Source organism: Lepus europaeus, chromosome 2 (assembly GCF_033115175.1).
Source record: "Lepus europaeus isolate LE1 chromosome 2, mLepTim1.pri, whole genome shotgun sequence".
Lineage (NCBI taxonomy): Eukaryota > Metazoa > Chordata > Mammalia > Lagomorpha > Leporidae > Lepus > Lepus europaeus.
This window is the reverse complement of record NC_084828.1, coordinates 161818734-161962912: the sequence shown is the minus strand read 5'-3', so window position 1 is coordinate 161962912 and position 144179 is coordinate 161818734. Positions and strand designations below refer to the sequence as shown.

Genomic DNA, 144179 nt, shown 5'->3' with positions numbered 1-144179 from the left:
TCATAAGTATTATTTTACAGTATGGTAAATGGGCTTGTATTCTTAATTTCTTTTCTGGATAGTTTGTTGTTAATATTTTCAAATAATACCTGTCTGTGTGCTGATTTTGTATTCTTCTATTTCATTAATTTGTGTATCAATTCCAATAGTTTTTTTACTGGAGTCCTGCAAGTTTTCTAGGAGCCTAGAATTCCATGTATCTGCTAAATGGATGGGAGGAGCCCAAGCACTTGAACCATCACCTGCTGTCTCCCAGGAAGCAGGATCAGGAGCAGAGTTACTGGACCTGAACCAGTACTCCAATATGGTGTCCCAAGCAGCACCAGAACTCCCACCTCTAATATGTTGGTGAATTGTTTGCTACTATTTTTATTAGGAACTTTTTCATTTATATACATCATGGATTTCAACCTGAAGTTTTTTCTTTCTGTGGTGTCTGTCTGGCATTGGTCTCAGGATAATGCTGGCATCACAAAATTAATTTGGAAGCATGCTCTGGTTTTCTAACTTTTTTGGAAGAGTTTAAAAAGGATTGGCATTGGGGCCAGCACTGTGGAGCAGTAGGTTAAAGCCCTGGCCTAAAGCGTCTGCATCCCATACGGGCACCGGTTCTAGTCTCAGCTGCTCCTCTTCCGATCCAGTTCTCCACTATGGCCTAGGAAAGCAGTAGAAGATGGCCCAAGAGACCTGGAAGAAGCTCCTGGCTCCTGGCTTTGGATCAGTGCAGCTCCGGCCATTGCAGCCATCTGGGGAATGAACCAGAGGATGGAAGACCTCTCTCTCTGTCTCTACCTCTCTCTGTAACTCTATCTTTCAAATAAAAATAAATCTTTAAAAAAAAAGGATTGGTATTAATTACTTAAATATTTGGTAGAATTAATTAATGAAGCCACCTGGTCTTGGGCTTTTCTTTTTTGTGAATATTATTATTAATCATATGAAACACTGACAGAGCTAGCAAGAAAGATAGATAAGTAGTGGGTGTGAAAGCTTCTATCCAACGATTCTCTCCCCCACATACCTGGGGAAGTAGTGAAAGCAAGGATCTAAGAACTCAGTCCCAGTTTCCCACACTGATGGCAGGAACCCAGTTGTCAGAGCCATCAGCATTGTCTCCCAGGGTATGCATTAACAGGAAGCTGGAATCAGGAACCAGAGGTGGACACACTAATAGATACAGGAATCCCAACCAGCAGCTTAACCGCTGAGCAAAATATCCACCCCTTTTGTGAGGGTTTTGATCACCAATTCAACTTCCATATTTATTATTAATCTGTTTAGGCTTTCTATGTCTTCTTGATTTGGTCGTTCATTTGAGATCCTTCTTCTTTTCAAATGTGGATATTTCTCTTTATAAACTTCCCTCTTGATACTGCTTTTACTGCATTCTATAAGTTTTGGTACATGGTGTTTTCATTTTCATTTTTCTCAAGTTTGTAAATTTCCTCTTGATTTCCTCTTTGACTCAATGATTATTCAAGAGTATGTTTCCTCCCCCCACCCCACCCCCACCCCACCCCGTAGCGCTGCTGGGCCTGCAGGTCTGTGTCGAGCCGCGTTTGCGGGTCTCTGTTCTGCAGGATGGGGTTTGTTAAAGTTGTCAAGAACAAGGCCTACTTTAAGAGATACCAAGTGAAGTTTCGAATACGGCGAGAGGGTAAAACTGATTACTATGCTCGGAAACGCTTGGTGATCCAGGATAAAAATAAGTACAACACACCCAAATACAGGATGATAGTTCGTGTAACTAATAGAGATATCATTTGTCAGATTGTTTATGCCCGTATAGAAGGGGATATGATAGTCCGCGTAGCTTATGCACACGAACTGCCAAAATACGGAGTGAAAGTTGGCCTGACCAATTATGCTGCAGCCTATTGTACTGGCCTGCTGCTGGCTCGCAGGCTTCTCAATAGGTTTGGCATGGACAAGATCTACGAAGGCCAAGTGGAGGTGACTGGAGATGAATACAATGTGGAAAGCATTGATGGTCAACCTGGTGCCTTCACCTGCTATTTAGATGCAGGCCTGGCCAGGTCTACTGCTGGCAATAAAGTTTTTGGAGCCCTGAAGGGAGCTGTGGATGGAGGCTTGTCCATCCCTCACAGCACCAAACGACTCCCTGGTTACAATTCTGAAAGCAAGGAGTTTAATGCAGAAGGACATCGGAAGCACGTTATGGGGCAGAATGTTGCAGATTGCATGCGGTACCCAATGGAAGAAGATGAAGATGCTTACAAGAAAAAAATTCTCTCAGTACGTAAAGAACAGTGTGACTCCAGCATGTTGGAGGGGATGTATAAGAAAGCCACGCGGCTATACGAGAGAATCCAGTGGATGAGAAGAAGCCCAAGAGAGAAGTTAAAAAGAAGAGGTGGAACCGTCCCAAAAATGTCCCTTGCGCAGAAGAAAGATCGGGTAGCTCAAAAGAAATCAAGCTTCCTCAGAGCCCAGGCACGGGCTGCTGAGAGCTAAACCAAACAATTTCCTATGAAGATTTTTCTGATAAAGACAATAAACTTATTGACCAAGCAGGAAAAAAAAAAAGAGTATGTTTCACATATTTGTGAGTTTCCCATTTTTTGTTGTTGATTTCTAGTTTCATTCCATTGTAGACAGAGAAGATACATGGCATGACTTCAGTCTTCTTAAATCCATTAAAATTTGTTTTGTGATTTTTCTAGAGAATGTTGATGTCTGCCCAGGAAAAGTGCGTATTCTTGGGGCAGGCCATGGGATAAGCTGCTGCTTAAGAGGACAATATGCCATATTGAGTGCCTGGAGTCAAGTCCTTCCTCTGATCCAGCTTCCTTATTATTTTTTTTATTTAGTTATTTTATTTGAAAGCCAGAATTACAGAGAGGCAGAAGCAGAGAGAGAGGGAAGTTTTTCATCCGCTGGTTCACTCCCCAGATGGTCACAATGGCCAGAGCTGTGCCGATCCGAAGCCAGAAGCTTCTTCCGGGTCTCCCACCCAGATGCGAGGGCCCAAGGACTTGGGTCATCTACTACTTTCCCAGTCCATAGCAGAGAGCTGGATCAGAAGTAGAGCAGCCAGGACTTAAGCCAGTGCCCATACGGGATGCCAGCACTACAGGCAGCAGCTTTATCCACTAGGCCACAGGGCCAGCCCCAAACTTCCTTCTAATGTGCACCCTAGAGGCAGCAGATGATGATTTAAGTACTTGGGTACCAATTACCCATGCAGGAGACTTGAGTATAGTTCCAGACTCTGTCCTGGCCCAGCCCTGCTGTTTTAGGCATTTGGGGAGTGAATCGGTAAGTGGCAGAGATCTCTCTTTCTCTCTCTTGTTCCGCATTTCAAGTAAATAAAAATAAGCACCATGTTAAGAATGTGTATTCTGCTGTTGAGTGCAAAGATCTATATGTCTGTTGGGTCCATTTGATCTATACTGTTGTCTATGTTTATTGATTTTTCTATCTGAATGCTCTATCCATTACTGAAAGTGTGGTATGGAAGTCAGGTTGAAGAACTCCCTTTAATATTTCTTTCTAGGGGGCTGGAGCTGTGGTGTAATGGGTGAGGTCGCCGCCTGCTGTGCCAGTATCCCATATGGATGCCAGTTCAAGTCTTGGCTGTTCCACTTCCAATCCAGCTCTCTGCTGTGGCCTGGGAAAGCAGTGGAGGATGGCCCAAGACCCTGGGCCCCTGAACCCACGTAGGAAAACAGTAGGAGGTTCCTGGCTCCTGGCTTCAAATCAGCGCAGCTCCAGCCGTTGCAGCCAACTTGAGAGTGAACCAGTGGATGTAGGGTCTCTCTCTCTCTCTCTCTCTCTCTCTCTCCCTCTCTCTGTCTGCCTGTCTCTCCCTCTTTCTCAGTGTAACTCTGACATTCACATCAATAAATAAATCTTAAAAACTTTTTCTAGGGGCCAGATCTTGGGGCACAGCAAGTTAAGCTACAGCCTGCAGCACCAGCATCCCATATAAGCGCCGAATAAAATACCAGCTTCTCCCCATCCAATTCAGCTCCTGCTAATATGCCTGGCAAAGCAGTGGAAGATAGCTCAGGCGCTTAGGACCCTGTACCCACATGGGAGACTGAAACAGAGTTCCTGGCTCCTGGTTTTGGCCTGGCCCAGCCCCAAACATTGCAACCATCTGGGGTATGAACCAGTGGATGGAAGAGCTAAGTCAGTCAGTCTCTCTCTCTCCCTCCATCTCCTTCTCTCTCTCCCTCACTCCTTCTTTCTGTAACTCTTTCAAATAAATAAATAACTCATTTAAAAAAAAAAAACCTTATTTCTAAGGGAGGTCTACTTTTGATGAAATTCTTCAATTTTTTTCTTTGTCTAGAAGAGATTTTATCTCTCATTTTTAAAACACAGTTTTGATAAGTATGGTATTTGTTACCACAGGTGGGGTTTTTTTGCTCTTTTAGCATTTTGAATACATCCTCTTATCTTGGGAATCCACTGATATACCTATTGAAGTTTCTGTGTATGTGACAAGTCATTTTTCTCTTGAAAATTCTCTTTTATCTGTTTTTTTAAAGATTTATTGATTTATTTGAAAGGCAGAGTTTCAGACAAAGTGACAGGGAAGAAGGAAGAGAGAGGGAGGGAGAGAGAGATCTTCCATCCACTGATTCATTCCCCAAACGGCCACAACATCTGGAGCTGGGCCAGGCTGAAGTCAGGAGCCAGAAGCTTCTCCCACGTGGGTGCGAGGACCCAAGTACTTGGGCCAAATTCTGCTGCTTTCCCAAGCACATTATCAGAGAGCTGGATCAGAAGTAGAACAGCTGGAAATCAAACTAGCACTCAGATGGGATGTCAGCATTGCAGGTGATGGTTTCACCCGCTGTGTCACAATAATGGCCTCATCCTTGACTTTTGACAATGTAAGCTCAGCACAGACATCTTAGTGTTCAACCCATCTGGGGTTTCAGCTTCTTGAGTCACGATAACCATTTCCTTCTCTAGATTTTGGGAATTTTCAGGCATTATTTCCTAAAATAAGCGTTTTGCTGCTTTCTCTTTTACTTTTCCTTCTCAGGCCTCCATAATGCACATGCTAGCTTACCTGATGATGCACCACGATCCTGTAGTTCTCTCATTCTTGTCAATCTCTTTTCTTTTTTCACTTCTAACTAGATAATTTCAACTGATCTGTCCTTGTGTGCACAGATTCATCTTCTTTATCAAGTCTGCTTTTGCTTTTTATTTTTTTTAATGCCGTTCATTGTATTTTTCAACTCCAAAATTCCAGTTTGGTTTTTGAATGATTCCTGTCTCTTTGTTGAACTTTTCGTTTGTTCATGTTTTGTTTTCCTGAAATATTGAGTTGTCCTTCTACTTTGTCTTTTAGTGTATGTGCTTCCTTAAGGCAAATATTGTCAATTCTTTGTCGAGCAATCTCCATTTCTTCATAGGTAGTTACTAGAAACTAACTAATTTCCTTTGGTGGTATCATGTTTGCCTGGCACTTCATATTCCATGTGGTCTTACATGTGTATCTGCATATCTAAAGGTGCAATAATCCTTTCCTATCTTTATGGATGGCATTAAGCATGTAAACATCCTCTCCAGCCTGGTCCCCATAAATTCACGGGGAATCTATCAAGCCTCCAGAATCCACCAAGCAGGATTGGAACTGCCTCTGGAATCCATCAAGCAGGGCTGGAACTGGGTTACGTGGCTGTCGTGTTGCCTTCAGTTGTCAGTCATATTAACAGAGGTGTGGACAAACACGGTGCTTGCCATAAGCTATACATATGGGATCACCTCCAGGACCACAGTCAAACAGGACTGGAAGGAGGACACAGAGCTGCATCTTTGTCTGATATGATGTCTTCAGAGAGTGATCCTGCTACCAAAGGACCCCTGCTATGAATCCCACGAGGTCCCTGTACAGGTACCACGCTTAATCCCAGCAGGTCCCTGAACAGGCCTCTGTCAGGTCCCTGGACAGGTTCCTGCCAAGGTAAGACTTCCTCTGGCACTTTGGTAGAGCATTGCAAAAGCCAAATCAAAGGGCTGCTACAGGGGCCATAGTCAGGAAGAACGCCATGTCTCCCACCATTTCCCTGGGCAGGGAAGATTACTCTGAGTCTTTGGCGGAATAAGGCTGAAAGTGAGCTCAAGCCTGCTTCAGGGGCCACAGCCAAGACTGACTTCAGGGGTCGTAGCAGAGATGGAAGGCACCAGGCCTACTACAAGGGGCATGCGTAGACACCCCTGGATCACTGAGCAGACAGGATTGAGCATTGAGCACAGGGAAGAAGCTTCATCACAAGACCACTTCAAAATCCACAGTTGGGACCACAACGGTGGACCTGTAACCAGAGGCACAGGTGGCATGAAAAGCTGCTACAATCAGATTGAGAAGTTGACTTACGGGCACCTAGCAGATGTCAAAGCCTTTCCAAAAGAAAAATTAGAAATGAAACAAAACCCAGAAGTGAAACATCCACACAGACTGTGAAATCTAAAAGCAGATATGACTATATAAAAATGAAGAACATCTGTACAATAAAGGGGGAAGAAAGTTAAAAGATACTTAGAAAATTGGAAAGAACCGTTTACAGTATCAGTAACAAAAGGTCACTATACATAAATAAACAACACCTACAAATAATTTTTTAAAAGACAACCCAGTATGTTAAAGGGTAAGTAGGCATTGTGAAAAAGAAAAGAAATATTTAGAGGGAAGTCTGGTAGTTTGAGAAAACTTAAGAGAAAGATAACATTCAATGTTAATAGGGCTGTGGAGAAAAAGGCACTGTAAAACAGTAGTAGGAGGGTTTATTTGTAAACCTTTATTGGAAGGTAATCTGACAATATTTGTCAAAATCTTTTTAAGTTTATTTTTATGTATTTGAACGGCAGAGCATTAAACAGAGAGCAGGAGACAGGGAAAGAGAGAAAATCTTCCAACCCCTGATTCATCCCCCAAATACTTAGAACAACCAGGGCTGAGCTACGCCAAAAACCAGGAGAACGGATGTCATCTGGGTCTCTAATGTGGGTTACAGGGACCCAGTTACTAGAACCGTCATTTGCTGCCTCCCAAGATAAACATTAGCAAGAAGCTGGATCAGAAGCAGAGTACCCAGGACTAGATTCCAGGGGCTCGCATATGGGATACCAGTGTTCTAAGCAGTGATTTCACCTGATGTGCCCAACACCCACCCCAAAAGTTGCCAAAATATTACATGTGAAGACAGTGTAAGCCAGGAATTCCACCTCCAGAAAGAAAGTAAGTACTGGCATAAAGATAGAGGAGTATGTGTATAAGCAAGTTCTATGTTACTTCCAGTATGGAAAATGTGGAAGCAATCTAATATTAATCATTGGGAACTGGTATGGACAGGATATACCCATTCATTACAACTCTGTGCAACTCATAAAGGGACTATCGTAATGCATCTACCACCTTAAAATATGCATGATTTATATTTAGATGAAAAAGCATGATAAACATTGAGAGCCTAATCTCAAAACAAGATATTTAACTTATGCATCAAGACTTCTTTTATGGTTCTACAATGGAGGTTAACAGTTTTCTTCTCTAGAAAAAACAATGCTGAAATTCATATGGAAACACAGGAAACCCTAAATAGCTAAAGCAATCCATACAACAAAAACAAAGACAGAGGTATCACAATACCAGATTTCAAGACATATTACAAGGCAGTTATAATCAAAACAGCCTGATACCAGTCCAAAAACAGATGGAAAGAGCAATGGAACAGAATAGAAATGCCATAAATCAATCTAAGTATCTACAACCAACTTATATTTGACCAAGGAGCTAAAACCAAACCCTGGAGCAAAAACAGTTTATTCAACAAATGGCACTGGGAAAAGTGAATTTCCACATGCAGAAGTATGAAGCAAGACCCCTACCTTAACCTTATACAAGAATCCATTCCAAATGGATCAAAGACCTAAATCTATGACCAAATACCATCAAATTACTAGAGAACAATGGGGAAACCCTGCAAGAAATTGGCATAGACAAAGACTTCTTGGAAAATACCCCATAGGTACAGGCAATCAAAGCCAAAATTGACAAATAGCATTACTTCAAATTGAGAAGCTTCTATACTACAAAAGAAACAGGAAAGTGAAGAACCAACAGACAGAATGGGAAAAAATTATTTGTAAACAATGCAACTAATAAAGGATTAAAAAGCAGAAAATATAAAGAGATCAAGAAACTCAACAACAACAAAACAAACAACCCAGTTAAGAAATGGGCAAAGAACATAAACAGGCATTTTTCTAAAGAGAAAATACTAATGGCCAACAAACACATGAAAAATGCTCAGGATCACTAGCAATCAGGGAAATGCAAATCAAAACCACAAAGAGGTTTCACCTCACCCCAGTTAGAATGGCTTTCATACAGAAATCAACAAATACTGGTGAGGATGTGGGAAAAGGTACCCTAATCCACTGTTGGTGAGAATATAAACTGGTACAATCACTGTGGAAGACAGTATGGAAATACCTCAGAAATCTGAATATAGACCTACCATATGATCCAGCCATCCTACTCCTAGAAATTTACCCAAGGGAAATGAAATCAGCACATGAAATAGTTATCTGCACCCCCATGTTTATTGCAGCTCAATTCACAATAGCTAAGATATGGAATCAACCCAAATGTCTGTCAACCAAACGCTGCATGAAGAAATTGTGGGATATGTACACCTCAGGATACTACACAGTGGTTAAAAAAAAAAAAAAGAAACCCTGCTGTTTGTAACAAAATAGATGCAACTGGGGCCCGCGCTGTGGCATAGCAGGTAAAGCATCCCATATGGGTGCCGGTTCAAGACCTGGCTGCTCCACTTCTGATCCAGCTCTCTGCTATGGCCTAGGAGAGCAGTAGAAGATGGCCCAAACACACAGCAGACTCATAGAATGGCAAACGCCCCAAACAGCACTCCGGCCTCAGAATCAACCCTTGGGCATTCGGATCTGGCTAAAAAGCCCATGAGAGTCTCACAGGCATGGAAAGCCAAGACATGGTGGCAAAAACAACCTAAATGAAAGATCCTGGTGAACAAGACCCCAGCAGAAGGAATGGGAGATCAAGGAGGAAGGCGCCTTTCTCTGAAGGAAGGAAGGAACCTCCACTGTGATATGGCCTTGACTAAACAAGTTCAGAGTTGGTGAACTCAAGGGGCTTCCATAGCCTAGACAGCTCATGGCAAGAGCCTCAGGTGATTGCTGACGTCATAAATAAGAGTGCCAATTGTTAAATCAACAATGGGAGTCACTGGGCACATGCTCCCCATGTAGGATCTCTGTCTTTAATGTGTTTTACTATGAAAGTTAAAGATAACACTACTCGTCGAACAATACCCTATACCTTGTGCAGTTGTGTGAGTGCAGTCTGTTGAAATCTTTGCTTAGTATATACTAAGTTGATCTTTTGTATATAAAGATAATTGAAAATGAAACTCTATGAAGGGTGGAATGGGAGAGGGAACGGGAGAGGGGAGGGCCACGGGAGGGAGGGAGGTTGGGGGGAGGAAAGCCACAATAATATAAAAGTTGCACTTTGTAAATTCACATTTATTAAATAAAAAAAAGAAGATGGCCCAAGTCCTTGGGCCCCTGCACCTGCGTGGAAGACCTGGAAGAAGCTCCTGACTCCTGGCTTCGGATCGGTGCAGCACCAGCTGTTGTGGCTAACTGGGGAGTGAACCAGCAGATGGAAGACATTCTCTCTCTCTCTCTCTCTCTCTCTCTCTCTCTCTCTCTCTCCTCTCTCTGCCTCTCCATCTCTCACTGTGTAATCTGACTTTCAAGTAAATAAATAAATCTTAAAAAAAAATAGATGCAACTGGAAAACATTAAACTTAGTGAAATAAATCAGTCCCAAAAGTACAAATACCATATGTTCTGTGTTCTCTCTGATCTACGGTAACTAATAGAGCACCTAAAAGGTAATCTATAGAAGTGAAACTGATACTTTGAGAGGGAATGACTTTGAACAGTCCTTGTCTTGACTGTTGATGAACAGTTTTTTTTTTTCATACTATTTGTTAAACATCTAACTTAGTATATAGAGTTAATCTTAGGTGTATAAAGTTAATTGAAAGTAGATATTAGTAAAAATAAGAATAGAAATAGGAAAGGGAGGAGGAACAAGGGTGGGAGTGCGGTGACAGGGCAGGTAGGGTGGGAACAATCACTTCGTTCCTGTATTTTGTGTTTATGAAATGTATTGTTTGTATACCTTAAATAAAAGGTTTCTGGGTAAAAAAATTAAAAAAATATTTTGCCTATTAAAACAAAGGTAGTGTGACAAAGAAGGAGAGACAAAAACAGAGAAATTGATCTTCCAATCACACTGGTTCACTCTCCAAATAGTCACAATAACCAGGGCTGTACCAGGCTGAAGCCAGGACCCAGGAATTCCAACCCGGTCTCCTGCCTTAGTGGTGACACCCCAAGTACTTGGCCCATGATCTGCTTCCTTCCTGGGTGCTTTATCAGATAGTTGAAATCGAAGCAGGGTAGCTGGGACTCAAACTGGCACTCAGTATGGGATGCCAGCATCACTAGTGGCTTAACCCACATTGGCCCCAGGATTACTCTCTCAATGCACAGAGACCCCAAGATAACTTTTAGACATAAAAGCAGGACTCGCAGTCCCAGTGGCATGTTTCATTATCATCACATTCTGAGATTTTATTAGCAAATGAAATACTATGCATGCAGATTCTCTGCTATATAACTTAATTTAACCAATTTTTGAGGATTCTTTCCTGCCAAACAAAAACATACCAGTTAGTGATTAAAATTCCACTGTTTCTCAGTATTTTTACACTTTGTGTTTCTGCGTGGGTACAAACTGATGAGATCTTTAATAATTATATACTGAATCGATCTTCTATATATAAAGATAATTGGAAATGAAAAAAAAAACCTGGTGTTAAATTGGAGATGGCATAGAAAATTAATTAATTTTTAAAAAAATATTATGTAGGATCTCTGCCTTTAATGTGCTGTACACTCTTATTTAATGCTATAACTAGTACTCCAACAGTATTTTTTTTTTCACTTTGTGTTGCTATATGGGGGCAAACTGTTGAAATCGTTACCTAATATATACTAAACTGATCTTTTGTATATAAAGAGAATTGAAAATGAATCATGATGTGATTGGAAGGGGAGAGGGAGCGGGAAAGGGGAGGGTTGTGGGTGGGAGGGAAGTTTTGGGAGGGGGAAGCCATTGTAACCCATAAGCTGTACTTTGGAAATTTATATTCATTAAATAAAAGTTTAATAAAAAAAAATTCCACTGTTTCTGATGATTTATGTCTTATTGACAGTTATCAATTGAACAAAGCTCTTACTCAACATGCCTAAGTTATTTGGAGAGAGACTTTCCATGAGTTATAAAAATCAAATCAAAGCCGGAGAAACAGCAAAAAATAAAATAAAAACAAAAAGTCAGTGTAGACCCAGAATGTGGCTTTTCAAGAGCAGGCATTCATCCAAAACGGTGCCTAGTACCAATCATTCTCCAGGTTTCCTTTACATAATTGGCCGAACGGAGAGCTCTGCTGTCTGGCATGCACCCACTCATAGATTCGGTCCTTTCAGTCCTATGTTAAACAGAGCTGGCAGCTCCGCTTTGAAATTTCTCTCCCTACTATCCTGGCACACATCTATTTGTGCGTGCATAAAATTCCATCTGCTGGTATACAAAGCAATTTTCGTTGGAAGACCACATTTGGCGAGCAGATGAGATAATGCATCAAAAGTTTTCCATGTGATGAAATTGCATCTCCTAACATTATACTTTCTGATTAACTGACCAGGCTACATTCATTGTTTTTTGAGCAACAGCTTTCTATTCAAAGCATGTCTTACAGCAGAAGGAGCTGTCACGCTATGAGCAATTGTACCGACCAGAGGCTCCTTTATAGCAAACCCTGTCAGCTGCCAGAGACAAAAGTCCAGTATGGCACAAGGATTACGTTAATATCATTGATAATTGCTCCACCACAATTAGTGTAAGGAGAATAAATGCGCAGTTGAGACAATTAGAGATACCCAGACTCCCATTACTTAATTACCTTAGCCAAGACTGAATGCACTAATCGTTTTGTCCTTAGTGTACCTGTTTCAAGATTGTCTGAACCTTCCAAACCTATTGCTGAAATGTGATTGCCATTGCAGAAGTGTTGGGAGGTGGCGTCCACCTGGAGGTATTTGAGTTATAGAAGCCTGCATGATGAGGCTAAAGCAGTTCCCAGGGAGTGGGTTAGTTACCACTAAAGCAGGTTGCTATGAAGCAAGACGAACACCTTCCCAGCTCTCATGCACGTGTACCCCTCCTACATTCACCTGCTCTCTCTACGCATTTCTTCCAGGAGACAAAGTAGCATCAGACCCTTGCCAGAGGTCAACAACTAATCCTGGGCAAACCAGCTTTCAGAACCAGGAACCAAAACGAACCACTTTTCTTTACAAGTTACCTGGTCTCAGGGATAACACAAAACAGACTAAGACAACACTCATCCCCAGGCTGTGCTGAGCTCTAATATTCTATCTGGGTTTATGTCTAGATTACCTCTTCTCATTGTTAACAGAAATATACACACACACACACACGCATAAAACATAGGTGTGTATGTTTTATTGATGTCTCTTTTTCCATCCACAGAACTTTCACACTGGGGCCAGCACTGATTCACAGCAGGTTAAACTACCACCTACAACACTGGCATCCTATATGGGTGCTGGTTCAATCTTGGTTACTCCACTTCCAATCCAGCTCCCTGCTAATGTACCCAGGAAAGCAGTGGAAGATGGCCCACGTGCTTAGGTCCCTACCACCTGTATGGCAGACCCAGATGAAACTCATGGCTCCTGACGTTGGCCTGGCCCAGCCCAGGTTGTTGTGATCATTTGGAGAGTGAACCAACAGCTGAAAGTCTCTCTCTCTCTCCCTGTCTCTCCATAACTCTGCCTTTCAAATAAAAAGTCTTTCTTGAAAAATTTTCCATTGATTCTGAATATATTACACATTTGTTTTATGTATCAAGTTATTCCTGATGAAAATCTTACAATCATTTTTATTTTTAAAAAAAAATTATTTTTATTTATTTGAGAGGTAGAGTTACTGATAGTGAGAGGGAGAGACAGAAAGGTCTTCCTTCCATTGGTTCACTCCCCAAATGGCCGCAGCAGCCAGAGCTGCACTGATCCAAAGCCAGGAGCCAGGTGCTTCTCCTGGTCTCCCATGCAGGTGCAGGCCCAAGCACTTGGGCCATCCTCCACTGCACTCCTGGGCCACAGCAGAGAGCTGGATTGGAAGAGGAGCAGCTGGGACTAGAACCGGTGCCTTTATGGGATGCAGACACTGCAGGCGGAGGATTAACCTACTGCACCATGGTGCCAGCCCCCATTTTTATTTTCTTTGTAAATAGTCTGTTTTTTAAAACTGGTAGCTTTTAGGATTTTCTTTTTATTGATAATTGTTTGAAATCTCACTACAATGTGTTAACTTTTTGTGGAAATTTTGCTATCAGGTCTAGGTTTGGGTTTTTTTGTTTGTTTGTTTTTGTGGGTTTTTTTTTTTTTTTTTTTGCATATGGACTTAAAAATTGAATTGTTCCAGCATCATTCTTGGATTATCCTTTCTCTGTTAAATTCCCTTTGCTCCTTTGTCAAAAACCTGTGCGGACCCGTTTCCAGTCTCCCTGTCCTAGTCAATTAGTCTATGTCAATCTATGCATCTATTCTTCCATCAATTTCATGTTATCAGTTTACCCTCCAAAACCATTCGCCAGTATAGATCTCAGCAACATTGCTCCTCACTGACCTGTTTTCCACATCCCCATCTATACTGAGTATTGCTTGTCTTTTAACTTCTTTTCTACCCTATTAGATACTCTTCCCCCCAAAAAATTTCTTTTTAAGAAATACTTGGTTGTCCTGTTATAAACCATATTGTGTTCTAGATGATTTATTACTACTGTTTACACATCATGTGTATTGACATTTTACTACTGATGTTGTAAATAGTCCCTTCTGGCTTCCTAATTATATTTTAACTTTTGTCCCCTTTGTTGCACAGATCATCCTTTTTGTGTCCAATCTGTCTTTCAGGTTTCATAGCTGTGTAAACATTTTACTTCTGGGTTTCATTTCTAACTTAAGAAGACCTTCAACATCTGCTGTATGTCTACAAAGAAAATTCTCAGTCTAATGGTTACATGCATTGTGAGTCTTATGGATTATATTTTTACACTTTAAAATTTAGCTTTTAGTTTAACTCAATATTCTTTTCTAACTTTCTTAATGTCATCTAATAGCCAACTTAGCTAACATATATCACAGTACCTCAATACATGTTAGTGTCTTCGAAAAAATATATTCTCAGAATGAAGCAGGTAAAAATAATCTACATTTTACTTCTATACAGACACACCAAAGGATTGAGAGAAGATGCTCAGACAAAAACTTGTATACAGATGTCATCACATCGGCATTCATAACAGCCAGAAAGTGGAAACAATCCGAATGTCCCTCAACAGTGAGTGATAAACAAAATGTGGTCTACCATGCGAAGTCATCAGTCAAAACAGGGATGAAGCACTGGCACCTGCTGCAACCTGATTGGACTCTGGAAACTTTGTGCTGGATGAGCGACCAGACACAGATGTTTGCATACGATATGACCCTCCTTACTTAAGAACACGATAGCTAAATCCTTGGAAACCGAAAGCAGGTCAGAGCTTTCCAGAGTTTGGGGAAGAGGGTCACAGAGAGAGGCTACTTCCTGAGTGTGGAGTTTCTCTTTGGAATGAGAAAAATATCTCAGAACTTAGGAGAAGCTATGGCTGCAAACATTGTGAAAATGCAAAATGTCACTGAATTGTTCACTTTGAATGGTTAAGTTTGTTTCGAAACACAGTTTTTTTCGAAAGTTCAGATATATCAATAAACATTTCTTTCTACAGTGGAAATCTTTTTTATAATAGTTGTTGTGTGCCATAATTACAATTTTTTAATGTTTATTTTCATCTACTTGAAAGGCTGCGGGGGGGGGGGGGAATCTTCCACCTGCTGAGTCACTCCCCAAACATCCACAAGAACCAGGGTTGGCCCAGGCTGGAGGCCATGAGTCCAGAACTCCATTCAGGTATCCCACATGGGCAGCAGGGGCCCAACCACTTAATCCGTCATCTATTGCCTCCCAGAATGGATCAGCAAAAGCAGGAAGCTGGATCAGAAGCAGGGTAGTGGGGACTTGAATGGGCGCTCTAACACAGAACGCAGGCATTCCAAGCAGCAGCTTAACCCACTGTGCCACAACTCTTACCCCTCCAAGGGAGAAATCATAATCATTATCAATCACAAAGGATTATTACACTGCTTAGAATGATATAGAGCAAATTAAAGTATCACATAAATATAAAAGATCAGTCCTGATTAGTTTCCTTTCTGAGACAGAGTTTGCATTCCTTTCAAAGCTTCTCAGCTGTGGTTCATCACATGTGAATTTGTTGGGACAACAAATTGCTTGATTTTCACTACTGCTCTGTCTTGCATTGCAATGTAAGAAAGGTCCTGTTTTGAAATATAGTCCATTCCTGTATTTTCCTCAATTAAGAGCAAGTGGCAGATTTTCCTACCAACTGGCCTGCAAACTGCCTCAACTCAGAAAGCACAAAAGGGAGTACCTGTGAGTCCTTTCCCAAAGGCAGAGTCCCCTGGAGCATCCCCACCATGGAGGCCGCTTTCTCATTTTCTTTCCCCCAAAATAAAATGTCTGTGCACCTACTATGTCTCAATCACTGCTTCAGGGACTTTGGACACACTCACCAACAAACCAAGGATGTTACCTCTTGCAGGGCATGCTTTCTGAAAGGGGAGAGGGAGAGAGGAGGAGAGAGGGGGAGGGAGAGGGAGAGGGGAGAGGGAGGAGAGGGAGAGAGAGGAGGAAAGAGGGAGAGAGGGGGCAGAGGTGGAGGGAGGGGAGAGGAAGAGAGAGGGAGAGGGGGGGAAGAGAGAGAGAAAAGGGGAGAGAGGGGGGAAGGGGGAGAGAGGGGGAGAGAGGGAGAGAGGGGGCAGAGGTGGAGAGAGGGGAGAGGGGGAGAGAGGGAGAAAGAGAGAGAGAAAAGGGGAGAGAGGGGGAAAGAGGGAGAGAGGGGGGAGAGAGGAAGAGAGAGGGAGATGGAGAGAGGGAGAGATGGAGGAGGGGAGAGAAGGGGAGAGGCGGAGAGGGGGAAGAGGGAGAGAGAGGGAGGGGGAGGGGGAGAGGGAGAGAGAGGGGAAGAGAGGGAGGGAGGGAGAGAGAGAGGGAGAGAGAGGGGGGAGAAGGGGAGAGGGGGAGGAGGGAGAGAGGGGGAAGAGAGAGAGAAAAGGGGAGAGAGGGGGAGAGATGGGAGAGAGAGGGAGATGGAGAGAGGGAGAGAGAGATGGAGGGGGGAGAGAAGGGGAGAGGCGGAGGGGGGGAGAGGGAGATAGAGGGAGGGGGCAGGGAGAGAGGAGAAGAGAAGGAGGGAGAGATGGAGAGAGAGGGGGAGAGAGGGGGAGAGGGGGAGGGAGAGAGAGGGGGAAGAGAGGGAGAGAGAGGGGAGAGAGAGGGAGATGGAGAGAGAGATGGAGAGAGGGGAGAGGGAGGAGAGGGGGAGAAAAGGGGAGAGAGGGGGAGAGATGGATAAAGGGAAGGAGAGGGAGAGAGAGGGAGAGAGGGGGAGTGGGAGAGGGGGAGAGAGAGGGGGCAGAGTTGGAGAGAGGGAGAGGGGAGAGGGAAAGAGGGAGAGGAGGAGAGAGGGAGAGGGGGAGAGGGAGGGGGAGAGTTGGAGAGAGGGAGAGGGGAGAGGGAGAGAGAAAATAATAAACTCAGTAAGGAAGGCAATGTTTTAGTCTTAGGAGGTGATGAAATGCCATGAGAAAAAGAATAAGCAAGAAGCACTCAATGCAAAAGGCCATTTTAACAGGTGATCAGGATAGTGACATGTGAACAAAGCCGTTAAGAAAATAGGGCTTAAATTTTTTTTAATATTTTTATAAAAAGAAAATAGGACTTAACACCTATGGAAGGTAACATTCAACATGGTGCCTGCTTGAGGAAGAACCTGTGTAAATGTCCTAAGGCAGGCACCTGTGAGAATAACAGCAGGGAGAGCTGTGTGGGTGGAACACAATGGCTGGGGGAAGAACAGAAAATGAGATAAAATTTGGACAGGGACGGTGAAAACACTTTGGTTATTCAGTGAGAGAAAGAGGGAGTATCTTAGTTCATTTCTGTTGGTGTAACAAAAATACCTGAGATGATGCATAAAATAGAAGTTTAGGGGTGGATATTGTGGAGCAATGAAAAAAGCAGCCACTTGTAAAGTCCGCATCCCGTATCAGAGTACCAGTTCAAGTCCTGACTGCTGCTCTTCCATTCCAGCTCCCTGGGAGCAGTGCCTGGGAATGCAGCAGATAATGGCCAAGGACTTGGGTTTCTGGCAGCCACGTGGGAAACCTAGATGGAGTTTCTGGCTGCCGGTTTCAGCCTGGCCCAGCTCAGGGTGTTGAAACCATCTGGGGAGTCAAACAGTGAATGGAAGCACGCTCTCTTGCTGAGTGTTGTGTGTGTGTGTGTTTCGCTCTGCCTTTCAAACACGTGAATAAATAAATCTTCTTTTTAGAGAACAGAGATTTATTTAGCCATGGCTCTAGAGGCTGAGGGGTCCAACAGCATAGGGGTCTTCCCGCTCATCCTAACATGCAGAGGGTAACACGCGGTAGGGAAAATCAGGCATGCTAGGCTGGGTCTCTCTTCCTCTTTGTAAAAAGCCACAAATGCCATCATGAGAGCCCCACCTTCCCAACCTCGCCTAATCCAAGTTATCTCCCAGAGGACACCCAAATATCACTCCATATGAATTAGACGATTCGGTTTTTAACGCATGCACTTTGGGGAGACACACTCAAGCTGTGGTAGGGAGCCACAGCAAGGTTTTGAGCATAAGCTTTGGCCACACCCTCCTTGATTTCTTACTATCTCATGTGGATGCCTTCAATGACTCTGGCTCAGCCTGACATCTCCTGAATCAGGTGCCTCTTGGACACATTTCAGTTTTCTTGGCCCCACCTCTTACTTTAGCCACTGATTCACTTGCTAGCTCGATGCAGGCTTGGGCAACTTTTCTCCCAGAAAACTGGATTGCACCTTGCCCTACATTCCACTGTGTGCTTTTTGCTTTCTGCCCAGGGTTTCCTTTGAAATGTTTTACAAATTACTTGAAACATTGATTCTTACTCTATTCATACAGGGCAGTTAATCTCAATGAGACCACCTGTAACCATGAGGAATAAAAGCCAACGGATTATAGTCTCCTTTATTGGATTTTCCAACCAAATAGTTCTTAGATGCATTTTATAAGGCACCTTACAAGGACTCACAGGATTCAACAGCAGACACCTCTAGCACAGGTCAACACAATCATAGTCCTTATATTGACTTCACATCCTTCCCTCTTTAATTCTTCTATCCTGCACCCCTGTGCCCTAGGATCATATTTCCAAATAAATTGACTTCACACAAGCATATATCTCAAGTTATGTCTTAAGGGAAGCCAAGCCTAAGATACCCCCTATTCTTTCAAACTCTTTCAACTCCCCCAAGATTGAGCCTCCTATGGTATGGTACCTGCCCGGAATCTCACAAATCATCTTGATTGACACCCAGTTCCATCCTAGCTGCTTCTTTAGCTCCTTCTAGTTCCCAGTTACCTTTCATTCCTTCCCAAGAGGCAGGAATGAAGCTGGAAAGAGATGGCCACCAAATGGCAACAGGCACTGAATACCATGACCAGAATTTAGGGGCAGAGAGATTCATTGGGTGTTTTGTATTTGTACTTATTATTTTTATGTTTGAGATAACATTTTTAATTTAGATTATAGTCAAAGACTTAATGCTCCATTAAATAAAGAGTTGGACGAATAACAAGACCATACTTGAGCAGGAAAATAGGCAAGGGCTATGAACAACACTCACATGAAAAAGATGTTCAGCTTCACTCACCATTGGGTGTTTTTAATCAGTGGAACAATATGATCACGCTTTAGAAAAAAACAAGCAATGGCAGTACAGGGAGTGGATGAGAAAAAAGTCCAGAGCCATGAAGATTAGGAACAAAGAAAGTTGACGAATGCCTGTGCTGATGGTCACCATTTTCTCTTCAAACTGGTCATCTTCCCATGACACTGAGCATAGGAGTGGAGCCAAGACCTGAGGGCAATAGTCAGTGTGCCCTTCAATGAGATCTTCTCTTGGAGGGCGGGACTACTCTACATCAGCCTGGTAGGTGCAGTGGAAGTGTAAACAGATGGTAGAAATTTGAGACGTGAACACTGTGGTCAGAGGGAGGGTAGTGGCACTTGGATTGGAGAGGGAAGGAAAAAAGCCAGAGAGAGCTGACAGCTGAGAGAATCAAGAGAATTTGACAGTGATACAAGGCAAAGGGGTAAGGCGGGCTCATCCACTCCTTTATCAAATTCTGAGAGGAAGGCTCAGTTGATACTAATCATTCAAATGAGGTTGGGGGATTACCTGTGCATTTCAAGGGTAATTGGACTGAATATGCTATGAGATTCAATCCTGCTTAATTTACAGGAACTAATTATCTCATTTTAAAGTCTACAGTGAGAATCGACAAAAACTTCTATTAGTTCTGCATAAATATTAATATGGGCCCATGGATAAAAGGTAGAAAAATAAGGCCAAGGTGATCAAGAAACTTGGTGTTGGCAAGCATGAGTTTTAATGATCATTTAAAATAAGACTCAGAGATGTGACAGCAAAATTATTGACAATAATGCTCAGAAACTAAATAACACAGCATTCAAAAAAAGTTTCATGAGGTTGATAAAAATATAACAATCTTCTAAGCCAACTTTAAAAATAAATCTGGTTCAGGTGAATGAAACTTTTCATACATATAATCAAAGCCAAGATAAACACAAAAAGTTAAGAAACATGTCTTCAAAACACCAAAGAGATTTTTGCTTTTTTGTTGGTTTTGTCCTTATACTTTGATTATAAAGGATGTGTATTATCACTTCCATACAACTGCATTTTTTACCTTGAAAAATACCCAAAAAGACATTTAAAGGCTTGAAGAACTACAAATGAATCTATGTAGCACTAATGGAACAGTCATTTTTCCCAGAGTTAAGACGCCCATGTCCTACATCAGAGTGCCTGGGTTTCATCTCTGGCTCCAACTCCTGACCCCAGCACTCCACCAGTGCAGACTCTGAAACAGTAGTGATGGTGCAAGTAATCGAGTCCCTGCAACACACATGGGAGACCTGACCCTGACCCCCGGTTCCTGGCTCCCGGCTCCTGCCTGGGCCCTGATTGTTGCACTCACCTCGAAAGTAAACCAACAGATGAAAACACTCTCTCTTGCTCTCTCTTTGCCTCCCAAATAACAAATAAATAAATGTATCAATTTGTCTATTACCACATTAATGCTGTGTAACAAATAACCACAAGTTCTCACTGGTACACAAGAAAGAGAACTTAGTGTTGGCCCATGTGTGGGATATGGGTATGGTTCTGCCATTATTGGGCTCATTCAAGTCTCTGAGCATTGGGTGGCAGGGAACTTTACTGGATCATCTTAGCCGGGGCTTTCACAGTCTTTTTAGAATTGATGTGGGCAATGAATGAATATATCAAATTTTTAATTGAGGTTTTTGCCTCCCAAAGAGATAGAAATACTAGTTAGATGGGGCCGGCACTGTGGCATAGCTGATTAAGCCACCATCTGAGACACAGGCATCCCATGTGGGTACTGGCTCAAGTCTTTAAAAAAAAAAAGAAAAAAAAGGGTTGTGAGGTCGGCGCTGTAGTACAGCGGGTAAAGCTGCCGCCTGCAGTGCTGGTATCCCATATGGGCTCTGGTTCAAGTCCCGGCTACTCCACTTCCCATCCAGCTCTCTGCTATGGCCTGGGAAAGCAGTGGAAGATGACTCAAGTCCTTGGGCCCCTGCTCCCAGAAGAAGCTCCTGGCTCCTGGCTTTGGATCGGAGCAGCTCTGGCCATGTCAGCCATCTGGGGAGTGAACCAGCAGATGGAAGATCTCTCTCTCTCTTTCTCTCTCTCTCTTTCTCTCTCTCTCTTTCTCTCTCTCTCTCTCTCTGCATCTCCTTCTCTCTCTGTAACTCTGACTTTCAAATAAATAAATAAATCTTAAAATAAAAAAGAGGGCTGGGGAAGCCAACAACAGAACAGTGTCTGGTTTTAGTATAAGAAAAAAAAAAAAAAAAGCATGCATTGAAGGAAAGAAGGAAAGAGTTGCCCACATCCTCCCTACCCCAACTGCAAGTGTAGAGAGAGATGCCTGTCACTTAGGAAAAGAGAAAATTAAGCCCAAGCCTTAATACTAACCCTACAATGAAACCCCACGATGGAAAGACAGTCTCTAGAACTGTGTTGGCCAGGAGGCCGAGAGGCTGCCTCCGGTACCCCTCCCCCAACTTCAGACAGCACAGCCCGCGGGAAGACCCTGCCCACTGGGGAGTGAGACAGCCTGGATGTCCCCAGCAGAGATATGTGATGGTCTCACATACCATCATACATTTGGAGGGAACTACACATGCAGCATCTGCCATTCAGTCTCTGAAGACCAACCCTGGACCACGAGGGACTTCACTCAGCAGAGAAAGGATAACCAGTAGAGCCTCAGCAGTCCCACTGACACCACAGACTTCTAACCCACATAGTCCTTCAGACCCACGTGGGAGGCTGCGTGGTTATCACACATGGCATTGCCCCAGAGAAGGAGCCCAGATCATGCTGCACCCCTCCAACCAGGTTTTGCTTCATGGAGCTGTCTTGAGACCCTACCCACAAACTAACACATGGGCACAAGAAGCACGAACAACCAAGGTAACAGGATACCTCCAAAGGAACACCATAATAATAGACTGCGAAGAAATAGAAATTAACAAATTGCCTGAACAGAATGCCAAAGAAAAACTCTAAATAAAGTTAATGAGACACAAAAAAATACAGACAATTCAATAATATGTAGGAAGACAATTCAGCAAATGAATGAAAATTTCAGGAAACAGAGATCATAAAAAAGAACTAATCAGAAATCCTAGCACCAAAGAACTCAATCAATGAAATTTGGGGCCAGAGATGTTGCGTAGTGAGTCAGGTCGCCGACCAGTGCCAGCATCCCATATGGGCGCCCGTTCGAGTCCCAGCTGCTCCACTTCTGATCCAGCTCTCTGCTATGGCCTGGGGAAGCAGTGGAGGATGGCTCAAGTCCTTGGGCCCCTGCACCCACGTGGGAGACCTGGAAGAAGCTCCTGCCGTCTGGCTTCAGATCTGCGTAGCTCCGGCCATTGCAGCCAACTGGGGAGTGAACCAGCGGATGGAAGACCTCTCTCTCTCTCTGCCTCTCCTTCTCTCTCTGTGTGTGTCTGTGAAACTCTCTGACTTTCAAGTAAATAAATAAATCTTTTTTTAAAAAATCGATGAAATTTAAAAAACAATAGAAAGCTTCAACAGCAGAATGGATCAGATAGATGAAAGCATTCCTGAGCTTAAAGATAGGTTTTCTGAAATAACCAAATCAGATCCAAAAAGGGAAAAAATAATTTTAAAAATGAAAAGGGGCCAGCGCTGCGGGCCTGGGGCGTCGGCATCCCATATGGGTGCCGGTTCTAGTCCCAGCTGCTCCTCTTCCCATTCAGCTCTCTGCTATGGCCTGGGAAAGCAGTAGAAGATGGTCCAGGTCCTTGGGCCCCTGCACCCACGTGGGAGACCCAGAAGAAGCTCCTGGCTCCTGGCTTCAGATCGGCACAGCTCCGGCCGTTGCGGCCATTTGGGGTGTAAATCAGTGGACAGAAGACCTCTCTCTCTCTCTCTCTCTCTCACTGTTTGTAACTCTACCTCTCAAATAAATAAATAAAAATCTTTTTAAAAAATTTTAAAAATGAAGAAATCCTTCAAGAATTATAGGACACTATTAAAGGAGCAAATATTCATATGGGTGTTCCAGAAGAGAAAGAGAAGAAAAATGACATTGAAAAACTATATAGTGAAATAATTGCTGAAAACTTTCCAAATGTTGCAGAAAATACAGACATCCAGGCCCAGGATGTCCAAAGGATTCCTGAAAGATCCCACCAAAAAGATTACCTCTGGGGCATACTGTAGTTAACTATTTAAAAAAAAATCCAAAGACAGCGAAAGTGTGGTCACTTATAAGGGAATCACCATTAGATTAATGACAGACTTAGCTGAGACATTACAACCAGGAGAAAATGGGGTGATATACTCAAAGTCCTGAAAGAGAACAATTCTTTCCAGCCAAGAATTCTATATACCCTGCAAAGCCATCCCTCAGAAATGAACAAGAAATAAAGACTTACTATGGCAAGTAAAAAATGAAGGAATTCATCTCACCAGCTCAGCCCTATATGAAATGCTTGAGTCCTATCATTATAGAAGCATGTAAAAGTACGAATCTCAACAGCAGAGCAGATACACAACATAAAAGAATAAGAAAGGGAGGTTATGGGGGGGAAAAGCTGCTATAATTCAAAAGTTGTACTTTGGAAATTTATATTTATTAAAGTTGAAAAAAAGGAAAGTATTTCCACCTGAAAAAAGAATAAGAAAAATGTAATGATTCATAGTTTACTTTTACTTTTTTCTAGATTTGATTTATTAAACATTTAGTTAAGACTTTTCCACCTGTATTAATTAAAAGTATATTTCTGTAATTTTTTCTTACTAGTTTTTTTTTAAGATTGATTTATTTATTTTTTAAGTCAGTTACAGAGAGGGAAAGATCTCCCATCCACTGATTCACTCCCCAGATGGCCGCAACAGCCAGCACTGGGCCAGGCTGAAGTCAGAAGCCAGGAGACTCATCCAGGTCTCCCACATGAACAGCTGGGACCCAAGCACGTGGGCCATCTTCCACTGCTTTTCCTAGGCCATTAGCAGGGAGCTAAAAAGGAAGTGGAGCAGCTGGGATTCGAACTGGCACTCATACGGTATGCCAACAACACAGGTGGTAGCTTTACCTGCTCCACTACAATGCTGGCCCCTCATCAGGTTTTTATAAAACGCAGTTGTTAGTCTCTTAAAGTGAGTCTCTTAAAATTCTCCATTTTCTGAAAGAACATATTCTTGTACTGTTATTCCTTCTTTAAGTATTTAGTAGAATTTACCAGTGAAACTATCTGAGCCTTTGGTTGTCTCTGAGAAAATATTTTTTTAATGAATTTAATTTCTTGGGGCTGGCGCTTGTGGCGTAGTAGGTTAAGCCTCATCCTGCGGTGCTGCCTGCATCCCAAATGGGCGCCGATTCTAGTACCAGCTGGCCCTCTTCCAATCCGGCTCTCTGCTAGGGCCTGGGAAAGCAGTGGAAGATGGCCCAGGTGCTTCGGCCCCCCACAACCCTGTGGGAAACCCAGAAGAAGCTTCTGGCTCCTGGCTTTGAATCTGCGCAGCTCCGGCCATTGCGGCCATTTGGAGAGTGAACCAGAGAATGGAAGACCTTTCTCTCTGTTTTTCCCTCTCGCTGTCTGTAACTCTACTTCTCAAATAAATAAATAAAATCTTTAAATGAATTTAATTTCTTAAACACATACTGAGCTATTTAAAAAAAAAAAAAACTTTTTCTTTCCATGTCAGTTTTCTGAATTTATGTTTTTGAAAAAATACGTGCATTTCACATAAGTTGCCCACAACTTGGGATAAAAACATCCTTTGTCTCTTGTTTTTTGTTGTTTTTTTTTTCTTTTTTTAAATTATATTTAAGGTATACAAATTCCATGTATTTCCTATATACAGATTCAGGAACATAGTGATACTTTCCACCCTACCCTCCCTCCTAACCACACTCCCACCCTTCTTCCTCCTCCCTTTCCTATTTCCATTATTAATTTTTACGTAGATCCATTTTAGCTTACTTCATGCTCATACGATTAACAAAAGAACCTTTTTAAAAATTACAAATTGAGCCACCTTGTGATGCACAAATCCCATTACTGAGATTGAAGGAAATAAAATCTGTCTGTTGAAGATGTCTACACCCCTATGTTTATTGTAGCACTACTCACAACAACCAAGATACGGAATCAATGTGAACGTCCATTCACAGACAAATAAAGACAAGTCGGTATATATTCGCAATGAAATACTATTCAGGCATAAAAATGGTTGAAATTATGTCACATGTGACAGTAGGGATGAGCCTAGAGGGCGTTATGTTAGGTGGTAGAAGTCAGACACACCAAAACAAACCCCACATGCCCTCCCTCATGAGGGGACTACAAGCAAGTTTTAGTTCATGAAAGTTGAGGGTAGAACAGTTATAACCAGAGGTTGGAGAAGGAATGGGATACAGGAACTAGGTAGAGATTAGTCAGTGCACACAAAATATTATGACTAGGAGGCACAGTTTTTGGTGTCCTATTGCAAAGTAGGATGATTGTAATTAAAAAATAAATAAGTAAAGTGCTGTGTTTTTCAAAATAGCTGAGAGGACTTTTAAGAATGAATGTTTGGGGGCCGGTTTGAGTCCCAGCTGTTCCTCTTCCAATTGAGCTCTCTGCTATGGCCTGGGAAAGCGGTGGAAGATGGCCCAAGTCCTTGGGCTCCTGCACCTGCATGGGGAACCCAGAAGAAGCTCCTGGCCTCAGTTGGCACACCTTTAGCAGTTGCAGCCATTTGGAGAGTGTACCAGCAGTTGGAAGACCTATCTCTCTCTCTCTCTCTCTCTCTCTCTCTCTCTCTCTCTCTGTATCTGCCTCTCTGTAACTTTCAAATAAATAAAATTTTAAAAAAGAAAAAGAAAAAAATAATGTTTGCGATGATAAAAATGCTAAACACTCAAATTTAATCATTATACAACATACACATGTATCAAAACATTACATTGTACCCCACAAATACATTGTATAATTATCTGTCAGCCTAAACTAAATAAGATGCTTTGCAAAAACAAAAAGATTTAATATGGAGGAAAATAAGCCTTTAACCCCAATTCACTGTTAAAATTCAAACTGCAAGTCCTAATTTTTATCTACACAAGGAAGTGCAAATGTTCATTCAAAAGCACATTTCATTTTTTTTAAAGATATACTTATTTATTTGAGAGACAGAGAGAGGGAGTGACAGCGAGAGAGGTCTTCCATCCACTGGTTCACTCTCCAAATGGCCGCAAAGGCCAAAGCTGTGCAGATTCAAAGCCAAGAGCCAGGAGCTTCTTCTGAGTCTCCCACGCAGCTGCAGGGGCTCAAGGATTTGGGCCATCCTCCACTGCTTTCCCAGGCCATTATTAGTGAGCTGGATTGGAACAGGAGCATCTGGGACATAGGGATGCAAGTGCCACAGGCTGAAGATTAATGTACTACACAACAGCACTGGCTTAGCACATTTCATTTTTTATAAAACTGAGTGGAAAGCACAAATATTTTTATGATGGTATATGTTATACTCTTTCATATGTCTAATTATTTCAAAAATAAATATTTTAAATTTTTTATACCAATCCTATTTTACTACTCAATATACTAAGATACTTCAAAATGTTTATGGAAAGAGTCAAGTCAATAGACAGGTTTATTTTTAGTGCAAAAATTTCAAAATCCATGCACTTTTTCTCATAATTTTTTTTAAGGTTTATTTATTTGAAAAGCAGAGTTACAGAGAGAGAAGGAAAGACAGAGTGAGAGATCTTCATACACTGGTTCACTCCCCCGAAAAGCTGCAATGGCCAAGGCTGAGCTAGGCCAAAGCCAGGAGCCAGAAGCTTAATCCAGGTCTCCCACATGAGTGCACAGGCCCAAGTACTTGGACCATCTTCTGCTGCTTATCCTAGGCCATTAGTAGGGAGCTGGATCAGAAGTGGAGCAGCCGGGAATTGAGCCGGCGCCCATATGGGATGCCAGCACTGCAGGCAGCAGCTTTACCCACTGTGCCACAGCATCAGCACACCCCACCCTCCAGACCTCTTTTTAAGCAAGATGATCGCTTAAGCCACTTTTAGTCAGATCTCTTGACATGGGTAGCCAAAAGCATCAAGACATAGATGGCACAGGAGTCTCAGCCCTGCAACTCTCTGCGTGACCTTAGAAAAACAATATCACTACTTCCCCATTTCCTTATCTATTAAGGCCTTCCTCATAGGAATGTATTATATCCATGGGTAAATATTGAGAACAATAAGGAGCTATGAGAACTAATTTAATTACAAGTTAAAGCTAACTATATTCTTACTTTTATTTTCAGTGATTATTGACATTTCATGTCCTCAAATGCCAAAACCAAGAGATAAAGGGGAGCCTAACATAAAAGCAAAGCAAAAATGAGCATTTGGTGCCATGATGAAGCTGCTACTTGAGACACCAGCGTCTCACATGGGAGTGCCTGGGTTCAGTTTCCAGCTCTGCTTCTGATTCTAGCTTCCTGCCAGTGCACACACCAGGAGGTAACCCCTGATGGCTCAGGTACCTGGGTTTCTGCAGCTCATGTGGCAGATTGAATTCTGGGCTCCTGGCTTCAGCCTGGCCCAGACCTGGCTGTAGCTGGTGTTTGGGGAGTGAGTCAGTGCATGGGAGATCTCCTGTCTCTCTATCTTACTCTCTGCTTTTCACATAAATAAATAGTGAAAAAATAAAGCAAAAGCAAAAGCAAAATCAGACCAACAAAAGCAATCACATTTCATATGTCTTTTGTTTATTTTTCTTTCAAAGAGAAATCCTGGAACCTAATTTGATCAACTCTAATAGGTTTTTTTTATACAATACTATAGCATGATTTTAAATAATAGGGATTTTTATTCTCCTCAAAATATGTTGAAAGTGGGACAAGAGCATGGTTATAGTAAAGACAGACTAATTACAGAATAAATCCTAAGGCTCTTTCTCCCTGACAGGTTGTGCACTAACTTACTGTGGATAATGGTTCAGTCACTTACAGTGTCATATAATTACACAGCATTTCACAGCTTAGTACTTTCTATGCCTTTGTCAAATGAAACCATGCAAATGCTGGCAGATGACTGTAAGCAGAGCAAGTGATTCAGAAAAAGCATAAGTGCTTTGTTTTCCAGTTGTCAAGTCCACAATTCAGGACGATTTGGTCATTTCAGTCGCACACATTTGTGTGGGGGAACTCCAGCCTGCTTAAACTCAAATGTGCAAACTCAACCAGCAGACACAAACTCAATCTGTCCTTCAAATAAGCAGCTAGCCTTAAAGACTTCTTGCTGTTTAGAGTACCCTTGGAGTAGTGATTATTTTTTGTCTGCCTAAAATCTACACTTCTCCTCTATTCTTTCTGATAACAAACTCCCCGCTACCCACAGGGTAGACATGTCATCAAATGCCACATCCTCCTAACCCCAGTGATTGGTTCAGCATGTGAGTGTGGCTCCAGTAGGGACAAGCAGATCCTCCACTGGTTTCCTATATGCATGTTAAAAGAAGTCCATCTCCCATCAGAGACAACCAGCTCAGTTCATAGGAAAAAAAAAAAAAAAGTTACACTGTTTGGGTCAGGCTTTTAGCATCTACATAAATGGCTGATTGCCAATTCAAGTGATTTCTGGCACTCACTGGTTCATCCAAGGATGTGACTCAATTGCTCATCCAAATGGTAAAAAAACAAAAGGTGGATAATTAATTCAACTATATTCTGAATTCCTGTACAAAGGAAAGACTTGGATTAGCTATATCATTGGCATTATGATTGACATAACAGAGTAATTGAGAGTAAAGATTAATTGACCTAAAGAAGAGAAAAATTGAGAGCAACACTATTTAAATATCAGGGGAGCCTTACAAATTCTCAAGTAGTCACATTGCAAAAAGTTAATTAAAAGGAAAAATAATATAAATGACATTTTATTTAACTTAATTTATTCCAAATATTATTATTTCAACTCATAATCACTATTTTTAAGTTATTACTGATAGATTCATCATTCTGGTGCTGGTGTGGTAGTAAGTTAAACCACTTCTTGCAATGCCAGTATCTGATATGAGCACCAGTCAGAGTTCTGCCGGCTCCACTTCCAATCCAGCTCCCTGCTGGTACACTTGGGAAAGCAACAGAAGATAGCTGGAACACTTGGCTCCCTGCCACCACATGGGAGACTCTGGTGGAGTTCCAGGCTCCTGGTTTCAGTCTGGCCCAACTCTTGCTGTTGCTGCCACTTGGGAAGTGAACCAGCAGATGGAAAATCTCTCTCTCTCTCTCTCTCTCTCTCTCTCTCTCCTTATCTCTCTCTTTCTCTGTAACTCTGCCCTTCAAACAAATCCTTTTTAAAAAAATTTCTTTCTTTTGTTAGTGCAAATCTTGAAATCCCGTGTGTATTTTATACTTACAGCTTAGCTCAAGTCAGACTAGCTACATTGCAAGTACTCTAAAACTAAATAGCTATATTGGACAATAAGGATCTAGAAAATAAATCATCTTGGTTTTTAATTTTTGCTGGCAACTCCCTAATATCTCTTTGAGCTAGGAAACAGAATAACTCCCCTAAATCCAAATTCCTACTTACGTGTAGCATAAGTGCTATAAAATTTCCATCCTGGGGATTTTAAGTGGCAAATTCCAACATCACATGTGGGTATGGGTGCACCCAAGCATGTGTGTCAAGAATCTGAAATACATCTTGTGATCTATGACATCTATCCAGTGAAAACAGAACTATCAATCATCCATTCTGCACTTGCAGTCAGGCTGTTGAGCTCTCTCGGAAAAAAAAAAAAATCATATACCATGAGCTTTCAACAAATTCAAGGCTGCAAATCTCTACTGGAAACTCGATACTACTCAGACATACCATTCCATACAATTCCCTTTCCCATTTTGCTTAAGCCCACTACCTTTGCAAAACACCTTCTATCATTTCTTCACGGACAACTCCAGTTCTTCACAGAGATATGCAGCCCACAGTAAGAACTCCATGTGCCTGGACTTGAGCTCCTTACATCAGGATTCACACTTACATCTCTTCACCCATCCTTTTTGCCTCTCACCTGAGTCTCATCCCAGTCACTTTCCACCCTCCCAGGAACTGCCCCACCAATGACTCACCCTTTTCTTTCCTTCTCTGCTTCCTCTTTCTCTTCAGCACATAAACATACTCAAATATCTCTTCTTGTGGAAGGAGTATATATCCAATGACTACTACTGCCTTCTGTCTCTCCATCTTTTTGAAGCACTCTACCCTTCTCACCCTAGTAAAACTTCCCTAAAATCCTCAGAAACCTCCTCAACAGGGCCTGTTCTATTTCTTCTTGTTTCTCAGTAACTTCTGGTGGAGTTGGGCTCATCCTCCATCTTAAAAAGCTTTCCAGTCTTGACTCCATGACCCCAATATGTCTCCTGATTTCTTCCATTTCTCCCTACTTTCATGCATTTTTCCAATTTCCCTCTTATTTAAATGTTATTGTTCCTCACGTTTCAATCATCTACCTCCTTGGTTTTCCAAGAGTGGTCCACAGACTAACACTTTTGCCATTATCTGGGAGCTTGATGGAAATTCAGAAGTTTGAGTCTCACCCCAGAGCTCCTGAATTGCAACCTCCATTTTAATAGGGCCCCCCACTGCAATCTGTGTGCACATTTCAGTTTGAGAAGTTCTGCTTTGCACTTGCTGCTTGTCATTCTACAGTCTTTCTGAGCGATCTCATTCAATAAGATTTCATTATTACCCTTACACCCACGATGCCCTGAGCTCCACCCATATATACAAAATGTTACCGGTCGTGGAGGGGAGGACAGTTGCAGGGGCCATCTCGTGGATTCTTTTCCTCAGCTTAGGATAGAAATAAAAGGCAGGGAAATGTATGTAAAGAAGCAGATACTTATATTCGATTGGCAAGTGACAGAAAGAGTATGATCTGAGATGAGACCAGGTGGAGTGCCTGAGCGGGACACTGGCCTTAAGGAAGTGTCCAGTGTTTTTAAGGCGTTATTATTTGCTCATTGAGTCATTCTATGGGGGGAGGCAATGAACAGGACTTTCACATGCATACGTTGATCGCCTTGGGGCTCATGGAGATGGGGGAGCGGGGTCTCCTGGAGACAGCCTGACTCTCTCCAGGGGCACAGCCCTTCCCTCTGCAAGCTCTGGATGAAAGATCGCAACCACCCTGAAATTATGACTTAAAACTGTAAGGTCACACACGCAGCATAAGAAGCTACCAGTTGTGGAGATGCTGGTCGGTCGGTCAGTCTGGAGACAAGCTTTCCAGCCATTGCTGACAGCCTGACTGTGAAGGACATCCTGCTTATGTCTGAGGGGTCCACAGACCCCCTAGCCCCACTGGATGGCCTCACGAAAATACCCACTAGACATCTCTGTTTGTTGCATGAAAGCTGTATCAAACTTTGTAGGACCCCCACAGGCAAATCGGACCCCACATGTTCAGGTAAAGGGGAGTTCATTAGGGAGTCTGAGTGCTCAGATAAAGGGGAAGATCATGATACAGGGCTCATCGCAAAAGACTTCATATTGGGATCAGAGCTGCACTTGAATTGAACCCTAAAGGATAGGTTGGGGGAAAAAAGGATTCAGACAAATGGAAGGTGAAGGAAAGCACATGCGCCTTTATCTTCAGAACTGGGAAGTCACCTTTTTCCAAAGGGAGCATCTCTTCTACCAGAGAATCTGGAAACAGATAATGCTCAGGGATTCTTCAGCTGTGTAGAGAATTCAGCTGTTTAGATCTCTCTTTTTTAAAAAAATATGTAATTTTTAACTTTTATTTAATAAATATAAATTTCCAAAGTACAACTTTTGGATTATAGTGGCTTTTTCCCCCCATAACCACTCTCCCACCTGCAACCATCCCATCTCCCACTCCCTCTCCCAGTCCATTTACATCAAGATTTATTTTCAATTATCTTTATGTACAGAAGATCAATTCAGTATATACTAAGTAAAGATTTCAACAGTTTGCACCCACACAGAAACACAAAGTATAAAGTACTGTTTGAATACTAGTTATCCCGTTAATTCACATAGTACAACACATGAAGGACAGAGATCCTACATGGGGAGTAAGTGCACAGTGATTCCTGTTGTTGATTTAACAATTGACACTCTTATTTATGACGTCAGTAATCACCCTGGGCTCTTGTCATGAGCTGCCAAGGCTATGGAAGCATTTTGAGTTCACCGACTCCGATCTTATTTAGACAAGGCCATAGTCAAAGCAGAAGTTCTCTCCTCCCTTCAGAGAAAGGTATCTCCTTCTTTGATGGCCCGTTCTATCTAAAGGGATCTCCCTCATAGAGATCTTTCATTTAGGTCATTTTTTTTCTTTTTGCCACAATGTCTTGGCTTTCCATGCCTAAAATACTCTCATGGGCTTTTTAGCCAGATCTGAATGCCTTAAGGGCTGATTCTGAGGCCACAGTGCTGTTTAGGACATCTGCCATTCTATGAGTCTGCTGTGTATCCCGCTTCCCATGTTGGATTGTTCTCTCCTTTTTAATTCTATCAGTTAGTATTAGCAGGCACTAGTCTTGTTTATGTGATCTCTTTGACTCTTAATCCTATCATTATGATCAATTATAAACTGAAACTGATCTCTCTGACTAGTGAGATGGCATTGGTACATGCCACCTTGATGGGATTGAATTGGAATCCCCTGGAACGTTTCTAACTCTATCATTAGGAGTAAGTCCGAGTGAGCATGTGCCAAACTGTACATCTCCTCCCTCTCTTATTCCCACTCTTATATTTAACAGAGATCACTTTTCAGTTAAACACCTAAGAATAATTGTAAAAAAAAAAAAAAGAGTTCAACCAATGGTATTAAGTAGAACAAAAAAAAAAATACTAAAAGGAGTGAAGCAGTAAGTTGTTCCTCGACAGTCAGGACAAGGGCTGATCAAGTCATTGTTTCCCATAGTGTCCATTTCACTTCAACAGGTTTCCTTTTAAGTGCTCAGTTAGTTGTCACTGATCAGGGAGAACGTATGATATTTGGCCCTTTGGGACTGGCTTATTTCACTCAGCATGATGTTTTCCAGATTCCTCCATTTCTGCAAATGACTGGATTTCTTTTTTTACTGCTGTATAGTATTCTATAGAGTACATATCCCATAATTTCTTTATCCAGTCTTGTGTTGATGGGCATTTAGGTAGATTCCATGTCTTAGCTATTGTGAATTGAGCTGCAATAAACATTGAGGTGCAGACAGCTCTTTTATTTGCCAATTTAATTTCCTTTGAGTAAATTCCAAGGAGTTTACCTAGATCTCTTGATCTCTACTCTCTTCAAATTCTTTTTCATCCCTTGAACACATATTTATTGCCTCTTCCATGCCAGATACTATTCTAGCTACTGGAGATACAACAATTAACAAAACAGGCAAAAATCACCTCACTCATATTCTTGGTACAAATATTTATTTTCTTCCTTTAATGAATTATTTTAAATGAAATTATTAGGAAAGAAGGAAGTCTGTTTGTGATCAACTCCCTGTCAAGGCCCAAAGTTAAAAGAATTCCAAAATACCACATGCTGTACTTGAAGTCAAAAGTTTTACATTAAAGAAACTTATAAGCAAGAGTCAATAGACAAAGAAGGCCTGGATCCTTTGTGCTCCTCTTGTTCCTACAAACAGGCTTGTTGGAAGCTGGCTCTCTTGTCACCCCAAATAACAAGTTCATTTATACATTGTATGCATATGGTAAACCTTGATGTGACAAAGAAGAAGAGGGTATCTGCCTTCGTCAGGGACATGAGACAAAGTGTGAATGAGACTGCAAATCCACCTCTATGACCCACAAACGTTTTAGAAGTAGACTAATGTTTATCAGAGGCTATAAAAACAGTGTGAAACATCCTGTTGTATCCTTATCTTATACAGACTTGATTTGTGACACATTCCCCATTATTACTTTGATAGACTAATTTAAACCAGTACTGTAGTTCAGCTATAACAGTGCACCATAAAAATAAGCTATTGACCTATGCCCACAAATGGGAAAGTAGTCTATTACAATTCAGTTATGAGTTGGAAAATACTGATAACACAACACTAAACCACAGAAGATTTACAGTAGAATTAAATAATAAGCAAAAAAGTATGCCATTCCTCTGATACTTTCTTAAAGCAATGTTTTTCTAAATCCTGAAGGTCTTGCCCTTAGGTTTGAAAATTGTAAAATATGTGAACTGTGAGTCATCACCCTTATTTCTTTATATTTCGATTTTTACAGTGCATCGTAGTGCTGAAAAAATAAAATAGGGAAGAAATAAGTAGAGTTTTAATATAGGGCCTCTTACCTTTTTATTTGATTTCAATCCCGTTATCACCTATTTCCAGAAATACACAATAGTGCCAGATCTTTTTCTCTGTCTTGGGTTAGTTTCCCTGTGTATTAGCTGTCAGTGTAAATTATTGTGCCTCCTACATGCAGACTAAAATTCCACCAATATTTACTGACAAATTCCTCTATAGTTCACTGATCTTCAAAGAAAATGGATTTTCTATCCAGCTACAATTAATTGTCATTGTTACAGAAACTGGAATGCAACTGACAGCCTGAACAGAAAACACTATGTGTTTTACTTTAGTTTTTGTCATATCTGTAATCACATTCTCCAAAATCAATTAGAATCCTATAACCTTCCTAAAGAAATAGTTACCCACTATCCACACTTGCTATAGAAAAGCCAGGGGATGTGGAAAGAAAGGGGACACGTTTGAGGATGGAGGGGAGTCTTGAAAGCATAGTTCATTACCTCTAGCCTGCCCCCCAAATATGCAGGCTCTGGTAAAGTGAACTACTATGGGTCAAGACAGCCCAAGGTGGAAAGTCTGGAGTGTTTTAGTTGGTATTTATGTCTAACAGAACACCCCAAATTCAATGGCTTAAAACAACTTTGGGTTATGTCTCATGTATGTATAGTTCAGCCAAGCAGTTTGTTCAGCTCACTGTACTCCTGTATGAAGTCCGCTGGTAGTTTGACTATGGACTGGCTGACCAGCCATGAGTTCAGCAGAAACAGCTAGAAAATCCCAGCTCTGTCCCACCTCTCAGCGAACTTTATCAAAACATCCACTTTGTGCTACGGACCAAAACAAGTCACCAGATATTCCAGACTCAATTCGTAGGGAAATGAACTTCACTTCTTGGTGAGGTTCTATTCACAGTTACATTGCGAAGTGCTGAATTATAGGGGTAGAGCATGCACTATTCTAGCCATAAACCTACCAGCCATGGAAATTCATGGTCAGTCTCCTTGGACATCACATTTCCACCTAGCACGCTCCTGGGGACCATGTTCTTGCTGAGGCTTTATCTTACTGTGGCCCCATCTTGCAAATACTTTTACACCTGTTTAATAGTGGGTGCTGGTTGTGGTCACTCATTAGGAGAGAACTTTGTATTATTTTTGTTAGTGTAACAGGATACATTGAAGTACCCATATTCTCCCATCTGTGAAATGAAGATTAAAATGTGAACATACATCAAAGAATTTTGGTTTTAAACTTTTTCCCCGAGGAATAATGGAAAAATAATTGAAAATATTTAAGAAATACAAAGCAATGTAAACATTAAATAATAATTACTTGTGAGAATTGAAATGAGAATTGCTTTGCCAAGAATCTTATGTTAGATGATAGCCCCATAATTTGTGAGGAACAGTTAATAGGAATTTTCATTAAAATTTCTAATTTTCTACTGACTGACTCCTTACCAGATCAAAATGATTAGTAAATCCATATTAACTGTCATAAAATTGAATGATATTTGGGGCATCCAGCTTAATTTTCCTCTGGGATATGACTGACTAGGGTTATCAGAAGTCTCATAACCACTACAGAAATATGTATTATATGTAGTTAGAGAATAAGACAATCTTTTCCTCTGGCAGAGAAAGTGCCACAAGGATATTAAGTTAGGGCCTCTTGAATTATGGTTGGATGGCAACTGACACAATATGCGTACTCATATCATTCCGAAAGACCTACTGTTGATTCACACATGCACACTAATAACAATAACAACAATGGCTGCTGCTTGCTTAACAGCTATTATGTGCCAGGCACTTGTTAGGTAGACAGATAAATTGATAACAGATAATAGATATTTAGACAGATTATTGATAGATAGATAGAATCTTATCCCCAAAAACTATTATGCATGGTTCTTTTTACATAATAGATGTCCATAAAAGCTTAACAAATATTTAGAAATATTGTTCATTCTTTAAACAAGAAAAATAGGATTTTTAGAACTTAAATAATTTGGATAGTAGCTGAAAAAGAATATAAAGAAAAACAATTCTTAAACTAAAGCCTTGTCTCTTTCTGTCTCATTTCCTTTCTTGTGCAAACCCAAAAAGCAGAGTATAAAGTAACGGAGCTCTTATTCTTTAGACCTGCCTGGTCTAAGTGCAGGAGAGAAGTTAAATATAGTAAGCTGAGCTCAGCTGGGTCCAGATATCCATGCAAGGTAAAGTGGAAGATCATAGACCAGATCAGCATGACTTTCTTGCCACTCCTCTCTGATTCCCTTGATGCTGTGCCCCTGAAAATCACTTTCAAGTAAGGTATTGAGGAGCTCCCAGCAGAGTCTACACAGCAGGGCTCCTACCTTCCTACGTCCCCTAGTTCTTAGGATTTGTCTACTGGCCTGCAGAAGTACTGATGCACTCTTGCTCTTCCTATTGTACCAAATGTCCCTGTTAATCAACTCCAAAAAAGCACACGAGTAAATCAAGGTTTCCAGGTTCCCTTTATCTTCCTAATTTTCCTCCAGACCTGGCTGCCCAGAACACTCCTTCATCCCACGTAAACCCTCATGTTCTTTTCTGTTCATTACCACACTATCAGGAGCACAAGATTTAGAGCCATAAATCTCAATTCTGACATTTATTAACTAATTTTGAGAATGTCTCAAAATCATCCTAAGCCTTGGTTTCCTATCTGTAAAGTAGGGATGAATCTAAGTGGAAAAAAATATGCACTTTAATGCAAGCCTTTTTTTTTTTTTTTTTTTGGACAGGCAGAGTGGACAGTGAGAGAGAGAGAGAGAGAAAGGTTTTCCTTTTTGCCGGTGGTTCACCCTCCAATGGCCGCTGTGGCCGGCACACAGTGCTAATCCGAAGCCAGGAGCCAGGTGCTTCTCCTGGTCTCCCATGGGGTGCAGGGCCCAAGCACTTGGGCCATCCTCCACTGCAATCCCGGGCCACAGCAGAGAGCTGGTCTGGAAGAGGGGCAACCGGGACAGAATCCGGCACCCCAACCAGGACTAGAACCCGGTGTGCTGGCGCCACAGGAGGAGATTAGCCTAGTGAGCCATGGTGCCGGCCTAATGCAAGCCTTTTTTTAAGATTTTATTTATTTCTTTGAGAGAGAGAGTTACAGAGAGGGAGAGACAGAGAGAAAGGTCTTCCATCCACTGGTTCACTCCCCAAATGGCCAAAATAGTTGGGACTGGGCCAGCCAGAAGCCAGAAGCCAGGAGCTTCGTCCAGTCCTCCTGCATGGGTGCAGGGGCCCAAGCACGTTGGGCATCTTCCACTACTTTCCTAGGCCACAAGCAGAGAGCTGGATTGGAAGAGAAGCAGCTGGACAGGAACTGGTGCTCATGTGGGATGCCAGCGCCACAGGCAGAGGCTTAACCTACTACACCACAGTGCTGGCCCCTAATGCAAGCCTTTGAACTCTGATTGAAGGTACCAGTAATCCAGATACTTCCAACAGAATATCATGACAAGTTGGAGTAAAGGAGACTGATTTTGTATGATGCCATCTTTCTCTATGAATCCAAAATCCTGTGCACTAGCAGTCTGCCTGATCTCCCTTCCACATTAAACCTGAATCCTCTGTCTTAAAAAGTTCGATGGAATGAAATTTCAGTAAGGACAAAGAACTCCATTTGTCTCACTGATATTTCTCACAGACCTAGCACACAGTCAGTGCTCAATAAATGAATGAAGGAAAGAATGGATGGGGAAATTTCCATAATGACCAAATTTAGAACAATTTCATCCACTGAGGAAGTATTAGGCCTGTGGTGTAAAGCAGGGATCTAATTGTCAATCAGATGTAAGTTCCAGGCCTGGCTCTGTATCTTACCAGCTACGTGAGATGGGTCAGGAGCAAAACTGTCCTAAGCTTGATTTATATCATCTGGGAATGGAAATAATAGAAGTGCATATTTTCTCAGGTGCTTGAAGAATTAAATAACATAATACCTGGAAACCAATTTACACAGCTCCTGGCAAACAGACTGATTTCATAGGAGGAAGAGAGATACAATGTGTTAGGAAGGGGGTGTTCCAAGGCCCCTTGGCTCTCTGAATGTATTTGTGTTATCTTGTCAATAGGAATATGTGACAGCAGTCCAGGCATTTACTCACCAGCCGTGTGTCAGACCCCTCCCATGTACCAGACTCTGGTGAACAACACAAACAATACTACCACTGGGAAACTGACTTTCTGGCATGGCCAAATAGAAAATAAACAACAGCATTAAAACTAAGCGAATTATAAGGTGACTGATGCCTTGGAAAAGCTAAAAACAAGAGCTGGGTGACCCTGAGCAGTACTGTGGGAATCAATGTGATGTTTGAATAGAGTGGTCTGGTTAGAGATGTTTTAGAAGATGGCCTTTGAGCAAGGACTTGAAGGAGCTGAGGATGGATGCCTGGGAGAAAAGCACCGAAGGCCGAGGGAGCAGAGTGCCGAGGCCCTTTGATGAGTCGTGACCGCGTGTGCAAAGAGACAGTCAGGGCTGGAATAGAGTGAGCAGCAGTGAGCATAGATTATTTAAAGGACTTGTGAGCCATGGTGTTGGCTTTTATACTTATTCTCAATAATACAAAGACAACAGGAAGGTTTCAAACAGAGGAGTTACATGACATGAGTTGTATTTTTTTTTTTTTAAGATTTATTTATTGACTTGAAAGTCAAAGTTAGAGAGAGAAGGAAAGGCAGAGAGAGAGAGAGAGGTCTTCCATCCGCTGGTTCAATCCCAATTGATCGCAGCAGCTGGAGCTGCACTGATCCAAAGCCAGGAACCAAGAGCTTCTTCTGGGTATCCCAGGTGGATGCAGGAGCTCAAGGACTTGAGCTATCTTCTACTGCTTTCCCAGGCCACAGCAGAGAGTTGGGTCGGAAGTGGAGCAGCCAAGACTTAAACCAGTGCCCATATGGGATGCTGGCACTGCAGGCGGTAGCTTGACGCACTATACCACAGCGCTGGCCCCCTGAATTGTATTTTAAAAGGGTTACTTGGGGCTGGCACTGTGGTGCAATGGGTTAATGCCCTGGCCTGAAGTACAGGCATCCCATATGGGCACAGGTTCTAGTCCTGGTGGCTCCACTTCCAATCCAGCTCTCTGCTATGGCCTGAGAAAGCAGTAGAAGATGGCCCAAGTGCTTGGGCCCTTGCACCCATGTGGGAGACCAGGAAGAAGCTCCTGGCTCCTGGCTTCGGGTCAGCGCAGCTCCAGCTGTTGCAGCCATCTGGGGAGTGAACCAGCGGATAGAAGACCTCTCTCTCTGTCTCTACCTCTCTCTGTAACTCTGTCTTTCAAATAAATAAAATAAATCTTTAAAAAAAAGGGGTTACTGTGGCTGTTGGATTCAGAACAGGTAGTAAAAAAGCCAGTACAGAAGCTATACTCTTGCTATTAAGAGGCTGTTGCAGTGAGATAGATGGAAGATGACTGGACAAGGGTAGCAAGAGCAAAAAAAGGTACAAGAAGTGGATGGATTTCAGATATATGTTTAATTAATTTATTTATTTTAAAGGCAGAGAGACACAAGAGATAGACAGAGATACCTTCCATCTGCTAGATCACTCCTCAAATGCCCACAAGAATAGGGCTGAGACTGGCCAAAGCCAGGAGTCCCGAATTCAGTCTGGGTCTCCCACGTATGCAGGTGGCACAGCTCCAGGTACTTCAGTCATCACCACTGCCTCCCAAGAAGTGCACTAGTAAGAAGCTGGAGTCGGGAACAGAGCCAGCAAGCAAATCCAGGCACTCTGCTATGGAATGCAGACCTCCCAAGCAGCATCTTAACTGCTGTGCCTAACGCCCACCTCAGATGTATTTTAAAAGTGAAAAGAATGGATATAACAGCCATCCCCTGGTAATTAATCCAAAGGAAATGAATTCAGCATATGAAAGAGTTATCTGTATTCCCATGTTTATTGCAGCTCAATTCCCAATAGCTAAAATATGGAAGCAACCCAGATGTGTGATAACGGAAGACTAAATAAAAAAATTATGTGGGGCTGTAGCATAGTGGGTAAGGCTGCTACCTGTGGTGCTGGCATCCCATGTGGGCACCAGTTCAAGTCCAGGCTGCTCCACTTCTGATCCAGCTCTCTGCTATGGCCTGAGAAAGCAGTAGAAGATGGCCCAAGACCTTAGGCCCCTGCACCCACATGAGAGGCTCAGAAGAAGTTCCTGGCTCTTGGCTTAGTATCTTATGGAGCTCCAGCTGCTGCAGCCATCTGGGGAGTTAACCAGCGGTTAGAAGACCTCTCTCTCTCTCTCTCTCTCTCTCTCTCTCTCTCTCTGCCTCTGCCTATCTATAACTCTGCCTTTCAAATAAATATATAAATCTTTAAAAAAAAAAGACAATTATGGTATATGTACACCATGGAATACTACACAGTGGTTTAAAAAAAAAAAAAAAACTATCATTTGTAACAAAAGGGAAATCCTTATATTTAGCAAAATAAGCCAGTCCCAAAAAGACAAATACCATATGTTCTCCCTGATCTGTGGTAACTAATAGAGCACCTAAAAGGTAATCTATGGAAGTCATATTAACACTGAGATGAGATGATTTTGAATAGCCCTTGTCCCAACTGTTGGGGAACAGTTTTTTTTATACTATTTGTTCAACTCTTTACTTAGTGTAGGATTAATTTTATGTGTATAAAATTAATGGGAAATAGCTCTTTGTAAAAAATAAGAATGGGAATAGGAGAGGGAGGAGAACGAGGGGTGGGAGTGCAGGCGGGAGGGGAGGTAGGGTGGGCAGAATCATTATGTTCCTACACTTGTATATATGAAATGCATGAAGTTTTATACCTTAAATAAATGGTTAAAAGGTTTCTGGTAAAAAAAATAAATAAAAACAAAAACAAAAAGAATGGGTATAAGTCAGAGGTTTGCCTTTGTGAAGTACTGCTAATCTTCACCTATTCACAGCATCTATGATTAAAAATAGATAAATTTTTGAATGATTTCACAATACTGTGTAAGGGGACCTTTCCCCTGTTCAACAAGGAATAACTACCACTGCTCGTTTTTATTCAGAATTAGTCTTCCTGTCTAATTATGTGCTGCCTGATAGCCATTCACACTGTAATTTGAATCAAGTAAATCTCGCACTCTATCCCAATTTATAGGAAATACTGGGACGGAGTAACATGTTCAATGACCCCATTGACTTGTAACCAGTAAAGTGCAGGTATAGAGAACTCTAAAGTCTACTTCTTTAACAGACAAATAGCAAAGGGGAAAGAGGGATCATCAGAAAGACATCTTCCAAATGTAATGACCTCATTTGATCTTGGTTTTTAAAGCTCTTTTTGAGAGGAGAGAGAGAGAAGGGGGAAGTGGGAGATCCAGTCTACTAGTTCATTCCCTCAAATGCCCACAGCCGGCAGGGGCCCAAGCTCAGGAGCCAGCAACTCGATCCAGGTCTCCTAAATGGGTAACAAAACCCAACCCCTGGAGCCATCAGTGCAGCCTCCCAGGGCTGCGTGAGCAGGAAGCTGGAGGCAGGACCTGGAACTGGATGTCACTCTCAGGTACCTCAAGGTGGGATGTGTCTTAATCACTAGGCCAACCACCTGCCCCTGGGTCCTACTTTTTTCAAAAATATATGAGAGTTCAAGGTTGATTACTTTAGCCTGGCCAAGCCCTGGCTACTGTAGGCTTTTGGGAAGTGAGCCAGCAGATGAAAGGTTTCTCTCCTTCTCTCTGTGTCACTCTGTATTTCAAACACATAAATTGTGGTGCAATGGGTTAAGCCGCCACTTGCAACACCAGAATCCCATATTGGAGTGCCAGTTCAAGTCCTGGCTGCTCTGCTCCTGATCTAACTCCCTAATAATATGCCTGGGAAAACATGGGAAGATGGTCCAAGTAATTGGACCTCTGCCACCCACAAGAGAGATTGGTTTGGAGTCCTGGCTCCTGGCTTCAGCCTAGCCCGGACCTGGCTGTTGCAGGCATTTGAGGAATGAACAAGCAGTTGGAAGATCTATCCCTCAGGCCCTGTGCTGTGGCGCAGCAGTAAAGCCTCCACCTGCAGCACTGGCATCCCATTTGGGCTCCAGTTCAAGTCCTGGCTGCTCTACTTCCAATCCAGCTCCCTGCTAATGCCCCTGCGAAAGCACCTGAGGATGGCCCAAGTACTTGGGCTACTGCACCCACGTAGGAGACCCAGATGAAGCTCCTGGCTCCTGGCTTTGGTCTGGTCCTGCCCTGGCTGTTGCAGCCATTTGGGGAGTGAACCAGCAGATGAAAGAGTTTTTCTCTCTATCTCTCTCTTTCTCTCTCGCTCTTGCTCTTGTTCTCACTCTTTCAGACATTTTTTAAAAGTCTAGCTCTCTCCCTGTTTGTGTCTTCCCTTTGTCACTCTGCCTTTCAATTAAATAAATAAATCTTTTTAAAAAGGAAGAAAGCAATGAGCTACAATAAAGCCAGAAAACAAATACCAAAATAGCAAGTAGTAAGATCTTACCTATAAATAGTGAACCTAAATGTAAATAAATGAAGTTCTCCAATTAAAAACATAGAGTGACTAAATGGATTAAAAAAAAAATGAAACAGAACAAAACCAAATTCTATGTTGCTTATAAGAAACTCACTTCATCTCTAAGAACACACATAGACTGAAACTGATAGAAATAGGTATTCCATGGGATGAAACCAAAAAGAAACACAACATATCAAAATTTACTGGATACAACAAAAGCAACACCAAGTGGGAAGATTATGACAATCAATGCCTACATCAAAAAAGCAGAAAGATTGGTGGATGTTGAGGTGCAGCAGGTTAGGCGGTTTCTTGGGACATCCACATTCCACATTGGAGTGCCTGGTTTAAGTCCCAGCCACTCAGAGCTTCCAACCCAACTTACAATTAATGTGCCTGATAGGCAGTGGGTGATGGTTCAAGTACTTGGGTTCCCGACACCCATGTGGGAGACACAGATGGAGTTCCTGGTTCTTGGTTTCACTCTGTTCTAGCCCTGGTTATTGTGGACATTTGGGGAGTGAACCAGAAGATAGAAGTTCTCTGTCACTCTGCCAAGGAAGAAAGGAAGGAAGGGAGGGAGGAAGGGAAGGAAGAAAGAAAAGAAAGAAAAAGGTAGAAAAACCTCAAATCAACAATTTATCACTGCACGGTCAAGGAACTGGAAAAACAAGACAGGGGCCAGCATTGTAGCACAGCCAGTTAAGCAGCCACCAGTGAAGCCAGCATCCCATATGAGCACCCGTTCCAGTCCCAGCTGCTCCACTTCCAATCTAGCTCCCTAATTCACCTGAGAAAGAACCAGAAAATGGCCCAAGTCCTTAGCCCCTGCTACCCGAGTGGGAGATGCGGGTAGAGTCTAAGCTCCTGACTTGGGCCTGGCCCAGCCCCAACTGTTTTGGTCATTTGGGCAATGAGCCAGAGGATGGAAGCTCTCTTTTTCTCTGTTTCTCCTACTCTCTCAGTCACTCTGCCTTTCAAATAAATAAAATAATTTTTTAAAAAATAAAATAGAATTAGTAGAGGGAAAGAAATAATACATTTTAAAACATAAATGAGTGAGAGAGAGGCGCCGCAGCTCACTTGGCTAATCCTCTGCCGGCGGTGCAGGCACCCTGGGTTCTAGTCCTGGTTGGGGTGCCTGATTCTGTCCCAGTTGCTCATCTTCCAGTCCAGCTCTCTGCTGTGGCCCGGGAGTGCAGTGGAGGATGACCCAGGTCCTTGGGCCCTGCACCCGCTTGGGAGACCAGGAGAAGCACCTGGCTCCTGGCTTTGGATCAGCGCAGCGCACCAGCCATAGTGGCCATTTGAGGGGTGAGCCAACGGAAGGAAGACCTTTCTCTCTCTCTCTCTCTCTCTCTCTCTCTCACTGTCTAACTCTGCCTGTCAAAAAAACTATTAAAAAATCAGTGAAATGAGGAGCTGGTTTGAGGAGCTGTTCTTTTGAAAGGATAACCAAAACTGAAAAACCTTTAGCCAGACTAAGAAAAAATGAGAGATTATTAAAATACATAAAATCAGAAGTAAAAAGGGAGACATTACAACTGACACCACAGAAATAGAAAGGATTGTTAGAAATTACTGTGAGAAGGGCTGGCACATTGGCCGGCACCATGGCTTAACAGGCTAATCCTCCGCCTTGCGGCGCCGGCACACCGGGTTCTAGTCCCGGTTGGGGCGCCGGATTCTATCCCGGTTGCCCCTCTTCCAGGCCAGCTCTCTGCTGTGGCCCTGGAGTGCAGTGGAGGATGGCCCAAGTGCTTGGACCCTGCACCCGCATGGGAGACCAGGAGAAGCACCTGGCTCCTGGCTTCGGATCAGCGCGCTGTGCTGGCTGCAGCGGCCATTGGAGGGTGAACCAACGGCAAAAGGAAGACCTTTCTCTCTGTCTCTCTGTCTCTCACTATCCACTCTGCCTGTCAAAAAAAAAAAAAAAAAAAAAAAAAAAAAAAAAAGAAGGGCTGGCACATAGTAGGTTAAGCTTCCGCCTGTGGCGCCTGCATTCCATATGGGCGCAGTTTCGTGTCCCGCCTGCTTCTCTTCTGATCCAGCTCTCTGCTAATGGCCTGGGAAAGCAGTGGAAGATGGTCCAAGTGCTCAGGCTCCTGCACCCATGTGGGAGACCCAAATGAAGCTCCTGTTTCCTGGCTTCAGCCCAGCTCTGGCCGTTGTGACTATCTGGGGGAGTGAACTAGCAGATGGAAGACCTCTTTCGCTGTCTCTCCCTCTCTCTCTGTAACTCTGCCTCACAAATAGATAAATAAACCTTAGAAAAAGGAAAAAAATTACTATGAGAAATTATATGGTAACAAATTTGATAACCTAGAAGAAAAGGACAAATTCCTGAACACATACACCTTACAAAGACTAAAACATGAAAGAATAGAATAACTGAACAACATTAACAAGCAGCAAAATGGAATCAGTAATAAAGTCTCCCAGCAAAGGAAAGTCTAGGAACACACAGTTTTATTACTGAATTCTACCAAACATTTGAAAAAAAATTAACATCAATGCTTCTAAAATTATTTCAAAAATAGAAGATGATGGAATTCTTCCAAACTCATTCAATGAGGGCTGCATTACCTTGATACTAAAATCAGACAAAAACTTGGTTAAAAAAAAAAAAAAGAAGGAAGGAAGGAAAAAGAAAGCTAGCAGCTAATGTTCTTGATCAACAAAGTTGCAAGAATCCACAAGAAAATACTAGCAAACTCAGATCCAACTTTACATTAAAAACATTATTTACTATGATCAAGTGTGATTAATCCCAGGATATATGGATGGCTCAACATATGCAAATTAATGAACACATATTAATTAACAACATATGCAAATAACACACAAATTAATAAATACCACATCAACAGAATAAAGGGCAAAAATCATGATTGTCTCAATAGATGCAAGGAAAGCACTCAATAAAATTAAACATGCCTTCATGATAAAAACTGTGAACAAATTAGGCATAGAAGGATTTAATCTCAACATAATAAAGACCATAGATAACAAGTCAACTAGTATCATACTATTTAGGGAAAAGCTGAAGGCTTTATAGTATCTAGAACAAGATAAGGATGCCTTCTCTCATCACCTTTATTCAACAAAGCAGTGGAAGTCCTAGTCAGAGCATTTAGGCAACAGAAAAAATAATAATAATAAGGGTACCTAAATGGGAAAGAAGGAAGTAAAATTGTCACTGTTTACAGATGGCATCAACTCACATATCAATAACCCCAAAGGATCCACCAAAAAGTTGTTAGAATTAATAAACAGGGGCCAGAGCCATGGCACACTAGGTTAATCCTCCACCTGTGCGGCACTGGCATCCCATATGGGCGCCGGTTCTAGTCCCGGTTGCTCCTCTTCCAGTCCAGCTCTCTGCTATGGCCTGGGAAAGCAGTGGAGGATGGCCCAAGTGCTTGAGCCACTGCACCCACTTGGGAGACCGGGAGGAAGCACCTGGCTCCTGGCTTCGGATGGGCGCAGCTCCATCTGTTGCGGCCACTTGGGGAGTGAACCAATGGAGGGAAGACCTCTATCTCTGTCTCTCTCTCTCACACTGTCTGTAACTCTACCTGACAAATAAATAAATAAGGAATTAATAAACAAATTCAACAGTCACAGTATACAAAGTCAGTGCGCAAAAATCAGTAGCATTGATACACACCAATGGTGAATTATTTTAACAAGAAATTAAGAAACCAATCCCATTTCTAACAGCTATCAAAAAAAAGAAAAACTGAGAAAACTTAACCAAAGAGTAAAAATTTCCCTACAATTTAAACTATAAATCACTGATGAAAGAAATTGAAAGAGACACAAAGAAATTAGAAGACATCCCTTGTTCATGAATTGGAAGAATTAATATCAGTAAAATGTCCATCCTGCCCAAAGAAATTTACAAATTCAATGCAATCCCTGAAACTAGACCCCTATCTCTCATCATGTACAAAAATCAATTCAAAACAGAGTAAAGGCTTAAACACAAGACCTGAAACTATGAGAAGAAAATATGGGGGAAATGATGCAGGATATTGAAATGAGCAAGGATTGTTTGGATCAGATCCCCAGAGGACAAGAGACACAACCAAAAATAGACAAACAGTGTTTCATCCAAGAATTTCTGCACAGCAAAAGAAAACCAACAGAGTGAGGAGACAACTTACAGAATAGGGGAAAACGTGGGTAATTTAACTGACAAATATATCTGACAAAGGGTTGATAACCAGAATATAGAAAGGACTCAAATAACTCAATAGCAAAGAAACAAATAATCCAATTAAAAAATGGGCAGTATATCTAAACAGACATTCTCAAAGGAGAATATGCAAATGGTCACCATGTACATGAAAAAATGCTCAACATCACTAATCATCTGGGAAATGCAAATCAAAACCATGATGAGATAGCACCTCACTCCTGTTTGGTTATTATCCAAAAGAACAAACGGAGAAAGGGGAACTCTTGTACATTGTTGCTGGGAATGTAGAGTACATTGTTGCTGGGAATGTAGATTACCACAGCCATTGTGGAAAACACTGTGGAAGCTCCTCAAAAAACTAAAAATAGAACTACTATTTGATTCAGCAATTCCATTACTGGTTATATAGCCCAGGGAAATAAAGAGAGACATCTGCATTTCCATGTTTACTGCAGCACTATTCACAATAGATGGAAAACAGAAACAATCTACGTGTTCATTCACTGATGAATGAATAAAGAAAATGTGGTACTTATACACAATGGAATATTACTCAGCTATGCAAAAAAGAGGAACTTTAAAAAATATATATTTATTTGACCCCAGGTTCTAGACCCGGTTGGGGTGCCTGATTCTGTCCCGGTTGCTCCTCTTCCAGTCCAGCTCTCTGCTGTGGCCCGGGAGTGCAGTGGAGGATGGCCCAGGTCCGTGGGCCCTGCACCTGCATGGGAGACCAGGAGGAAGCACCTGGCTCCGGGCTTTGGATTGGCGCAGTGCGCGGGCTGCAACGTGCCGGCCATAGCAGCCACTTGAGGGGTGAACCAACGGAAAAAGGAAGACCTTTCTCTCTGTCTCTCTCTCTTTCTCACTATCTAACTCTGCCTGTCAAAAAAGAAAAAATACATTTATTTGAGAGATAAGAGACGGACAAAAAGGTCTTCCATCCACTACTTCACTCCCCAACTGACTGCAACAGCCAGAGCTGGGCCAATCCAAAGCCAGGAGGCAGGAGCTTCTTCTGAGTCTCCCATTTGGTTGCAGGGACCCAAGCAGTTGACCCATCTTCCACTGCTTTCCCAGACCATAGCAGAGAGCTGGATGGGAAGAGGAGCATCTGGGACACGAACCAGCACCCATAGGGGACGCCGGTGCCACAAGCAGAGGCTTAGCCTTACACCACAGTGCCGGCCCCTAGATGACCTCGTCATTCACAAAAACATGGATGGGACTGGAGGTCATTATGTTCAGTGTAAGAAGTCAAGCACAGAAGAAAAAAAAAAGCACCACATGCTCTCACTCCTAAAAAAGAAACAGCGATCTGAAAAAAGTTGAAGAGGATAAGGGTGGTTACCAGAGTCTGGAGAGAGAAGGGGGAAGGAGGAGAGCCGAAATGTTGATTAAAGGACTCTAAGTTACAGTTAGACGAGAATAGCAAATTCCAGGGCTCTCCTCCACAGTAGGGTGACAATAGCTAATAAACTGAGCATTTCTTTATTTTAAAAAACAACTAGACTACAGGATTTTGGATGTTTTCACCATAAAGAAATTTAAATGTTTGAGGAGAGAAATGTATTTACCTTGATCAGACATCATACAATATAGACATGAATCAAAACATCACATAATATCCCTTAAATATGTAAACTTTTATGTCATTAAAATATTTTAATTTTTAAATGAAAATAATAGTAATAAAAATAAGAAAGAATACTGGAATGAGTAGGCATTATGAGATTGTTCATGAATAGGTAACTAATGGAGACTATGTGAGGGTTTATTATGCTTTTCACTCTATTTTAAAAGAAGTTTGGAGGGGTTGGCAACGTGGCAAAGCAGGTAAAGCTACTGCCTGCAGCACCAGCATCCATGTGGGCTCCAGTTGGAGTCCTGGCTGCTCCACTTCTGATCTACCCCCTGCTAATGCACCTGGGAAAGCAGCAGAAGATGCCCCATGTCTTAGGGCCCCTATACTCATGTGGAAGATGGGGAAGAAGGTCTTAGCTCCTGGCTTTGACCTGACCCAGCCCAGTCGCTGTGGCCATTTGGAGAGTGAACCAGCAAATGGGAGATCTCTCTTTCTGTGTCTCTCCTTCTCTCTGTGACTCTTTCAAATAAATAAATAAATCTTAAAAATAAAAATAATAAAATAGGTTTGCAGTTTTCCATAATAAAAAGTAAAGAAGCAAAATGGTAAAGAAAATAAAACACAATGAATTAATCACTGTTATTAAATACATTCTATTCCAGGCATTGTAATCACCATTTAGCTGTATTAACTCATTTAATCTTCAACAAAATTGTAAAAAAAAAAAAAAAAAAACACATACTAATACTATTCCCATTTTTCAGATAACAAAAACTACAAAGAGTTTAAATAAATTTCCAAGGTCACAGAATTTGCAAGGGGCAGACACCAGTATGGGATCCCAGGCAGGCAGGCTCCAGGCACATTGTCCTAAAGTGCTATCCAAGTTAATAATTAAATACACGCGGCTTATGAATTTGGAGGATTCTCCCTCTATTCTCTCTGACAATGGCTCTTTGCTAGTTAATATGCTGGTCCAGCACCGTCGTGTCTGAGGGATTACCTCCCGCATCTTTGCACTCTGCGTTATTATTCATTCATCTTTCTGAACCACAATATGATAATCAAGCTTCGCTATGAAAAACTCTAATCCCTTCTGTATATCTGAATGCATTTTTCATCAACCTCCCTCTTGCATTAGATCAAACTATAACTTACAAAATATAAGAGAAGAAAAGATCCAATGGCTTGTATGAAGCATGCGATCTGTTCATCTCAAGCGTACCATATTAAATCAGCCATAGATTCAGGTCATGAGCCAGTGTATTCAATCATCCTTGTGTACAAAGGATTTCACATCAGCGGTATTAGCATAATCTTTAAATAGACATCAAAAAACCAAAACCATCAGCTAGAAGGAACCTTGAGAGGTCATCTAATCCACCCCTACTGCTAGAAAGAGTTGGGCCTGAGCCAGTCAGAAAGGCAGCTCTCTAACATTTCATCTCTTCTGAAGGAATTTCATTAGCTTTGTTGTTAATGTTTCAAAGTCTCAGAGTGCATTTTTTAGGAAAAAAAAAATTCTAAAGTTTGAGTGTGATACACTTTAGCTTGACAAAGCTTTTCTCCATTTAACAATAGGTCATAAGCACAACACGATAATAGTAATAATAAAGATAAGTTGAAACATGTATATGAAATAATAAATGCAAGCGTTTGGCAAAGCAGTTAGATGCTAGCTGAGACATTTCTCATCCCTTATAAGAATGCCTGGTTCCCTTCAAAGAAGGATGTACTTTTCTCTGAAGGGAGGAGAGAACTTCCACTTTGCTTTTGACCTTGTCCAAATACTGATGGAGTTTGTGGTCACGAAAAGCTTCCATAGCCTTGGCAGCTCATGGCAAGAGCCTTGGGTCATCACTGATGTCATAAATAAGAGTGTTAATTGTTAAATTAACAACAGAATTCACTGTGCACTTACTCCCTATGTAGGACCTCTGTCATTAATGAGTTGTACTACAAGAATTAACGGTAAAACTACTACTCAAAGAGTACTTTACACTTTGTGTGTCTGTGTGGGTGCAAACTGTTGAAATCTTTACTTAGTATAGAGTTGGTCTTCTGTATACAAAGTTAAATTAAAAATGAATCTTACTGAAGAATGGGATGGGAGAGGGAGTAGGAGGTGGGATGGAAGTGGGGGTGAGAGGGTGGGTATTGAGGGGAAGAACCACTATATTCCTAAAATTGTACCTATGAAATTTGCATTCATTAAATAAAAGCTTTTAAAAAAAGAGTGCCTGGTTCAAGTTCCAGCTCTTCTGCTTCCAATCCAGCAGCCTGCTAATGTGCACCCAGGGCAGCAGCAGATGATGGCTCAAGTATTTGAGTCTCTACTACCCATGTGACAGACACAGATTGAGTTCTGGGCTTCTGGCTTCAGCCTGAACAAGTCCTGGCTACTACAGGCATTTGGGGAGTAAGCCAAGTACATGAAAGATTCTTCTGTCTATCTGTCTTTCAAATAAAATGGAAAAGATATATAAACATATTTAAAATAATAACAGCAAAATTGAAAACCAGTACAATTTTCTGGATTTAGCAACCAAGCTCCTGGAAAACTCATGAACATGGAAAAGATCACACTTCTCTCTTAATTTAATAGCCACTGTTGTAACAGATGCATATACTTAGTTTATTGACCTTATTTGAGTCTTATAACGATTATTGGACAGGTAATATTACCTACTCCATTTTGCAAATAAGAAAATTATGGTCTAGTAATAGCGATATGGATCCAGGCCTACTGAATCTAAATCTCATTTCTCCTACTATGTCACTCATGTAGGCAAGGAGATCTTGGTGGTAGGATATTCACCACTGGGCCATCTTTAATAGAGCTTAGTCATTGTGAATTAAGCCATGAAAGGATAAAGGAAGTTCTCATGTGCTGTTTATTGAAATTACACCAAGTGGCAACACAAATGTCGGTTCACTGTGAAGCTGCAAAATGGTATTAGCCAGTGGTGAGGAGTGTGGAGAGGAGATGACTTATACCTTTTGCACTGCTTTAATTTTTTAAGTGAGCACATATTATCTACCAACAGTGTTTTTAACTTTTAAATTAATGAGTCCTTTCCTTATTGTACTATGATGAACATGCTTTGAAATTGTCCATAAAGATGCTCATATATTAAATCTGGAAAGAGTAGAATATTTAGAGGAAGCCTTTTAATTCTCGGGATGGAGTTCGGTTATCAGACTTTATACGTCTAATTTAATTTTCAGTACCTTTTTAAGGTAGAACAGGACACATCCTTGTTCTTTTCTTCCCAAACTAAAGGAGATGCTCAATTCATCTCATATGCCCTCTGCCAACTTCCCAACTCAAAACAGGTTCCAACGTGGTTATTTCTGCCCTCCAAGACTTCCCTTGGAGAAAAGAGCCAATGTTTCCTCTTTGGGCAGGTGGTATATTCAAGAAGTTAAGAGCCGGTGCCCTGGAGGCAGAAGACCCTTTTGAGTCTCTGCTTGGGCACTTTTTGGCTGTGTGATTTTAGACCAGCTTTTTAACTTCATTGAACTTCAAATCTTTATCCATTAAATAGGACAATAGTAATACCTAAATTACATAACTGTTGTAAGGATTAACTGAAGCAATATTAAGAAAAGTACTTAAAACAACACCTGGTATATACCTAAGAATTAACTCTTGTTATTTTATCATTCCAGTATTGAGATACAGCTTTCTAATCATATACTATAACATTTCTGGATATTCCAGTGACACAGAAGAATTATCTGTCAGGGAGCTGGCATTGTGACATAGCAGGTAACACTGCCATCTGCAGTGCTGGCATCCCATATGGGTGCCGGTTCATGTCCCGGCTGGTCCACATCTGATCCAGCTCCCTACCAATGATCTGGGGAAAGCAGCTGAAGATGGCACAGGTGTTTGGGCCCCTGCCACCCACACAGAAGACACAGATGAAGCTCCTGGCTTCTGGCTTCAACCTGGCCCAGCTCTGGCCGTTGAAGCAATATGGTGTGGGAACAAGTAGATGGAAGACCTTTCTTATCATTCCCTCTCTATGTAACTTAGAAAAAAAATTAGGGGGTGGTGTTGTGGCATAGCAGGTTAGGCCGCCACCTGCAATGCCAGCATCCCATAAGATATTGTTTCAAGTCCCAGCTGTTCCACTTCAGGTCCAGCTCCCTGCTAATGGCCTGGGAAAAGCAGTGAAAGATTCCTGAGGCATTGGGCCCCTGCTCTCTACGTGGGAGACCTGGATGAAGCTCCTTGCTTCTGGCCCAGCCCTGGCCATTGCAGCCATTTGGGGAGTGAGCAGTGAATAAAAGATCTCTCTTTCTCTGTGTCTCTCGCCCTATCTCTGTAATTCTGCCTTTCAAATAAATAAAACGAATTTAAGAAACAAACACACACAGCAAAGATTAACTGGTTGAACATTTCAGAAAATGTGCTTCCTTGCAGAGTTAAAGCAAAAGTCACCAAAACTATAGCTCATTGGCTTCATCAAGCCCTCTGCAGGACCAATGCTACCGTGCCTATTCCTTTATGTATTTTCTAGGACTGCTTTTGCACTCAAGCAAACAGAATTGAGAAGTTGCCATGGCCACCATCAGCTCACAAAGCCAAAAACACTATCTGATCCTTTACAGAAAAAAAATGGCTGGATCCTGAGTTAGAGGCTTTTTGTTTAAGATAATATCATTAGTCACTTATAATTCAGGTTACCTCATTTGTGTGAGGCAATTCTAAAGACATTGCTAAAATACCACTCTCCCTTTCCTACATGGTCCCAAACCTCAAAGCTGAGTCAGGTGCCAAGACAGAGACAGCACATGACTGCCTCCACCCTTCCCACTTACTCTCAACACCAACTCTCCTGGTTTCCTAAAACCATACATGAACTGCTCCTCTTTGCTGTCCTTTTTGGAACAAATATTGCTGCTGGGACTAACATCTGTCTGTCAGTTCATGTGTGTGCCACATTCTTTAGTGCATTCTGGGGATACCATTTTTGTTCACAAGGTCAATGAGATCTCAGCTTCTATAAAGTTTTTTTAAAACTACAGGTTTTTTTTTTTTAAAGATTTATTTATTTATTTGAAAGTCAGAGTTACATAGAAAGAGAATGAGAGGTAGAGAGGGAGAGATCTTCCATCTGTTGGTTCACTCCCCAGTTGGCCGCAAGGCCAGAGCTGTGCCGATCTGAAGCCAGGATCCAGGAGCTTATTCTGGGTCTCCCACGCAGGTGCAGGGGCCCAAGCATTTCGGGCCATCTTGTACTGCTTTCCCAGGCCATAGCAGAAAGCTGGATTGGAAGTGGAGCAGCCAGGTCTCGAACTGGCGCCCATATGGGATACCGGTGCTTCAGGCCAGGGCATTAACCCACTGTGCCACAGCGCCAGCCCCATTTTCTATAAAGTTTATATTCTTTATATACAGAGAGAATAAAAAAAATCCCAGGAGATAGGTCTATTTTTAAAAAAGATAATGTCTGACTTTCTAGAAGAAACAAAACATGGCCCTGGGATGAAGAAGGATTGAGATGGGAGTGGTGGGGGTCAGAGCACTTACTTTAGATTAGGTCTAGGCCAGAGAGACCTCCAAGAAGAGGCATTTGTGCTGAAACCTGTATAATAATAGGAAGCCAATTTTGATATAAAAAGAAATAGAGTTCCAGGCCTAGAGAAGCACAATGATAAAGGCAGAGATTCGAGGAATGGAAAGAACACCAGCATGGCATGAACGCGAGCTGCAGGGGGTGCAAGGAAGGAGGTCAGGTCCACATCACGGGGGCCTCACAGACCTTGGTGAGGGTTTGAGTTTCATCCCGAGTCAGATGGGAAGTCGTTAGAAGATTGTCAGAAGAACTAAATGATGTGATTCATATTGTGAAAAGATCAATTTGTCAACTACAGCAAGAATGAGTGGTGTTTGAGACACAAAAAGACCAACAAGTTGATCCTTGCTGTTCAGAAGGGAGATAACAGTGGCAGGAATGAAGAGCAGTGACTGTTTAGGGTGTATTTTGAAACTGGAATTTGCTGGAATTGCTGAAGGCTTAGAAAAGTGACAGGAAGGGCAGGAATCCAGGCTGACTCTTACTAGTCTTGTGATCTGAGCAACTAGGTGGCTGCTAGAAGTTTTCTGAGATTCACACATTTGTTCCTTCACAAATGTTTATTGAAACCAACGTTGTGCCAGGTGCTGTTCTAGGCAACAGGAATTATAGAAGCAAAAAAGCAGCAAAATTTCCTTTTCTGATGACATTTACATCCTAGGAGGGACAGAGAATAAGGAAAACTGAAGAAGCAAGGAATTCGGGGAGAGGGGTGGAGGGGATCAAACTATGAAAGCCTGCTGATTTTACCTCCTAAATAGTCTCTGGCAGTAGTTCAAATTGAAAACAGATGACAGCTACAGTCCCACCATACTCAGGAGTGGACTGCAATAGCATTGAGAAGGGAAAATGTTCCCAAAGGGCAGAGCCGCATCTGGCCACTCGCTTTGTGCAGCAGCAGAAGTAGTCCGAGAAGTTAGAACAATAAAATTCCTGGGCATTGGCCAAAGTCCTGGTCTGTAGTCAGGGATCTATAAGGAAAAGAACTAGCAGCGCAGAAAGCTATCTCCAATAGAGGCATGTGACTGGACAGTCTAGGAATGGTGAACTCTTCCGTATCACACGTTCATATCTTCCAGAAACATTAGAGGGACTGAACAAGCAAGTAGACAAGATGACCCTGCCAACTGACATTAGCCAGCCTTTGTCACTGGCCACCTTAGAATTGCATGAAAAGCACATGAATGATGTAGCTACCGCGGTAGAAATGGAGGCTACCTACATTCCCAACTCCCACTCGCCAAGATGGATCTAGCTACTGCTGTGTCTATTTACAGTGTTCATTCCAGCTATTTCTGCCTCTGAATGTCCAGCCTAGCACAAAAGAACCTATGCTTCATCTTCACAGGTACTGATGCCTATTTCACTGCGTTTGTTTCTCCTTCCCACAGAGCCTCATCCACTACCATTATCTGCAGGTTTTAAAATACATCCAATCCATAGGTGGAATCCCTTGCACCATAGCATCTGAGCAGGAGCCAAGCTCCACAGCAAAGAAGACGGCCTGGGGAGTAGGTCTATGACCAGGGGCTCCATGGGTTTTGTCACACATCCCACCATCCAGAAGCAGCCAACCTCAAAGGAGCTGGAACACCTACATCTGCAGCTCAAGGGCAACATGCATCCTGAGTGGCCATAATGTCATCCTCAACAAGCAGCACTGGCTGAAATAACAAAAACTTCACTGGCGGGAAAAGTCCCCAACAAGAACATGTGGGTTCATGAATCAAAGGGGCTGGGGAACAGCAGTGGCCCCACTTCCCATGACTCCCAAAGGTTCCATCATAATGAAGAATTTCGTGCTTCTCATCCTTGGAACTCTGGGTTGTGTAGTGTTGGATGTCCTGGTCTCCAAAAAGTCTATATTTTTGCCAGTGACACAGCAAGAATCACACTGAACAGCAAGCTGTAGATGCTGGGCAGACACTTTGGACTGCTTGTGCCCAGAAACCAGAAAGGCCACATGTCAGCTGTGGTATCTGACCCGAATCAGCAGAGGAGGCAGTGCTGTATAACTTGGACAGAGGGAACACGGACATGGAATCCAGACAATCTACTTGAGTCCTTCCTGGTATCCCCTTGCCTCTCAATCCCAGCGCTCCATGACACATGCAGTAACTACTATCTGAGCAGGACATGCTGTCATCCATCACCAAAGTCCAACATTCCTCAAGAATGCAGGTTTGGGTCGCACCAGCAGCACAGCCACTAAGGCCTTCCAAGACAACAGCTGAGGATGAAGAAAATTGAGGATGAATAGTAGATGGGAGAGAGGGTGAGTACCTATTGTGGACCCAACAAAGATATGTCAGGCCTACTAACTTCCTTCTTTCAAAATTTCCCTCAGAAAGAGGCCCATGGTGGGTACCATGGCTCACTTGGTTAATCCTCCGCCTGCAGCACTGGCATCCCATATGGGCGCAGGGTTCTAGTCCCGGTTGCTCCTCTTCCAGTCCAGCTCTCTGCTGTGGCCTGGGAGGGCAGTGGAGAATGGCCCAAGTGCTTGGGTGCCTGCAACCTGCATGGGAGACCAGGAAGAAGCACCTGGCTCCTGGCTTCAGATCTGTATAGCTCCGGCCATAGTGGCCATTTGGGGGTGAACCCAAATGGAAGGAAGACCTTTCTCTCTCTCTCTCTCTCACTGTCTAACTCTGTCCAAAAAAAGAGGCCCATGGGAACCATGAAGGAGCTGCTCCCAGAACCTGCATGGAGAAACAGATCTCTGTGCTCCCAGGGGTGGATTACAAAGGCCATGAAAAATGCACAGCTTAGATTTCCTGCTATGCCGAGGCAGCTCCCAGTCAGTGACCAAGCACCAGGCAGATACAACTGTAGGCCCATTCCTTAGAGATGTGGAATGCTTTCATGAAGACTGTGGCTCGTAAACTGTCAGCCTGGCCAAACTTTTTCAGTCTGAGACCCTTCCTACCTGATCTTCTTTCGTTCCTGCATCTCCTCTCCTACAGGATCATGCTTCTCTTGCAGGCTGAAGCTTCTCTCTGCTTTCCCCTGCTCTCCCCTGCCACCTCTATCCTTCACAGGTGTTTACCCAGGAAAGTTCTTGCACAGAAAATCCTGTTTGGCCCTACTTATCAGGAAACCTGAACTAACATAAAAGCCATGTTTATTTTTATTATCTTATTCTCTTTCTTTGTTAAACATTAAGATCCCAGGGATAGAGGTGGGATATATGGATTCAAAAGTAGTAACCTACACATACTCTTGGCACTGGGCTACAGGAAACTCTCAGATTTCTAGCACTACTTCCCATGATTTCAATTAACTTATGTAAGCATGGGTCTGTGTCTTTTGTTAAAACTCTTACACATCTGTGATTTCCAGAGAGATTCTTTGCTTTAGCAGTAAACTTGCTTCTACAGATTTTTTAATCCTTATCTTTTTGTTCAAAAGGCAAGGCATATCCATTTAAAAATTAATAGTGGAAAAAAGTAAAAAGGGAAAAATTAAGCTAAGTAGGGATTAGAGGCAGAGTAAAAGTCAAGGACATCTTTACTGATTAAAGATTTTTAAAATTTAGTAATAAAAGAGAAGTGAATCCAGTTCTTTAACAGGTACAACCTCGAAGACATTATGAGTGGAAAAAAGCCAGACACAAGAGTATGCTGTGTGACTCCTTTTATATAAAATTCTAGAAAAGGGGAATCTTATGTATAGTGATAGAGCGCTCTGCAATGATTACAGCTAAAAGAGTTCTGGGGGTGGCAGCAACGGACTTCATGTGTGTGTGCATACCTTTACCAAAACTCATTGAGCTGCACACTTAATATGGGTGCATTTTATTGCTTTGAGGTCACTTGTTAAGTGCTTACAAGTGATTTTTAACTTAGCAATAAATTTAGATCAAAATAGTCTGTTTCAGCCACTCTGCCTTCAACAGCAAGACTTTTCTCTTACAGAATCAAGCTTTCATCCAATCTGTTCTCTGTTCTGTAGCTATTGAGATGCTCCTAAAAGAAAAGGATTTTATCACTCTCAATAACTCTTAAACTTCATATGTACCAGTCAGGATTTATTCAGAAAAATGGAACCACAAAGTATAAACATGGATGCTTTCCATAGACTTGACCTTACCCCATGGCAGGAACCGGCTAAGTGGTCTGTGTAATGCTTTCAAGTCTCACTATTATCTTCCAATCCTGAGTTGAAGTCCACAAGGCAGGCAGTTGGGAAGGTGAATGTAATGTTCCAGTAACAAGCTGGAATTCACAAACACAAAATGAAATGAAACCCTACAGTTATTGCTCCAACTTAGGTAGCAAGGGGCAGAAGCTGGGCCCTTCATTAGCAAGGAGCTGACACACACCTGGTCTAGAATCAGGGCAGCTGAAGGAGTCAGAGAGGGCAGAGTAATTGCAGGCTCAGCCACTGCCTCACACTAAGGTAAGCCTGCAGATAAGTGACATGTAGGAGCTACAAAATGCTGCTTCGCTTCCACTCGCAAGTCTCCACAGCAATCTCTCTAACCAAAAACATAGTTAAAGCCCACTCTAACCAAAAACATAGTTAAAGGAATACTGGGAAATGTAGTTCAACCTAGCCAATCTGACATTTTACAAAGGCATCATTACATCCCAAACCTTAAATGGCTTCCCACCACCCTTATTGCTTTAACAAAACTTGGAAGGTTCTTTTTGATCTGACCTCCACCAGATGTTTTTGGCAATTTTCCCCAATCCCCCATATCAGGGTATATGCATTTTAACACAAATATTCTACCTTCTAGACCATTTCACATTGACCTCCCTCTGGCTAGAACATCATTCCTTCTCTATCTGCCCCACCTTCACCTGGCTGGAATCCATCCACTCTTACAGCTTCTGCTTCCTTTAGGGAATATTTCCCTGCACATTCCATTTATCAAATAAATGATCAGAAAAATGCCAGCTCTACAGTAGCACCCAAAAATTTCAGTTGAACTATATGTTTGCTGATGATGATCAGAACTGACTATAGTCATGTGAATACATGGCTGGAATCATAGGCATACAAGGGATTAAAGTATCCAGTCAAGGTCAGTGGGTGGGCAATACATCTGGGCTCTTATAACCTGAGGATCCCTATTGTTTCTGCAGAAATACACACAACCCATTTACCACTGTACACACTCAGCAAACAAAGCCTGATAAAAGATGGTTTGGGAAGCAACTCCTGGGAATAGTATTAAAAATCAAAAAGGGGTGTAGGCTCTGACCTCAGAATCAGCCCTTAAGGCATTTGGATCTGGCAGAAAAGCCCGAGAGGGCATTTCAGGCAGGAAAAGCCAAGACACTGTGGCAAAAAATAACCTACATGAAGAATCTCTGTGAGTGAGACTCTAGTGGAAAGAAGGGCCATCATAAAATTTTTCTCTGAAGGGAGGAGAGAACTTCCACTTTGCATATGGCCCTGTCTAAATACCGACGGAGTTTGTGAACTCAAAAGGTTTCCATAGCCTTGGCAGCTCATAGCAAGAGCCTCAGGTGGTCACTGACATCAAAAATAAGAGTGTTAATTGTTCAATTAACAAGAGTCACTGTGCACTTACCCGCTATGTAGGACCTCTGTCCTTAATGAGGTGCACTATGAGAATTAACGGTAAAACCTGACTTCAAACAGTACTTTATACTTTGTGTGTCTGTGTGCGTGCAAACTGTTGAAATCTTTACTTAATATAGAGTTGGTCTTCTGTATATAAAGATAATTAAAAACGAATCTTAATGAGAAACGGAATGAGAGAGGGAGTAGGAGGTGGGTTGGGAGTGGAGGTGGGAGGGCGGGAATGGGGGGAAGAAACACTATATTCCTAAAAGCTGTGTATATGAAGTTTGTATTCATTAAATAAAAACTATAATAAATAAAAAATTAAAAGGGGGGAAGGGCACAGGGACATGGAAGAATAGCCAGAAAAGCAGGAACTCTGAGCTAATTACTGCTATGGGCAACCGAAGTTCCATCTCACCAGGAACCCTCTGAGGAAGTGTGCAGACTTTAGATAGGCCTTGAAATGAGGCTCTGGCACTTACCCCCAACTACGTCCTCAGTGCTCCAGAGTTGCCGCTGGGGAACTTGCTCCTCTCTCTCTCCTCACACTACCAGCCTGCTGGGACAGAATGCAATCCCTCAGCTTTAGAGAATGTCCCAAGGCAGAATAGTAGAGGGACCTCCAATACTTGTGGGAGTGTCAGAGAACACAGAGAATAACCAAAGCTTCAGTGAAGTTAGAGGTGGGCCATGACAATGCGGTCAAATCATCAATTACTGCTCCATTTCCCAAAGATCCTGATCTCTATCACTGAGGTACCAGCATAAATACAAAAAGAATAAGAAAATTCAAACCAATTTCACTTCCTTCTTTCAGGAATCGATGGCTCGGTAGTTCAGGCAAATTCCATTAATTTCACTGAATTACAGTGTGAATAATATGAAGAAGATTGGAGAGGTAAGAGGTAAATAACCATTGCTGACTGGCAGCTACTCTAAGGACACTGATTCCAACATCTAGTTACATTATACTCCTTACATTATATATGAATGGTTCCCCTGGAGTTGTACAATACAACAACCCTGCCCAGCATAGAGTAGTATTCACTAAATATCTGTGAAATGGACCAAAGCAAGCAAAATGTCACAGAAAGCTGTCAGACCTAGGAGTATTGGGGAAAGACAGGTCAGTGGTATTGACCTGTCTTATATTTTCCCCCGAGAAACACTTGGCAATGTCTAAAGGAAATGGTGTTCAGCACAGTGAAGAACAGGGTGTTACTGAACATCTCACAATGCTAGGTGCATCCCTGTTTTCCCCAACAACTATCCTACCCAGATTATCAATAGTGTCAAGACAGAAAAACTCTACCAAAAGGGGGTATCTGGTTACTGATACACAAACACATACATATATACATATTATTTCTTCTCTTACAGCGTCTTTTAAAAAAAATCAATGTTTAATTACAAATGATTTGTCCTACATGCCAGCAATACAAAGCGTTGCATTAGTACCACCAAAACCAAAGGAATTGGTGAGTCCAATAAGTCTGTTCTCAGTTTTCCATTCCTGTGCCTTTAGTGGGACATAATTAAGATCAAATTCTGGTTCTGTACAATCCAGGTTTAAAGTAGGTGGTAGTTTTCGATAATAGCAAGCTAGTGTGGTGAAAGCTGCTTCAACCGCCCCTGCAGCTCCCAGCAGATGTCCTGTGGCTCCCTTGGTTGAGGAAACTGCAAGGTTGTACGCATGGCCTTTGAAAAGATGCTTGATAGCTTTGTTTTCAGCAGCATCTCCCAAAGGGGTGGAAGTAGCATGTGCGTTGACATAGGATATCTCTTCAGGTTGCACACCTGCATCTTTTACAGCAGCAGTCATACATCTAATAAAATAAGAAAACAAATTTATCAGGACTAAGTTTAATTTTAATAAGAGGTTCTTTATACATGGTTTATGTGAAAGAAATAGAGGCATTAGGTATTTGATTATACTAGATGAAAACAATCCTAGCTCCAGTAACAGGACCCCATCCATCTTGCATTCTCACATGAGGTAGAATGCCACCTGCAAGCAGAATAGTAAGTCACACCCAGTACCTTGGATTGATTCATCACCATGAGTTAAACATAAAAATCCATGAAATCTATCATGTCTACTAAAGCTATAATTCCTTTTATTTGAATTGACATTTTTTTCCTGGGGGAAAAAATCATGTTGATTTAAGACCAGAATAATTTTTCTTCTAGCAAATTTTTGTGACCAGGGGAAATGCAAAGATTTTAAATGTACAAATTTATGACTTTTAATTTTTTTTTAAATGTAAAACTTGGCATTTTTCCCAATGATCTACTACTTCAATGCTTCAAGTAACCTTTCAAGACCCTCTTTATTTGGGCTATAAGAATAATAAATAAATATGAAGCCAAGCCAAAAACAAATTTTAAAAAAATCTCTGGAAGAACTTTTGAAAACTTTTTGATGTGGATACTTTTTCATTTCCTGATCTGTGGGCTGCATGTATTCCTTTCTCTTTTTTAAATATTTATTTCATTTATTTAAAAGACAGAGTGGAGAGAGAAATCTTCCACCAGCTGGTTCACTCCCCAAACAGCAGCAACAGCTGGGGGTCGGCTAGGACAAAGCCAGGAGCTGGAACTCCATTCAGGGCTCCCACATGGGTAGCAGGGGCCCAGCAGTTGAGCCTTTGGGATGCTTTCCCAAGTCACATTAGCAAGCAGCTGGATCAGGGAAACGGGGCAACCAGGGCTTGAACCTGGCACTATGAGATGGGATGCCAGCGTCATATAGGTGGTTGCTTGACCTGCTTTGCCACAACACCCTGGGCTGCATGTATTTCTTAGCAGGAAGCTCATGATATAATCTGAAATTTGCTGAAAGGTTTCCCCTAATGTAACTATTTCTTCATCTAGCTAGTTACATGTCTAGCAGCAGCAACCACTCACCAAAATCCAAATTTTAATCTAAGGGTCAGTAAACTATGAGCCTTTGCCAAATGCCCACATTTATAAATAGTTTCACTGAGACATATTCACAACTATTTATTTCCATACTATTGTCTAAGACTGCTTTCACACTCTAAGGGCAACAGTGAGTGGTTGCAACAGACTCAATGGCCCCCAAACTCAAAAATATTTACTATTTGTCCCTTTAAAGAAAAGACTTACTAACTTGTAATTTAAATGGGTAAAAATACCATAGAATGTATGAAAGCTAACAAATTATATAGTACCACGTTATCAAGGTCTTTTTGGGTTTTTTGTTACTAATTATCTTGTCTACAACATTTCACCTTTTTTCAAGGTGTGGTCTTACATCAGAGGCATCACCATCACCCAGGAGCGTCTCAGAAATGCTAAATCTCAAGTGCCAGCCTAGAGTCAGAATCAGTATTTTGATCAGATCCTTGGGCATGAAAGGTTGAGAAGTAACTGATTTGAAAGGCAGCAGGAATGAGACATGTCTGAGAGGACTGACTTTTCTATCCAAAACTGATGGAGGGCCATAGGTGAGGGCTGTAGGAAGGAGCACCTCACAGCTGTTAAGCACAGATGGATGTACGAAAGTTGGCAGACAAACATGGTCTTCTTCACAAATGTATTGCCCTTAACTAAAATCCAATTTTTGCACAGATATTCCAACATTTCAAGGGTTTGAAGCCAAAAACTAAAAAAGAAAAAAAAAATCACTTTTCTTAGCCTAAAACAGAAAACAACAGAGATCTGTACACCAACGCATTACTAGTTTTCCCTAATTTGGAACTCAAACAGTCTCTTTTGAAAGAAGAGTAGGAATAAAACAGCCAATCTTTACCTTAAGGCACCTTCTCCCTCAGGATCAGGTGCAGTTATGTGACCGGCGTCACCTGAGAGTCCATAGCCCAGAACTTCCGCATAGATCCGGGCCCCTCTTTGAACTGCATGACCATGTTCTTCCATCACCAGCACAGCGGCACCTTCTCCCATTACAAAACCATCTCTCTTTGGATGAAACGGTCGACACGCCAACTTAGGATCTGTGTTTGTGCTCAGAGCCCGAGCTCTGGCAAACCCAGCGAGAGATAAAGGGCTAATGCAGGAATCTGTACCTCCAGCCACCATCACATCGGCATCACCGTGGGCTATCAATCTAAAAGAGTCACCTATGGCATGAGCTCCCGTGGTACAGGCTGTAGATACTGCATGATTTGGGCCTTTGAGTTTATAGCGAATGCTGACCTGGCCTGCTGCCATGTTGATCAAAATCTTAGGGACAAAAAACGGGCTGACTTTATTGTAACCCTTTGTCTGGAACATCAAAGCTGTTTCAGAAACAACTTCAAGAGGAACCATTCCCATTCCAATGGCAACACCCGTAGCCACTCGGTCAGCTTCCGACTGAGGATGCCAGTCGGAATCTCTCAAGGCTAACTCTGCAGCTCCAATGGCCATGACAGTGGGAGAAGACATGGCCTTCATGTCTGATTTGGACACAAAGGTCTCCTCATTGAACTCGCCTTCATCACAACCTCTTGGCACAAAAGCAGCAACGCTGCAAGGGATACTCTTATACTCCTCACCAGCCAGCGAAACAATTCCACTCTCTCCTCGGAGAAGCCGGTCCCACACCAGCTGAGTTCCAACACCCAGAGGGGTCACCAAGCCAATGCCTGTCACGACAACCCGCCTTGGCAACCTGGGTGTCGGCGCAGTTCCAAAAAACCTCCTTTTGCTTCTGACCCGCTGGCATGATCTTGAATACAGAAGGCGAGGGCTTGTAAGCTTTAGGAAGTTTTGCAAGCAGTCTGACAGCATGGCTGATATTCAGAGGATCAGAAACACATCCCTGTAACAGACCACAACACACCCAGGAAAGAGTCACCGTTAAAACCGCTGACGGGCCAAAGAAACGACATCCCAGGCATCGCTTTAGGTGCTTGATGAGAAACGTTAAATAAGATAAGCACAAGGCACATAATGCTACAAAACTTCAATTTATACTGTGTCTTCAATCCATCTGTTTAGACACAACTCCCTTTTTAGGTTTGTAAGTACCCTCAGCCGTCTAAAGACACAGACCAAAAAACGCACGAGCCAGCAAAATGGAAACTACACGGTGAAAAAGAAAAAGGAGCCCCCAGACCGATTCGGGCTGCAAGCAGCACCCTGGTTCAGGGTTACTGAGGGCTTATTCCACATGGCACTTCCGGAGTCACAGGCACAGAAAACGCGCCCGGGCCTACTCTGTGAGGCGGCGTTCGCGGGCATGACTGTCTTCAAGCCCTGGGAACCACCCCGCCTTTTCGAAATCCCCTCAGGGCCGAGTCCCAAGGCCCGGGCTGACCACGCGGGTCACCGGCGGAAGGCGCCCAGGGATCGCGCCGGGGCCCCACGCGGGCCAGGGGCGGGCACCAGCGGGCTTTGCCCGCCCCGCGCCGCCACACACGCCCCGCACCCAGCGAGGCCACAGGGTCAGAAGCCCCCGACGCCCTTCCCGAAATCCGACGCGGCCCGACGCAGCGGCGGAGGCGGAGGACCAAGCGGAAGAGGGAAGCCGCAGCGGATACCTGAGGCGGCTCGCGCCGTCGGCGGACGCTCGCGCACGCACGCGCCGTACGTACGCACGTGCGCGCCCCCGCGCGCGCGCCCGCTGCAGCCGGAGGCCGGGTGCCGCGTCACCTTGGCGGAGGTCACGCCCGCCGGGCGGTCGGGCCTGAGCGCCGCCGTTGGAGCCTAGCGCGCTCGCGGGTGGTGCAGAACCTGCGAATATCGCAATGAGACGGTATTTCCGCCCATCCGAGAGAACTCTTTTTTTCGGCAGTGATAGTGTCCAAATGGTCCGTATTGACCACAGCATAGTCCACAGCACGCCTAGAAAAAAAAAAAAATTAAGGAAATGACTGTGGCCTCAGCGTCATTACAGCGTATCCTGGAGTGAGTAAAATAAAACTAAGTCAAAGATGCCCAACATCAGGAAATTGTGCTTGGTGGTACATCTTAATGCTGGGAAGCCATTTTAAGAAATCCTCCCTGGGAGTATTAATGTGTCAGGATGTTGATGTTATGTTTTAGAATAAATCCAAATATTTCAATATGTCAATTTTTAAATTTTAATTAACACATACAGTATGTCATTTTTTAAAAAGTCACAAAGTTTTTATATTTAAAAAAAACTTGGAGGAGCTGGTGACATAGCACAGAAGGTTAAACTGCTGCTTGCAGTGCCAGCATTCCATATGAGCCCTGGTTGGGGTCCCAGATGCTCCACTTCTGACCTGGCTCCCTGCCTCTGCGCCTGGGAAAGCAGAAGATGGCACAAGTACTTGGGCCCCTGCACCCCTGTGGGAGACACAGTGAGTTCCAGGCTCCTGGCTGCAACCTGGACCAGCTTCTGCTGTTGTAGCCATTTGAGGAGTGAACCAGTGGATGGGAGCTATTTCTCTTTCTCTTTCTCTCTCTAACTCTGACTTTCAAATAAATAAATAATCCTTAAAAAAAAAAATTTTTTTTTTGCTGCATCTGAGACAGTACTCAAGACATCACATGAAGTGTCAAATAAGAATGGAGAAAAAATAGATTTGAGACATTTAGCTGTAAATTTAGTCTGAAAAATTTGCTAACATTTGCTCAGAGCTGTCTGTGAATCTATTAAGGGAAACACAGCATGAAAATATAAAAATGGGGGCTGGTGTTGTAGTGTAGGGGGTTAAGCCTCCACCTGCAGCACCAGCAACCCAGATAGGCACCAGTTCAAATCCTGGCTACTCCACTTCCAGTCCAGATCCCTGCTAATGTGCTTGGGAAAGCAATGAAGGATGGCCCAACTACTTGGGCCCCTGCACCCATATAGGGGAACTGGAAGAAGCTCCTGGCTCCTGGCTTCAGCTTGGCCCAGCTCCAGCCACTGCAGCCATTTGGGGCATGAATCAATATATGGAAGATCTTCCTGTCTCTTTCTCTCTCTCTCTCTAACTCTGCCTTTCAAATAAATAAATCTTAAATATATAAAAAAGCAATTTACCGGTCGGCGCCGTGGCTTAACAGGCTAATCCTCCGCCTTGCGGCGCCGGCACACCGGGTTCTAGTCCCGGTTGGGGCGCCGGATTCTATCCCGGTTGCCCCTCTTCCAGGCCAGCTCTCTGCTATGGCCCGGGAAGGCAGTGGAGAATGGCCCAAGTCCTTGGGCCCTGCACCCGCATGGGAGACCAGGAGAAGCACCTGGCTCCTGGCTTCGGATCAGCGAGATGTGCCGGCCACAGCGGCCATTGGAGGTGAACCAACGGCAAAAAGGAAGACCTTTCTCTCTGTCTCCCTCTCTCTCACTATCCACTCTGCCTGTCAAAAAAAAAAACAATTTACCGAGGTGGTGTTTATTGACCATCTGTTGTTTACATGCTGTCCAGGTTCGTGTTTTGTTATTTTTCTTCATAGATAAAAGGTTAACCATACAGTCTGCATCTGAACTTTTGGTCATAGGAGTATTTGTTTCTTTGTGGCCAAACCTCTTGAATTTTTTTTAAAAAGATTTTATTTATTTGAGAGGTAGAGTTGCAGAGAGAGAAAGGGAAAGATAGAAAAGTCTTCCATCTGCTGGTTCACTCCCCAAATGGCAGCAATAGCTGCAGCTAAGCCAATCCAAAGCCAGGAGCCAGGAGCTTCTCCTGGGTCTCCCACATGAATGCAGGATGCCTAGGCCATTAGTAGGGAGCTGGACTGGAAGAAGAGCAGCCAGGAAACGAACCAGTGCAGAGATGGGATCCCAGAGCTACAGGCCGAGGCTTAGTCTACTAATAGGAGTTTTCTCTAAGTTTCTGCTTCTGTGTAACTTTGCCGTTTAAATAAATAAATAAGTCTTTTTAAAAAAAAAAAAAAAGTGTAAGAGTAAGGCAAGGGCTGGATTACAAAAGCCTTGGGTATCATATGGAGGACTTTAGATCAAATCCAACACAGCCCTGGTCTAATCTGGAGTGCATTGCTCTTTCATTGAATCTAAATTTCCCTGTGAAGAAAACGGTTAGCTCTCATTCCTTTCACCAGAAGTTCCCCTACTCCGATGTCTTGAACAAAGTCATTTCCCACATTGACATTACATACTTGGCTCTGACTCCCTGACTGTACAGTGTAGCAGGATGAACCACAGAAAACGTTTGACCAGGAGAATAACATGGTCAGATGCATGCTTTAGAAAGATCACTACTGCAGCTAAGTACAGGGAGGATGGAAGGAGGTGGGAATGGAAACAGGGGAGAGGGTGACACTAGGTACTTGGACTAAAGCCAGGGCAAGGAGCAGACATGCAGGAGATGTTGAGAAGCAAATGTCGCTAGGATATTGTCCATACTAAGTGTGGGTGGTTTTTGTTTTTTTTTTTTTTCCTTAGCTTGGAAGTCCCCCCTTTCTCTCTTCTTTAACCTCTCAATTTAAGGATTCTGTTCAAATTCTTCCCCTCCCAAGAAAACGTAATCTACAATGACATTTTCCTTTCTTTAAATTAGTATTTCTCAAGTTTATTGTGTCTCAAAGCCACCAGAAGGGCTTCTTACTACACAGATTGTTAGGCCCCACCTTTATTTTATTTTTTTTTAAGATTTTATTTATTTATTTATTTGAGAGGTAGAGTTGCAGACCGTGAGAGGAAGAGACAGAAAGATCTTCCTTCCGTTGGTTCTCTCCCCAGTAGCTGGAGCTGTGCCGATCCAAAGCCACAAGCCAGGAGCCAGGAGCTTCTTCGGAGTCTCCCAGGTGGGTGCAGGGGCCCAAGGACTTGGGCCATCTTCTAGTATTTCCCAAGCCATAGCAGAAAGCTGGATCGGAAGTGGAGTAGCTGGGTCTCAAACCAGCACCTATATGGGATGGCAGCACCGCAGGCGGAGGGTTAACCCACTGAGCCATGGCGCCGGCCCCTACACCCCACTTTTAAAGATAGGGCTTAAGAATTGGTCTTCCTTACAAGCTCCTGGTAATGCCAATGTTGCTATTATTTTTTTTATTTTTTTACAGGCAGGGTTAGACAGTGAGAGAAAGAAACAGAAAGGTCTTCCTTCTGTTGGTTCACCCCCTCAAATGGCTGCCACGGCTGGCAGACTGTGCCGATCCGAAGCCAGGAGCCAGGTGCTTCTCCTGGTCTCCCATGCGGGTGCAGGGCCCAAGGAATTGGGCCATCCTCCACTGCCTTCCCGGGTCACAGCAGAGAGATGGACTGAAAGAGGAGCAACCGGAACAGAACCTGTGCCCCAACCGGGACTAGAACCCGGAGTACCAGCGCCGCAGGTGGAGGATTAGCCTAGTGAGCCGCGGCACCGGCCAATGTTGCTGTTCTAAACTCATCATGACTTGCATGAAAACAGGGATTCTGCTTGTCTGCCTCAGTGTTTCACTGTGGCTGGCATGGTGCTTGCCATTTAACAGTCACTTCATAAATGTTTGGTTAATGAGTGAATTACAGAATGAATGGATGAACATATACCCTTACATTGCCTATATGCATGTATTGTGCATTTCTTACCAAAGGGCTTTGGTTTTTCTCTTCACAGTAAGTTTCTTTATTGTCAGCTAAAAGGCTATCTGTGTATAAGTTATTAGCATTATTTTTGTCTTCGCTGCTAGATTAAAACTTTTTTATGCCAGTTTTCTCAGCCTGCTTTGCACACAGCAGGCACTGAATAAGTAGTTGTTGGTTCTCTAGTTTATGCAATCACACAATGGTGACTCACCACACCAGTTCCTTGGTGCCAATATTTTCTTCTTTTTTTTTTTTTAAATGACAAAACTGATCCTGGGGAAATTTTAGTGGGATTATTTCTTTTTGCCATTCCATTTAAGAATAGTGCCACCCTGTGTCAATTCTAAAGACAGTGTTTTTATTAAAGTTGGAATCCTGAAAAAAAAAAAAATCACTACACTGGAACAACAATCCAAAGAAATCAAAATAATAAGTTCAAAGTTGATTTAAGCTTTTTGACAGTATAAGGAGATTAAGGAAAGTTTAATATCTTGCATTTTTTAAATGTCTCCAACTTGACTTATTGGAAGAAGCAGTAGGGAAAAGTGAGACAAAATCTGCATTGTTGTACAATCTTAAATAAAACCCAGGTTAAGGGATAGACATTTAGCTTGGTGGTTAGGATGTCAGTTAAGAAGTCCACAATCCACGTTGGACTATCTAGTCTGATAACTGGTTCCAGCTCCCACCTCCAAATTCCTGCCAGTGTAGACCTTGGACAGCAGTGGCAACCACTCAAGTAATTGGGTTCCTGCTACCCACATAGGAGACCTGGCTCCTGGTTTTGGCCCAGCCTCAGCAACTGCAGGCATTGGGGGAAGTGAGACAGAACATGGAAACTAATTATCTCTCATGCACACACGTGACAAATTGTTTGAAAGAAGAAAAAAAGACTTAGGTTTGCTTGCCCTACACAGAACAAAGCAATCACTGACGCGGGGGTGATGGAAGAATGTAGGTGTCCATTTGCAGCAGCAGGCAGCTCTTGCTCAATTCCCAGACTCTGAGATAAACATCAAAGCTGGGGTTGCATAGTGTGTGATCAGCTCCTCAGTGCTCACGGCCTTCCTTTGATTGGCCACTGATAGGAGGCTGGCATGTTCTGAGAACGCTGTGATGGCAGAGGGCTTGGTCCGTGGGTGGACTGGTCATTAATTTGTTTGATCAGGACCTGTGAAACTTGTCCAAATAGAACCTGTAATTAGGATTTTAACTCTAGAAGTGATCATTGAATTCTGAGTCTTGTGATCTGGGGTCTTGTGGGGACTGACCTTGCACTACTTCCTTAATTTAATGAGTTATTCTTAAGGAGGTGACTTGCAATCATCAAAGTGGAGACAGGGGGGACTGCAAGCTAAGGGGACAAGGCTATGGCCTGATAAAATCTACAAGTACATTAGCACAGGGACTCAGTTTCAGTGTTAATGCTATGGTATTGGTTTTTCACTGTGGATGCATGTTCCCCCACAGAAGTACCCTATGGCCATTGTATCTGTGAAGGGAAGGCTGAGCTGATAGCATTCTGCCCCTCCTCTTACACACCTCCAATTCCAAGGTATTTCACCTTGGTGCTTTGTGTATAAAGATTCTTCCTTAGACTTTATATGAAAAATGGGTTCTTTTTTAAAAAAAAGTCATAATTACCATATATTGTCATATTCTTATGTGATTATAAGGATAAATGTATCAATGGAAAAAAGAAACCCACATTTGGGAGATTATAGTTGGCAATAGAGACAGCTAGTTACATACCCAGTGCCACTCCCTTTCCCCTTATGTAGTTGTGGGAGGTGCCTGTCTGGGTAGGGACGTCATTTGCCAGCCTCCACTCCCTCTCTGTTATCTAGCAGAAGCCTCATACTTGTCAAGGATCAGTGAAAACACTGTACATCAGTTGTGGCATCGTGGGGTTAAGAAGTTTGCAGGCCTTCTTTCTGCTCAATTAAATGAAGAAGTCTCTGAGGCCTACTGGCAAGAGTTAGCAAACTACAGCCTGTAGGGCAAATCCAGCAGGCTGCAATTTCGTAAATAAAATGTCAGAACAAAACCACACGCGTTTATTCTATGGAGCTACAAATGTAGAGGCAGTTAAATAAAGACAGACCCTACGTCCTGCAAGGCCTAAAACATTTACTCTCTGGCTCTTAAATGTTTGTTGGCTCCTGTTCTAAGAATAGAAGACGCCTGGGCCCACTGACTAATGACATCTGCATTATTAAACTCTTAGGTGAGCCAGAAAGGAATTATTTGTTAAGCCACCAAAAATTTTCATTACAGCAGCTTGCCACATACTACCTGTTGAATACACTATTCTTGAAGCTAGTACAAAAAGTTAGCAAAAACTTATGTGCACCTGGCAGGTGAATGGTAGCAGAAATGGACTGCACAGCTCACAATTTTGCTCAGAGACACTTAAGAAAATTGTAAATCTTAAAAGTCAACAGAAGATGAAGCATCGAGAACATCTAAAGAGGCTCCTTAGGCAAATAAGTTATCTGAAAAACATGAAGTCAGACACTGAAAGCATGATCCGTCCCAAAATAGCACCTTTGCTGTGTGGGATGCAAATGTTTATTCTCTGGCCCTCCCCCACACCCTACTCTTATTGTGGGTGTGTTTCATGCTGGCCACCACATCCCGTGGACGTGTGGCTCCAGGAAGTTGACAAAACACTCCTCCACAGAATCCTGTTAGCTGAGCCAGGACATAACAGGCTTCAGACTGCATAACCAGGAACCCACCAGGGCTGACCGCCAAGCTCCCGTTTTTGGGACGGCTGTCGCCCCTCCCGAAGACCCCCACCCCACCCACCCCGCCTCATCCCGGCCGACCCCGCCCCTCCCGAAGACCCCCACCCCACCCACCCCGCCTCATCCCGGCCGACCCCGCCCCTCCCGAAGACCCCCGCCCACCCACCCCGCCTCATCCGGGTCGACCCCGCCCCTCCCGAAGACCCCCACCCCACCCACCCCGCCTCATCCCGGCCGACCCCGTCCGCTCCGAAGACCCCCCCCGCCCGGCCGGACACCGGCGCCCCTCCGGCCCGGCCCTCCCCGCCCCCAGCCCCCGCCCCCCCACCCCGCCCGGCCGGACACCGGCGCCCCCAGGCCCGGCCCTCCCGAAGACCCCCCCGCCCGGCCGGACACCGGCGCCCTCCGGCCCGGCCCTCCCCGCCCCCAGGCCCCCGCCCCCGGAGGCGCCTGCTCAGTGCGGGCCGCGGCGGCCGCGGGCGCTCGAGCATGGCGGCGGCGGCGGGCGGCTCCTCGGGCCCGGCGTCCGCGGCCGTGGCCGAGCTCTGCCAGAACAGCCCAGAGACCTTTCTGGAGGCCTCCAAGCTGCTGCTCACCTACGCCGACAACATCCTCAGGTGCGGGGCCGCAGGCCCGGGCGGGGTCCGCGGGGGGAGCCGGGCCGAGGGGGGCCCCGCTCAGCGTCCGGCCAGGCCGCAGCGCCCAGAGAAGGGGACGTTTCTTGGCAGGTGTGACTGGGGTTTGCTGGCGGCTGCCCGGGTGACCCGCAGGTCCGGGGCACGGGCGGGCGGAGTGGGAGGCGCGCCCCCCAGCCGCCTCTCGCCTTGGGGTTCGCCTGCGTTCGGTGTCGGCGTGGCCGGCAGGTGCAGCTGTGGTCACAGCGCGGCCCCGACCGCGTGAACTCTCCGTACTACTCTCTGCTCCTGTTTGGGAAGGGGTGGGCTTCACATCGTTTGGGCTTTTTTTTTTCCTGCCCATGTTTATTGGTTGAAATATTAACCATGGTGCTTCAGTTACACTTTATATATTATCTAGATTCTACTTTTCAGTGCGATCCTTTAAGTAAGAATTAGTGAAGGTTGTCACCTTGGATGAGACCTTACCCGTTGGGGGAATTGTCAGGCAAGGTTGATTATTGTCATGCTCCACCCCGCCACCCCCAACTCTTCAAATCAGGCCAGGTGTCTTCAGGAGGGACATGGCTCTAGGGGAAGGGAATGGAGCGCCAGGTGCTTCCGTGGAGTTCCCTCTTGAGTCACACTTGTGTAGGTTCTGCTGCGTCTTCCTCTTCTAAGCGGTGTGTGGATTGGCATGAAGTCTAAAAGAAAGTTCACTTTCAAGGCTATAGGCACTGTGTGACCCAATTTTTAGAGCAATTACAAGTGCAGTTTTTAAATCCATGGCAGCAGCATTGTTTATTTAGGTAAAGTTAATGATTTTGAAAGTACACTGGAGGGACAAGCTGTTACGCCCTTGCCAGGAGCTGTGAGAGATGCAGCATATGGACTGTTCACAGCCAGAGAATTGTGACCTAGGTGAGGACTACCCTCCTTCTCTGTGACACCTTCTCAACTCACCTTGCCTACCCTTGGAGGCCATGCAGCCCTTCCGAGTTCACAGGTGCCCGTGGCTGCTGTGAGCGAATTTATAGGCTGTGTTCTCCAGAGGCCATCAGCTTGGTCTTCCAACCTGGAAAGCCAGCATCAAACTGTTTTAACCCTGCTGTTCAGAGAAGGGAGGTGGCCTTGTAATGAGGATTCACTTCTGCTTCCCGGCCAGTGGAACCAGGGTGTTTTGAGGAAGGAAACCTTTGCATGCGAATGACTGTGTGCATCCTAATCATTTTGAATGTTTGGTAAACTCCTGTGAGATTCTTGGTATGGAATCAGTCCATGCACTGTCTTTACTGTGACTTGTTTCTGATGTTCAAGAGTTTCATCTAAAAAGGGAACTATGAATTTGGAACTCAGATTGGAGATGGTATTGAAAACTGCACTTTTTAGTTTTTCTTAGCTGATAGTGTCCCTAACGTCATATTCTCAGAGTTCAAACCCCTTCAGGCTGGGGGATAGGGAGACAGCAGCGAGTGGGGATCTGGAGGCTTGCCAGCTTCCTACAGGAAAACTTCAGATCCCCGGCTTGTCTCCCACCACTTGACCTTACAGATCTGCTGAGCTAACTGCAAAATACAGAAGTTCAAGCTTTTGTGTTCCCCACGCTGTTCAGGGAAATCTAGCATTAGAGGTAAGGGATTGTGTAAAGGGTTTTGTTTTGCTGTCCTTTGCTCTTACTTACCTGAGGAAATGACATACAGTTTCCTAGAATGAGTGCTGAAGTGAGAATTTCATCAGGTTTTTATTAAGCACCAGTACTTGTCACTGTACACACTGAATCTCAAAAGTAATACTTTTGGTTCAGTTTTAAATGTATGCTTTGGATGATATTTAGCCTATCCTCCAACTAATAGCCATCAGTGTAATTATAGAGTAAAATATGTGCTAATTTGCAGGCATAATATGTCATGGATTTGGACCTTTTTTCTGTTCACTGACTTCTAGATAAAATGACCTGTCTTCTATGGTACCTACTTTCCCCAAAATTTGTAGCAGTTTCATTGACATTCTATAGGGTTTTTAGAGCATTTGTTCCATTTGTTCTTTAAAAAATATCCTTGATTTTCCACTAATTTCCTTTGTACACTGCACACAGTTATTGATGATAAACTGCACTGGCTAGTGATAGGGAAGAGCCGGCAATGGAAAGTGGCTTCTTTATCCAAAGAATATAAATCTGTTTTGTAAAAACACACAGTTATGAAAAGGGGCAACGTCATGTCCTCTATGGACAATTCCATGACAGTATTTAAGTGCATGCATGTTTATGTGAGGAGATAGCAAGAGGACCTGACATGGTACAGTTTTGAGAATAGAGGTTTGATAAGATAGGACCAGTTGGTGGAGTAGCAGAGAACGTGTATCTGACATGATTTCCAAGAGGAGGCTATCACAGTTTCTAAGGTCAAAGAGAAGCATAAAATGAGAATGTTTCATGCAGAATAGTAGTAAGACACATGACAATGATTCTAATTGTGAAGCTATTATATACTCATAAATGCAGCTGGATTGCAGACAGGCAGTATAGGCAGGAATTGGCAGTTCTAATCACTGCATGCGTGGAGTAGAGCTGATAGTCGACAAAATAATCGCAAGAACTCTGACACCTGGAGAAATTGAGGCTAGAGGGTAGTTAATTGAGGATTGGTAAGCTTGTTGATACCTTGCATGAGTTATTATAAACTTTATAATCATCACACCAGTGGATTTAAATCCTACTCAACCATTTCCTAAGAGTACGATCATAGATGATTTTTGGGCTTCAGTTTCCTCAAACAGAAATATAAAATCTGGCACACAGTATGCAGCTGCCACTGATGTTGTCTGTTTCTGGAATTATTCACTTTTTCATGTTAAACAGACTAAATGAGGTATACAAGTTGTCAGCAACACTGACTGATAGAGTTAGAACCAGAGTGGATTTAAACATGCTTCTTAAGGCATTTGTTTTTGAAAAATATATGTATATCTCAGAAAAACAGGTTTTCAGAAGGACTAGATAAAATTTACTAATAAAAATGCAAGATTATAGGATATAATCCTACCAAATTTCAATTTATGTGAAATCCCTCTGGGATTATGCATTCTAAAAGGAGGCTAATTAATAGTCAAATATATTTAATTCCCAGTGTTTCTAAAATACTAAAATAGAGATGAGCTGTTGCAGTTGATTTCTCCACAATGTTGCAGTGGGTTCGTTTCTGAGAAGAGCAGTGTGGTGGGGGTAAGAGGCGCGCGGAGTCAACACACAGACCCCGGGAGTCCGGTGAGAGCAGGCTTGAGGCGAGCAGCCAGCAGACAGTTGATACAACAGCTTATATAGCCAAGACCAGCCAATCTGGTCAAGGGGCGGTCTATACCCCAACCAATCACAGCCTGTTGCCAGGCAGTTTCCAGAGCCATCCAATCACAGCCTGTTGCCAGGCAGTTTCCAGAGCCAGGTGGGTTTCAAAGCCATTCCTGACTAACTGACGCTCGCTTGCCAGTGGCCACCTTCACATGGCCTTCTCATTCCACTACATTTCCCCCTTTTCGTTTATTTTTGAGCAACGGGAGGCATGATTCTTGGCCATACCATTGTTGACCCCGTTTCCATGTGGTCTCCGTACGCAGCTGTGCCTGTCTTAGGTTGTCCCCCAGGGGATCTTACCCGTCATTGACTAACCAGTGCTCAAATCGAGAGACCACAGGATTGCTTGCTCAGATAGGGGTAGGAATGAGGAATAACGGTTATCAGGAATGGCATGACCACACACAGGCTGTGGGCCATTTGAGTGGCTGACCAGAGCTAGTGGGGTACACAATGGTAACAGATGTGGCTATGGGCAGTTTCTTAGGGTAGGATGATAGGGCAGGTGCGTCTGCTAACAAGGCGGAGTCTCAGTCTTGTTCAGCTGGTTCTGGTTGGCTGTCAGTTGCAGGCTTGATGTTTCTGGCTGGTACCCAAATGGGCTGTTCTGCATTCTCTGGAAAGACACAAGCATATCCTCGACCCTTGGTTAATAGAAGCCTTTTTACAGGCGTTGGAATCCAGGGCCTGAATTTTGCGTACACTTCAATATTAGCAGCAAACATGCTGATGGCATGGGATCTAGCGGCTGCGCTGAGAGCTTGGGGTGCCCGAGGACTGCCACAAATGTGGGGATCCTCACTGGGTGCAGATGGGATGACATTGCATGAGTTATTGCATAGAGGTCCTCTTAGTTCATCCCACGGGTATATGGGGGGTAGCTGACTAGGCATTGCTACCTTGTTTGCTACGTTGTTTTTTTCACTGTCAGAGCTCTCTCTCCCTAAGTCATTAACCATTGTCTGTGAGACAGGGACCTGGAGTATCAGGCTCCTATCACTCACAGATTCACTATCTTTGATAATCTGCACAGGATTCTGAGAGGGGGGTATCTTTCCCATATCTGAGCGCTTAAGAGCGGCACGGTACGCCAACTCTAGCCAGAGGAAAGACACGTATAGCACTGCTACCGTAACAAAGCAAATTCCTAGCACCTCAGCTGTGGATGGCATTTTGTAGGAGGTTTCCCTATGCTAGACAAACAGATAGTGGTGTATCAGATCGTAGGTATGTCCTGTGCTTAGTGGGGGACTTCCTTGATTCGTTAGGTCAAGGCCGTATGCCCACACGGTGTCTCCGGAGTGTCACCTCTCTCAGTGAGGGAAGATGACTTGGTTCCGAATTCTGGGATGATCAGTCCCTTATGTGAATTCGCTGGGCGAACCAAAAGTAAAAGGAGGAGCCGAGAAGTGACGTACGCGTCAGGGCGGTGTGTGCCAACCTGGGGTCACTTAGACCGAGGACAAGGACAAGGAAAGGGGCGTAGGAGGGGGTTCTGTGCTCACCCTCACAGAACCGAACAGCACACCAAACACCGAGGGGCCTACTTGCCGAAATCCAGGGGGGACCTCGCCGAGTCCGACACGCTGTCTCTTTCTCAGTCACGTTGGGTGCCAGATGTTGCCGTTGATTTCTCCACAATGTTGCAGTGGGTTCGTTTCTGAGAAGAGCAGCGTGGTGGGGGCAAGAGGCGCGGAGTCAACACACAGACCCCGGGAGTCCGGTGAGAGCAGGCTTGAGGCGAGCAGCCGGCAGACTCGTTTATTACAGTTGATACAACAGCTTATATAGCCAAGACCAGCCAATCTGGTCAAGGGGCGGTCTATACCCCAACCAATCACAGCCTGTCGCCAGGCAGTTTCCAGAGCCATCCAATCACAGCCTGTCGCCAGGCAGTTTCCAGAGCCAGGTGGGTTTCAAAGCCATTCCTGACTAACTGACGCTCGCTTGCCAGTGGCCACCTTCGCATGGCCTTCTCATTCCACTACAATGAGCATTTCAGTTTTTCATTTTTCTGAGTTGGTATTATTATTATTGCTTACTATTAACATGTCTTACAATCTTAGAAACATGGTAATTATGACTTTTTTTAAAAGATTTATTTATTTAGTTGAAAGAGTTACAGAGAAAGGGAGAGATAGAACTTACATCCACTAATTCACTTCCCAGATGGCCACAATGGCTAGGGCTGGGCCAGGGTGAAGCCAGGTGTCAAAAGCTTCTCACGTGGGTGGCAGGGGCCCAAGCACTTGGGCCATCCTCCACTGTTTTTCCCAGGCCATTAGCAGGGAGCTGGATCAGAAGTGGAACAGCCAGGACTCAAACCAGCACCCATATGGGATGTCAGCATTGTAGGTGACATCTTTACCCATGATACCACAACACCAGCCTGAGATTATGACTTTTAAAGTAGAAAATATGATTTTTTTCTTACCAATCAATTATAAAAGCAGACTAATTTTCCATAAGTTAAATGACTTGATAGATAACCAGGGGGTAAGATAATTAGGAAGACACCAAAACAAATTCACAGTGATGGTTGAGTGAGAGTTGAGATGCAGGAAAATTTGCTGCCCTTCGAAGGCCCCATTCATTCAACACTAACCCCACCACCACGCATTAAAAAAGAAAAAACAAAGGTATAAAATAATTGGTAACAAACAAATTCAACATTACAAGTTGCAGAATTAATGAACAGCAGAGATAGAAAAATATCACATTGAGGTGGCCGTTTGGCCTAATGATCAAGATGCCAGCATCGCATATTGGAGTGCCTTGGTTTGAATCCCAGCTCAAACTCCCAACTTTATCTTCCCACCAGTACAGACCCTGGGAGGCAGTGATAATGGCTCCAGTGGCTGGGTCCCTGCACCCATGTGGGAGACCTGGATTGAGTTCCCAGCACCTAGTTTCATCCCTGACCTAGCCCTGGCCATTGTGGGCATCTGGGAAGTGAACCAACAAACAGGATCCCTCTCTACCTCTTTGTCTCTGCTTTTTCAATAAATGGGGACAAACTCTTTTAAAAGAAAAAAATCAAAGCATTACAGTGAAAATTGAGAAAAATCTGCCATGAAAAGTAAGTTAATGGGAGAAGAGCAAGCAAAGATGAGAATGATCCTTAAGGGTCTCTTAGATAGTACAGGATGAAGAATGTGGTAGTGATTTCAGTGATCATGAGGACAATGGGATGAAGGAGACAAATTACGAGTTGAAGTGTTTGGTACTTTTCCAAAGACAGGAAACAGGGTTTAATGAATTTGGCTCTATCGGCCCTACAGCCAGGTTCTCTGAGCACTTTGAGGGCAAATTTCTGTCATCATTTGTTGCTCAAGACCATGTCTGGTCTGCTCAACATAGCCAATATGAGAAGGATAGGATTTAAAGAACTTTGTATGACTGTCATGGGTAGTCCCTGACTGTAATATGCTTTCAGTGAGGAAAACCAATAAATGATGTGTGAGGTTTAGAGGTATTCTAAAAACAGATAATCGCAAACTGAAAACTGAAGAGGAAAATCTGACCTATCAACATACAGTAAAACGTGTATCAAAATAAGTTATATTGCAATAACTAGCATTTTATAGGAATTTTTAAACGTTCAAAGTGGAAACAAACACTAGAAAATTAAGCCCAGAAAGACTTTTATGCAGAGATCTGGAAGCTGTTGAGTAAAAATAGATGAAAATAGCCCAAGCAGTTTTGATCCAGCTGGGCTATACTATCCTGGTGGTACTGATATGTTTATTACCCTGTGAAATGTATTGAGTATTATGGAAAGATGTCTCAGTTATCCCCAACTAGTGTTGGTAGATGCAGAATTATTTTAAAGTTACAGCTTTTTATTTAAGTGGTAAGAAAGATTGCTACAATTCTGCGGCACAGATGCCAGGAATGCTCAAGGCCGCACTACTCAGAGAAGGCTCCCCAGCAAGAGCCCCAAATGTCAGTAGTGCTAGGTTGAAAAACCCTGATCTGATGCATAGAATAAAGGAATAGAGCATACATTTTTATTTTATAAAATTTGTATTCAGATAAAGAAAGCTCCTACATGCTGGTTCACCTGCCAGATGCCCACAACAGCTAGAGCTGTGCCTGGCTGAAGCCAGGAGCTCAATATGGGTCTTCTACATGGGTACAGGGACCCAGGTACTTGAGCCATTACCTCTTGCCTGACTGAGCATGCATTAGCAGGGAAGTGGAATTAGAAATGGACATGGGACTTGAACCCAGGCACTCTGATATGGAGTGTGGGCATCCCAAGCAGTATACCAACTACTGGGCCAAATCCCTAGTAAAATTTTATTTCCCAACTCCATGATTCTCAGATTACCTATGGTGAAGAGCAGTGTTTTTGTTTTTAATCTCCAGTTCTTGTGGACATGTAACTTTGTAAAATACAATGAGAACTTCATGGTGTTATCAAATTGCTATAAAAAATGACTGAATATTCTATATTTCTCATGGATATAGATCAGTATCAATCTGTGGACATTTGGAATAGCACCAGTTAGAGCTTTTGTCTCTGAATGTTCTGTAATAAAGTTGTATAATTTTTGAAATCAGGAAAAGATTTTTAAAACATAAAATTAGTATTCATAACAATTTGGTAACAGGAAGTTATTTATGGAAAACAAATGCAAAATTTGTTAAAACTTGCACAATTAAAATATTTGGGTTTGGGTTTTATATTAGAATAAATAGAGGACATGTACAGGTAGAACAAGGGTGGTAGATTAATTGCCAGAGTGTTCCCATCCTCCATCCCCTCCCCTGGTCAGATGCCCTCAGCACTCCTTTCTGTGGCGCCTTGACACATGACAGACCTTAACATAGTGCTTACTGGCGCCACTACCATTTTAAGGCAGGCGTACCATCCTACACCATGTCCTGAGGGTCTGCTAAGTGCAGTACTCTGATTATCTTGGATTTTCTTTCTGACTTTAATAAGTTTTTCTGATTTATCAACCTTATTTTAACAGTCTCAATTTGAAGCTTATGTGTTTGTTATTCATTTTATGTTTACTATTCAAATAGGGGGCTTGTGCTGTGGCTTAGCAGGTAAAGCCACTGCCTGGGGCACTGGCATCCCATATGGGTGCTGGCTCAAGTCCCAGCTGTTCCACTTCTGATCCAGCTCCCCATTAATGTGCCTGGGAAAGCAGCAGAAAATGGCCCAAGTTCTTGGGCCCCTGCATCTATGTGGGAGACCTGGAAGAAGCTCCTGGTTCCTGGCTTCAGGTTGGCCCAGCTCTGGCCTGTGCAAATATTTGGGAAGTGAACCAGCAGATGAAAGATCTCTCTGTCTCTTTCTCTCTCTCTCTGTCTGTAACTCTGTCTTTCAAATAAATAAATAAATGTTTCCCAAAAAATCTTAATTATGGTAAAAGAAATTTATATGAATATATATTATGTCCATACTTGCTGTGTGAAAAATACATGCAATCTTGACTGAAACAAAACGTGTAGTAAAAGCAATTGCTGGTCAAGGGAAATTAAGAAAATCAAGTGATTGCAACATATTCCTTGATTCCTGTTTCTTGGAAGTATAGTTTTTGAGAGCTATGATCCATTTTTATATAGCTTAATTTATTTCACAAATAATTATTAATCATCATTTCTGTGCCAAGCACCATTCTAGTTGATGGTGATTCGTCAGAGTGAAATAGACAGAATCTTCTGCCCCTCCTAGAGTTACATGATTTTTTTTTTTTTTAAGCAACCTGAACGTATTCAGCTTCACGAACACAGTAAAGGGGGCTGGCACTATGAAGTAGTAGGTTAAACCTCCATATGCTGCACTGGCACCCCATATGGGCAGTGGGTCATAAGCTAGCTCCTTCTCTTCTGATCCAACTCCTTGCTAATGGCCTGGGAAGGCAGTAGAAGATGGCCCCTGCACCCATATAGAAGACCCAGAAGAAGCTCCTGGTTCCTGCATTTGGATTGGCCCAGTTCCAGCCATTGCAGCCATTTGGGGCATGAACCAACAGTTGGAAATTCTCTCTGTGTCTCTCCCTCTCTCTCTAACTCTGCCTCTCCAATTTTAAAAATCTTAAAAAAAAAATATCGGTAAAGTTAAAACGTTCCATGGATTTTGTTTGTGGTAGCATTAATATTTTGAGCTGTGAAATTAAAAAATGAGATTGTACTAAATGTACACTGAGGTAAGAATCACAAAATTGGACTACTTTTCCAGACTTCTTCCTCTTTAAAATTGGAGTTTCTGTTACTATGGAGGAGAGTAGCCAGTAAAAAAAGTGAAAAGGAATGCAACAAAACTAGGAAGAGCGTAAATTTATATATATATATATATATACACACACACACATATATATAACATTCAACTTCTGTTTAAAATATTATTTGTTAATGTATGTATTTATTTATTTGAAAGGCAGGATAATAGAAAGGAGACAAACAGATTTTCTGTCCACTGGTTTATTCACCAAATGGCCACAACAGCCAGGGCTGGGCCAGGCAGAAGCCAGGAGCCAGGAGCTCCATCCAGGTCTCCCACATGGATATCCGGGGCCCAAGCTCCTGGACCATCCTCTGCTGCTTCCCAGAGCTTCTCAGTTAGTAGGGAGCTGGATCAGAAGCAGAGCAGCCTGGACTCACCAGTGCTCATATTGGGTGTTGGTGTTATAAGTGGCAGCTTAACCCTTTGCACCACAGTGCTAGCCCCATATAATCCAACTTTTTTTTCCCCCCCAGAAACCCTAATGATGAAAAATACAGATCTATCCGGATTGGAAACACAGCTTTTTCTACTAGACTCTTGCCTGTCAGGGGAGCTGTGGAGTGTCTATTTGAAATGGGTTTTGAAGAGGTATGTATGTTCAAGATTTCTCTCTGCCTGCTTCATATACAAAGCAGTCATCTTCGTGTTGGTAAATAATTGTTAGAATAAGATGCTTTTTCTTAATTGGATGTTTGGAGAATCTGTAGAGCTAGTTATTTCTTCAGCTATTTGACATTTAAAAATCATAGGAGATTGTGGATACTTCAGAAAGTTGATGGAAAATGTGTATTATGAAAAAAACTGTGCATGGATTTCAAAATGTTTTTTCACCAAGATAAGCTTACTTTTTTATTCCATTTTCCATAAACTTTTAAAATTGCCTCATAGGCCGGCGCTGCAGCTCACTAGGCTAATCCTCTGCCTACGGCACCAGTACCCCAGGTTCTAGTCCTGGTTGGGGCGCCGGATTCTGTCCCGGTTGCTCCTCTTCCAGTCCAGCTCTCTGCTATGGCCCAGGAAGGCAGTGGAGGATGGCCCAAGTGCTTGGGCCCTGCACCCGCATGGGAGACCAGGAGAAGCACCTGGCTCCTGGCTTCTGATCAGCGCAGCACGCCGGCGGTAGTGGCCCTTTGCAGGTGAACCATCGGAAGGAAGACCTTTGTCTCTGTCTCTCTCTCTCTCACTGTCTAACTCTGCCTGTAAAAAAAAAAAAATATTACCTCATATACTTCAAAGTCACAGTAAAATACAGTAGCTCTCCACAAGGAGAGACTCACAAGGCTCAATCCTTTAAAGGAAAGGAGGATTGAACATGCAACCCAAAGACTTAGCACATACCTGATTTGTGAGTTGATATGAATAGTTATAGGGTCTAACCATCTGTCTTCAATAAGAAATAATAATTGTGAAGTAAATACAGAAGAATTGAGTCCAGTTGCACAGAGAAGTGTTCTCTTCTCTGCCTAGAGGAATCGTAGTATTTTTGTTTTTATTTCAAAAGAAAAGTTTGTTGTTTCCATCTTCAGGAATCTTGTGTCCTAATTTAATGACACAACGAAAGTAATTACCGTGATTGTGAATTCTCTTTATTACACCCTTAGCTGTTTCTTGTTTGTGGAGTATTGAAAGAAGTGGACCCAGTTGTAGGGGCTGGAGCAGCAAGCAGCAGTTGGGATTGGCAGGTGTAGAAATTGCTAGCTAGGCTTCACTGCCCTAGGACACACTTTCCTCCCTGTCTCTCTGCTTCCTGCTGCAAATTCCATCCCAGCACCTGAGGGTACTGAAGTGAACTAGGTGGATACAGTCCCATCTCACACGGAGTTTGCCTTCTTTAGGTTAAACAAACAGGAGACCTGGGGGAAAAAAGAAGAAAATAAGACAGGGTCATGCAGGCATCAACATAGAAGCAGTGGTCCAGGAGACCTCTGAGGCAGTAGCGTTTGTGCTGGAACCTGAGTGATAAGCAACTAAAATACCTGAAACTCTGGGTATTTTAGGCAGTAGGATTAACATTTGCAAAGGATTTCTAGTAGGAGAACCTTTGACACACAGAATAGCTGCAGGAACAGCAGCGACCAGAACTTGTGGGGTTTTGAGGATTATGGAAATGACTTAGACTTGATTCTAAGTGAAATAGGAATCAGAAAGTTTTCAGCAGGGAAGAATATTTTCAAAGATTACTGTAGCTGTTGTAAAAATAATAGGGTCAGGGGATGAAGCAGGGAGACAGACAGCTTATGTTCGTCTGAATAGGAGATGGCCATGGTTTGTGAGTCCCAGGAGGGCAGGGCTTTTCATTTTGTTCCTCATGCTGCTAGCTCTTGCAGTAGTGCCAGTACATTTCAGATGTTGGGCACTCTGTAAACACTTGTTGGCTTGAGTACACATGGTAGTGGAGATGAGAAATAGATGAATCCAGGATTACTTTCTGTAGCAGTGTAAACAAGACTTGCTGCTGAATCGGATGTTTGACATCAGAAAGGAAGAAATCAGGATTCATGGTTTTGGTTGGAGCAACTCAGTGGATGGGAGTGCCAGTAATTGAGATGGAGAAATCTTTCAGAGTAGCAGGTTTCGGGAGGGAAATCATCACCTGTCTTTTGGACAACTTGACTAATTTGTTGTTAAATACTGTTCACTAGAGATATCAAATAAGTGATCGGATATATGAATCTATGAAAGGTCAGGCAGGGGAAATAAGTTAGGATATCAATCAGATTATAAGTTACATAGAGCCATCTGAATATAGAGAATTTGAAATGACAGCATTGCTGATTTGGTTCAAGATTTTGAGACTCAAATTGGACAGGAAACTTTAGTAAATAACAACTAGAGGCTAATTAATAACAACTAATGTCTCATTGTTGAAGTGTCATAGATTCAATGAAATCAGATTTGTCTTTTCATTCAGAAAGTATTTGAGTACCAGGTAAGTTAACCAACCATCCCAGTTTGCCTAGCACTGAGAGCCCACATAGCAGAACACCGCTCAGTCTCAGGCACACTGGGTGATTGGGTACCCTAGTGCCAGGTAACTAGTCATGGTGAGACTTGCAGCATTTGATGCAAATAGAGTCACAGTTTCAGAAAAATTTAACATGTTTTGAGAAGGCTAAATTAAAAGCTTCTGACTGGGCCACACAGCAGACTTATAGAATGACAAATGCCCTAAATGGCACTGTGACCTCAGAATCAACCCTTAAAGCATTCGGATCTGGTGGAAAAGCTCATGAGAACATTTCAGGCAGGGAAAGCCAAGACATTGTGGCAAAAAATTATCTACACGAAGGATCTCTATGAGTGAGATCCCTGTGGAAAGAAAGAGCTATCAAGGAAGGATGTACTTTTCCCTGGAAGGAGGAGAGAACTTCCACTTTGATTATGACCCTGTCTGAATACTGACAGAGCTTGTGGACTCAAAAGGCTTCCATAGCCTTGGCAGCTCATGACGAGAGCCTCGGGTGATCACTGACATCATAAATAAGAGTGTCAATTGTTAAAATCAACAACAGGAGTCACTGTGCACTTACTCCCCATGTAGGATCTCTGTCCTTAATGTGTTGTACTATGAGAATTAATGGTAAAACTAGTCTTCAAACAGTACTTTATACTTTGTGTGTCTGTGTGGGTGCAAACTGTTGAAATCTTTCCTTAGTATAGAGTTGATCTGAATCAATGAAGAATGGGATGGGAGAGGGAGTAAGAGGTGGGATGGTTTAGGGGTGGGAGGGCGGGTATGGGGAAAGAACTGCTATATTCCAAAACTTGTACCTATGAAATTTATATTTATTAAATAAAAGCTTTCTTAAAAAAGAGTTTCTGACTGGCTTTAGACTTCACATCTCAGGACCTATCTAAAGTAGTTTTATCAGTATGACTAAGTAGCAAGAGGCCTTAATGTAGCTGAAACTGAACTTGTGAACTTTTGAGTTGAAGAATAAGTGTGAAATTATTCCAGAACTTATAGCTGTATATTAGGACCCCTGATACTTTCAGACCCACTTGTCTCTGAGCATGCATTGTTTTTTATGAAAATTCTGAGTAAAATTGAGGAACAGTGGAATCCAAGTGGATATGTGACCGTACAGTTTAGTTTAATGGAGTGTTTCTCAAACAGTAACTATACCACCCTCTACCTGCAACCTCTTTCATACTCTGGTGATAGTGGGCTATTGGAAATTTGTGGGGGTAGTTCTGGTGGTTTTCATGACTGCAAGATATTACCAACATTTAATGGTCAGAGACCAGGTTTGCTAAACATGCTACAGTGAGAATTGCCATAGCAAAAATACTTTGAAAAAGAAGTTTGTTAAATTCTGTAACTCTCCTGGATTTCTTTAAATGTTATTGGATCTACTACATGAAGCCTATTTTGTCCTTTTGTGAAAGAGTGCTGTTGATTAAACTTTTGGTACAGGCACTTTGGCCATAGTTACATATTCTTCTAGAAGAGATGGAAAGGAAGGGAACAAGGCATGAACAGCACCTCCGTCTTATGGGGCACTCTGAAGTGTGGGCTGAGACCTGGATCCAGATACCTAACGTGCTGTTTTCCCTTCTTTGTCCATGGTGCTCTTGCCTTTCTCGTTGGTTCTCTACTAACAGTGTGAGATCAGATGTCTTCATATTTGGTTTCGAACTAAATGTCTGGTTTTTCGTCCCAGGCCTCTTCACTAAATATGAGGTGGTTCTTTCTAATGTTGGAAAAGCCATTGTGTTACAGTTTGTGCCAGTTGTTGTGTATGTTATCTTCACAGAGATACTCTGCTTTTCTTTACAAATATTTTTTGTGCACACTTAATGGTTTTTAGTCTCTGTTCAGTTTAAGAGGAATTCAATTATCGTGTGATAATTATAGCATGATGCTAGTTATCTGCAACATCAGGTTTACTTTTCCTTAGCCTTTGTATTTTCATATAAAATGTGTGGATAAGCTAACACCTACTTTTCAATGTAGTTGTGAGAATTACTTAAGATTATGTCTATGAAGTGCTTAGCATAGTCCCTCCAGCACATCAGCACACAGTAAGTAGTAGTCTTTTTTTTTTTTTTTTTACCACTGTTATGGATAGTACTTGGACCTTGCTAAGCTTCTTTCCGATTTTTAAAAAGGATTCATATAGAATTGATTTTTGTGTCATTATTGAGTAATGTCTTGGTCAATTGATTTTTGTAGATTTACCATCACCAGGGAAATAGGGGCATTCTCAGTAGAAGGTGTTTTGTTTTGTTTTTTTTGTTTTTTGTTTTTTTGTTTTTTTAAGATTTTGTTTACTTGAAAGAGTTACAGACAGAGAGAGAGAGGTCTTCCGTCCGCTGGTTTACTCCCTAGATGGCCGCAACGCCCAGTGCTGTGCCCATCCGAGCCAGGAGCTTCTTCCGGGTCTCCTACGTGGGTGCAGGGGCCCAACGACTTGGGCCATCTTCTGCTTTCTCAGGCCATAGCAGAGAGCTAGAATGGTAGTGGAGCAGCTGGGACTTGAACCGGCACCCATATGGGATGCTAGCACTGCAAACAGCGGCTTTACTGGCTATGCCATAGCATCGGCCACGGGGTTGTTAATTTTAATGCTTATGATCTGCAAATCTGTCTACTACATGTTATAACAGTGTTTTACCTAATTAACACTTTTGTTTCTCAATACCTTAAAACTTGATTGAATATATTTTCATTTTACCTTTTTTCTAATTTTATTATTTGCTAATTATTTTACTTTATTAGTTTGTCATGTTTATCTTATCTTAAAAGACTTTTTTTTTAAGATTTATTTATTTATTTTGAAAGAGTTACAAAGAGGGAGATAGAGACTTAAATCCACTTACATCTTACATGAACTTACATCTGGTTCACTCCCAGATGGCCACAATGGCCATGCCTGGACCAGGTAGAAGCCAGGAGCCACATCCAGGTCTCCCACATAGGTGGCAGGGGCCCAAGCATTTGGGCCATTTTCCGTTGCTTTTCCAAAACCATTATGGGGAGCTGGATCTGAAGTGGTGCAGCCAGTACACAAACCGGTGCCCATATAGGATGCCAGTGTCACAGGCAGCAGCCTTACCACTGTGCCACAACATGGGCCCCCATTAAGTATTTTAAGTGTACTATAGGGGCTGGCACTGTGGCCTAGCAGGTTAACAAGCTGCTGCCTCCTACAGTACCATTATTCTCTATGAGCACTGGTTGAGCCCTGGCTGCTCCACTTGATGCAGTCAGCTCGCTGCTAGTGAGCCTGGAAAAGCATTGGAGGATGGCCCAAGTGCTTGGGCCTGTGCACTCACATGGGAGACCCAGAAGAAGCTTCTTGCCCCTGGCTTTGGCCTGGTCCAGCCCCAGCCATTGTGGCCATTGGGTAGTGAACCAGTGGTTAGAGGATCTCTTTCTATGTGTCTTCCCCACTCCCCCTGTAACTCTGCCTTTCAAATAAATAAAAAATAAATCTTTTTAAAAACATTCTGTGATATTCATTATTCTAAGCTATACATAAAGACTTGAGATCACCTTTTTACTATCAACAATTTGTAGTTAAGAAATGACACCAGTGTACTTTTTGTTATCAGAAGTTAATGGACCTCGTAATCTGACTTCTTTAAACACCAGGGTTTATGGGGCTGGCGCTTTGGCGTAGCAGGTAAAGCCGCTGCCTGCAGTGCCAACATCCCATATAGGTGCCGGTTCAAATCCTGGCTGCTTTACTTCCAATCCAGCTCTCTGGTATGGCCTGGGAAAGCAATAGAAGATGGCCCAAGTCCTTGGGCCCTGCACTCATGTGGGAGACCCAGAAGAAGCTCCTGGCTTCAGATCAGCGCAGCTCCTGCCGTCGCGGCCAATTGGGGAGTGAACCAGCAGATGGAAGACCTCTCTCTCTCTCTCTCTCTCTCTCTGCCTCTCTTTTTCTCTGTGTATAACTCTGCCTTTCAAATAAATAAATAGATCTTTTAAAAAAAAAAAAGCCCTGGGTTTAGAGGAGTCAATAGTTGCTATATAACTTACTGGTTTATGTGATTCCTGATCCTTTTCCTAATTTTATAAATTCCAGGGAGAAACACATCTCATCTTTCCTAAAAAAGCTTCAGTGGAGCAATTGCAAAAAATTCGAGACCTGATTGCCATAGAGAGAAGCAGCAGATTGGATGGGTCAAGTAACAGCCACAAGACAGAATCCTCTCAGCAGCCTGCAACCGGTACTCCACTGCCTGCGACACTGTCTTCCGGTCCCACAGAGCCAATCCAGAATGTGGGGAACCATCAGGGGCAGCCCTCAAACCCACCATTGTCGCCAATGGTAATGTTGGAACTTAACCCTCCATAGTTACTCGTCTCAATGTTGAAACACCAATAATAAGACAATCTCTTAGTCTGAAACCACATGCAATCTTTATAAGAGAAGAAATCTTCTAGTTAGACATAAGATTTAAATGTTCAATTTCTTATTTGAGAAGTAACCCCTTAAAGGTAAATGAATACAAGTTCAAATAGGCTCTTCAATAGGGAATTACTTAAATCACTGTATATCTTTACATTGGCATAATTAGCATCTGCTGAAAATGATGATGTGGTCTGTTTTGATTTGAGGATCATTATTCTATGGAAAAAGATGATAGTTTAAATTTAAATACATTTGTAGTATTTGCATAATACTTCAGTTTGGCTTAGTAAAAACATACGTACATGTATATGTCCATTTTTAAAAGGTGTAGAAAAGCATACATGGAAGCTTTAATTTTTTCTGAGTGATAAAATTATGGATGATTTCATTTTTTTTTTTTTTTTTTTGGCTCTTCGGCTAGGACAGCAGAGGCTTTTTATTGTACGCGCGTTACAGTCGGCCACAACAGAACAGGATTAGTCCAGAAAGCCCCGGCCCAGGGCGGCCTCCGGGGCCGTTTCGGTGTCGGCGGAGCGGTCTCCCAGGTGTTCGCAGCGATCCGAGTCTCGGCCGAGCCGGACGCAGCGGCTCGCAGTCCAACAGCTGCACCGGCGACCCGGGACGGGCATTCCTGCTCCTGCCCCCGGCCGTCACGCGCACACAGCCAGCGATCTACTTGGACCTCTGAATTCTATCATGTGATTTGACAAAGTCACACACATTGTATTTTTTTTTTTTTAACAAAGAGTCTTAAATACATCTTGCATCAGAAACCAAAATAATTGAAAGTATGATTAGTGAAGAAAAAAAGTCTCTTTGGTTTTAAAAAAGACAGATTTCACATTTAAGCTTCCATTTGTACTCCAAATAACTTTTACTCTGTCAGGCAATTATGTAGCCTGAGTGCATGGTTACCCAGCTGCTGTAATGGCAATGCAATCAGCAGCCTTCTATTTTTATGACTTAGTTTTTTCAGGGTTGTGCCAATGAATATGTAAAGAAATAAAGTAAGAAAATAAACGTTATTGTTCAAGATCATTTGAATGCCATTAAAGCCACAATGAATGAGGTAGTTTCCAGATTGAAAAGAATTAAATTGAGAATAAAAAATACTCTGGATGCGTTCTTACCCTCTCAGTAAATGAAAATCCGCACTTAAGAAAAAGATACCACTTTTAATGCCTCTTTTTTGTCAGAATTCTTTCAAATAAAAATGGCGACTGTTTTTAATGCTTTTCTGTCAGTTCTGGTAGAGGAGCTTGTTCCTCTGTGGCTGGTGTCTGTTCTTCCTTCAGCTGTGTGCTCATGTCTCTGTTGACGGAGGCCCTCCCTCGTCTCTGTGTCCCGCCTGCTCACTGGAATCTCACACAGATGAGGCCCAGTTGTGGACTTCCTCTTTTCTTAGAGACTCTTCTCAGTGCCTTTTAAACCTTGCTTTAGACCAGTTTTCATTTACGGTTGTTCCAGTGGTGTCACTTGCAGGTTTCTGAACTTAATCCCAGACTGGCTTGCATCATAGTGGTAGGGAAGTGAATTTAGAATCTGCATGTTTAACAAGCAGATTAATGTGTAAGAACTTTTTTTGAAAGTGTTCTTATTTAATTTTTATTTACTGGGCCGGCACTGTGGCAGAGGAGGTTAATCCTCCGCCTGCGGCGCCAGTTCTAGTTCCGGCTGCTCCTCTTCCCATCCAGCTCTCTGCTGTGGCCCGGGAAAGCAGTAGAAGATGGCCCAGGCCCTTGGGCCCCTGTACCCACATGGGAGACCTGGAAGAAGCTCCTGGCTCCTGGCGTTGGATCGGCGCAGCTCCGGCCGGTGCGGCCATTTGGGGAGTGAACCAGCAGACAGAAGACCTTTCTCTCTGTCTCTCCCTCTCACTATCTGTAATTCTACCTCTCAAATAAATTTAAAAAAAATTTTTTTTTTAATTTTATTTACTTTGTTTGAAAGGCAGTGAGACCGAGATCTTCCATCTGCTGGTTCATACCCCCAAAATGCTAAGAACAGCTGGGGTTTGGCCAAGCCAAAGCCAGGCGCTTGTAACTCAAACAATTATTTGAGCCATCATCTACTGCCTCCCAGGGTACACATTTGCAGGAAATAGACGAGTCGGGACTCAAACCAGGCACTCCAACATGGGAAACCGGCATCCTAAGCAGCATTTTAACCACGGTGCCAAATGCAGACTACGGCACTCCTATTTTAGAAACGAGCCAACATATGGATTTGCTGGATCCTGCATGTCCTATATTTCTCACTTCCTCTTCCCCTTATTCATCATTGTGTCTTGATTTCTAATTTTAGTATATATGCTGCTAAAGCAGGCACGTGTCTTGATTTCTCATATGCTTATCTGGTGGGTCTCCACACTTTAATTAATTATGTACCCTATCAGAAAAATATTTTTGAGCATGTACTCAATATATTTTTGTGTATAAGTTATATATGTATACTACTGTGGCAATATGCTATATGCAATATAAAACAGTATAAATGAGCTAGAGTAAATAATGTGTTTTTTTCCCCAAAGGTTATTTATTTATTTAAAAGGCAGAGTTACAGAGAGAGAGAGGGAGAGCCATCACGAGCTCTTCTTTTGCTGGAAAGAGATCAATTGATCTTCCTTTGCTGGTTTACTCCCCAGATGACCACAATGGCCAGGGCTGGGCCAGACCAAAGACTGGAGCCTGAGTCTCCATCTGGGTCTTCCACATGGATGGCAGGGGCACAAGGACTTGGGACGTCTTCCACTGCTTTCCCAGGCACATTAGCAGGGAGCTGGATCAGAAATGAAGTATATGGAACGCAGCCAGTACTTATAAGGGATGCTGGTGTTGCAGGTGACAGCCTAACCTACCGCACCACAATGCTGGCCCAAAAATAATATATTTTATTCTAAAACATTTGTAATAAATGTAGACCTAAATCTAAATTTTAAATAGTCATAATTTTGAATTTAGGGAGACTGACTTTGTCAGATCATTGGATTGTTAAAGATTTTTTCCCTTGAAATACAGTTGTTGAAGGGCTCAAACTAAAAAAGTAGTTTTAGCATTGCTGTTTTCTCCTGTTCACATGTACCTGCATTTTTAGTATTAGCGTCAGTGCTCAGAGTGGTTCATATTCCTAAACCAGTTTGAGGTTTGATTTAGCTAAAGCGAGCACATATATTCTAGATCTAATTAGCCAGGTACATTTGAACTACAAGCATTGCAACATGAGGATGTAGAAGTAGGAGTAACTTCACCACTGTTAACCCCTCTTCTACTCTGCAGCATTTTCTGTCTTCCCCTCCCCTGTCTGCAGAGGAACCGTGATTAGTCCAAATTTCAAGTATTGCCATAATTTAACTTCTTTACTTTTTGGACAAAAAATGGTATAAATAGAAGTTGTAATGTTGTAATATCTTCTCTCCATATCCAAATGAACTATTTTGTACAGCTCTTTGAGAGTACTTGGCCCACTTTGTGAACTCCTCTTATACACCTCGGTCTCGGCAACTTGTTTTCTCATTAACACCATCATAATACTGTTCTTACTAAGGTCATCAACAGTTTTATGTTGCTGCACTTAGGGGACTGTTTTCACTGGACTGTTCAGTACTTTTTTTGTTGTTTTTACTGGACCATTCAATATTTTTTTAATTTGAAAGGCAGAGAGACAGAGAGAGAAGTCTTTGATTTTCTGGTTCATTCCCAAATGCCTGCAGCAGCCTGGGCTGGGCCAAGTAGTTAACTCAATCCAGGTGTCCAACATGGGGACAGGGACCCAGCTTCTTGAGCCAAAATCTGCTGCTTCTCGGGGTGCACGTTAGTTGGAAATTGGAATCAGAAGCAGAGTGGGAACTGTTACCAAGGCACTCCTAAATAGGATGCGGGCATTGAGGGCAGGATCTTACCCACTGTGGCACCAAATGCCTACCCCCCTCACTAGACTTCAGCCATTTCACTGGACTTGGCCATTTCCTACTGTGAGTGGCAGAGTTTCTGACCCAGTTGGCTGATGTCAGAGATGCGGTGCACCGAGTGCGGCATCCTGACTCCCACAGTGAGTCAGCCTTCAGGACGTGTGGCCTGTGTCTGAAGTTCCTCTGGTACCCGCCTGCTTCTTCCTGCTGCTACTGTGACGGCCCTGGTTCAGGCCCTCAGGTCTCAGGCTCTGCAGTAGTCTCCTGTGGGGGCTTCTCATAGCTGCTTCCTCAATGCCACACCCGGAGTGATATTCTGAAAACACTGAAGGTTTTATTCCCTTGCTTAAATCTCTTCAATGACTTTCCCGTTGCTTACCAACCCTACTTAATTCTCAGCTTTACCTCACCACCATTTTCCTCTTAATTCCCTATATATTGGACACCTGAACTCTCTAATCATTCAAAATACGCCAAGCACATCCCAACACATCCCCAGGGTACCTACATGCTGATCCTTCTGACAGGAGCGGTCTCTTCCCCCGTCCCCCTATTCTTTTTTTGCTAGCTGCTTCTCCTTTATATTCTAACACAAATGTCATTTCTTCAGGGCAGCCTAGGTTCAGAAGACCTATTGTAGGGTCTTATTTTATCCTTTATATTTACTTTATAACTCTTATAGTTAAGAACAAGTTGTTTGTTGTATCCCCATTACCTAGCAAATAAAGGATCTGGTAAATATTTGAGTAAGTGAACATAGTTGTATCACTATTAGTTTGTTTCTGTATCCATGAACTGCTTAATTTATAATGTTAATGTCATTTTCTATTTTCATTTCCATTATTTTTCAAAAAAACACATTTACAAATAATTGTTTGTTGAATGTCTTTAGTGATTCTGTCAGTATGTTTTTATTACCTTTCCCCTATAGACCACAGAGTGATCATGTCTGGCCTATGTACCATACATCACCAGTTTTTTTGTTGTTGTTTTTGGTTTTTTTTTTAAAGATTTATTTATTTGTTTGAAAATCAGAGTTAAACACAGAGAGAAGGAGAGGCAGAGAGAGAGAGAGAGAGAGAGAGAGAGAGAGAGTCAGAGAGAAGTCTTCCATCTGCTGGTTCATTCCCCAGTTGGCTGCAACAGCCAGAGCTGTGCCGACCCAAAGCCAGGAGCCAGGAGCTTCTTCCCAGTCTCCCATGACAGTGCAAGGGCCCAAGGGCTTGGGCTTGGGCCATCCTCTATTGCTTTCAGGCCATAGCAGAGAGCTGGATCAGAAGTAGAGCAGCTAGGTCTCGAACCAGCACCCATATGGGACGCTGGCACTGCAGGCGGTGGCTTTACCCACTATGCCATAGAGCCGGCCTCCCATCACAAGTTCTTAATACAGCACACCTGACTTTAAAGTATTTGGTAGTGGTTTTTGTTTTTTGTTTTTTGTTTTCTGAGTGTTAATGCTGGGATTTTATTCCTTCAGGGACCTCGTTACCCTGGTGACAGCCTGGGGGATGTGGATTGTAGGAAAGATTTGCAGCCAAACACAGACAGATGTCTCTAGCCACCTTTGGTGGCCCAAGTGACAGACACTGAACATGGCAAAGAACACGTGGGACAGGGTGCTGAGTACCAGCTGGGTGAAGCAGTGGCCCATAGTGTCCTCTTCCCATACCAGGAGCACCCACGCTGCACTGGTGCTGCACAGCCAGGCCAGAAGCTGCTCTGTGGCTGCCTAACCTAAAGGGGAATGCCAGGGGAAAAGGTGAAGGGTGTCAGTCAGCAGTGTGCCCAGATCCCGGCACAGTCTCTTACCCCATCTGGCCCTGAAAGCCAAGCGTCCCTGTCTCCCTGTCCCTGGAGCCTCCTGTCTCTCTCTGGGCAGTGGTCACCCACCCACCACTTCCCTGTTTCCCCTCCCCCTTGGGGTCCTGGTAATGGGTTATTAATTTTTTTGGCCAGTCTGTTTCTGCTTTCAATATGTACCTTTAACCTATTCACATTTATTGTGGTTGATATTATGTTTGAACTTATTTCTGACACATTTTGTTGCCAATTTTCCTGCTTGTGTTTAGATCAAGTTTTTTTCCATTATTACCCCACTAAGAATTAGGGACTTAACTATCATCTTTTTAGACTTCTAATTATTGGCCTGAAGTTTTTAATGAGAGTTATTTAATTTTATATTTTTTTTACCAACATCTTAGAGAGGAACTTATTTTCTTCTCCCTTTGCCACCTTCCTTAGGAAGTGCCTGAGATTTTACTTGCAACTTGTGATTATTTATACCAAAACAACTCAAATTTTGCCAGTTGATTTTTTTTTTGTTTGTTTTTCTTGATTCTCTTCTGTTTATCTTATTGCAGATCCTATTCCTGGGTATCTTTATTTATTTAGGCTATATTATGTTTTTGCCAACTTTTCTAACAATTCTTTTAGATAGGACTTGAAAGTAACATTTTTTCAGATTATTATGTTAAAAATGTATTTATTTTGCCCTCCTATATGACTGATTTGGCTGGATATGAATTTTAGGTTCCAAAGCATTTTCTCTAAGAAATTTCAAAAGTTGTGCTTCATTGTTTCTAGTTAGCTGTCTGACATAAAATTATGTATTCTTTACACGTAATCTTTCTTTCTGCTTAAAAATCAGGATTTTGTTTTTAGCCTTACTGTTAAAAATGTCACCATTGGGGCCGGCGCTGTGGCATAGCGGGGAGAGCCACCGCCTGCAGCACCGGCATCCCATGTGGGCGCAAGTTCGAGACCCGGCCGCTCCACTTCCAATCCAGTTCTCTGCTATGGCCTGGGGAAGCAGTGGGAGATGGCCCAAGTCCTTGGGCCCCTGCACCCACATGGGAAACCTGGAGGAAGCTCCTGGCCCCTGGCTTTAGATCGGCACAGCTCAGGCCGTTGCAGCCATCTGGGGAGTGAACCAGCAAGTGGAAGATCTCTCTCTCTCTCTCTTTCTCCTCTCTATCTAGCTCTCCTTCTCTCTCTGTGTAACTGTGACTTTCAAGTAAAATAAATAAAAATCTTTATAGGGGCCGGCACCGTGGCTCACTTGGTTAATCCTCCACCTGCAGCGCCGACATCCCATATGGGCGCTGAGTTCTAGTCCCGGTTGTTCCTCTTCCAGTCCAGCTCTCTGCTGTGGCCCGGGAAGGCAGAGGAGGATGGCCCAAGTGCTTGGGCCCATGCACCCATATGGGAGACCAAGAAGAAGCTCCTGGCTCCTGGCTTTGGATCGGCGCAGCGCCGCCTGTAGCAGCCATTTGAGGGGTGAACCAATGGAAGAAGACCCTTCTGTCTCGCTCTCTCTCTCACTGTCTAACTCTGTTAAATAAATAAATAAATAAATAAATAAAAATCTTTATTAAAAAAAAGTCACCATTATGTGCTTAGTTTTTGTTCTATTTTTCATTTATCCTGGCTCTTAAGCTTTCAGAAGTTTATTTCAGTTTCTTCTGTCTATCATTTCTGTATGCAGTCGCTTTCTTCCATTGTTTCTGTTCTCTAGAATTCCTATGAACTGGGCTGGAGAACTGTTGGATTTATCTTCAGTGTCTTTTTGTGCCTCATTCTCAGAAGATAGCTTTCTTAATCTTCTAACAAGCTGATGATCATTTAGCTCTTTTTATTCTGCTGTTCGACACCATCTATGCTTTCTTTATTTCAGTGTTTAACTTTTTACATCTAAGATCCATAGTTAAGTCTTTGTCTAAATACAGATAGTCTCCAACTTAACAAGAGTTTGACTTATAATTTTTCTACTTTATGATGGTGTGAGATAATTGGCATTTTTTTTAAAGATTTTTATTTATGTGAGAGGTAGAATTACAGACAGAAGAAGAGACAGAGAGAGAGGTCTTCCTTCTGTTGGTTCACTCCCAAGATAGCCGCAACGGCAGGAGCCAGGAGATTCTTCCAGGTCTTCCATATGGGTGCAGGGTCCCAAGCACCTGGGCCATCTTCTACTACTATCCCAGGCCAGAGCAGAGAGCTAGATTGACAGAGGGGCAGCCGGGACTCAAACTGGTGCCCATACAGGATGCTGGCGCCACAGGCGGAGAATGAACCTACTGCGCATGACACTGGCCCTGATAATTGGGATTTGAATTTTGATCTTTTCTCAGGCTAGCTGTATGTGATGTGATCCTCTGTAGGGATACTGGGCAGTGGCATCAAGGTTACGAGGGTAAACAACCAGTTCTCTATATTGTGCTGTGTTGCTAAGCTATGGCATTTGGTAAGTTAGGTGTATTAAATACATTTTTCAACTTAACAGTGCCAATTGACAGGTTTATTGGCGCCTCTGTACAGTATACTCTCAAATCTCTGAAGGTAAACTTTTTTTTAAGTTTTCTGTACTTGCTCCCATTGCTACAAGATTAGTTCTAGTATTGATTTTAATGCATCTCCTCAACAGTAAGGGTTGTTTTAGCTCCATATGCTCTTGGGAGTTCCTGCTAGCTTTTCTGTGAATACTCCATTTGCTTCGAGCAGCTGTGGGGACTGGCAGGACATGCTGCATGGTCGAATATGCCAGAAGCCACTGGTCTGGGCTTGGTCACTCTTTGCTGTTGGGAGTCTTTGCATGCCCCTCCACTGCACAAAAGCAGACTCCTTTGTTGATTGAGTGACAAGGGGGCTAAAGCCGAGATTGCTGTCTGTTCCTCTGCAGAGGCCAGGCCGACTCAGTCTCCCTAACTTGTGCTCTGATGTCCTGTGACTCCTTTGCCCTTGGGTGATTTTGGAAACATTACCACCCTCTTGGTAGGGCACATTGCCTTGGTTTTCCTTTAGTCCATTCATACCTGCCTTCTCTTTTAGGAATTTCTTGAAATTCTTGACCCCTTAAAGGCATGCTACTTTTGCTAATGCTGTATATTATAGCATTTTGAAGTAGAAAAAGCTGTCAGATGCATTACTCAGAGCACTGTCTTAATCCAAGATTTCAGTCAAGAATAATCCCTGTTTAAATACATCCTCAAAACAAAGAAGCAAAAATAAACTTCAGCAACAATGAAAATTATGAGAGCAACTATGTGAATGTATGTATGTCTCAGGATTTTAAGTTAAATTTGGCCCCCCCCCCAAAAAAAAAAAACCAGCACTTTAAGAATAACTTCAGTTTTTCTAAGACAATGAAAAGGAGTTTAGCAAAATGGAACAACTATTAAGGACAGTTTTATCAGATGCCTAGGATGTGCTGCCTGTAGGCCAGCATCCCATATGGGTACCTGTTTGAGTCCCAGCTGCTCCACTTCTGATCCAGCTCCCTGCTGATGCACCTGGGAAAGCAGCAGAAGATGGCTCAGGTCCTTGGGACCCTGCACCCACGTGGGATACCTGGAAATAGCTCCTGATTCCTGGCTCAGATCAGCCCAGCTCCTGCCATTGCAGCCATTTCAGGATTGAACCAGTAGATGAAAGCTCTCTCTCTCTCTCTCTCTGTAACTCTGCCTTTCAAATAAAATAAATCTTTAAAAAATACATACATACATACATACATACAAGTATTTCCTCGTACTTTATCCCTGTCCTCTTTGGTTAGAAAAAGGGGTGAACAGCATCATCTGTGACTTAAAAGAGTAATGTCAACTTTTTTTATTAGACATACATCTAATAAAAGGCAGTTGGCATATGAAGTCAATGGGGTTGTTCTCACCTCCTATGAAAGCTAACCACCTCATAATAATTATCTGGACAAAGCAAAATAAATGTGTAAAGGTAAAAAAAAGTAATATGTAAAGGTAAAAAAAATCTGCAACAAAATATAGGGTGGGAAAAAATAAACATCTCTTATACTCTGAAATGGATAAGACTGTCTCCTAATATTAATATTGTAAAGCTTTTGGGTATAATTATCATAATTCCATGAATCTATATGTTCTCATTATTTATGAACTCATAGACCCACAGTGCTTTGTTAAATGTGATTTTTTAGCACTTAGTGAAACTCTAATTTCATTTTTTTTTCTCTATCAGGTTACTGCTGATTCAGCTATTCTAAAAATTCTTCAGTCTAATATTGAGCATGTGCTACTCTATGAAAATCTTGCTCTCCAGGAGAAAGCACTGGCTTGTATTCCAGTCCAAGAATTAAAAAGAAAATCACAAGAAAAGTTATCTCAAGCTAGAAAATTGGATAAAGGTAGGGCTTTTACATAATGATTTATGGCTAAATATCCATCATTGCTAAAGCAACATAAATACTGACCTAATGTCTTCAGCTGTGTACATGGTAGATATCTAATCCATTTCTATTGGCATTTTGCAAAAATACAATAATAGTTTAATTCTATTACATTGTATTTCATGGATATATGTTAAATTTTTTTTCAATTTTTCAGTTCTTTTAATTGTAAAATATGCAGTTCCTTTAAATAGTTAGTGGAAATGGAATGCAAAGCTAAGTTTATTTTGATGCACAATTTTTGTAAAATTATATATTTTTTGGAAGGCAGAATGACAGAGGGAGAGACAGAGAAAGAGATCTTCCGTCTGCTGGTTAATTTCCCAGATTTTCAGAACAACTGGGGAAGGGCCAGGCTAAAGCCAGGAATCTGAAACTCTTATCTGGATCTGCCACATGGGTGGCAGGGCCCCAAACACCCAGGACATCCTCTGCTGCTTTTCTAAGTGCATTTGCAGAAGAAGGATCAAAAGCAGAGCAGCCAAGACTCAGCTGGCACTGTGAGATGGAATGCCAGTGAACAAGTGGCAGCTTATTGCATTACAACACTGCCCCATAAAAATTTTTAAATCCAAGGTTGTGAAGGATCTTCAAAAAGTTCATGAGAAATGAGTATTATGACAAAATTGCATAAATCTCAAAATTCTTTTGAAACAAAGTCTTCTATTTTAATCCATTTTCCACACACTTTGAAATATCCTCATACACTTATCATAAGATTTACCATCTTTGTAATTTTTAAGTGTACATTTCAGTATTTATAAATGTATTCACAATGTTGTGCGTCTGTCTAGATCCATAATTTGTTTTGTTTTGTTTTGTTTTGTAAAACTAAGACCTCTATACCCATTAAACAACAACTCCCCATCCTCCCTTCAGCCTCTTCAGTTTTGACTTCTCTACGTATTTCATGTAAACAGACTCAAACAGTATTTGTGTATATGTGTGGTTGGCTTGTAAGGTTCATTCATGCTGTGACATACTGCAAAATATCCTTTCTTTTTAAGGCTGAATAGTATTTCATTTTATATGTCTACCACATTGTGGTTATCCATTTGTCAGTGGATGCTTAGGTTGCCTCCATATTGTAGCTGTTGTGAATAATGGCGCTGTGAATGTCGGTATACAAAATCTGAGATTCAGCCGGCGCCGTGGCTCAACAGGCTAATCCTCCGCCTAGCGGTGCTGGCACACCAGGTTCTAGTCCCAGTCGGGGCACCGGATTCTGTCCCAGTTGCCACTCTTCCAGGCCAGCTCTCTGCTGTGGCCAGGGAGTGCAGTGGAGGATGGCCCAAGTGATTGGGTCCTGCACCCCATGGGAGACCAGGAGAAGCAACTGGCTCCTGCCTTCGGAACAGCGCGGTGCGCCGGCCATAGCGCGCCAGCCGCGGCGGCCCTTGGAGGGTGAACCATTGGCAAAAGGAAGACCTTCCTCTCTGTCTCTCTCTTTCACTGTCCACTCTGCCTGTCAAAAAGTAAAAAAAAAAAAAAAAAAAAAAATCTGAGATTCTGATTTCAGTTATTTTGAGTATGTTGCTGGATTTTTTATGGTAATTCTCTTTTTGTTTCTGTTTGTGAGGAACCTCCATAGTGTTTTCCATAGTAACTGTCCTATTTTACATTCCCACCAACAATGCACAAGGAGTTCAATTCTTCATATCCTGACAAACAATGTTTTTTAAGATTGATTGATTTATTTGAAAGTCAAAGTTACAGAAAGAGGAAGATCTTCCATCTACTGGTTTGTTCCCCAGATGACATAATGACTAGGGCATGGCTGGGCCCAAGCCAGGAGCTTCATCTGGGTGTCCCACATGGGTAGCAGGTGCCCAGTGCTTGGGCCATCTTCCACTGCTGTTCCCAGGCCGTCAGCCTGTAGTTGGATCAGAAGTAGAGCAGCGAAGACAAGAACTGGCATCCAAATGGGATAATGGCATTGCAGGCAGTGGCTTTACCCAGCCCCCTCACCAGCATCTTTGTGGTAATTAGTATGTTCATGGTAAAAGGAATTAAATGATTAGTCTTTTTTGTTGCAAAAGTTTTCTTTTTTTATAGATTTATTTATTTATTTGAAAGGCAGAGATACAGAGAAAGCAGGAGAGAGAGAGGGAGAGAAAAAATATCTTCCATCCACTGGTTCACCCCCCAAACAGCTGCAACAGCTCAAACTGGGCAGGTCCAAAGCCAGGTGCCAGGAGCTTCTTCTGGTTCTCCCAGGTGGGTGCAGGGCCTCTGCTACCTTACCAGGCACATCAACTGGCACTTGAACCAGTGCCCATACGGGATGTCAACACTGCAGGCGGAAGCTTAACCTGCAAAGCCATGGTACCAGTCCTAAAAACTTGAAATCCATGAGTTTTTTCATAATATTTTTCATGAACTTTTTTTTAAGAAAGCTTTTATTTAATGAATACAAATTTCATAGATACAGCTTTAGGAATATAGAGGTTCTTCCTCCCATACCCACCCTCCCACCACTACTCCCGTCCCACTTCCTATCCCCTCTCTCACTCTATCATCCCATTCTTCATTAAGATTCATTTTTAATTAACTTTATGTACAGAAAACCAACTCTAATAAGTAAAGATTTCAATGCACTCACACACACGAAGTATCAAGTACTGTTTGAAAACAAGTTTTACAGTTAATTCTCATAGTACAACTCATTAAGAACAGAGGTCTTACATGGGGAGTAAGTGAACAGTGACTCCTGTTGTTGATTTAACAATTGACACTCTTATTTATGATATCAGTGATCACCTGAGGCTCTTGCCATGAGCTGCCAAGGCTATGGAAGCCTTTTGAGTCGATAAACTTCGTCAGTATTTAGACAGGGCTGTGAACTTTTTGATTCCCCCTGTTATGCATGGATTGCAAACTTTTCTGTACCAAAATAAACTTACATTTAATTCCATTTTCCGCAAACTTTTTGAAGTATGCTTGTATTTTCTGTTTTGTTATTTTTTTATATAATAGCCATGCTAATGGGGTTGAGGTTGTGTTTTGCAAGTTTGATTGACATGCATTTTCCTAGTGGTTAGTGAATGTTGGAAATCTTTTCATGTGCATATTAGTCATTGGTATCCTTTTTTTGAGAAATGGCTAGTCAAATCTTTTGAATGTTTTTTTAAAATATTTTTTAGCCTGAATTTGAATAAATTGTACCGTGAATCTGATAGAGACCATTTTCACAATGATCCTACAGTGAGACTACTGGCTCACTTTTTGTTAATACAGAGAAATTATTTCCTAAGAGTGGATTCTGAAGTCACCTTCAAAAACAATATTTTTTCATGTACTTTCATTCAAAAGTAGCTTTTAGTAGAACTGTGCCAGTTCTTCCTTCTTGTCCTTGATGACACTTTTGCCATTCATTTTACTTAAGTATATATTATAAACACCTAACACATTGCTCTTATTATTTAAAGTTATTTTTCATACAAGTAAGATTTAAAAAAAAATTATTTATTTGAAAGCGTTACACACAGAGAGGAGAGGCAGAGAGTGAGATCTTCCATCCACTGATTCTCTCCCCAGTTGGCTGCACGAAGCCAGGAGCCAGGAGCTTCTTTCCAGTCTCCCACATGGGTGCAGGGGCCCAAGGACTTGGGCCGTCCTCTACTGCTTTCCCAGGCCATAGCAGGGAGCTGGATCAGAAGTGGAGCAGCCGGGACTTTAATCGGCGCCCATATGGGATGCCAGCACTGTAGGCAGCGGCTTTACCCGCTATGCCACAGTGCCAGCCCCACAAGTAAGCATTTCAAAAGCCAGATTTATTTTCCCTTCATTTATTTCTTCTGTGGTGCTCTTGTTTTCTTGTGTAGATCTCGGTTTCTGACCTATATCAGCTGCTTTTTCCCCAAAGAATTTCTTAACAATAGTTCTTTCAAGGCAGGTCTTATGGAGGTGAAATTGTTTACCTAATGAGGTATTTATTTCTCCCTCACTTTTGAAGGATAGTAGGTATCAGTAAGAATCAGAATTCTTGGTTAGTGGGATTTTCATTTCCATTCTGTAAATAGGATAGGTATCTCCCTGAGAGGCTAATACTTATTTTTTTCCTTTAGAGATAAATATACACACATACACACACACACACACAGACGGGGTAGCTGCTTCATATAGTAGATGCATTTTTAGGTTTTGGAGGTCCTCTGTTCTTCCTAATGGCTGTACTAATCTGCATTCCCACCAACTGTGTATAAGGATTCCCTTTTCTCCATTTCTTCTCCAGCATTTGTTTTTTCTTTTTGTTTTTAAAGTTTTGTTTGATAATCATTCTGCCTATGGTGAGATGCTATCTCATTGCGATTTTGCTTAGTACTTCATGAACAGCTAATGATGTTGAACATATTTTCTTTTTTAAAAAAATATTTAAGTATTTATTTGAAAGGCAGAGTTAGAGAGCCAGAGACAGAGGTCCTCCATCTACTGGTTCACTCTCCAGACTGCCAGTGTCTGAGGCCGGCCTAAAGCCAGGAGCCAGGAACCCCATCCAGGTCTTCCAGATGGGTGCAGGGGCCCGGGGATTTGGGTCATCCTTCACTGCTTTCCCAGGTGCATAAGCAGGGAGCTGGATCAGAAGTGGTGTAACCAAGACTTGAAACAGCACTCTGGCTGCCAGCATCGCTGCAGTCGGCAGTTTAACTCATTGTGCACAATACCAGCCCTGAGCATATTTTCATAAATATATTGGCCATTTGTATTTATTCTTTGGAGAAGTATCTATTCATATCATTTACCCATTTTTAAATTATTTTCTTTTGTTGTTACTGAGCTTTTTGAGTTCCTTGTGTATTATGGCTGTTAATCCTTTATCAGATAAATAGTTTGCACAGATTTTCTCCTTTTCTGTTGGTATAATCTTCGTTCTGTTGATTGTTTTCTCTGCTAGGCAGAAACTTCTTAATCTGTCCTATTTTGTCTGTTTTGGGGATCAGTTGCCTGTGCTTTTGCAGTCTTACCCAAAAAGTGCATTGCCTATACCAGCGTCTAGTGGTTTGATAGTTTCAGGTCTTACATTTTAGGTGTGTGACCCATTTTGGGTTGAATTTTGTACAGAGTAAGAATTGCAGAGGAAGGCAAGTTTTGTTCTGCATTTGGCTATCCAGTTTTCCCAGCACCATTTATTGAAGAGGCGGTCCTGTCCCCAGTGTAAAGAGTTGGTACCTCTTAGAACTACTTGATTGGATGTGTGGATTCATTTCTGGGGTCTCTGTTCTGGCCCATTGGTCTGTATGTCTCTGTTTATGCCAAGCTGCTTTGGTTACTGTAGCTCTGCAGTATGTCCTAAAGGTATTGTGATGCCTCCAGCTTTATGCTTTTTGTTCAGTTTTGCTTTGGCTATTTGGGGTCCTTGGTGATTCTATATGAATTTTAGAAATTTTTTTTTTCTAGTTCTGTGAAGAATATCATTGGTATTTTGATGGGGATTGTGTTGCATTCTTTAGGTAATATGGACCATTTCTAACAATATTATTCTGCTGATCCATGGGATTAGAAAAAACTTTTTTTGTGTGTCTTCAGTTTCTTTCATTGGTGTTTTTTTTTTAATTTTTATGGTAGAGATTTTTCATCTCCTTGATTAAATTTATTCCTGGCCATTTTTGTTTTTTTGTAGCTATTGTGAATGGGACTGTTTTTATAATTTCTTACATAGTGAATTTGTTACCCCTGGATAAAAACGCTGCTAACTTTTGTATGTTGATTTTGTATCCTGCCAACTTACTAAATTTGCTGATCAATTATGATACTGTTTTGGTAGAAAGTTTAGATTTTCCTGTGTATTGAATCATACCTTCCGCAAATGGGGGTAATTTGACTTCCTCCTATTTTAGTTGTGTGCCTTTTCTTTCTTCATTTTATCTTATTCTTCCAAGATTTCCAATACAATATTGAACAAGAGTGATGAGAGTGAATCTCTTAGAAGAAATGTTTTCAGTATGATGTTGGCTGTGGGTTTATCATATACAGCCTTTATTATGTTGAGGTAAGATCCTCTTTTCTTAATTTTTTTCAGTTTTTAATCTTGAATGGATGTTGATTTTTATCAAATGTTATTCTGTATCTATTGCTATCACATGATTTTTATCCTTCATTCTGTTGATGGCTGATATGTTATTGAGTTAATCTGTTGAACCATCCTTGCATCCCTTCAGTTTTTATTTTATCACATTTATCTCTGTGGCTCAGTTCACCACAGTTCTTAGATTGTGTTCCATTTTTAAATTTTCTCACAGTCCTAGACTGTTGTGTTCTTTTTGTCTTTGCATTTCAGTTTGTAAAGCTTCTGTTTACCCATCTTCAGGCCCACTGATTGTTTCCTTGGATGTGTTCAGTCTGCAGATGACCTCATCAAAGCCATTGTTCATTTGTGTTAGAATGTTTTTGATGTCTAGCATTTCCTTTGGAGTTTGTCGTTAGAGTTTCCATCTTTCTGCTTATGTTACCTGTATCTTATAAGTTGTCTACTTATTCTGTTAGAGCCTCTAACATTAACATATTAATCATAATTATTTTAAATTCCCTGTAAATCCAAACTCTGTACTACATGAAAGTGAGTCTGATGCTTGCTTTGTATGTTTGAACTGATTCTTTTTCTTGCTTTTTAGCATACCTTGGAATTTTTTGTTGAAAGTGGACATGATATATTAGATAATAGAAACTGAGGGAAACAGATTTTTTCAAAGATTTGTCAGTCTAGCTGGAAATTGTGCCGTGTGTAATGTTTGCTGTAGCTCTAGGTGTCATCTTCCTCTGGTGCTCTAGTTTTTGAGTTTCCTAAGAACTCCTCCTTGGAGTCTGCATCTTGTCCATCTTTGGGTTGTAATCCCCTGTGGTTATACTGGAGCCCTGTTGATGTGATGTAAGGGAAGGTGTAGGGCAGGAGAAGTTTCCATAATCTTTGGATCGAATCTCGGTGTTCTCATGGGCTTCTGTCACATGGACCTGTCTCCTTCACAAGCATTTCGTAGCCCTTTTCTTCTCATAGGTGAGAAGGGAAGGCCAGGTTAGATAAGGCTCTGGTGAACCCTTTCTTGACAAGTTGGTATTGATTGTATAGGACACTGTGGGTGTACTTCACAGCTCTTAATTCTTCCTAGAGCAGCAGAGGCATCTTCCTTGGTTCTTCATCATGAGAACCTGGTGAATTCCTGGAAGCAAAATGACAAAAATGTGGAGACCTTTTCCAGGACTGCATTTCTTACTCCCGAGCTGGTTCACGCATACTTAGACAACCCAGCAGTTTGTCAAAACTACCACCTAGATGTTCTTATGGCTCCTGTGGCTTCTGCTCCCTGGGAGCCATCTTGGCGGTGTGTGTGTGCGTGTGTCTGTAAAACAAGAATGTTTGTCATATGTGATCATAAAGGCTCTGTCCAGCTTCAGAGTACTGTGTTTCTTATATGGTACTTTACATAAATGCCTGTTTATTAGACACTTACTGAACACACTCTGTGTTAGAATCATTAAATTGGACACCGTGGAAGCCAGACGCTAACAAGCAACTCAGGGGCCAGTGTTGTGGAGTAGCAGGTTAAGCCCATCACCTGCAATGCTGGCATCCCATGTGGGCGTTGGCTCCACTTCTGATCCAGCTTCCTGCTAATGTGCCTAGGAAAGCAGCAGAAGATACCCAAGTGTTTGGACCTCTGTTAGCCACTTGGGAGCCCCTGGTAAAGCTCCTGGCTTCAGCCTGGCCCAGCCCTGGCTGTTGTAACCATTTGGGGAATGAGCTAGCGGTTGGAACATCAATCTCTGTCTCTCCTCTCTCTGTAACTCTGACTTTCAAATAAATAAATAAATCTTTTAAAAAAAATTCATGGAAAATAGAATTAAATGATAAGTTTATTAAAAAAAGAGAGAAGCAGCTGAACAGGGTACAGTAATTAAAATAAGCAGACAACTGATTATGAAACAGGGTCCAGCAAATATAGTGTATGAAGTACAATTTTAGAACAATACATTGACTAATGAATAAATTGAGAAATATTGCAGCAACAGATGCTCTTGTTTGTGTCCAGCACATTCTTTTTCTCTAGGCAAGCAACAAACAGGAAATCTCTCAAGGAACATGATCCACAAAAAAGAAATACCAGTTAGGTGAATGGTATGATATATTTGTCCTCTTGTCCTGACAGTGTACCCAGCTAGGACTTCAAGTCCGTTTTCTATAAAATCTGTTGATGGTCTCAATTGACCTTCCCCTCTAATTATAAAAATAATAAATTGTTTTGGGTTTTTGTTTTGTTTTGTAGAAAATTTGGAACATAGAGCTAGGAGAAACTAGACTTATCACATATGAGTACTTTTAAGGTCTGAGTATATGTCCTTCACACTTGCAAAGTTTTCAATGAAATAAGAAACAATACCTCAGGTTGGTCATAAGATACTGGGAAAATCAGTAAAATATTTTTTTCTTGAAGGCCGTGAGGGGCAGAGACTAGGGGTTTTCTTAAAAGTATGGTGAAGAAGATGCATGGAGGCAGAAAAGCACAGCTCCATTTGGGGAACAATGAGTAACAGAGTTTGTGTGCCGTGTAGCGCGCATGTGAAGCCGCAGTGGAAGATCAGGTAGCTGAGAACCACATTTTTGATGACTTTGGGTTTCAGGCAGAGTAGTATATACTAAATTTAATTTTTCCAAAAAGATTTAGAGGTAAAATGAAGCAAAGGATGTTTCTAACAAGGTGGCTTCTGGCAGTCCTTGCTTACAACTGGATCACTCCATTCTTAAGACAGGTTTAGGGGCCAGTGTGGTGGAGTGGCAGGTAAGACCACTGCCTACAGTGCCAGCACACCACTTGGGCACCAGTCTGAGTCCGGCTGCTCCACGTCTGATCCACTCCTTGCTGAAGCACCTGGGAAGGCAGTGGAGGATGGCTCAAGTACTTGGACCTCTGCCACCCATTCGGGAGACGCAGAAGTTCCTGGCTCCTGGCTTCAGCCTGACCCAGCTCCAGGCATTGTGGCCTTTTGGGGAGTGAACCAGCAGATGGAAGTTCTCTGTCTTTCCCTGCCCCCTCCCATAATTCTGCCTTTAAAATAAATAATCTTAAAAAAAAATAAAAAAGCAGGTATAGTCAGATTTCTCTGCCTCATCTTTGCATTGCCTTTTCCTCTGTGTTCCCCTTTATATATGAAAAGCTAAACTCTCCCTGCCAGTCAGATCTGTTCCTCTACCGTAGGTCACAGCTCTTGTTATATGAAGAAGGCTTAGGTATTTTGTACATTTTCTCTTTCACATGAATTTTATAGTTAGCTTGTCAAATTTTATGAAAACATTTAACTTTAACTGGGCTGGTATTAAATTGTAGATTAATGTGTGTGGAGAATTGACAACTTTAGAAACACTGAGTTTTCCTATCCAGGAACATTATGTATTTTTGGCCTTTTTATATTTGCTTTCTCTTTAATTTTCTTACTGTGGTTTTTGCTTTTTTTTTTTTTTTTTTTAAAGATTTATTTATTTTGAAAAGGTTACAGAGAGAGATAGACAGGCAGCAAGAAAGATCTTGCATCCTCTGGTTCTCTCTCCAGATGGCCAAAACGGTCAGTACTGGGCCAGACTGAAGCCAGGAGAGGCCAAACCACTTGGGCCATCCTCTGCTGCCTTTCCCAGGCTGTTAACAGGGAGCAGGATCAGAAGTGGATCAGCTGGGTCACAAATCAGTGCCCACATGAGATGCCAGCATCGCAGGCCATGGCTTTACTGGCTGAGTCGCAACACTGGCCCCTAGTTTTATATTTTGAAATATACCAAACATAAATATAAGAATAGAGTATAATGTATCAGACACCTATGACCAACTTTATTAGATCTTAACATTATGCCATATATTTCCTTTGTATATATGTTTTGTTTTAATTTTTAATAATAGCAGTAAATATAGAGATGGAAGCTGCTTTTGCATCTCTGATTATTTTCTCCTTCCCCACTTCCCAGAAATACCACAGTGTCAAATATGATAAAGAGAGTTCTTTTTATTCAGTAAAGTGGTTATAATATTATCTGTCAAATTTACTTGCTAGGGTTGCATTTTTATGTGTTTGGGGATGAATATCTATGGATGGATCATAGTGCACAATTGAAACACTGATAGAAAAGCTATGGAGGGGCCAGCGCTGTGGTGTAGCGGGTAAAGCTGCCGCCTGCAGTGCCAGCATCCCGTATGGGTGCCAGTTCAAGATTCGGCTGCTCCATTTCTGATCCAGCTCTCTGCTGTGGCCTGGGAAAGCAGTGGAAGATGGTCCAATTCCTTGGGCCCCTGCACCTGCGTGGGAGACCCAGAAGAAGCTCCTGGCTCCTGGCTTCAGATTGCCCCAGCTCCGGCCGTTGCAGCCATTTGGGGAGTGAACCAGTGGATGGAAGATATTCGTTCATTCATTCATTCTCATTCTCTCTCTCTCTCTCTCTTTCTCTCTCTCTCTCCCCCCCACCCCGCCTTTCTGTAACTCTGCCTTTCAAATAAGTTATAAATCATTTAAAAAATAAAAGCCATGGAATGATTTTTGAAATGTCTGGAATTTAGTGATTTCTGCCTTTTTTAAAATTGTTTTATGTTTACCTGTGGATACACTTGATGAAGAATTTAATATAGCCATTTTGAATTATTTTTTTAAAATCAGACTCATTTTCCTACCTCCCTCATGCTTCAAGATCAATTTCAGACTGGTAGTCATTCGCTGAGAGGACTTGATGTTCCACTCAAGTAGCCAGTGGGTAAATGTTCTCAGTGTGTGGTTACACAGGTCACTGTATTTCAGCCCAGTTCACAATATACAATTATTTCCTGCATCTTCTTTTTGAAAGCCTTTCATGCCTTCTTATGTTTCACAATAGTGAAAGGATACTCTTATTCTTTTATTACTCTACCTTAATGTAAATTTGCAACTTTTTTCAATTATGTTTTTACCTAGATTCTAAATTTAAGAATAAAATATTTATGGATATTTTTAGATTTTTGTCAGTTTTAGATCTAATGCTTAGTTTTCTTTTTAACTTCTCAGGTACTATTCTAAATGATGAGGACTTTCTTTTGCTGGAGCTTTTGCACTGGTTTAAGGAAGAATTTTTTCACTGGGTAAATAACATTTTGTGCACTAAATGTGGTGGACAGACTAAATCTAGAGATGTAACATTGTTACCCAATGAGGAGGAGCTGAAGTGGGATGCAAGAAAAGTAGAAGATCACTACTGTGATGCATGCCAGTTCAGCAATCGATTCCCAAGGTGAGTATCTGGAAAACAGTCAGAAAAATCTGATGGTGGAGTAGATAGGCGTGAAATGTCATTAAGTGAATTTGTCTTCATTTCAAATATTAGAATATATTCTTCTAGGACATAGATCAGCAGATATGACTGCCAGACCAAATCCAGCCCACATGCTTATTTTAATGATTTATTTGTTTGAAATACAGAATTAGAGAGAGGGAGAGACAGAGAGATATTCCATCACCTAGTTCACTACCAATGAACTACAAACTGGCCATGATGGCCAGTGCTGAGCTAGGTCGAAGCCAGGAGCCTGGATCTCGTCTGGGTCACCCACATGGGTGGCAGAGGCCCAAGTTCTTGAACCATCTGCTGCTGTACCAGGCGCATCAAGAGGGAGCTAGATCAGAAGTGGAGCAGCCAGGACTTGAACTAGCACCCATGTGGGATAACTGGTATTGCAGGCAGCTGCATGGTTAACCCACTATAGCACAACACCTGCCCATACATACCATTTTTGTAAATAAAGTTTTATTAGTGTGCCCTGCTGATTCATATACTTATGTTTTGTGAATATTTTCATACCTAATCTTGGGGGTTTAGGAACTCTGTTCCTCATTTGGAACCAGCCCTGCAATATACAGAATATAAGATAAGCAGAATCTAATACCCATTAATTATCTAAAAATCTGTGTTATTTCTTCTCTCAGCATACATTTGCACAGGTCCTTTGCAGAGATTAGAAGATACATGTGTACATGTGTGTCCCTGTCCTGATATACTCTTTCTAGACAATAGAATGTAAACTATTAATCAGTGTGGAGTGGCACTGGCTTACAGATATTGATGCAAAATATTATTTGTTACTCTTTTCCTTTCTAATCATTTGCTTGTTTAACTGTTAGGTCTTCTCTATTTAGGATTTAGATATGAACTCTATTAATAATTAAGGACTAACAAGTCATTTGACTTGGTACTAGTGGAGTATGAAGAGTAGTGTATAGAATACTGTAATTCTGTTACCATTCCTTGATATAAATGTGTACCTTTTTTTCGAATATTGTGTTACCTGAGCTCTGAGTTCATTTAACTTAGTTTAAGCAAGAACATCTGCTTAACAAACTTGCTTATTGCAGGGCCTGTTCATTCGTGCTGTTTCCTTTACTTCCCAAGCTCATGGCTGCCGTCCTCTGCTGGGACACTTTTCCTCCTTCCTGCAAAATAGCTCTCAGCACCACATGCAAATGTTGATGTTCTCTAGTTTTATGATATAATTTTATAATTGGAGTAACTTTGAAAAGAATGCTGCAAAAAATTGTTACGGAATTATTTTATTTATTTGAAAGGCAGAGTTACATAGAGACACAGAGGGAGAGAGGCCTTCCATCCACTGGTGTACTCCTAAGATGGCTACAACTGCTAGTGCTGGACCATCCCGAAGCCAGGAGCCAGGAGCTTCTGGTCTCCCACGTGGGTGCAGCAGTCCAAGCACTTGGGTCATCTTCTGCTGCTTTCCCAGGTGCATTAGCAGGGAGCTGGATCAGAAGTGGAGCATCTGGGACTTGAACCAGAACCCATATGGGATGCTGGCATAGTAGGTGGCAGCTTTACCCACTATCCCTCAAAAAATCAGCTTCTACATTACCAAACATCTCATTTAAATACTTCAGAAGAATAAATTTTAATCAAAATAATCATTGGAAAAATCACATCTTAAATAAAAGTGAGTTTAACTGAGCTAAAATCATTATTGAGTAGTTTGTTAAAGTGTTAATCTTTTAAGTACAATGAGCTAATTAGACCACTCATTAGAGTAATGCTGATGCTTTTAGCAGATGTCCTAGAGAATTTGCCTGTTCAAATCCTGCCTTTTGGCCGGCGCCGTGGCTCAACAGGCTAATCCTCCGCCTTGCGGCGCCGGCACACCGGGTTCTAGTCCCGGTCGGGGCTCTGGATTCTGTCCCGGTTGCCCCTCTTCCAGGCCAGCTCTCTGCTGTGGCCAGGGAGTGCAGAGGAGGATGGCCCAAGTGCTTGGGCCCTGCACACCATGGGAGACCAGGATAAGCACCTGGTTCCTGCCATCGGATCAGCGCAGTGCGCCGGCTGCAGAGCGCCAGCCGCGGCGGCCATTGGAGGGTGAACCAACGGCAAAAGGAAGACCCTTCTCTCTGTCTCTCTCTCTCACTGTCCACTCTGCCTGTCTAAAAAATTAAAAAAAAAAAATAAAAATAAATAAAAATAAAAATAAAAAATCCTGCCTTTCAAAGTCCACTAAATACATCTTCTCCCCAGCCACTCTACCACAACAAAATCCGACCTATTGTGTATATTACATTCGACCATATATTACAGTCACAAAGTGTTAGTTGCTTCTCTCTTAGGAATGTAAATACCTTGGAGGTTGCATGTCTGTTTAATTATTTAGACAAAGAGCCTAGCGCAAAACTTTATATATTATAGACTCTGCAACCAGTATTCCGAAATTTAAAATAAAGAATCATGATTATTATTTAGCATAGAGATGATATAGATTCTTTTAAAATCTTGATTTTGATAATAAATTAAAGCTCCCTTTTTTTTTTAAACAGGTATAATAACCCTGAAAAGCTTTTGGAAACAAGATCTGGACGATGCGGCGAGTGGGCCAATTGTTTTACACTATGTTGCCGAGCTTTAGGGTTTGAAGCTCGCTATGTTTGGGATTACACAGGTACAGAACCTGCTTTGAGCGGAGAGTGGTAGGGCTCTGTAGACTGACCGGTGTAGATTCACCCTGTGAGCCCATCGTTTGTCTGTCACTTTCCACCCTGGTCAGACTCAGCTTCCATTGTCCCTCAGCAACAGTAGCAGCCTCACAGGTTTCTGGAAGGAATTAGAAGTTTTGGAATGTGAAAATCCTTCAAAATGTCCATGGAAAATTGAGCTTGAAGATTTTTATTTTAGTGCAGAAAATGTTGAAATCCATTTATTAGCACTTTACCATGGTATTTATAGTAATGCTATTTCTGTATAGATAAGAACATGTGCTATAGGGATTTTCTTTTTTTAGGAATTTCTACAAAGATTTAATGAACGTAAATTGCACCATTCAAAAGTAATGTAGTAATAGCCTGTGATATTTGTGCTTTTTTTTTTTTTTTTTAAGATTCATTTACTTGAAAGGCAGAGTTATAGAGAGGCAAAGACAGAGGGAGAGAAAGATCTTCCATCTGCTGGTTTGCTCCCCCAATGGCCACAATGGCCAGAGCTGTGCCAATCTGAAGCCAGGAGCCTGGAGCCTCTTCCAGGTCTCCCACACAGGTGCAGGGCCCAAGGACTTGGGCCATCTTCCACTGCTTTCCTAGGCCACAGTAGAGACTGGATCAAAGTGGAGCAGCCAGAACTAGAACCGGTGGCCATATGGGATGCCAAGGTGGCGGCTTCACCTGCTGTGCCGCAGTTCCAGCCCTGGTGCTGTCTTATTTAGAAATAGTTCATGTTTGTCTGCATGTTAAAAAGTTGGATTGTTTTATTCTTAGAATTTTATCTGTTTCTGTTGGTTTTATTAGACTCAAAATCCTCAGTTAATAGTTACTGTTCTCTTAAAAATCAAATGTACAGCACCAATAACCAGAGATCCAGTTAGACCTACTGGGTCTAGATCTCAAAGTCTGAAGAGAGAGAGACTGGTGTTTTAGAAGTGGCGTGGACATCCCAGCAGTGCTAGGCTGAGCCTGCTGACTTCGGCAGTGTTAGTAAATAGGTTTTCCTTCTTTGGAGTCAATTAAGGCTAAAACCAGCTTGCATTAAAGATTATTCCCAAAGTGTTTTGAAACATTTTGAAGAGATAGAGAAATTAATACAAGTATTCTAATCTATATGCAAAAAAATGGTGATATTAACTAAAATTTAGAATGCTACGAATTACCTTATTGTGTGATTCTGATATTAGGGATTATTGTAATTAGTGAAGAGCATTCTGGTTTTATAAACTTAACTTTTACTCCCTTTTTCCATTGTTCTCTCCTGCCTTGCTGGAGTAGACCATGTCTGGACTGAAGTCTATTCCTCCTCGCAGCAGCGGTGGCTGCACTGTGATGCTTGTGAAGATGTCTGTGACAAACCACTCCTGTATGAAGTAGGGTGGGGCAAGAAGCTTTCCTATGTACTAGCATTTTCTAAAGACGAGGTAGGGCAAAACAAACGAAAGTTTTCTTCTAAGAATAAATATAATTTTGACAGTTTTATTGAATTTACCTACAATATGCTGTATAAATTTGAAGTGTATAATTTAAGTCTTGTCATTTGTGTGCAGCTGTGAAATTGTCACTGCAGTCAGTATTCTGTTGTATGGATGCACTATAGTTAGTTTCTGGTTGTTTGCCGAGTGTTATGAACATTCAGGCACACAGATCATTATATGGGCATACACTGTTCTCTGTGTCATGCTTAGGAGTAGAATGACTGTGTCATCCTGAAGTGTATAACTTTTTTTTTTTAAGATTTATTTATTTGAGGCCAGCATTGTGGCAAAGCAAATAAAGCTGCCACCTGCGATGCCGGCATCCCACATGGGCACCAGTTTGAGTCTAGGCTGCTCCACTTCCAGTCTGGCTCCCTGCTAATGGTCTGGGAAAAGCAGCAGAGGATGGCTCAAGTCCTTGGGCCCCTACCACTCATGTGGGAGACCTGGAAGAAGTTCCTGGCTCCTGTCTTCTGTCTGGTCCAGGCCCAGCTATTGCAACCATCTAGAGAGTGAACCAGCGATGTAAGATCTCTCTGTTTCTCCCTCTCTGTCACTCTGCCTCTCAATTAAATAAATCTTTCTAACATTTTTTGTTCATCCCCCAAATGACCACAACAGCCAGGCTGGAGCCAGGAACCTGGAACTCCAACCTGTCCCTGACATGGGTGGCAAGGTCCCAAGTACTTGGGCCATCTTCTGCTACTTTCCCACGTGCCTTAACTGCATTGGAAGAGAAACAGCTGGGACTAAAATCTATGCTGCAATATGGGATGCCAGTATTGTAAGCAGTGACTTCACACTCTGCACCACACTATCAACCCCTATATAACTTTTTAAGAAGCTTCTTAAACTGCTTTTTCGTTAATTTCTTTATTATTTGAGAGACAGACAGCTGTCATCCTTTGGTTCACTTTCCAAATGCCACAGCAGCCAGGCTGAAGCCAAGAGCCAGGAGCTCAATTCAGGAATCCAAAGTGGGCTGCAAAAACTCCACACGCCTGAACCGTTACCTGCATCATCCCAGGTGCATTCCTGGGATCATGAGTGGAGCCAGTACTCAAATGCAGGCGCTCCAAAGTGGAATTGAGGCATCCCAAGCAGTGATTTTCCATTACACTAAATTCTTGCCCCCCAAGAAGTTTTTTAAGTCCTTTATCAGAATTATGCTTTGCGAAAATTTTTCTCCCTCTATAGTTTATCTTTCATGTACTTAATGAATGAAGAAAAAAATACCAATGAATTCAGTTCGTCAGTTTGTTCTTTTATAGGTTATACTTTTTGATGTTGTATGGAAGAGATATTTGCCTAGCCCATGGCAACACTGATTTTATCCTAAGTTTTCTTTTAGAAGTTTTATCTATTTAGGTCTGTGTTCCATTTTCAGTTCATTTTATATATGGTACAAGGTATGGATTGAAGATAATTTTCAACATATGAGTAATGAATTATTATAGCACCATTTATTGAAAAGATCCTTTCTTCATTGAATTATCTTTGCACCTTGGTCAAAACTTAGTTTTTTTTTTTTTTTTTTTTTTTTTTTTTTAAGATTTCACTTATTTATTTGAGAGGCAGACTTATAGACAGAGAGAGGGAGAGAGAGAAAGGTCTTCCATCCGCTGGTTCACTCCCCAAAGAGCCGCAATAGCTGGAGCTGGACCAATCTAAAGCCAGAATCCAGGAGCTTCTTCTGGGTCTCCCACGCGGGTGCACTTCCACTGCTTTCCCAGGCCATAAGCGGAGAGCTGAATTGGAAGAGGAGCAGCTGAGACATGAACTGGCACCCATGTGGGACACCAGCATCTACTACACCATAGTGACAGCCCTGTAATTCAAATTTAATACAATAAAAAGCTTTTGTCTGTTGAATTTTACCCTGGAATAAGTTTTGTATGTAAGTTAACCTAGTACTTTGAAAATGTCGTATTTTAAAACATATTGTTTCTTGAAAGGGTACCTGTTGGAAAATGAATATAAAGTGTATTCTCGGTGGCAGGCACTTGACCTAGCAGTTAAGATACTGGCATCCCATAGTGGATTGTGTGAGTTCAATACCCATCTCTAACTTCTGACCCATCTTCCTGGTAATGTGAACTCTGGGAGGCTCATAGAACTTGTTCTCTACCACCCCTGTAGGAGACGTGGATTGAGTTCCTAGCTCCCAGCTCTAGCTCCTGGTCCCAGGCCGTCTCAGGCATTTGGGAAATGAATCAGTGGATTAGAACTCACACTCACCCACTCTCTCTTTGCCTTTCTGCCTCTCAAATGGATGAATAAATAAATGAATAAATATCATATTCTCTTTCACAAGTTTAAAATTTTAAGCAAAACGCAGCGTTTTTTAAGTTGTGTTTAAAATTACACACATTCCTGCCATTTAACAAATAATGACTGATGGCTATAATCTTATTAAATATTTGTGTTATGTAATTTGTTTCAGGTAGTTGATGTCACTTGGCGATATTCTTGTAAACATGCAGAGGTAATCTCCAGAAGAAATAAGATCACAGAAGACTTACTTCGAGAAACTATCAATAGCCTTAATAAGCAGGTATATGATGGATAACTGTCATTTGTGCTCGGACATTTGACATTTTTTAAGTAATTAAGAATACACAGTTTTCAGCCCATTGACAGACTTAATTGTAGCATTATTTTTTAAGTGAGAATATATTAAGATGTTAAGTATTCTTTTTTGTTTATTGAAAATTTTGAGGATTCATTTTAAATATCATGGATTTCTAGATTAAATTGTCAAAACTCTTCTCAAAATTCAGTGAAACAAAATTTGAATATATATATTACTCAACATAAAAATGTTGTTTACTGGCCGGCTCCGTGGCTTAACAGGCTAATCCTCCACCTTGCGGCGCCGGCACACCAGGTTCTAGTCCCGGTTGAGGCGCCGGATTCTATCCCGGTTGCCCCTCTTCCAGGCCAGCTCTCTGCTATGGCACGGGAAGGCAGTGGAGGATGGCCCAAGTCCTTGGGCCCTGCACCCGCATGGGAGACCAGGAGAAGCGCCTGGCTCCTGGCTTCGGATCAGCGCAGTGCGCCGGCCGCAGCAGCCATTGGAGGGTGAACCAATGGCAAAAAGGAAGACCTTTCTCTCTATCTCTCTCTCTCACTATCCACTCTGCCTGTGGGAAAAACAAAAAATGTTGTTTACTAAAGTCTTTAATATATATGTACATATGTATGTGCATACACCTGTCCATGTATTGAAATTTCTTTTTTTTATTATTATTATTAAACTTTTATTTAATGAATATAAATTTCCAAAGTACAGCTTATGGGTTACAATGGCTTCCCCCCTCCCAAAACTTCCCTCCCACCCACAACCCTCCCCTTTCCCACTCCCTCTCCCCTTCCAATCACATCAAGATTCATTTTCAATTCTCTTTATATACAGAAGATCAGTTTAGTATATGTTAGGTAAAGATTTCAACAGTTTGCCCCCATATAGCAACACAAAGTGAAAAAAAATACTGTTGGAGTACAGTTATAGCATTAAATAACAGTGTAAAGCACATTAAAGACAGAGATCCTACATAATATATTTTTTTAAAAAAATTAATTAATTTTCTATGCCATTTCCAATTTAACACGAGGTTTTTTTTTTTTTCATTTCCAATTATCTTTATATACAGAAGATCGATTCAGTATATAATTAGTAAAGATCTCATCAGTTTGTACCCACGAAGAAACACAAAGTGTAAAAATACTGTTTCAGTACTAGTTATAGCATCACTGCACATTAGACAACACATTAAGGACAGATCCCACATGGGATGTAAGTACACAGTGACTTCTGTTGCTGACTTAACAATTTGACACTCCTGTTCATGGCGTCAGTAATCTCCTTAGGCTCTAGTCATGAGTTGCCAGGGCTATGGAAGCCTTTAGAGTTCGCTGACTTTGATCTTATTCTGATAGGGTCATAGTCAAAGTGGAAGTTCTCCCCTCCCTTCAGAGAAAGGTACCTCCTTCTTTGATGGCCCCGTTCTTTCCACTGGGATCTCACTCACAGAGATCTTTCATTTAGGTCGTCTTCTTTTTTTTTTTTTTTTTCTTTTCCATGGTATCTTGGCTTTCCATGCCTACAATACTCTCATGGGCTCTTCAGCCAGATCCAAATGCCTTAAGGGCTGATTCTGAGGCCAGAGTGTTGTTTAGGACATCTGCCATTCTATGAGTCTGCTGTGTATCCCACTTCCCATGTTGGATCTTTCTCTCCCTTTTTGATGCTATCAGTATTAGCAGACACTTGTCTTGTTTGTGTGATCCCCTTTACTCTTAGACCTATCAGAGCCATCAATTGTGAACTGAAATTGATCACTTGGACTAGTGAGATGGCATTGGTACATGCCACCTTGATGGGATTGTATTGGAATCCCCTGGCACATTTCTAACTCCACCATTTGGGGCAAGTCCGATTGAGCATGTCCCAAATTGTTAAAAAAAAAAAAAACATGTTGTTTACTAAAGTCTTTATTATATATGTACATATGTATGCGCATACACCTGTCCATGTATTGAAATTTCTGACAGGAAATTATTAACAAGGGTGACTTCTGAGAAGAGGAACTGAATGTCCAAGATGGAAAATTTTACTATCCATGTAGACTTTTTTCATAATTAAAAACTAGTTTTCCAGCGCCAGCGCCATGGTGCAGTAGGTTAGTCCTCTGCCTGTGGCACCAGCATCCCATATGGGCGCCAGTTCTAGTCCCGGCTGCTCCTCTTCTGATCCGGCTCTCTGCTATGGCCTGGGAAGGCAGTGGAGGATGGCCCAAGTCCTTGGGCCCCTGCACCTGCGTGGGAGACCCTGAGGAGGCTCCTGGCTCCTGGCCATAGCGGCCGTTTGGGGAGTGAACCAGCAGATGGAAGACCTCTCTCTCTCTCTCTCTCTCTCTGTCTCTTCCTTTCACTGACTGTAACTCTACCTCTCAAATAAATAAATAAAATCTTAAAAAAAAACTAGTTTTCCTTTTGACAGTTAACATAAGGCAGACCACCTTAGTCCAGTTAGTAGTTGAGGTTCAAGGTAAGGTTTCAGTCCGTCCTGAATTTGTTCTTTCTTCTGGTGTAAACTCTTCTGAGATCCCATCCAGAAAATTTAGATAATTTGTCTTTCTCCTTTCCAATTTGTATACCTTTGATTTCTTTTCCTTGCTTAATGGCTCTGGCTAAAGCTTCTAAAACTGTTACTGATGGCAGTGGTGGAAGTGGGCTTCCTTGTCTTGTTACAGATCTTAGTGGAAATGCTTCTAGTTTTTCCACATTCAACGTGATGCTAGCTGTGGATTTGTTGTATATGTCGCCCTGATTGTGTTAAGGAATGTTCCTTCTATACCCAGTTTGCTTAAGGTGTTCATCATGAAGTGTTGTATTTTATCAAATGCTTTCTCTGTATCTGTTGAGATAATCATATGGTTTTATTCTTCAGTTTGTTAATGTGATGTATCACCTTTATTGATTCATGTATGTTGAATCATCCCTGCATACCAGGAATAAATATCACTTAGTCCAGGTGAATGATCTTTCTGATGTGTTGAATTCTATCAGCTAGTATTTTGTTGAGGATTTTTACATCTACATTCACCAGTGATATTGGTCTGCAGTTTTCTTTCTTTATTTTATCTTTTTCAAGTTTTGGAATTAAGGTGATGCTGACTTCATAGGAGGAGTTTGGGATGATTCTCTTCCTTTTAATTGTTTTGAATAGCATGAGAAAAAAATGAAATTAGTCTTTTTTTAATCCATTCAGTCAGTCTGTATCTTTTATTTGGAGAATTAATAAATAATTAATATTCCTATTGTTTGTTTTGGATTTCCTTTGTACTTTATTGGGAGATTTTCTGCCTTCATATTCTTTGTGTTTCTGTGTGTAGCACATCCTAAGCATTTATAAGACTGAACAAGTGGTGACAAATTTTTTCAATATCTATTTATATGGAAGGTCTTTATTTCACCTTCATTCGTAAATGAGAGCGTCAAAGAGTCGAGTATTCTGGGTTGACAGGGTTCTGTGTTTGTTTTATTTTAGGACTTAGATTATGTTTCTCAGTTCTCTTCTAGACTGTAGGGTTTCTGATGAGAAATCAGTTATCAGCCTAGTTGGAGATCTTCTGAAGGTAATCTTGTATTTCTCTGATGCACATCATAGAATCTTTTCTCTATGTTTCAGTGTTGAAAGTTTGACTATAATGTGTTATGATGAAGATCTCTTCTGGTCAGATTTAGTTCTATGTGCTTGCTGTATTTAGATGCCCCTTTATTTTTCCAAATTAGGAAAGTTTTCTGCTATTATTTCACCAAATAGACCTTCTAATCAATTCTCTCCACAGCTTCAGGCCACATATGTTAGGTCATTTAATGGTATTCCATAAGTCTCTAACATTTTTTCAGTTTTTCTCTTTTTTGATCTGAGATATTTCCGAAGATTTGTCTTCTATCTTGATGTTCTTTCTTGTGCCTCACTAAGTCTGTTGTTAAAGCTTTCCAACTATATCTTTTATTAAACATATTGAATTTTTCATTTCTTTTTTTAAAGATTTATTTATTTGTTTGAAAGAGTTACACAGAGAGAGAAGAAGAGGTTCAGAGAGAGAGAGAGAAGTCTTCCATCTGCTGGTTCACTCCCTTATTGGCCACAATAGCCAGAGCTATGCCGTTCCGAAGCCAGGAGCAAGGGGCTTCCTCTGGGTCTCCCACGGTGCAGGGACCCAAGGCCTTGGGCCATCTTCTACTGCGCTCCCAGGCCCTAGCAGAGAGCTGGATCAGAAGTGGAGCAGCTGGGTCTCAAACCAACGCTCATACGGGATGCCAGCACTTCAGGCAGTGGCTTTACCCTCAATGCCACAGCGCCGGTTCCTGAATTCTTCATTTCTGATTTTCAGTTTGATTTCTCTCCAGAATCTCTATCTCATAGGAAAATGTTTAATCCATGTCATGTATAGATTTCTTTACCTCCTAAATGTGCTTCTCATTGTTTTTCAGTAATCTTATGATCAATCTTTTGAATTCCTTTTCAGGGGTTTCACTGATCTCCTCTTCACATTCTGTTGTTGTGTTCCTTTGGAAGAGTCGTATTGTCTTCCTTGTTCATGTTTCTCTTGTTTCTATATTTATTTTTAGGCATTTGTGGAACCACTTGTTGGTTTTTTCCTCTAATGGCTTTAGGTTTGAAATATGCCCCTTGGTGTAGTGGAGTGTCTGCTCCTTTAGTGGATATTCAAAGGCATCTGCTGGATGGGTCAGGGAGCTCCACTCAGTGCTCTGAGTGTGGTCCAGGAGGCCAGGGTGCCACCCAAGTTGGGCATAGTAGATTGGGCATAGTAGATTGCCCATACCTTCATACTCAGCAGGTGGTATGATCATGTCAGCTGGTGTGATCTCTACCTCACCCGCCTCCTTTCTACCAAGGTGATCGATGCCCAGGGTGAGCTCATAGTGGTGGGTACACAGCTTACCCACTCAATCGCATTAACCATGCAGAGGATGTGTGTGGTCCTCAGTATGAGCAGTGACCCACTCCAAGCAGTCAGGAAACGCTGAGCCTCTGAACCCAGACACAGTGATTGCCTAGAGACTCAGAGCTCCACGCCCTCCCATGCAGTCAGCATTCCCACAGTCACATGGAGTAGGGATCTACCCTCAAGCGCTGCAAGGCTGCTCCTTCCACAGAGAGAGCCACGGCATTCCCAGTGCTAGCTGCCTGTCAGTATTCTGCCTTGGCAGTTTGAGTACAGGCACCAGTAATACAGCAGGGAGGAGAGTACCTCACAGGCTTAAGTGGGTGCCCAGCCCCATGCCAACCCTCTAGGCCAGACTCACAATCAGCAGGGACCATGGATTTATCCCACAGATAAAATTCCTTAGTCATACATGGGGAAGCCATAGCAGCCTATACTCCCCTGTTACGATGGCGCTCCCTCCCTGCTATTTGCCAGGAGACCTTGTGGAGGGGATCAGAAACAGGCAGTGTGCTCTTGCTTCACGGGGTTAGATGGGCACCCTACCCCACCGCTAGCACTCGAGGCTGGACTCAGAGTCTGCGTGGTCTGCAAGGTTCTCCCTTAGGAAATATCAGTGACACGGCTGCGGCAGTCTCTTCTCATTTCTCTAAGAAGATGGCATCTCTTGACACTGATTCTCATAGCGTAGGAGCAGAACAGAGGAGCACTGTGCAACTTCACCACTGACTATGATGCTTAGAGTTTGGAGGGGAAAGAAGCAAGCAGCCTAGCTTCCCTGCTCCAAACCTGGCAGTTGTCAGGCCCTAGTCAGCTCCCGAGGCTGAAGAAAAGTGGGTGACTATGGAATCCTGCCCAGCTAAAGCTGTGCGCCGGGAGACACACAGCAGTTTCTTCTACCTTGTCATGATACAATGGTGGCTCGCAGCCTTTAGCCGGCTGCACCACACAGCTGGCTGCACTGGCGTCTGTCTGCTCTCCTCTTGTCCCACAGTGTCTGTCTTGTTTTTTTTTCACTTCTTTGCCAAAAATTTCTGTCAGTTAGCCCTCTGGAAATATGTTCTTCCCTTGTTCTTTCCATATCCCAGGGCAGCTGAAGTTAGCGTGGCTACCCCCTGTTCAGCCCTCTTAGATCTCCAGCTCTTCTTGGTGGGACAGTTGGTCTGACCAGTATGGCAGGAGGAGAACGTGCTATCTCCATTTGTAATCAGGATAGTTGGTTTCATGGAGAGTTGGAAATGGGTGTCCTTAAATGATTTCTCAAGATGAAAGTTGTAAAGTTACTAATTTTCTTAAGATTTTATTTATTTATTTATTTGAGAGGTAGAGTTACAAAGAGAAAGGAAGGGAGAGACAGAGAGAAAGGTCTTCCATCCGCTGGTTCACTCCCCAGATGGCCACAACGGCCAGAGCTGGACCAATTTGAAGCCAGGAGCCAGGAGTTTCTTCCAGGTCTCCAAGGTGGGTGCAGGGCCCCAAGCACTTGGGACATCTTCTACTGCTTTCCCAGGCCATAAGAGAGAGCTATATCAGAAGAGGAGCAGCCAGGGCTAGATTTGGCGCCCATTTGGGATGTTGGCTCTGCAGACGGAATCTTAGCCCACTAAGTCACGGCGCCGGCCCTGTAAAGTTATTTTAAGTTTTGCACAATGTGCTTTTTCTTTTCCAAATAATACATTTGTGAAAATAAAATTAGTTACTTCCTTTAATATCTATTAAAATACAAATCTCTATTGTATATCCTTTATAGTGAACCTCTCCAGTCCCCTAAACCTAACTTTCCAAAATATGAATTACAGAGGCAACTATCTTTATCAGAAAACAGAAGAAAAGAACTTCTCCAGAGAATAATTGTGGAACTTGTGGAATTTATATCTCCCAAATCCCCTAAAGCTGGAGAACTGGGTGGAAGAGTATCTGGGTCAGTGGCTTGGAGAGTAGCCCGAGGTGAAATGGGACTACAGGTATTTAATTTTTTCTAGCATTATAATCTTTTTACTTTCTTGCATAATATGCTATGATCTGTCTCCAGAAAAATGCATTAACTGTGACGTTTCACGGTTGATGTCCAGTTGGGTTTTTTTCTAGATTTGGGCTGTTAAAAATTGTGTGTAAATATTTATCTGCATGTTTTCAGTGAATATATTTATGCATTTCTGTTGAATATATACCTACAAGTGAACAGAGTATGTAACAGAATATGACTATGTTCAGCTTTAATAAATACTCTCAAACAATTTTTCCAAAGTGATTGTGTCAGTTACACTCTGGCCAACAGCATATCAGATTCTTCTACATCTTTGCCTTCTCTTGGTGTCATCTGTCGTTTTCATTTTAGCAGTTTGAGTGGTATATTGTGATTTTAATTTGCATTTTGGTGATGACTAATGAAGCTGAGTGTGTCTCTTTAAATTTTTGGATATCCTCTTTTCAGAAATGTCTGTTCAGGTCTTTCAAAATAAGACTTTAATGCATTTTTTTAAACCATATTTGACTTTTTTTTCTGCATATGAGAACTATACAGTGGAAAAAATAGGAATTTGGATCATTCAGCTGTTTTATTTCTTGGGATATGCTCGCATACATTTGATATTGGCAAGAAATGATTGCTGATGTGATTTACTGATATATTTTCAAACTAATTTTAAGATATCAGTTGATTAGTGTCTCGATATTTAGTCATTAAGACTGGAAATATAATTTATATAGTTAAGTGGTATGGTTAAGGGGCCTGGTAAAAATCAGTGTGATAGGTTCAGTAATGGACATTAAGAAGGTACAGGCCAGCACTGCGGCTCAATAGGCTAATCCTCCACCTTGTGGCACCGGCACACCAGGTTCTAGTCCTCGTCGGGGCGCCGGATTCTGTCCCAGTTGCCCCTCTTCCAGGCCAGCTCTCTGCTGTGGCCCAGGAGTGCAATGGAGGATGGCTCAAGTGCTTGGGCCCTGCACCCCATGGGAGACCAGGAGAAGCCCCTGGCTCCTGGCTTCAGATCAGTGTGGTGCGCCGGCCGCAGCGCGCCGGCCGCAGCAGCCATTGGAGGATGAACCAACAGCAAAGGAAGACCTTTCTCTCTGTCTCTCTCTCTCTCTCTCACTGTCCACTCTGCCTGTCAAAAACTAAAAAAAAAAAAAAAAAAAAAAAAAAAGGTACACTGTCCCTTGCCTTTAGGGAGCTTAAAATTAAATCATTGAAAAGTATTAAACGTAAATGTTTAGGAAGACATTAATGAAAAATGCTTGAAAGGAAAATAACTTATCTCACTATTGATATCAGTTCTAACTACTTTTGCTAGATTTGCCCATTGTTGCAACTCATTTCTCTAGTAAAGGAATATGGCCAAAACTAGTGAATTATCAATAAATTTAATGTTTGCTTTTTAATTTATCCCATCATTTGTAGCAGGCAGTAAGAAGTGTTAGTTGAGCCATAGAATTACAAGATCTGAATTCAACAAATAATTAAAATCATTGCTGATGCAGTGCAGTTTACAAGTGTGAATCTAAATGAAGCCAAATAAAAAGAGCTAATTTAATTCACAGCTGTTGTCAGTTGAAAACATGGATATTATTTAGGTTTTTATTTCGTTTTGTGGATAGATGTGCTTCCACTGGGATGGCATGTAAGTTGCTTAAAGTTTAAAAATATGAAACAGGCAACAGACCTGCACTATTTTCCCTCATGAAAATCATGAAAATTTTTTTAATTTCTCACTTGCAGGAGGCCATTTTAGGGTCACAGATGCAAAAGGAAAAAAATTTCCCCTTTAGCAATGGATATTTGTTTTTAAAAAAGAAAAATCTATTGCTAACGAACATCTAAAGTAAATAGAGGGGTGGGCATTTGGTGCTGTGGTTAAAAAACTGTGGGATACCCACATACTCTATAATAGAGTGCCTGGGTTTGAGTCCTGGCTCTACATCCAGTTAGTCTCCTGCATGGCTGAAGTAGTGGGTCTCTGCCACCTCTGTGGAATTTCCAGATGAAGTTCTGGACTCCTGACTTCAGCCTGGCCTAACCCCAGCTGTGGTAGGCATTTGAGAAGTGAACCAGTAAATGGGAAATCTCTGTCTCTCTGCCTTTCAGGTGAATAAAAATAATGAATAATTTTAAGTAAACATAAAATGTTAATCCTAAAAATTTTTGGAACTAAATTTTTTAGTCAGTAGAGAAAGTAAAAAAGCCCTTGTATTATTTCCAGAAACCTTTTATTTAATGAATACAAACTTCATGCATTTCATAAATACAACTTTAGTAACAGTGATTCTTCCTACCCTACCTGCCCTCCCATATACACTATCACCCTTCTTCCTCCTCCCTCTCCTATTCCCATTCTTATTTTTTAATCAGATCTGTTTTCAGTTACATTTATATACATAAGATGAACACTATTCTAAGTAACAAGTGCAACAGATAATATTGAAGAAAAAAAAAAACTGTTCCTCAACAGAGGAGACAAGGGCTGTTCAGTAATTGCATCAATTTCACTTCTAGAGATTATCTTTTAGGTACTTTATTAGTTATCACAGGTCAGGGAGAGCATATGTATTTGTCCTTTTAAAACTAGCTTATTTCACTAAGTATGATGTTTTCCACGTTCATCCATTTTGTTGCAAATGACAGGACTTCATTTTTTTTAAACACTTTGTAGTATTCCATGGTGTGTATATCCCATAATTTGTCCAGTCTTCAGCTGATGGACATTTTGCTGTTGTGAAGTGAGCTGCAGTAAACAAGGGGATACAGATAACTGTTTCAGATACTGCTTTCATTTCCCTTGGGTAAATTCCCAGGTGTGGGATGGCTGAGTCACATGGTGGGTCTAGATTCAGATTTCTGAGGTAACTCCATACTGTCTTCCACAGTGACTATACCAGTTTACGTTCCCACCAACAGTGGATTAGGATACTTTTTTCCCCACATCTTCACCAGCATTTGTTGATTGTTGATTTCTGTATGAATTAAGGTGATTCTGGCTTCACAGAAGGAGTTTGGGAGGATTCCTTCCCTTTCAGTTGTTTTGAATAGTTTGAGAAGAATTGGAGTTAATTCTTCTTTAAATGTCTGGTAGAATTCAGCAGTGAAGCCATCCGGTCCTGGGCTTTTCTTTGTTGGGAGGGCCCTTATTACTGATTGTTTCTTTCTTGGTTATTTGTTTGTTTAGGTTTTCTGTCTTCCTTGCTCAATTTAGGTGTGTTGTGTGTCCAGGAATCTATCCATTTCTTCTAGGTTTCCCAATTTCTTAGCATACAGCTCTTTGTAGTGATTTCTGATAATTCTTTTTATTTCTGTGATATCTGTTGTTACCTGTCCTTTTTCATCTCAAATTTTATTGATTTGGATCTTCTCCCCCCCCCCCCTTTTTTTTTTCTTAGTTTGGCCAGTGGTGTGTCAATTTTGTTGATTTTTTTTTTTCCAAAAAACCAGCACTTCATTTCACTGATCTTTTGTATTTTTAAGCACCAATTGCTATAAACTTTCCTCTTAACACTGCTTTTGTTGTATCCCCGTAAGTTTTGATATGTTGAATTGTTGTCTTCATTTATTTTCAGAAAATTTTTTAATTTCTCCAGTGACCCCACTGTTCATTCTAGAGCATGTTGTTCAGTCTTCATGTATTTGCATATGTTCTAAAGATTCTTGAGTTGTTCATTTCCAGCTTCATTCCATTGTGGTCAGAGGAGATGCATGGTATGATTATGATTGTTTTGCTGAGGCTTGCTTTAGGGCCTAGCATGTGGTCTGTCCTAGAGTAAGTTCCATGCAGTGGTGAGATGATTGTGTATCCTGCAGCTGTAGGATGAAAAGTTCTGTAGGTATCTGTTGGGTTCATTTGGTCTGTAGTGTTGATGAACGCTGTTGTTTCCTTGCTGATTTTCTGTCTGGTTAATCTGTCCATTGCTGAGAGTGCAGTATTGAAGTGCCTCATTACTATTGTATTAGAATCTATATCTCCCTTTAGATCCTCTAACATTTCTTTTAAATAGCCAGGTGTCCTGTAATTATGTTTATAATATATGCATATTTGTTTATAATAGTCACATCTTCCTGTTGAATTGATCCCTTAATATCTATTACCCTTTGTCTCTTTCAACAGTTTTTGTGTTAAAGTCTATTTTGTCTGATATTAGGATGGACACAACAGCTCTTTTGGTTTCTATTAGCATGGAATATTTTTTTCCATCCTTTGACTTTCAGTCTTTATGTATCTTGTTGGTGAGAAGTGTTTCTTTTAGGTGGCAAATTGATCGGTTTTGTTTTTTTAATCCATTCAACCAGCTTGTATTTTTTTTTACATTTTATTTATGTATTTAGAGTTTACACATATGCCATAACTCTGATGCAGAAAAGTGAGCCCTTAACATTTAAAACAGCTCCAAGACACTTATTCTCTTCTGTGTCCCAGGCAAGTCCTGAGATCGAGGTAGAGCACACATTCCTACTCCCAAGGTGACCGAGGACCAGAAACCACACTGACAGACATGGAGAGCACCGAGGAGATGCCACAGGAGAAAAACTCCACGTCGATCTGAAAATCTTTATTTTAACACTTAAAAGAAATCACATATTCATTCCAACAGCTTTGGCAGCCTTGACCACCCAATAAGTTACACAGACACTCAGGTACTTGCAAGGCTCCTGTACAGCTATGTAGCCAATCAAGTCAGGGCAAGTGGTCACCTGCCCACAAGCAGACACCAAATTTGTCTCCCACAGGGACCCCTTGTCCAGCACAGACAAACCTTGCCTCCAGGTGGTGAAATCGGTAGAGGTCGCACGACTCTCGTGGCTGCTTTCCCTCCAGAGTGCCAAGTCTACTGAAGCAGCGCTGGAGGAGGCGGCAGAGGCGGAGGCACTGCTCGCTCGCCCAGCAAGGCAGGCGTTCCCTGTAGTACTCCGCAGGACAAACTCCATAGCGTGTTCCTGGCAGATGGGTTATGCAGCAGCCCTGGCTCGAGGATTCCGCCCCTGCATGATTAAGACTGTTCGCTGGCGGGCTCTTTGGGCAGCTGGAGGGTTTCGATGACTTCGCTTTGACCCATGGGTGCTCAAGTACTTCTGCCAGAGTGGGCCTGTGACTGGGGTTGTGCTTCAGCAGCCTTGAAATGAAGTCCTTGGCTCCCTCTGTTACAAAGTCAGGGAATGTGAATTCAACCCGTGATATTCTTCTGTAGGTCTCTTGGTATGTGTTTGCCTCAAAAGGAGGCTTCTCAACTAAAAACTCGTAGCAAAGGACTCCCAGGCTCCAGAGGTCCACCTTCTCGTCATGCATGCGGCCCTCAATCATCTCGGGGGGCAGGTAGTCCAGCGTGCCACACAGAGTGGTCCTCCTGGAGGATGGAGCGTGTACCGTCCACCCAAAGTCTGCAATCTTCAGCTCCCCAGCTGATCCAAGAAGCAGGTTCTCGGGTTTAATATCTCTATGAATAACTCTCTTTGAATGACAGTACAACAGGGCATTTGCCAACTCGGTGATATAGGTAGCAGTTCTCTGCTCATCGAACTTGGAAAGTTTCTGAAGCTCTCTGTAGACGGTTCCCAGCGGTGCACATCCAGGATCAGGTACACTCGGGTGGCATCATGGAATAGCCATAGAGTCTGAGAACATTAGGGTGCCGCAGGTGGGACTGTATTTCCACTTCCCTCCGGAGCTGATGCTCCACGCCTGCTTTCTCCAGCTGAGCTTTAAACAACACTTTGAGGGCCAGGATAAGCTTGCTTTGTTTCTCTCTTGCCAAGTAAACATGATCAAACTTTCCTTTACCCAGTGGACAACCAATGTCAAAATCTTCCAAAGTCCACTGCCTTTTTTTAGATTCTTCATTTTTCTGGTTTGATGTCAGTTCCTTTTCAGGATTATTTCCGGATGCTGATGGTGGGGGCTGTTCGCTCTTCGAGGTGTTATTTGGTCCAGCCTGTATTTTTTAACTGCATAGTTGAGGCCATTTACATTCAGGGTGAATATTGATAAGTAATGACTTGGCCCTGTCATTTTTCCATAGATATTCCTGTTGTTGACTTTGGATTTCCTTTGTACTTTTAAAAAAGATTTATTTAAATGAAAGGCAGAGCTGCAGAGAGAGGGAGAGGTCTTCATCTCCTGGTTCACTCCCCAAATGGCTGCAACAGCAGGAGCTAAGCTGATCTGGAGCCAGGAGCCAGGAGCTTCTTCTGGGTCTGCAATGTGGTTGCATGGGCCCAAGGACTTGGGCCATCTTCTGCTTTCCCAGGCCACAGCAGAGAACTAGATGAGAAGTAGAGCAGTCAGGTCTTGAACCGGCGCCCATATGGGATTCCAGCATGGCAGGTGGCAGCTTTATGCACTATGCCACAGCACCAACCCCTCCTTTGTACTTTTACTGGGAGATTTTCTACCTTCACCTTCTTTCATAGTGATGACCATGTTCTGTGTATACACATCCTTAAGCATCTTTTGTAAGGCTGGACAAGTGGTAACAAATTCTTTCAATTTCTGTTTGTTATGAAAGGTCTTTATTTCACCATCATTCACTAATGAGAGCTTTGCAGGGTAAGGTATTCTGGGTTGACAGTTTTTTTCTCTTAAAACTTGAAATATATCTCACCATTCTCACCTAGTTGTAGAGTTTCTGAAGAGAAGTCCACTGTGAGTCTAACTGGAGATCCTCTGGATTGGAAGAAGAGCAGCCGGGACTAGAACTGGTGCCCATATGGGATGCCAGCGCCACAGGCAGAGGATTAACCTGCTGCACCACAGCTCCGGCCCCTCAGATACTCTTTGTTCTGCCTCACCAAGTCTGTTTTCCACCACATTTTTTACTTGTTCTATTAAATTTCTCTTTTCTAATATTTTGTTTTGATTTATCTTTAAAATCTCAATTTCATGGGAAAAAATTTCATTCATGTCATGTATGGATTTCTTTAATTTGTAGATATGCTACTGATTACTTCTAAGTAATCCTGCAATCAATATTTTTTTAATTCTGTTTCTGGTATTTCTTCAGTTACTTCATCTTCACTTTCTAGCATTGAAGTGGTGTTGTGTTCTTTTGTGGGCCTCATGTTGTCTTCCTTGTTCTTGTTTCTTGAATTTCAGCATTTATTTTTAGCCATTTGTGGAGATATTTGTCATGTTTTTGGTCCCCACCCCACCCCCCCACCCCCGTGATGGCTTTTATCTTTGGTCTATGCCTCTGTGGTTTTGTGGGTTGTCTGTTCTTTCAGTGAATACCCCCTGGTGTGTGCTGGGTGTGGACAGGGAGCTCTGTTCAGTGCTCCAGGGTATGGAGAGTGTCCAAGGTGACACCCAAGTTCTGTATGGTAAATCTCTCTCTCTTTTTTTTAGTCAGAGGGGAGGTTTATTCAGCTCCGTTGGCATAGTCTCACGCTCACCTCCTCTCCTCCAAGGAGACCAATGCCTGGTCACTAGCCCCTGTAGGTACCGTACGTCTGTGCAGCCACAGGAACCACACAAAGGATGCGTGCAGTCCTCAGTGTGAGCACAGATCCCGCAGCAGTGACCCTCACCAGGGAGTCAGGGAGCCCTGAGCATGTGGAGCCATCCACAGTGACTGCCCGAAGACCTAGCCATGCCCTGTGTCCTCCCATGCAGCCACACTGTTTTCACAGTCCCAGCACACAAGCCTCCCACAGTCACGAGCCCCCAGCCTCCTGTCACTTCTCCCAGCCTGACTCAGGCATCTCCTCTCAGCTCATTGCTGGGTGCGTGGACACAAGCTGGCACAGATGTTACTTATGTACAAAGTGACACCAGCCCTCTCTCAGCTAGTTACTGGAAGCCAGTGCCAGTGGTCAGGGAGAGAGAAACCTGCCCCTCTTTTCCTCTAGATTGGCAGGTACACTGTCTCCCCCTCCCCAGAGCTCCAAGTCAGACTCATGCCCAGCTCTTCACACAGCTTTATCGCCAGTGGCTTAGGCTGCTGCAGGCTGGTCTCACCTCACTCTCCAGAGCTGGTGCTGAGGCTCTCAGCTGCTGGGGTCCTGAGTTGCGTGCGACCACACCCTCCATGGAGGTCCACAGTGTCCCTCCAGTTTGCATGGAGTTTCCTCTGCCATTTTCTCCCTAACTCCTTCCTGAGATTGCACTCTCTCCACTGTTTTTTTAACTCTTCCCCTAGACTAGAGCAGCAAGATTCCACCTTTATGGAAACCTCTCCAGAAAGAAAATGTCTGTCTTAACCATCGATTTAAAACATGTTTATGAAACACTAATGTTGTTTTTACTCTACATTACTTTGTTCATGTGCTCTCATGTTTTGCTCAGTGCCTGTACATTTTTTCTTTTCCTTTTGGTGATTATTTACCCATAATAAAATAGAAGATATTTATTTCTATTTTGTTTCTGAAACATCTTTATTAAGAATAGAAGAAAAGAACTGGGTCAGCCATTGCAGCCATTTGGGAAGTGAACCAGTAGATGGAAGACCTCTCTTTCTGTTTCTCCCTTTCTCTCTCTGTAACTCTGCCTCTCAAATAAATAAATAAATAAAATAGAATTGAGGAATGTTGTTGCATGCTTATTGTGAAGTAAAGTATCTTAATTCACAATTCTAAAACTAGTTTCTAAAAATAATGACCTTTTTATCTTTTTGGCAGCAATATTCATAGATTCTACCAGACAGTTTTCTTCTTGTTCATTCATTGAATGTTAGTGTTTTAAAATTCTGACAGGACACACACACACATAAACACACATAAAAACTTTTCTCTTCCTGTATTTAAGATATTTTACATTGTGCTCATTCGTTCTTGCACATTTGAAGTTCTTTTAAAAAATATCTTTTAATACCTAGTGCTCAGTGTTTTAGCAAAAGAGCATTGCCTGCTGTCCTGGTCAATTCATAAATTTATGGTGAGGCATTGGTATAGCCTTTTTAAGGAACTAAAGGAAAAGTAATGTGGTGGGAGCATGGAGATACAAGGAAAGAGTTATGTGACATCTGGTTAGAGAAGCAGGCAGAGGGTATAGGGCCTGGGTGCAGTGAGAAGTCAGTGAAGTGAGTAAGTAAAAAATGGCATCTCCCAATTTACATTTTTTTAAATTTTCAAAAGTCGCTTGGGTGTCACTGTGTGGAGCATGAACAGGAGAGGGAGGGGTTGAAGCTGAGCATCTCCTTGAGACTGTTGGGGCTGTCTGAGTAAGAGGTCGTGGTGTGGGAAATGAGCAGTGAATGGATTCGGGTTGAAGGCACAATTCCAAAACTGTAAGTCAGCTCGTGTTAACATTTGGTGTTACACAAGTAGCACACTCATTATATTTAACTTCTAAAATATTGTTCTGAACTTCCCAGCGTCACCAGTTTTTCCTTTTCAAGTGGAAAGAGTCTTTTACCACTGTTTGTAGTTGTTTTTTTTTAATAACATCTTCAATAATGTTGAAATGTTATTTCTTCCTTTTTAAGAGAAAAGAAGTCCTTTTCATCCCTTCTGAAAATGAGAAGATTTCTAAACAGCTCCACCTTTGTTATAATATTGTGAAAGATAGTTATGTCCGAGTTTCAAATAATAATCAGACCATTTCTGGATGGGAAAATGGTGTGTGGAAAATGGAGTCCATATTCAGAAAAGTTGAAACAGACTGGAACATGGTAAGTTAGTGTTTGGAACTGTTTAGTCTTTATCATTGGTCAAACAAATACAGATTGGCTTTATTGTGCATAATGTGAAAACTGATGTATCAAGATTATTCATAGTACCCCTTTATCCTGGGAAAGAAAACTCTGCACCCAATGCATAATCTAAAGCCCAACAGAAATTCTTGCCTTCATGTCAAGGAAGTAACTGTTTTCATCAAAGAATCTGAATTTAATTGTTTCATGGGAAAAAAATAAGTGTGTAACCAATCCATATGGAGTTTTTTGCATAAATATGTAAAGCATATTACTGTTGAGTTTCTTCACAGATATGTAGTGATTGCCCACTTACTTCAGTCTCTTGGAGAGCTTAATAGATTTAGTTCAGACTCCCTAGATGCTAACCATGTAACAGGCTTTCATTTCATAGGAATCTGAATGATTGAGCAACAATATGGTTATTTCTTTGCTGTGTCCTAAAAAATTAAATAAAAAATAGAATATAAGGCCATAGCAGTTCCCTTATATGGAGTTGCACACTGGTGTCTCCTGTTATCAGTACCAAGTACAAAAGACTCTAAACTGCCCTGCTTCTTAAAAACATCCCAGCAGTAAACTCAAAGCTATTACTATGACCTCAGTAGATCTGATCATATTAGTGATGGATTTTCATAGGAGTTCATTCACTTATAGGGAGCTGTATAGTTAGCTTGCCAAGATATTTGAGTGGGGATATTGTTCACTTTTAAGTTATACTGGACAGATTAAAATATATACTGGACAGAGAGAACCATAGATTAACACCTGCTGATGTGTCTAAGAATCTAATCTATGCTGTCACTGTCCTAGATTCACAAAAGGTACACAAAGTCATTGCTTTTTTTTTTTTGTAAGTTTTTGTTCCTAAACTTATCTTGATGCTTAAGCACATAAATATCCAGTTTAAATCACATTATTTAATAAGAAAAATTGGAATCTTTTTTATATTAAGCCAAGGATAATTTATAGAATTATTAAAATTATAAATTTTGGAATTTTCTTCTAGCTAAAGAAGTACATTAAAAGAATAGAACAAGGTGAAATTTAAAATGTCAAGATGAATAAATAAGTAATTCATTATATAATTGATAAAAGAAAATATGGTCTTCTGGAAGACAATACTTAGCCTAAAAATTTCCCCAAACAGAAAATGGGATAGAAATACTATTTATCCAAGGACTGGTGTATCCTTGCTGAACCAAAGAAACATCACGTATTGCTTTCTAACCAGCAGCATCGTTAGAGAAGTTGATGTTAGAGAAAATAATGCTGTGTTGCAGAAGACGTGATGTGCTGAGAAACAAGGCTCTTCTGTGACAGATTTCTTCTTTGTCTAGTGTACTCATTTGTTCATCAACATTCATTGAGTGCCTTTTGTGCCAGACATTGTTCTCAGCTAGGTGGATAAAAAGATGAAGGTATGGTTCCTGCTCTCACAGTCTGACAGAGAAATCAAGACATAAACAGCTATCCTAGCCCCGATGCAGAGTGCTGTAATAAGGATATCAACACATTGCCATGGAAACACCGAAATGGGAGTAATTAGCTGTGGCTGTGGGAGTTCAGCAGAACTCCACAGAGCAGGTGACATTTGAGCTGGATGGTAAAGCATGAGTTGGTGCTCATCAGGCAAGGAAAGAACAGGAAAAATACACGGAGTACATGGCACGTTGGGAGATCTCTAAATAGACCATTGTGGCCAGAGACGGTGGGTTGTATAAGAAGGATTTAAATAATGTAAATGAGATGCAAAGGCCATTAAATAGAAAATAGACCCCTATTCAAAAAAAGTGTGTGCCTTGCTATACTTTTATGAAGGACGTCATTCATTAAAAGTTGAATGAATCCGTTTCTAGCTACAAAGCCTAGTACAAAATGAAAACCAAAAAAAAAAAAAGAACCTTAACTGTACTTAAAGAGAGTGACAACTCAGAAGTAACAGTTGTCCTTAAAAATTGTAATTCCATCAAATTAGTATATCTGGTTCCATACCAGCTCCCAATTAGGGATTCCATAGCTTTGTTCAAACAGTAGATATGTTTCCAACTATACCTTTTCTCAGTAATTGCCAACCTGGAGTCATGACAGATCTAATACAGCCTGCTCTCAGACACTTGGACCGGATTCTTAACCCTCTGGGGGTGTCCTCTGAGTAGCTAAACGTTTTGCTGCTTAGCGGATACTTGTTCAGTAAAATCTGAATTGAAAAGACATTTTATTCAACAAGTATGTATAAGAACACATTATTTCTTCCACTAGATTGTAAACATTCCTCGGGCTCTTTCTCTGCTTACTGTGTGCTCTCTGTATTCATATATCTAGTATAGTGCCTGATACATATGTGTTAAGTAAAGATTGTCAGTTGTAAGAAAAATGATTGAATCTGCACCACCCTGGGGCTGCGTAGAGCACTATAGGTACTCTTTTTCTTTTCTTTTTTTTTTTTTTTTTTTTTTTTTGACAGGCAGAGTGGATAGTAAGAGACAGAGAGAGAGAAAGGTCTTCCTTTTTGCCGTTGGTTCACCTCCAATGGCTGCTGCGGCCGGCGCATCTCGCTGATCCAAAGCCAGGAGCCAGGTGCTTCTCCTGGTCTCCCATGGGGTGCAGGGCCCAAGGACTTGGGCCATCCTCCACTGCCTTCCCGGGCCATAGCAGAGAGCTGGCCTGGAAGAGGGGCAACTGGGATAGAATCCGGCGCCCCAACCGGGACTAGACCCGGGTGTGCCGGCGCCGCAAGGTGGAGGATCAGCCTGTTAAGCTACAGCGCCGGCCCTTTTTTTTTTTAGAAGTGTCTCTTGGATGCTCTTAGATATGTTTCACTTTTGAGCAGTTTTATCATTCTTTCTGTTACTAGAGTCATTTTAGCACTTTTTGTGTGCATGGCATTGTTTCAGTTTATTCATTTAGTTCTTCAGCAAACATGTCATGGCACGGTCAGACATTATGCTTGGTACTCAGGATGTAATGGTGAGTTGAGAGGCAAGCTTCAGGGTGAATATTAATCAGTGTAGAAGACAGACACATGTGGGCCAACTCTCAGACGAGTGGGGTAAGTACCTGCTGGAAGAACGTGAGTCTGTATATAATGCTGAGGGAGGGATGACAAGAGTCACAGACGGGGTAGCTGAATAGTCTTGGAAGGGGAGGACAGAGTGTGGAAAAGGAGGGTATTTTTGAGACATGAGAAATAGCATGTGCAGACAGCGCTGAACTCACGGAAGTGAGGAACTTCTGTCTATTCAGAGAAGGGCAATGGTATGGAATATGTTGGAAAACAGTAGAAAATGAAACTAGAGAGGTAGAATCAGTTCTCAGATCCCAGGCCTTTGATGACCTTGCAGATACGTACAGGAAACCAAGAAAGGTTCAGGCAGGGACAGGACATGATCACACTGATGTTCCAGAGACGATCCCAGAGGCTACACGTAGAATAAATCAGAAGTGTAGCAGAGAAAGATTTAAATACAATGAGAACTGACAGCAGGCTCATGTTCAGTTTCAGTGATAAAATGGAGAAACCAAAAGTAAGATTCATGAGCAATACCAGTTTATCAGTGTTGAATTAAAATCCCTTGAAATACAGCTGCTCTGCTGGATGTCTGTAGGAATGATTGCCTGCAGGGTGCCTGCTGTATGGTGAACTTAATTAGAGTGAATCTTAGCAGCCTAAGCAGAAGAATAATTTTAAGAGCATACTAAAGAACAGCTTCAAACAGAGCAGTAAAAACCAAACCTCCAGGAAAGCGTAGCAGGCTGACATGTAGTAATAAAAAAATCCTTAAGCAAAGGTCTTCTGTAGACTGTGAAATGCATAAAGGAGCTGACATGCAAATTGTTCTCAGTCCTGAAAATAGTGACTGCAAGGGCAACCCGTGTGAGTAGTGCAGCTTAGACCGTATGATCTATTGCTCACTCCCTGGTGTGTGTGCCTGTATGTGCTTATAGCCGACAGGAGCAAGGGTGAAACACTGATGGGAGAGGATGGAACGGCATATAGAATTCAGTCTACAGGAGAAAGACTCCATGATTTCTGGCTTTTCTATCCTTCCTGGCAAAGTGGGATAGCAACACTCACCTCTTAGTAAATCCCCAAATTGCAAAGCCAAGCACGTAGAGCTGCACACAGTAAAATAACTTTTGACTTAATAAAGCTAACAGGCAAAAATCTATCAAATAATTCAAAATGTTAATAAGTAGTTATAAAAATTACTTCTTTTCCCTCTAGGCTAAACAAGCAAATTTTTGAGAGCTTAGGAAGTATGTTTTTTCCTTATAAATAAATTATAGTTACTGGTTCTGTTGGTATCATACATATATTGGATAATAATTGCAGGTTTATGTAAATCCTATTGTTTGGGTGCATTTGTAAAATTTTTTCTTATTTATTTGAGATGCAGAGAGAGAGAGAGACGGAGCTCCCAGGGCCAGTGTTGTGGTACGACAGATTAAGCTGCCACTTGGCAATGCTGGCATCCCATATCAGAGTGCCGGTTTGAGTCCTAGCTGCTCTGCTTCCAATCCATCTTCCTTCAGTGCACCTGGGAGGGCAGCTGAAGATGGTCCAAATACTTGGGCCCTTGCCAACCATGTAGGAAACTAGTTTAGAATTTGTGGCTCTTGTTTTCAGGCTGGCCCAGAACTGGTTAGTGTGATCATTTGGAGAGTCAACCAGTGAACAGTAGAAAAGAGCTCTCTTGCTCACTCACTCACTTGCTCATATTCTCTCCCTCCCTCCCACGAACCCTCCCTCCCTCCCCCCCTTCCCTCCCTCCCCCCCTTCCCTCCTTCCTTCCCTCTCTCCCTTCCTCCTTCCCTCCTTCCCTCTCCCTGACACTGCCTTTCAAATAAATAAATCTTTTTTTTTTTTTTTAAAGAAGAAAACAGCGAGCTCCTTTCTGCTGGTTCACTTCCCAAATGCCCACAACAGCTGATGCTGAACCAAGGAGCCAGAAACTCAATCTAGGTCTCTCATGTGCATAGCCAGAGCCCAACTACTGAGTTGGCAGGAAACTCAAATGAGTAGCCAGAGCCAGATATCAAACCCAGCTACTCCAGTGTGAGATATGGATGTCTTAATCGCTAGGCAAAATGCCACCCATGTTTTAGTGCATTTCAAATTGCCAAATTGAATATATATATATATTTTCTTGGAAAACTCTTATCACCTCTAAAAATTATCTTTGAGTTGGTTAAAGTGCTGTAGACAGAACATTTTGTGGAAAAGATGTGACTTTTCAATATAAACAAACTGGCACTGTTTTAACTCTATATTCTGTTTCTTTAGCATAAAAAATCTCTTATTTGCTTATAGTATGTTTGAATATTGACTTCAATATTTAAGAATTCAATCAAGGATTCTATCTTATCCTTTAACTTTCAAAGGTCTTAGAAGCCGATGCCTTTAGGACTGAAAATTTTAAGTCTTTAAATAAACAGTTCCCTCAGGCATGTTCAACAGTTTCTGTAAAACCTTCTGTTACAGTTAGACCACAGTTCTGACACAGACCCACATGGTATCATTAAGGCAGTTCTTAGAGTAAGCTAGAAATCTGAAGTTAACCTGACTTTGACCTATCATATTTTATACCCACACTTTGGAGGACATTTGAAACTATTGAGCTCTGAAAATACAAAAGACATAGAAGCATATATAGAGACATAAACTAGAATGTTATCAATTTCTGTCTTTAAGATTGCTTTCCCCAAGTCTTTTAGTTCCTTCCAATTGTCTTTCTTCCACCAACCTCTCTGTTTGGCTGATCTCTCTCAGATAACCCCCTTTATTAGCCATTACTTTCCAAAAGTAAATAAACTATGGATAATCTTTAGATGCCAAGTGCTTGAGGGAGCACTGGTGTAATCCTGAGCCCAGGCTGTCCTTACAAACAACTGTACAGGGACCACACAGTAGAAGCATGTGAACATCAGAGGTTGTTACAGGGTGAGGTTGCCCTGGACTTGAGCAGACCATTTGACAGGTCCACGTATCTAGGTGTGTCAGCAAACAACAGTTGGCTATGCATGCGCAGTACTGAGGAGTTCAAGATCATTTTCATTAGAGAGTGATTATTCAGTTATAGAATCTCCAACTCACTGATTCTAAAAACTTTGAACTTAAATTAACAGGCATATTGAACATGGAAGAAAAAGAGCTGTCAGTTGCCAAATAGTGACTAGAATGCTAGCAATAATTGCTGTTTTGCTTGCAGCATAAAGATTAGCATATGGAATAGTCCATGTAGTAGGACCTTTTCATTGCAGGTGTATTTTACAAAACACTTTCAACTGCTTGCCCCTGAGAACTGGGAGTCTGTGTTTCTAAAAGAATCAACTCTAAATTGAGTGAACACATTTGCATGCAAACTTTTCATACTTAATTAATACATTTATGAAACCCCATTATGGAACAAGAGCCTCTATGATTTGGTTAAGTTAGATCAGACAAATGCATGTGAATATTCATAAAATAGTTAGATTTAGGTAAGAGCACATTGGTAGTTCAAGGTGGGATGGATTGTGGAGGACTTTGAAAGCTAAGAACTTACAATTAATGTAAGAACCAGGTACTTTCTCTCCATTCTGGACCAGGCAGATTTTGAAAACATTGACTGGGGCAGTGTTGTGACACAGAGGGTTAAGTTGCTGCTTGTCACACAAGCATCCCATATCCCGTCTTCCTATCCAAGTTCCTGTTAGTATTCCTGGGAAAGCAGCAGAAGATGGCTCAAGTACTTGGGCCCCTGCCACCCATGTAGGAGAAAGACCAGGGTGGAGTTCCAGGCTCCTGTCTTTGGCCTGGCTTAGCCCTGACTGTTGCAGAGAGAGAGAGAGAGAGAGAGAGAGAGAGAGAGAGAGAGAGAGAGAGAATATATATATATAGAGAGAGAGATCCTCTCTCTTTGTCCATCTGCCTTTCAGATGAATATGCAAATAAATCTAAAAAATAAAAAACATCCACCATAGTGATTGGAATTGAGCAGTGTTAGGCAGTTACAGAAAGACAAATGTAAAGTCTTAAAACTGTAGTAACGAATGCAGTGTAACTGAAGAAGATGTTTTTCCAAGACTAACTTCAAAGAAATACATGGATGTTTATAGGAGTTTGAACATGAGGGGTAAATGTTTTAAGAGTCAGTAACTAGGGGGTCTAAACCTGAGTGAGTGGGGCTGCCTGTGTACGACCAAGGCTGTAGGTACCAGCTTTCATGCCAACATCCTGAGCAAGATGAAACTGGGAAGGGGGAGCTGGAAGCACCCAGTGGCCTTGGATGCCTTAGATGGTGTCCTGTGGAGGCAAGGTGATGAAGGAAAAGGAACGTACAAGGAGCAAGGAACGCAGTGTGGATGTTAGCTTTTATCATTAGTTGGTAATGATTAGGTACTTTCTTCACTTAGAGGCTATGCCTGTCTCGCTCTAGGAAAGCTTAAGAGTCCAGACTTCAAAAAGAAGAGAGTGGCTGCATTCCTCACTTTTAACAGAATTTATCATAAAGTTCATTTAAAATAACTGAGTTTGTTAATTTGAAGGAATATGATTGACCAACTTTGGTTAGCGTACAGTCCTTTAGAGCTGCATGCTTTGGGACATCGGCATTCAAAGAACACCTGGGGGCAGTTTTGTGGCATAGCGGGTACAGCCACTGCCTGTGATGCAGGCATCCCATATGGGCTCCAGTTCATGTCCCATCTGTTTCATGTCTGACCCATTGCCCTGCTAACGCACTTGGGAATACAGTGGAAGATGGCCCAAGTCCTTGGGCCCCTGCCACCTACATGGGAGACCTGGAAGAAGCTCATGGTTCCTGGCTTCAGCCGGGCCCAGACCTGGCCATTACGACCATTTGAGGAGTGAACTAGTGGATATAAGATACTTGTACCCACTCCCCTCTCTGTCTCTCTCTGTCTCTGTCTCTCCCTCTCTGCAACTCTTTCAAGTAAATAAATTAAAAATTAAAAAGATGCGACAGAAAAACTTACTCATGAAATGAAAGACTAGCAGTAAAGATCTTTTTTTGTTGGTGGTGAAGATTAATTTATTTGAAAGGCAGAGTTACACACAAAGAGAGACAGATCTTCCATCCTCTGGTTCGATCCCCCAGTGGCTACAGTGGATAGGACTGGGCCAGCCAGGAGCTTCATCCAGGTCTCCCATGTGGGTGACGGGCCCAAGTACCTGAGCCACCTTCCGCTGCCTCCCCAGGTGGATTAGCAAGTACCTGAATTGGAAGTAGAGCAGCCAGGACTCAAACTGGCACCCATGGGATGCCACCATCACAGGCTGCTCCTCAACTTGCTATGCCACAATGCTGGCCCCAGCAAGAATCTGTGTCCCTGGGGAAAAACTGGTTTTCAACTTGGACATGATACAGTATAGCAGAAAGACTTTTCACCGATGATTCCTTTCTCCTCCGTCTTCTTCATAGGTGTATTTAGCCCGAAAGGAAGGATCATCCTCTGCATATATTTCCTGGAAGTTTGAGTCAGGGTCAGTTGGCCTGAAAGTAGATAGTGTATCCGTCAGAGCAAGTAGTGAAACCTTCCAGACTGGAACAGTTCAGTGGAAACTGCGATCTGATGCCACGCGGGTAGACCTGACCGGCGGTAAGCATCTGGCTGGAAAATTAGTCATGATGTGCGTGTTGTCACTCTGAAAACTGCTTTTGCTCATTTGAGATGTCGCCCTGACGTTTTCATAACAAAAGGTTATTCATACTGTCATTGAAAAAGAAATAAATAATAAAAACCTGTTTAACCTCATTGTAACAGAAAAGCTGATGGTTTTTGTATTGAAATACACATGCAAGGAGAAAAATTATTTCTTAGTTTCAAAAGATATATTTTCTCCATAAAGAATAATGTTTTAAGGTTGATTTTAACTTACAAAGTAGCCTATATAAACTGTGGACTAAAACTGTCTCTTAAATTACTGAAAAGTGTTAATTTTTCTCCCAACAGATAAAAATCTTCGTTCCTATCATGATTTTTCTGGTGCCACTGAAGTTATTTTGGAAGCAGAATTAAGCGGAGGAGAGGGTGATGTTGCTTGGCAACATACCCAGCTGTTTAGACAAAGCTCAGATGACCATGAAGAAAATTGTTTGGAGATAATTATAAAATTCAATGACCTTTAAGAACCTGAATATTTTAAAAGAGCTGGCAGTAATCAAGAACTTCCGGTGGTCCACAGAAGTCCGTTGGTTCAGTGCCTGCTTAGTTGGCAATTTACTGCTGTACGCCAGCATATTTCCTGGTGGCCATTCATCATGTAACCTTCATGAAAATATATATACTGTGGACCATAATGAAATCTTGAATTAAAAATTACCTTCCATATGTGACTATAATTTGGAATAAAGTCTTGTTGCCTTGATAATCTCAATACTATAAGTATAGTTTTAAAAGTAAAAGTAAAATGATGGAATTCATGATTAAATGCTGTTCGTGATTATGGCAAAATCATGGGCTAATATAGTAATCTGATGTTTTTGATCAGCCAGTAATTTCTTCATAAGTGGTTGAATTACATTTTCCTAAGATTTTTATTTTAATAAATGTGAAAGTATAATATCTGTTAAGTTATATAATGCATGGAAAATTTTATGATTGTAAATATTTAGGCATTTAAGAAATAAAATGAATTATTTTTCCTTATATCTTTTTAATGGTTATGTTGGTTAAATACAAATCTTTGGTAAGTATGCTAAACATTGAAAACTGCTTGAATAGACACAAGTGATATAAAGATTTCACATTGACAGCATAAATTTAAAATTATAAATTCCATGATATGTGGATACTTGAGAATGATTTACCTTTGAGTTGTATTTTTATCTACCTCAATGAATAAAATGGTCTTGACTTTGAAACCATACATTATGCAATATTTATATACTATATCAAGAAATTATGTTACATATAACCCCTCCAGTTGAGTATCATGAACATTTATTAAGCATTTGTGTGCAGATCATTGCAATAGCATTATAAAGAAAGCAGTGGTGAAAAGAATCCTAGGTCTCCAGATTCCTTTGTCATGTTAAGCAGAGTGAGCTCTGGAAAAAAGATGTGCTCAGAGTTTCTAACGCCGTGCAGCTCCGTAGAATATTACATGTGT

General features: G+C 42.1%; 4 protein-coding genes and 1 pseudogene across 7 annotated transcripts; 2 read left to right on the top strand and 3 right to left on the bottom strand.

Moving 5' to 3' along the window:
- The first annotated feature begins 1519 nt into the window (after positions 1-1519).
- LOC133749948 (large ribosomal subunit protein uL18-like) lies at positions 1520-2527 on the top strand (annotated as a pseudogene).
- Positions 2528-58135: 55608 nt separating this feature from the next.
- OXSM (3-oxoacyl-ACP synthase, mitochondrial) lies at positions 58136-65464 on the bottom strand. 3 transcript variants are annotated; one of them, XR_009868401.1, is made up of 4 exons: positions 65176-65464; positions 63444-64454; positions 60151-61494; positions 58136-58344 (listed from the first exon to the last, which is right to left on the bottom strand). XR_009868401.1 is itself a non-coding variant. In XM_062215394.1 (2 exons), exons 1-2 carry the CDS (start codon positions 64421-64423, stop codon positions 61092-61094), a joined length of 1383 nt encoding a protein of 460 aa, XP_062071378.1. In that variant the 5' UTR covers positions 64424-65142; the 3' UTR covers positions 59955-61091. The 3 variants fall into 3 exon arrangements, 1 of the variants encoding a protein (XP_062071378.1); XR_009868390.1 differs by lacking the exon at positions 65176-65464 and having other exon boundaries at positions 63444-65142; XM_062215394.1 differs by lacking the exons at positions 58136-58344; positions 65176-65464 and having other exon boundaries at positions 59955-61494; positions 63444-65142.
- Positions 65465-71826: 6362 nt separating this feature from the next.
- On the bottom strand, positions 71827-72351 carry LOC133752154 (uncharacterized). The gene has a single exon (XM_062182501.1). It carries the CDS (start codon positions 72349-72351, stop codon positions 71827-71829), a length of 525 nt encoding a protein of 174 aa, XP_062038485.1.
- On the top strand, positions 72350-143915 carry NGLY1 (N-glycanase 1). Of its 2 annotated transcripts, XM_062215388.1 has the most exons (12): positions 72350-72477; positions 82541-82655; positions 89105-89350; positions 99327-99492; positions 110545-110767; positions 113338-113459; positions 114772-114917; positions 117415-117525; positions 124252-124416; positions 133856-134041; positions 142489-142666; positions 143021-143915. In XM_062215388.1, exons 1-12 carry the CDS (start codon positions 72350-72352, stop codon positions 143194-143196), a joined length of 1962 nt encoding a protein of 653 aa, XP_062071372.1. In that variant the 3' UTR covers positions 143197-143915. The 2 variants fall into 2 exon arrangements, with proteins under 2 accessions (XP_062071372.1, XP_062071377.1); XM_062215393.1 differs by lacking the exon at positions 142489-142666 and having other exon boundaries at positions 143021-143173.
- On the bottom strand, positions 128893-133679 carry LOC133777287 (aurora kinase A-like). The gene is given in 5 exon segments (XM_062216799.1): positions 128893-128990; positions 129135-130004; positions 130007-130039; positions 130042-130369; positions 133521-133679. Coding segments are annotated over 5 exon segments (1488 nt in total).
- Positions 143916-144179: the final 264 nt, after the last annotated feature.

Bases quoted from the DNA above. Each gene is read 5' to 3' on its own strand.
- OXSM (XM_062215394.1), bottom strand. From the start codon at position 64,423: ATGCTGTCAGACTGCTTGCAAAACTTCCTAAAGCTTACAAGCCCTCGC. The intron at 61,495-63,443 runs GTAAAGATTGGC...TTATTTTATTAG, and splicing joins GAGGGAGAAGGTGCCTTAAG to ATGTATGACTGCTGCTGTAA.
- LOC133752154 (XM_062182501.1), bottom strand. From the start codon at position 72,351: ATGCTCGAGCGCCCGCGGCCGCCGCGGCCCGCACTGAGCAGGCGCCTC.
- NGLY1 (XM_062215388.1), top strand. From the start codon at position 72,350: ATGGCGGCGGCGGCGGGCGGCTCCTCGGGCCCGGCGTCCGCGGCCGTG. The intron at 72,478-82,540 runs GTGCGGGGCCGC...TTTCCCCCCCAG, and splicing joins TACGCCGACAACATCCTCAG to AAACCCTAATGATGAAAAAT. The intron at 114,918-117,414 runs GTAGGGCAAAAC...AATTTGTTTCAG, and splicing joins TAGCATTTTCTAAAGACGAG to GTAGTTGATGTCACTTGGCG.